At 38.3% G+C, this 144,179-nt stretch overlaps 1 protein-coding gene across 3 annotated transcripts; it reads left to right on the top strand.

Annotated features, from left to right (window-relative positions):
* The first annotated feature begins 38,264 nt into the window (after positions 1-38,264).
* On the top strand, positions 38,265-143,459 carry TEK (TEK receptor tyrosine kinase). 3 transcript variants are annotated; one of them, XM_036021528.1, is made up of 23 exons: positions 38,265-38,774; positions 80,336-80,647; positions 88,571-88,681; positions 89,499-89,651; positions 92,813-92,944; positions 93,393-93,533; positions 103,492-103,620; positions 106,396-106,547; positions 107,737-107,881; positions 112,606-112,767; positions 114,776-114,910; positions 117,963-118,250; positions 123,743-124,042; positions 125,827-125,978; positions 127,362-127,572; positions 129,854-129,964; positions 132,031-132,221; positions 132,763-132,876; positions 137,786-137,856; positions 138,878-138,918; positions 139,815-139,911; positions 141,488-141,587; positions 142,426-143,459. In XM_036021528.1, exons 1-23 carry the CDS (start codon positions 38,723-38,725, stop codon positions 142,498-142,500), a joined length of 3,375 nt encoding a protein of 1,124 aa, XP_035877421.1. In that variant the 5' UTR covers positions 38,265-38,722; the 3' UTR covers positions 142,501-143,459. The 3 variants fall into 3 exon arrangements, with proteins under 3 accessions (XP_035877421.1, XP_035877422.1, XP_028370318.1); XM_028514517.2 differs by having other exon boundaries at positions 38,269-38,774; positions 125,827-125,981; XM_036021529.1 differs by lacking the exon at positions 123,743-124,042 and having other exon boundaries at positions 38,267-38,774; positions 125,827-125,981.
* Positions 143,460-144,179: the final 720 nt, after the last annotated feature.

Below are 144,179 nucleotides of genomic sequence, written 5' to 3'. Positions count from 1 at the left end.
GGTCCTGCAGGGAACAGTGCCACTTGCTTGGCTCTCAGCATGCATTCAGTCACTTCCCCCGCTACACACAAGCAAATTGGGCCCTTAAGGTGCTGATTCCTGGGTCGGTGGGCTTGTGTACATTGAAGGACCCTGTTGGCCTCTCCAAGGAACTCTCCTGTGAGGCTGGGAGTTTCTCCTGTAGCCAGAACCCCCAAAGGTTTTTACAGTCAGAGGTTTTGAGGCTTTATCTTCCCACGCTGCAACCCTGTGTGTCACGGTCTGCCTCACTCCCCAGTTGTTCCTCTTGGTTTATCAGCTCATAAATGTGGTACTGCCCTGTCTACCAGCCACCACCTTGCTGCATCCTCTCTGTGCTGGCTGCCTCTCTCCACCCCTCCTACCAGTCTGGATGAATATTTCTTCTTTAACTCCTTGGTTGTTGGACTTCTATACAGCTTTGTTTTCTGGCAGTTCTGGTTACTTTTTGGCTTTAAATTTGTTATTGTCCTTCTTTTTGTTCAAGGAGGCAAAATGTCTCTACCTACACTTCCATCTTGGCCTTTAAGTCCCCAAGTTTACTTTCATCAGTCGGTTACCTTTGCTCCATAAGTGCGCTGTCCTAGAACAATGTCTGAGCATCCAGGTAATACACCATCATGTGTGGCTGTTACACACTTTTTCTTGCAACTTCATTGGCTTCTTACTGTTTTGGTGAAATTTTTGTGGTATGTAGCATGCTGATATATACTACCTAAACATTTTTCATTAATATTCTGTGGTAAGGAGTGGAGGAAACAGAGAGAATCCCAAGGTGAGTAAAGCTATACTTGAAAGTATAGATGATGCTCTCAAGTCCTTCAGCAAGTGCAAGTGAACTCTTGACATAATTAATTTCTCAATTCTGCAAGTTTACACTATATTTTTATAGGGAGGAAAATAAAATACCATAATTTGTACATGAGAATTATATAAAGTCATAAATTTATCAGACCATTTATCTTAATAGAAAGAAAACTAATAGAGGCTAATTACCATTTTAAAAATTTCTCTATTAGTAATATCCATAAGGAAACATGAGTTCTATACAGACTAGATATATAAGACAAATTGATGCACATAATCTGTACATTTGCTTAAAAATATGATAGAAAGATAAAAATTGGCTGAAAAGAAACTGTTCAAAATGGTAAAAACTTAAAACTATAATACCTCTTTCCCACAGATTAGCAGGAAAAGAGCCAAATGAGCATTTAAAAAGGACATGCATGAAGATGAAAATTTGATTAAAGTATATATAAACTTTTAAATTATTGTAAGAATAAGTCAAACTCTACCACAAACATGTTTAATTAAATATGAAAAAATATTTCTTTGAACATAAGTTTGTTTAGGTATTCTTATTAGCTTGCTTTCTCAACACATTGAGAAACTGAGGTAATGAGAATAGTACCTTGATTTCTTATCAATTTATTTTCTCCTTGCATCATAATAACTCTGCTTAAGATGAGGCATCCTGAAGATTATATACATATAACTGAATATATATATTATATATTATATATATAACTGAATATATATATTCATAACTTATAATTATATATATAACTGAATAATATATATTCAGTTATATATATATATAACTGAAAAATTTGTTGTCTTTTCCAAATACTAAATAGGTTTGACTTCATTATTTTAATTTTTTATTTAAAAAATTCTTTATTAAATTTATTGGGCTGACATTGGTTAATAAAATTATATAGCTTACAGGTGTGCAATTCTATAATACATCATCTGTATATTGTATTGTAGGTTGACCACTCCAAGTCAAGTCTCCTTCCATCACCATTTATACTCGCTGTACCCTTGTTTACCTCCCCCACCCCGTTACCCTCTGGCAATCAGCATATTGTTGTCTGTGTCTATGATTTTTTTCTTTTTTGCCTAATCCATTCACCTTTTTCACCCAGCCCTCTGAAAATTAGTGGTTAGTTCATTTCTCTGATAATTAGTGATGTGGACCAACTTTCCAAATGTCTATTGGCCATCTGTATGTCCTCTATGGAGAAGTGTCCCTTTTTTAATTAGAATGTGGTTTTTTTGGGTGTTGAGTTTTTTAAGTTGTTGGGATTTAAACCACTTATTACATGTGTCATTGGTGAATATGTTCTCCCATTCAGTAGGTTGTCTTTTCATTTTGTTGATGGTTTCCTTTGCTGTGCAAAACTTTTAGTGTGATGTAATGCCAATTGTTTATTTTTTTCTTTTGTTTCCCTTGCCTGAGGTGGTATATTAGAAAAATATTGCTATAAAAAGTGTCCAAGATTTTATTGCATATGTTATCTTCTAGGATTTTTAAGGTTTTTATATTACATTTAAGTTTTTAATCCATTTTGAGTTTATTCTTTTTTAAAAAATATTTATTTTGGGGGGGAAGGGAGGAAGAAAGAGAGGGAGAGAAACATCAATGTGTGGTTGCCTCTTGCACCCCCTCTACTGGGGACCTGACTTGGCCCACAACCCAGGCATGTGCCCTAACTGGGAATCCAACCAGCGACCTTTTGGTTCTCAGGTGGGCACTCAATCCACTGAACCACACCAGCCATAGCTGAGTTTATTCTTGTATATGGTGTAAGAAGGTGGTCTACTTTCTTTTTTTTTGCATGTGTCTGTTCAGTTTTCCCAACACCATTTATTTGGCTGGAAAAAACTATCTTTACCCATCTATTGTATATTTTTACCTACCTATTGTTTGTCTATTATATATTTTTGACTCTTTTGTCAAATATTATTGACTCCAGAGGCATGGGTTTGTTTCTGGGCTCTCCATTTTTTTCCATTGATCTACATGTCTGTTTTTATGTCAGCACCATGTCATTTTGATTATTATGGCCTTAATAGTTTGATATTAGATAGTGTGATACCTCCAACTTTGTTCTTCTTTCTCAAGATTGTCATGGCTATTCAGAGTCCCTTGTGGTTTCATATAAATTTTTGAAATATTAGGTCTGGTTCTGTGAAATATGCTGTTGGTATCTTGATAGGAATTGTGTTAAATCTATAGATTGCCTTGGGTAGTGTGGACATTTTATTGATGTTAATTCTTCCTATCCATTAATATGACATATGCTTTCACTTATCTTCTTTAATTTCTTTCATCAGTGTCTTATAATTTTTCAAGTACAGCTCTTTTGCATCTTATGTTTGTTTCTAGGTATTTTATTTTTTGGTGCAATTGTAAATGAAATTGTTTTCTTTTTTTGTAGTTTATTGTTATATAAAAATGCAACTGATTTTGGATATTTATTTTGTATCATACTACTTTACTGAAAATCATTTATCAGTCCCAGTAGTTTTTTTGTGGAATCTTTAGGATTCTCTACGTACATTATCATGTCATCTGCAAAATGACATTTTTACTTCCTCCTTTTTAATTTGGATATTTTCTACTTCTTTTTCTTATCTGATTGCTCTGGCTAGAACTTCCAGTACTTTGTTGAATAAGAGTGATGAAAATGGCCATCCCTGTCTTGTTCCCAATTTTAAGGAGATGCTTATAGTTTTTGTCTATTGAGTATGATGTTGGCTGCAAGTTTGTCATGTGTGACCTTTATTACACTGAGGTATATTCCCTCTATTCCCATTTTGCTGCTAGTTTTTATCATAAGTTAGTATTGGATTTTATCAAATGCTCTTTTTGTACCTGTTGATATGATCATGCTTTTTCCTTCATTTTGTATCATGTTTATTGGTTTTCATATATTGTACCAACCTTAATCCCCAGAATAAATCCCACTTGATCATGGTGTTTGATCATTGTAATGTATTGCTGGATCTTCTAATATTTTGTTGAGATTTTTAGCATCTATATTCATGAGGGATATTGGCCTATAATTTTCTTTCTTTGTAGTATCTTTATCTGGTTTTGGACTTAGGATAATGTTGGTCTCATAAAATGAACTTAGATGTTTTTCCTCCTCTTAAATGTTTTGAAATAGTTTGAAAAGGATAGGTGTTAGTTCTTCCTTGAATGTTTTGTAAAATTCACCTGTGAAGCCATCTGGTCCAGGGCTATTGTTTGTTTGTTTTTTATTACTGCTTCAATTTCACTAGGTGTAATTTGGCTATTCAGATTCTGATTCTTCCTGATCTAGTTTTGGAAAATTGTATGTTTCTAGGAATTTATCCATCTTATCCAGATTATCCAATTTATTGCATATAGTTGCTCATAATATTTTCCTGCAATCCTCTGTATATTTTTGGTGTAAGTTGTTACTTTTTCTCTTTTAGTTCTGATTTTATTTATCTGAGTTCTTTCTCTTTTTCTCTTGATGAATTTGGATACAGGTTTGTCAGTCTTGTGTATCTTTTCAAAAATCCAGCTCTTGATTTCACTGACCTTTTGTATTTTTTAAGACTCTATTTTGTTTCTTTTTTAGATTTAATTTATTTATTTTTCAGAGAGAGAGAGAGAGAAAGGGAGAGAGAAAGAGAGGGAGAAAAACATTAATGTATGAGAGAAACATGGATTGGTTGTCTTTCACACACCCCCAAGTGGGAACCTGGTCCACAAACCAGGCATGTGTCCTGGCCAGGAATCAAACTGGCAACCTTTCACTTTGTGAGATGATGCCCAGTCCACTGAGCCACAGCAGTCAGGGCTATTTCATTTATTTCTATTCTGATCTTTATTATTTGCTTCCTTCTACTCACTTTAGGCTTTGTTTTTTGTTTTTTTCCAGTTCCTGTAAGTATAAAGTTAGATTGTTTATTTGATATTTTTCTTGTTTCTTGAGATAGGCCTGTAATGCTATGAATTTGCCTCTTAGGACTACTTTTGTCTTATAGATTTTTGGTAGTTGTATTTCATTTGTTTCAAGGTAACTTTTGACTTCTTCTTAGATCTTGTTGTTACCCATTCATTGTTTAGTAACATGTTACTTAGCCACCACATTTTTGTGTGTTTTTCAGGTTTTTTCTTGTGATTGATTTCTAGTTTCAAACCATTATGGTCAAAGAAGATACTTGATATGATTTCAATCTTCTTATATTTATTTAGATTTGTCTTGTGTCCTAGCATGTGATCTGACCTAGAAAATATTCCACATGCACTTAAAAAGAATGTATATTTGCTGCTCTGGGGTAAAATGCTCTGAAGTTTTCAATTAAATCCACCTGATCTAGTGTGTCATTTAAGACCACTGTTTCCTTGCTGATTTTCTGTCTGGAAGATCTACAAATTGATGTCAATGGGGTGTTAAAATCACCAAACTATGATTGTATTTCTGTTGACATCTCCTCTTATATTCATCAAGATTTGCTTTACATATTTAGGTGCTCCTTTGTAGGGGGCATAAATATTTACAAGGGTTATATCCTCTTGTTGGATTGCTTTCTTTACTATTGTCCTTCTTTGCCTTTGTTTTAAAGTTTATATTGTCAGATATAAGTATTGCTACTCCAGCTTTTTTTAACTTTTAATTTGCATAAAATATCTTTTTCCACCTTTTTATTTTTGCTCTATGTGTGTCTTTCATTCTGACTTGGGTGTCTTGTAGATAGCATATAAGTGTGTCTTGTTTTCTTATGCATTCACCTACCATATGTCTTTTGAATGATGCTTTTCAGCCATTTATGTTTAAAGAGCTTATTCACAGATACATATTTATTGCTGTTTTATTCTGTTTTTTTCTCCTTTTTCTTAAATAAGACCCTTTAATATTTTTTGTAATACTAGTTTAGTGGTAATAAACTCCTTAATTTATTTATTGTCTGGAAATCTCTTCAGTTCTCCTTCAATTTGACCTCATTGTTTTTACAAAATAGAACCTTAATTAATATTAAGTGGGTAATGTGTTCATGAAAAGAGAGAGGGATTCTTCCTCAATTCCTGGAAGAAGTCAGAGGTAGGATTTAACATTTTTTGTAGTAACACTGGGATTTTCTTTCTTAATTTAGTTGTAGGTTTGTAGAACCACTGGGCCTGCTCTTTATCAGCTTTCCACTGAACTTAAGAGAAGGGGTGAAGATACAGACCAGGCATATCTCCCAGCGTGGGAGTAACTAAGAAGTACTGTATCTCTTCTTTTAAGTCTAAATCTTCAAAAGGGTAATGATTACAGGGTAATTTAAAATTCCAAGCCAAGGAAATGCACACACCTAATACCTAACTGTTAAAGGGGCAAGTCACAACATGGTTGTGTAACTGGAGGAGAAAAAGAATTTTTGGGATGTGAACGAACAAAAATATATATAGCAGTTTTACAACACTCCAAGTGGTTCTTCCCATAACTGGAGACTTTTTTGAGAAGAGAACTCTGGGTATACAAAGCTTATCTAGCATCTGCTAAAATTCAACACAAACCAAATGAAGTCATATTCCCTAACCTGCTCCTCTGCTTTTGAGTCTTTCTGTATGACAGAGCCCATTCGTTGTATTTTATTTATATTTTGTATTCTGCTATTCCTTATGTGTTTATAGAGAAATCAGAATGGGAATATCCCAACTGAATTACTGTTTAATAAATACTATGTAATGTACACAATCCAGACTTCAGTTCTTCATTTGAGGAACCAAGTCATGTATGTAGGAAGACCATAGAACTCTCTGTTTATAACCCAGTTCTATCACTTACTATGTGTATTGTCCTGGAAATTTTTAAAAACTTATCTGCATGAAAATCTCCCATGTCTAACATTCTTTAACTTAATGATTTACCTAATGATCTTTCTATATTTGTTATTTTTTGAAGAAAATTCTATATTAGCTTTAAGAGAGCCACAAAATTAATAGACATAGATTGTAGAGCCTGTATACTTGTATATTGTGGTTAAAAAAAATTAGAGTTGAAAGGCTGCTAGGAAAGTGCTTCAATCCACTTGACTTTTTACATAACCATGCTTTTGCCTGCCTCAATTACTGATTCTAGCCTCCTTCACCTGAAATGTCCTCATCCCACTATGTTTATTTATATTCTATGCATGCTTAAAAGCCCACCTCAAGTCTCGGTTTTTTTTGCATTTTTTTATTATTATTCAGGTATTGTCTCCATTTTCCTGCAATGACTTTTCCCCGATCCACCCACTCCCACCACCCACCCTCAGTCCTCCCCTCTTTGGCTTTGTTCATGGGTCCTTTATACATGTTCCTTGACAACCCTTCCCTTTCTTTCCCCTGTTATCGTCATCCCCCCTCCCTTCTGGTTACTGTCAGTTTGTTCTTTATTTCAATGTCTCTGGTTATATTTTGCTTGCTTGTTTGTTTTATTGATCAGGTTCCACTTAGAGGTGAGATAATATGATATTTGTCTTTCACCATGTGGTTTATTTCACTTACATAATGCTCTCCAGTTCTATCCATGCTGTTATGAAGGATAGAAGCTCCTTCTTTCTTTCTGCTGTGTAGTATTCCACTGTGTAAATATACCATTTTTTTATGATCCACTCATTTACTGATGCTCACCTAGGCTGCTTCCAGCACTTGGCTATTGTAACTTGTGCTGTTATGAACATTGGGGTGCATAGGTTTTTTTTTGAATTAGTGTTTCAGGATTCTCAGGATATAATCTCAGCAGTGGAATTGCCAGGTCAAAAGACAGTTCCATTTTTAGTGCTTTTGAGGATATTCCATACTGTTTTCCACAGTGGCTGCACCAGTGTGCATTCCCACCAATAGTGCACTAGGGTTCCATTTTCTCCACAACCTCCCCAGCACTTGTTGTTTGTTGATTTGGTTATGTTTTCCATTCTGACCAGTGAGAAGTGATATCTCATTATGGTTTTAATTTGCATCTCTCTGATTGCTAGTGATGCTGAACAAACTTTCATATGTCTTTGGGCTATATATTCTCCTTGGACAAGTGTCTGTTCAGGTTCTTTGCCCTTTTGAAAATTGGATTGTTTGTCTTCCTGGAGTCGAGTCATGTGAGTTCTTTTTTTTTTCTTTAAATGTTGTGCTATTTTAAAATTATTTATTTATTTATTTATTAGATTTTATTTATTTATTTTTAGAGAGGGAAGGGAGAGAGAAAGAGAGAGAGAGAGAGAAACATCAATGTGCAGTTGCTGGGGGCCGTGGCCTGCAACCCAGGCATGTGCCCTGACTGGGAATCGAACTTGCGACACTTTGGTTCGCAGCCCGAGCTCAATCCACTGAGCTATGCCAGCCAGGGCTGTGAGTTCTTGATGTATTTTGGAGATCAAACCCGTGTCCAAGGTATCATTAGCAAATAGGTTTTCCCATACGATTGTTTCCCTTATTAATTTGCTGATACTTTCTTCAGTCATGCAGTAGCTTTTTATTTTTATGAAGTTCTATTTGTTAATTCTTTCCTTTATGTCCCTTGTTCTAGGGGACATACTGGTAAAAATATTGCTGCATGGAATATCTGAGGTTTTCCTGCCTATGTTCTCCTCTAGGACTTTTATGGTGTTGTGACTTATATTTAACTCTTTTATCCATTTTGAGTTTATTATTGTGTATGGCGCATGTTGCTAGTCAAGTTTTATTTATTTATTATTTATTTATTTATTTATTTATTTATTTATTTATTTATTTATTTGCATGTAGCTGTCCAGATGTCCCAACACCATTTGTTGAACAGGCTATTTTTACTCCATTTTATGCTTCTGCCCCATTTGTCAGATATAAATTGACCATAGAGAATTGGGTTTATTTCTGGGCTCTCTACTCTGTTCCATTGATCTATGTGTCTGTTCTTATGCCAGTACCAGACTGTTTGGATTACAGTGGCATTGTGATATAGTTTGATGTCAGGTATCATGCTCCCTCCTACTTTGTTCTTCTTTCTCAAAATTGCAGTGTCTATTTGGGGTCATTTATGGTTCCATGTAAATTTTTGAAATGTTTATTCTGTATCTGGGAAATATATCATTGGTATTTTGATAAGGATTACACTGAATCTATAAATTGCTTTGGGTAATATGGACATTTTGATGATATTAATGCTTCCAATCCATGAACATGTTACATGCTTCCATTTGTTTGTGTCTTCCTCAATTTCTTTCTGCAGTGTTCTGTAGTTTTCTAAGTACAGGTCTTTTACCTCCCTGGTTAGGTTTGTTCCTGGGCACTGTATTTTTCTTGTTGCTATATCAAATGGGATTTTTTTCCTTTGATTTCTGTTTTTTGTATTTTGTTGTTGGTGTATAAAAAATGTCTTTCACTTCTGAACACTGACTTTGTATCCTGCTGCTTTGCCAAATTCTCTTATTAGGTAAAATAGTTTTTTGGTGGAGTCTATAGGGTTTTCTATATACACTATCATGCCATCTGCAAACAATGACAGTTTTACTTCCTCCTCTCCAATTTGTATACCTTTTATTTCTTCTTCTTGTTGGATTGCTGTGGCTGGGACTTCCAATACTATGTTGAAAAGTAGTGGCAAAAGCAGGCATCCTTGTCTGGTTTCAGATGTTAGTGGGAAAGCTTTTAGGTTTTTTCCCGTTGAGTATGATGTTGGCTGTAGGTTTTTCATATATGGCCTTTATTATGTTGAGGTTTGCTCCCTCTACTACCACTTTGTTGAGTGCTTTTATCATAAATGGGTCCTGTACCTTATCAAATGCTTTTCTACATTTAGTGACATAATCATGTGATTTTTGTCTTTCCTTTTGTTTATATGGTGTATTACATTTATTGATTTGAGAATATTGTATTATCCTTGCATCCCTGGTATGAATCCCACTTGATCATGGTGTATGATCTTTTCAATGTATTGCTGGATGCAGTTTGCCAACATTTTGTTGAGGATTTTAGTGTTTATTTCATAAGTGATATTAGCCTGAAATTTTCTTTCTTTGTTTTGTCTTTATCTGGTATGGAAATAGGATCATGCTGTCCTCATAAAAATATTTTGGGAGTCTTCCTCCTTCTTGAATTTTCTGGAGTAGTCTGAGAAGGGTGGGGGTTATCTCTTCCTTAAATGTTTTGTAAAATTGTATTGTGAAGCCATCTGGTCCTGGACTTTTGTGTGGGGGAGTTTTTTATTACTTCTTCAATTTCACTAGCTCTCATTGGTCTTCAGATTTCCTGCTTCTTTGTCATTCAGTTTTAGAAGATTATATGTTTCCAGAAATGTGTCCATCTCACCCAGGTCTTCAAATTTCTTGGTATGTAGTCATTCATAGTAATTTCTTACAATCTTTTGTATTTCTGTTATATCAGTTGTAATTTCTCCTCTTTCATTTATGATTTTATTTATTTGGGTCCTCTCCCTTTTTTTCTTGATGAGTCTGGTTAAAGGCTTGTCAATTTTGTTTATCTTTTCAAAGAACCACCTTCTGGATTTATTGATCCTTTGAATTGTTCTTTTAGTCTCTATGTCATTTAATTCTGCTCTGATCTCAATTATTTCCTTCCTTCTACTTCCTCTGGGCTTTGTTTGTTGTTGTTCCTCCAGTTCTTCTAGATGTAGGGTTAGGTCATTTATTTGAAATGTTTCTGTATTTTTTAGGTAGGCCTGTATTGCTATGAACTTTGCTCTCAGAACTGCCCTCTTTGTGTACCATGGGTTTTGGACTGTAGTGTGTTCATTATAGGGGACCATTCCAAGTGGCAGTGGGGAATGTATCCCATCCTCTGACTAGAAAACCCAGTGGGGAGCAAGTCAGTACACAGGACCCAAGCCCATGGATATGTTTTCCCATGGGGAAACAGGCCTGCATTGTACCTAGGCTGTTTTGAGGCTTGCTTTTGCTAAAATTCCCTCACTCTGAATTGAGGTAGCAAATGTTTACTGCATACCTTTAAAGTAACTTCCTAAAATCTATGCTAAACCTCCCAAGGATGAGTGTAACCAGTTCAACCACTTTTTCCTTTGCAAATATCATTTTTCTTTGTAGTAATTAGCAACTTTCTCTCCTTTGTTATATGTAAAAGGTAACCACCTAAAGTAACCCTCTGCATAATAAATGAGGACCATCCTCAATGTAATGTGCACAGAAAAGCAATAACAGCCTGTCCAGGCAGGGGTCAAGGCCCTCTCACTTAGAGAGTGGCCATGCCATCCCTTTTTCTCTGCAGAATTTCTGTAGTCCATGTGAATTTGTTAGTCAAAGCCACAACACACAGACCTGGTGGGCTGAAGTCCCCATCAGTTCATTTTCATTTTTTTCCAGAAACTTTTTTATTTCTTCCTTGATCTCATTCTTAACCCATTTATTGTTTAATAGCATGCATTTCAATCTCCATGAGTTTAAATGTTTTTGAGTTTTCCCCTTGAGTTTGGTTTCTAGTTTCAGGCCCTTGTGGTCAAAGAAAATTCTGGTATGATTTCAATTTTCTTGAATTTATTGAGTCTTGTTTTATGTCCTAGCATATGATCTATTTTTGAGAATGTTCCATGTGCATTTGAAAAGAATGTGTATTTTGCTTCTTTGTGGTGAAAAGTTCAATACATATTAGTTAAATTGATTTAATCTAATGTGTCATTCTGTTCCACAATATCCTTGTTGATATTTTGTTTGGAAAATCTACCCATTGTTCCCAGTGGAGTGTTAAAATCCCCTACTATAATTGTGTTGTTGTCTATATCTTTCTTGAAGTCCTCCAAGATTTTTCTTATATATTTGAGTGCTCTTATATTGGGTGCATATATGTTTACAATATTTATGTCTGATTGATGGATTCTTCCCTTGAGTATTATAAAGTGTCCTTGTGGGTCTCCTTTTATGGCCTTTGTTTTGAAGTCTCTTTTGTTGGATATAAGTATTGCTACCCCAGCTTTTTTTCCCACGTGTTTGCTTGGAATATTTTTTTCCAACCCTTCACTTTCATTCTGTGTAGGTCTTTTGTTGTGAGGTGAGTCTCTTGTATGCAGCATATGTAAGGGTCATGTTTTCTTATCCATTCATCTACCCTATGTCTTTTGATTGTAGTATTTAATGCATTTACATTTAAGGTTATTATTGATAGGTACTTATTAATTGCCATCTTACTCCTTTACCTTTGTTCCCCACCCCCCTCAATGTTTTATTTCTCTTCTTAAAGCACTCCCTTTAGCATATCTTGCAGTGCTGGTTTGGTGGATGTGTATTCTTTTAGACTTCTTTTGTTTGGGAAGCTCCTTATTTCTTCTTCCATTTTAATTGAGAGCTTTGCTGGATAGAGCAGTCTTGGCTGCAGGCCTTTGCTTTTCATTACTTGGAATATTTCTTGTCATTCCCTTCTGGCTCATAATGTTTCTGTTGAGAAGTCAGCTGCTAGCCTTATCAGGCCTCCCTTGTATTTTACTCCCTGTTTCTTCCTTGCTGCCTTTAAGATTCTCTCTTCGTCTTTGAATTTTGCCATTTTAATTATGATGTGTCTTGGAGTGGGCCTCTTTGGGTTCCTCTTTATTGGGTCCTTCTGTGCCTCCTGGACTTGTGTGGCTTTTTCTCTCATCGAAGTAGGGTAGTTTTCCATCATTACTTTTTCAACCTTTTCAATTCCTTGCTCCTCTTCTCCTTCTGGTATCCCTATTATATTTCATGTTGTCCTGCAGTTCCCTTAACCTCTGTGCATTTTTTTTAGTCTTTTTTCCACTTCTTGCTCTTTCTGGGAGTTTTTTTCCTACCTTGTCCTCCAGCTCGCTGATTCAATCCTCTGCTTCATTTAGCCTACTTTTGATTCCTCCTATTGTGTTCTTCAGTTCAGAAATTGTATTCTTCATTTCCTCTTGGTTCTTCTTGGTAGTTTCTATGGTTTTTTTTCATGCTTATATAGTTTGCAGTAAGTTCCTGTAGCTTCCCTGGTTTTTGGTAATTCTCAGTGAACTCATTGAGCTTCCTTATAACTATTGTTTTGAACTCAATATCTGATAGTTGACTTCTTCTATTTCATTTAACACTCTTTCTGGGGATTACTTCTTTCCTTTTGATTGGGGTTGTTTCTTTGTCTTCCCATTATTTGTGAGACTCTTCTTGTTCGCTTCTGATTCTTAAATTGATCTGTTTTGACTCTCTGACTTTCTGGTGTAAACTCCTATGGTAGGAGACCTATGAGATTCAGTGGTGCAGTCTTCTTGATCTCCTAAATTTGATGCCCTTGGGATGCCCTATATGCCATTTATGTTGACCCTCTGGATGTAATTGGGTTTTGATTGTTGTTGGTTCATTCTTTGGTGGGTCCTTCCCTCCAGCTGGTTGACTGTAGATCACTTCACCCACCACATCTTGTATGTTGTGAGGTGCACTGTTTTGTCTTTCTGGATCCATCTCTGGTGAGTTCAGATGATGACCGTATCTGACCTTGGGCAGCCAGTTGAGATTTCCACAGATCTACTGACTGTGGCTGTCTCCTTCAGTTGTTAATCTAGTCACTCTGCACCCAGAAGTCAGTCTTAAGCACCGTGGGGTAGGGCAGAAACCCTCTTGGTGTTGGGGCCATTGTTTCTGCTCAGGCTACTGCTGCTCAGAGGGGTGTGGTCTGCCTGAGTAAGATGATTGCTGCTGTATAGGGGATGACTCAGCACTGAGATCCTGGAGGCTACTCTCTCACTTTCTCTCCTCAAAGCCTCCATCCCTAGTCTCTTCTCAGGTGTCTCTAGCCCACTCTGCCCCTGCCTTTGCTGGAGCCCAAGGTAATTGGCTACAAATGAAAATTTTTGTGTGTTGGTCCGTTAAACAGCCCTTGTGTTTCCAGTTGTCTGTCTCTGGCAGATAACAACCCTGCTGCTTTTCACCACTGGTTGTTATATGTGTACTTTTTGGACTCTGGTGTTCTAGGCTGGGGATCCTAGCTTAGGGTTTAGACCCCACACTTTTCAGGGGGATCCAACCTACTGCTTAATTATCCCTCTGGTGCTGTCACCCGTGGGCACCTTCTCAAGTCTCCACCGCATTGCCAGTCAGGTTGGCTGAAGCTGAATCATCTGTCTGTCTGAGGTTATAATGCTTTTCTCTCACTATTGTTCAATTGTTTGTTCTGGATGATTTCTCCACAATTTATTTGTAATTCCAGATTGGTCCTGAAAGAATGTTAGTGTGACTTCCAGTCACTTCTCTGCCATCTTGAGCTGGTCCCCACCTCAACTCTTATCCTCTCTCTGAAGCCTTTTCTGAAAATTTTGGTGGCCATTGAGCTTTCTTAGTAAACAGTACTTAAATGTGTTGTATATTTCCATCCTTAGAAATGTACTGTATAATATACTATTTGTTTTACATGTATGACTTGTGCTTATATCATTCATTGTTTTATTTATTTCTTGTGTATACTCACTGAAAATCTACCACATACTCTGTCATCTAGGACTTTATTTATGGAATGTTTCTTTGGAAAATGGGAATGGAAATTCCTCTTTCAGAGTTGTGGGAGATTGAATAAGATTACATATATAAGTGTCTAGCTGTGTTTTAACTTAAAATGTTTGTTTTTCTTTCTCTTTTATAAACAGTGTTTTTCTTTCTTTGCTTTATTTATTTTTAGAGAGAGGGGAAGGAAGACAGAAAGAGAGGGTGAGAAACATCAATGTGTGTTTGCCTCTCATGTGGTCCCCACGGGGAGCCTGGCCCACCATCTAGGCATGTACTCTGACTAGGAATTGAACTGGTGACCCTTTGATTCACAGCCAACACTCAATCCACTGAGCTGCACCAGCCAGGGCAACAGTGTTTTTCTTTAAAAATGAAAGACTTCTTAACTCACACTCAGATGATTAAAGGTACTGTATTAAGAGGTAGATTTCTTTCTTTGTCACAAAAAAATACATTGTAACTAGCCCTACCATCTTTATTAGAGTATTGTAGGATCTACTTGAAGATGTCACTTGAAAAAGTTTCTGACCTTATTAACATTAATAGAATTTCATGAACAAATGTTTGGAATACTGGGATAAAAACAGTAAGTAGTTTCCTTCTTTTTCCCTGATCAGTGAGCTTGTTTCATACATTTCTAATACAGTTAGAATCTTTTGTTACATTCTGTATTACATCCTGAGATCACCCTGGACTTCTAAGGACATTTTTAAAATTTACATACAGTAAGGTTCACTCTTTGTGCAGTAAAGTTCTATGGGTTTGACAAATAAATGCATAATGTCATATACCTACCATTATAGTATCATACTGAATAGTTTCACTGTCCTAAAAATCCTCTGTGGTCCACCTACCTATTCAACACTCCCTCCATACCATTGACCTTTTCACTGTCTACATAGTTTTGTCTTTTTCAGAATGTCATATAACTGGAATTACAGTATGTAACCTTTTCAGACTGGCTTTTTGCATATATTAACATGCATTTAAGATCCATGGATATCTGGTGGGTGGGCTGGAATGGGAGTAAAAGGGAGAAAACTGTACTTGAACAATGATTAAAATAAAATTATTAAAAAAAAAAGATCTATGGATATCTATGTGTAGCTTGATTGATCATGCTCTTTATTACTGTTCCATTGTACAGATGCATCAGAAATATTTTAAAAGTACTATCCTGTTCTTATTTCATGTTTGCAATGGTTTTTCATGTATTTCTGATATTAGTATTATTCCTTTTTATTTTGACATTTTCTTCTTTCTTAGTAGTCTCTATTTTCTCCAAGTTGCTTTTTTTTTTTTTCTGGCTGTCTTTGTAGACCTCTGCTTTTTGCATGAAAGGTTTTCCTTTACTATCTGGTTGTTTTGGCTGTTTAGGAATGGGGACCCAAAAAACTGACTGAAAGCTCTAAGCGTGAGTACAGTTCATTGACTCTGAGCCTCACTATAGTAAAGCTAGCAGAATGGTTTTGTTGAAGGCACAGTACTGACATATCTGTTGGAGAAATATCAATATTTTTAGACTTTTGTGCTAGGACTATTATATTCCTGAGATTTGCTAAACTCCTATGTGGAGAAGAAACTTCTGCCTGATTTCTGTGAGCCAAGAGGAGAAAGAAGGACTAAGGTTTAAATTCAGTTCAGGAGTTAAGTCTGATTCTACCGCCTGTAACTATGTAGTCAGAGAATCTCTCTTTTATACCCCCTACCCCCAGTCTTCTACAGAGGGAAAAGAGATGGTTGTTCTACAGTGTGGAGTATAAGAACTGACTCAAGGGTCTAACCATTGTTTGGTGGGGGGATGTGTTTAGAATGGCTTTATTGAGATATAATCCATATACCATGCAATTTACCCATTGAAAGTACATGATTCACTGTTTTTTAGAATATTCACCAAGTTGTGCAACCATTACCACATCAATTTTAGAATATTTTCACCATCTCAAAAAGAAGCTCAAGTCCTTAGCGGTCACTTGCCTCACCCTTCCACTTATCCCCCACTGCCCCCACCTTAGACATAGGAAACTCACTAATAATATACTTTATTTCTCTAGGTTTTCCTAGTCTGGACATTTTATATAAAGGGATTTAAACAAGATGTAGGGTTTGGGTTTTTTTAGCTAGATTTTTAGCATAATGTTTTCAAGGTCCATCCATGTAGTGGCTTCTTATTGGATATTGCTGATAAATAATGCTGCTGTTAAAAATTGTGTACAAGTTTTTGTATGGACATGTTTTCATTTCTCTTTGGTTAGGAGTAGAATTGCTGGGTCATATGATAACTCTGCATTTAACCTTTGGAGGAACTGTTGGTCTGCTTTCCAAAGCAGCTGTACCATTTGCATTATCACCAGCAATGAGGAAGTGCTCCGGTTCTCCACAGCCTAGACACTTGTTATCAACTGACTCTCTCATTACAGCCACTCTAGCATGTGTGAAGCAGTATGTCATCATGTCTAACTGGTTTTTAAACATACTTTCATTCATTCCCTTTAATTCTACTCTAATCCCTCTTCCAGAGGTACAAGTAGCCACTAGTTTATCATCACTTAGAGGTTCTCTAGTGTATACTGCTTTCCCTTCCACCAATTGCTTAGCAGCAGCATTTTTGTACCTGTTAGATCAGGTAACTCTGATCCACTGGTTTTCTAGGTTCTAAAATTTTGTAGGTTCTGTCTTCTCTCCCATTTTCTTTGGTTAGCTTTATGTCCTTAAACAATTCACTTTATTTTAATGGATGTTAAGAGGGAGGATTAGCTAATGCATATGATTAATTCACCATCTCTAAACTGGAAGTTCACTTTTAATTCTATCTATATGTTGAAGTTTTTTGTGTGTTTGCTTGTTTTAAGGAGAGTGAGGTTTAACAAAAGTTTTCTGTTTCTAAAAGAGGTGATGAAGGCATTAGCTACATTTAAGTAAAATATTATTTGGGAAAATAAATGAAAACAGAAGCAATCTTGAATTATTTATGATGGCTCTATTCTCATATGATCACTTAAAAACTATACAAACATTACTTGTATTAATTGTTTTTATCTTTTAATCAGTAAGAAGATAGAGGCATAGGTAAACATGCTTTGCCTCCTCACATAACTATAGGAGAAATTACAACTGCACTGCAAAACCAATATCACCCAGAACCATCAGAAAATCAAACTGTATGGAAGTCTGACAACCAAGGATTTTAAAAAGCCACATTCGTTCAAATGGGCAGGAGGTTCAGAGATGCAGAGCTTCAGGGGAGAGGCATGGAGACACAGTGTGGCTTGAAAAGGCACCAGAACAGGTAGTCCCACATTCACATGTGATGGATAAAAATCAGGAAGGATATATTGGGAGCAAGGGATCGTAGCCACATTCCAGACCACACAACGCAGGATTCTAGCACCAGGTATATAAATCCCCATAACTTCTAGCTGTAAAAACTAGCAGGGGTTGGGGTGGTGGAAGAAACTTCCAGATTTGCAGGAGACTCCTCTTAAAGGGCCTGCACAGACTTAGGACTCACATAGACCCATCACCTCTGGGATTCAGTACCAGGGCAACAGCTGGAACGACACAAGTGGCATACAGGGAGAAAGTGGAATGACTGGAAACAGGGCAAGTGCTGGGAGACAGCTTCCTCTGGGCAAAACTCCAAAAGCCAGGCAGTGGCATTGTCCCCTCTCCAAGCCATCACTCTACACAGAGCCACGAAGAAGAACCAGTTGCACTGCCCTGGTGATTACTTAAGGCTCTGTCCCACGCAATTTAAAGCACCTTTTCTACAATATGCCATGCTACTAAGATAGGGAGTCAAAGCAGCTCTACCTAATACACAGAAACAAACACAGGGAGGCTTCCAAATTGAGGAGACAAAGAAATATGACCCAAATGAAAGAACAGAATAAAGCCAGAAAAACAACTGAACAAAACAGAGATAAGCAACCTGTCAGATGCAGAGTTCAACACACTGGTTATCAGGGTGCTCAACGAACACATTGTGTATGGTAACAGCATAAAAAAGACCCAGGAAGAAATGAAGCTCACTTAAAGTGAAGTAAAAAATTACAGGGAACCAACAGTGGAGAGTATGAAGCTGATATTCAAATCAACAATTTGGAATAAAATAAAGAAGAAATTATTCAATCAGAACAGCAAGAAGAAAAAATAATTTAAAAAAATGAGAACAGTCAAAGGATCCTCTGGGACATCTCCAAACATACAAACATCTGAACAATAGGGATGCCAGAAGAAGAAGAGGAAGAGAAAGAAATCAAAAATTTATTTGAAAATATAAAGAAAGAAAATATCTCCAGTTTGGTGAAGGAAAGAGACAAATCTAGGAAGCACAGAGAATCTCAAAGAGTTGACCCAAGGAGGACCACACCAAGACACATTATAGTTAAATTGCCAAAGGTTAGAGAGAGAGAGAGAAAAGAACCAAATGAAAGAAGAGATCAAAACTCCAGAATAAATGCAACTAAGTGATGAAGAGATAGCCAAACTATCAGATGCTGAGTTCAAAAAACACTGGTAATCAGGATGCTTAAAGAAATGAACTCGGTCACAAAATGAAGGAACAAATGAAGGCTACCCAAAGTGAAATACAGCAAAATATACAGGGAACCAACAGTGATGGGACTGAAACCGTGACTCACATCAACGATTTGGAGCAGAGAGAAGAAATAAACATTTCACCAGAAAAGAATAAAGAAACAAGAATTCAAAAAAATTAGGAAAGGCTTAGGAACCTCCCTTTAAGTGAGGGAGGTTCCCAAGCCTATGATCCAACATCCAGATCATAGGGCTGCCAGAAGGCAAAGAGGAAAAGCAAGAAACTGAAAATGTATTTGAAAAATAATGAAGGAGAACTTCCCCAGTCTGGCAAGGAAATAGACTTCTAGGAAGTCCAGGAAGCTCAGAGAGTCCCAAAGGAGTTGGACCCAAGGAGGAACACACCAAGGCACATCATAATTACATTACCCAAGATTAAAGATAAAGAGAGAATCTTAAAAGCAGCAAGAGAAAAGGAGAGAGTTACCTATAAAGGAGTTCCCATCAGACTGTCAGCTGATTTCTCAAAAGAGACCTTACAGGCAAGAAGGGGCTGGAAAGAAGTATTCCAAGTCATGAAAGGCAAGGACCTACATCCAAGATTACTCTATTCAGTAAAGCTCTCATTTAGAATGGAAGGGCAGATAAAGTGCTTCCCAGAAAAGGTCAAGTTCAAGGAGTTCATCACCAAGCCCTTATTATATAAAATGTTAAAAGGACTTATCTAAGAAAAAGATAAAAATATGAACAGTAAAATGACAATAAACTCACAGTTATTAACTGAACCTAAAAACAAAAGGAAAAACTAAGTAAACAACTAGAACAGGAGCAGAATCACAGAAATGGAAATCACATGGAGGGTTATCAGCAGGGAAGGGAAGGGAGGAATGGGGGAAAAGTACAGAGAATAAGTAGCATAAATGTTAGGTAGAAAATAGACAGAGGGAGGTTGAGAAATGTAGTATATAGAAAATGTAGAAGCCAAAGAACTTATATGTACAACCCATGGACATGAACTAAGGTGGGGGAACGTGAGTGGGAGGGGGTACACAGAAGGAAGGTGGATGAGGGGGTATAAAATAAAATAAAATAAAATAAAATAAAATAAAATAAAATAAAATGCCAAAGGTTATAGATAAAGAGAGAATCTTAAAAACAGCAAGAGAAAAGCCAAAAGTTTTCCACAAAGGAGTTCCCATAAGACCGTCAGCTGATTTCTCAAAAGAAACTTTGCAGGCTAGAAGGAAGTGGCAAGATGTACTCAAAGTGATGAAAAGTAAGAATCTACAACCTAGATTATTCTATCCAGGAAAGCTATCATTTAGAATATAAGGGTAGATAAAGTACTTCCCAGACAAGGTAAAGCTAAAGGAGTTCATCATCACCAAGCCATTATTATATGAAATGTTAAAGAGACTTCTCCAAGAAAAAGAAGATCAGAACTATGAACATTAAAATGGCAACAAATTCATAATTGTGAACAGCTGAATCTAAAAAACAAGCAAGCTACCAAAACAAGAGCAGAATCATAGATATGGAGATCATTTGGAGAGTTATCAGTTTGGAGGGGGTAGGGGGAGAGTAGGGGAAAAGGTGCAGAGATTAAGAAACATAAATTAGTAGGTATAAAATATACGGGGGGGGGGTGTTAAAAATAGTATAGGAAATATAGAAGCCAAAGAACTTACTGTATTTTTCAGACTATAAGACACACTCCCCCACCCAAATTTAGGAGGGAAGGGGGTTGTGGGTGTCTTATAGTCTGAATGTGCTTACCTGGCTCACTGGGATGTGGGGGGGAGGCCTTTGTTTTTTATGTTATTAAATATTTTACCACGTTTTTTGCTTCAAAATTTTTTTCCCCTATTTTCCTCCTCCAAAACCTAGGTGTGTCTTATGGTCTGGTGTGTCTTATAGTCCGAAAAATTCAGTATATGCATGACCCATGGACATGAACTAAGGTGGGGGATTGCTGGAGGAAGTGGAAATACTGGACAGTGGGGGATAGAGGGGGAAAATTGGGACAACTGTAATAGCATAAGCAAGAAAATGTATTTTAAAAATAATTTAATCACCGAGGTACATGATTTCAAATTTTAAATGGTGGCTATTAACTTCCTTTTTACAGCTGTAACAATATTAATAGTAATATTTATTTGTACATACTCTGTCTCAGGTACTGTTGTAAGCATTGTACATACATTATCTCATATAATCTTTGTTACCTACCATATTTTTCATAGCATAAGATGCACCTAGGTTTTAGAGGAGGAAAATAGGAAAAAAAAATTTGAAGCAAAAAATGTGGTAAAATATTTAATAACATAAATAACATAATATTTCAGCAATGTAAATATAAGCAGAACTCAACAGCAGCATTAACAACCACTACCCCTCCCAAATTTGGGGGGGGTGGCGGGAAACAGTGCGTCTTATAGTCTGAAAAATGCGTACCACTTAAAGCAAATACTTTCAAACTGCTATTACAGATAAGAAAGCTGAGGCTTGAATATCTAGTGTAACATGTTAAGAAAGAATGGGCTTATGCCTTTATGTCTGCTTTTCTGGTTCTGAGACCTAGTCTGTTAATAATATGCTATACTATACTGGGGGAGACCCCTGCTTGCTCAACTCAGAGATGCTCCAGGTTGGTTAGTTCATTCCATAGCATGAATTGTGTTTATACATTTTGCATGGGTCTGAAGATATTATTAATATATATCTACATTTAAATTAAACATATAAATGATTAAAGAATTTTCTGATTATGGATTTCCTGTCCTTTAATCCAGGTTAAAGTACAGATAATTATCATCAATGAACATCATTAACTTAATGTAATGCTAGAATGCCAGTTTCAGAAGTCAATTCAAGTACAGGCTTTCCAGTATCAAAACATTCATAGCACAGACAGACTCCATGACCCTGACTTAAAGAGTATTTTGCCAAATGCAAGAGGGGAAAAATGCTTCCTTACTTAAAAGAAAATAGTTTCTATTTTGAGTTGTTTTGTTAAATTCCTCATTACAATTGTTTTATGCATGTGTGTATCTGACAAGATGGACTGATTGCTATCTCATGGGTGGGTGTGGCAGAAGACATGATACACAATCTAACATTGCTTCCAGGTAGTTCTCACTGACATGATTAACAGAAAAAACTTTAAAGACAAAGGGGAAACTTATTACAAAAAGCTCCAAGGGGAAAATGGCTTTTGGGGCTATAGGTTTAGAATGTTCCAAGAACAGTGAGGAGGCCATTGTGCCTCAGTGAAGAGGACACAATGAGGTCAGCTCCAGATAAAGCAGGAGAAGCTGTCATCATTCTAGATACTTTATACAAATTAAATGTTATTTAAAAATAGATGTTTCCTTCTCTTTCATTTAGCAGATGAAGAAATGAAGCTTTACAGAACTGAGTTAGCCCAAGGTGAAATAGCTAGTGAGAAGGTCCCTGTGATTCCCATGTCAGAGATTCCAAAACCTATAATTCTTGTTTTTCTACAAACTAACTCTCTAAGCACTGGTTTCTATGATGTATATCTGGATTGAATCAAAGGCAATTTGATAACTACTTTACTTCCAATCCTCTAAGGACATTGCACTACTTTGGTTTTTGAATAGTCACAAATCATCCTTTAAAATGTGAGATCTTCTGTATTCACTCACCAAAACTTCATTGAATACCTGTGAGTAAAGCAGTGTATTAAATGCTAGAGATACAAAGATGGCTAAGACCTGGTCTTGACTCTGAAGAACTTCACCTGGAAGGGAAATAAGGAATTATAACACAGAGTGACAAATCCCTTGGTAGAGTCATTTTTTCCTACCTCTTAGAGTCATATCTATCATACTCCTCTGCTCCTCTTCCTTTATCTATTCCTTATGGTCCAGATTGCCCTGGGGTCCTTCACTTGGCATGCCTTCTGAGTGATTTTATTCATCCCTACAGCAATGCTCTATCCCTCTCATGCAAACTGAGCATTTATCCAGACTTGGCTACCCCATACCCAACTGAAACCTATGTATCTATAGTAAAAGTTTTTATTTAATATTTTGTATCTCTCTACAAATGAGCTTCATGTCCCATGGCCCTTTCATAGTGAGTACTACCATATCCATGTTGTTATATAAAACAGCAAGCTTGGAATTATCTTAGTCTCCTTCCTTGTGCCAACCTCAAACACTCATTAAAATTAATGTTTCTATTACTTTAACACTTATATGCCTCTCTACCTCTGGTGCTGCTATAGCCTTAGCTCAGAATTATATGAACTTTAAATGCCACATTGCAATATTAATCTATCATGATTTTTCCTGGCTTTAGTCTCTACAAATTTAACATATCCATTGCTCTTAAAGATATCTTCCTAAAGTGAAAACTTGATCATGATACTCCTTGATATAAAATCTTTCTTTCCCATTGTTATAGACCTTAATAGAGTACACCAAATCTGGACCCAGTTTGCTTAGTGCACCTTGTCTCTGGCTAAGCCCTTCCTTACGCTATTTCAGCCTTGCTCATCACTTTTATTTCCCCTAACTTGGTATATTATTTCACACCTTCATATGTTGACTCAAATTACTGGTTGACTTGTGGGAAATGCTTGTCTAAAATCCCTCCTTTCTATTGTCATCGTTTATTTGGAAAACACCTCAGCTTTCAGTACTGAGTTCCATATTCTCTTCTTCTATATGGCTCTTTCTAGAGTGGAGTTATGAATAAATAAGCAACTGTGAGGAAGAGAGAATAAATCTGCTATGATAAATTCCAAAAATCACCACACTATCAGAGTAGACTTTGTACAAGGAATATTATCAGAGATTAAGCTAGATATTAATTAAATAAAGCTAAGTGAGTCAGTTTATAAAGGCACTAACAATTCTAAATATGAATAAACCTAATAAGTAACCTTCAAATAAAGAAAAATTGATAGAATTAAAAAGGTAAATACAAATCTATAATTAGAGTTACAACCTTTCACACTTTAAAAATTGATATAATAGGTAGAAAGGAAATCAGTAAGAATATATATGGAAGACATAAACAACACTATGAACCAACTGGGCCTAACTGTAATTTTTGGAACACTCCAGCCACCAACAGCAAAATACATATTATGTTCAAATGTACATGGAACATTCACTAAGAGAGACCATATTACGGGCCGTAAATCAAACCTAAATAAATTAAAAAGATCTGAAATTACATATAGCATGTTCACTGATCATAACAGATCTAAATTAGAAATCATTTACAGAAATATACCTAGAAAACCACCCAAATATTTACAAAATCAACCACACACTTCTAAATAACTCATGAGTTAAAGGGAAACTCAAAAATATTTTGCACTAATTGAAAATGAAAAGTCAATGAAATATCAAAATGTACAGAGTGTGACTAAAGCAGTGCTTGGGGGAAATTTATATTATCACATGATTATATTAAAAAACAAAGGACTCAAATTAACTATATGTTTATAAAACTGAAATATAAAAAAGGAACAAATTAAGTCCAAAGTAAGCAGAAGGATACAAAGGAACTATAACAACTAAAACAATTTTGAAGTAGAAGAAAAAAGTTGGACTTACACTACCTGATATCAAGGTTTATTGTAAAGCTCTAGTAACCAAGACAGTATAGTATTCACAAAGAGTAGACATGAAGATGAATGGTATAAAATGGAGAGCCTAGAAATACACTCATGTTTGTGGCCAGTTGATTTTTTGTAAAGATGCAAAGAATATTAAATGGAAAAAGGATAGTCTTTTCAATAAATGGTACTAGAATTACTAGGCATCCACATGTAAAAAAAATCTCAATTTATAACTGACACATAATATAAAAATTAACTCAGAATGGATAAGTAACCTAAATTAATATTTTAAGGCTTTTAGAAAAAACAAAAAATAATCTTTGTGACCTTGTGTTAAACAAAGACACCTTATTTGCAATACTGAAGCAATATTTATAAAAGAAAAATGTGATAAATTATACTTCTTCCAAATTAAGAGTTTGTTCTGCCAAAGACAAGTATTAGGAAAATAGAAAGACAAGTCACAGATTGAGAGAAATTACTTGTAAATTACATACTTGACAAAGGTATATAAATGGCCCTCCAGACTCAACAATAAGAAAATAAATAAACTAACAAATGAGCACACAATTTGAACCCTTTACCAAAGTAGGTAAATAAATAGCAAATGAACACATGAAAAGATGCTCAACACTGTCAGTCATTAGGAAAATGCAAATTTAAATTAACACAAGATATCTCTTCATACCTGTTAGGATTGCTGGGAAAAATAAATCTTTAAAAACCTAACAACACCAAGTGCTAGGATGTAGGGCAAAAAGAATTCTTATATGCTGGTAGTGGAAATACAAAATGGTATAGTAATGACAGAAAACAGTTCAGCATTTCCTTATAAACTTAAACATACTGTTTCTATATAATTCACCAATCCCAGTTCCTGGTATTTACCCAAGACATATAAAAAGCATATGTTTACACATATTGTAGGTCTACAAATGATATACAGCTTAAGCTGTACAGATGAATAAAGTTATAATACTTTATTAATAATGATCCCATAGTAGAAACAATCCAAATAGTGAATAAACTGGTGAATAGGTAAACAAATTATGGTATGTTAATACAATGATATACTATTCAGGAACAAAGAAGAAAAAACTACTCATATATGTGAATACATGAATGTTTCAAGTGTATTATGACAAATGAACCCATATTCAAAACACTGTAAACTGTATGATTGCTTATGTGATTTTTTTAAAAAGTCAAAACAATGGGGATATAAGCATATCAGTGGTTTCCTGGGGCTCTTGGTTAGGGGAGGGGATTTACTGCAGTGAGGCCCAAGGGAACTCTGAGGCAATGGAAATTGTAATATTTGGAGTAGTGTTTCTACAAAGGTATGCATTGTCAAAACTCAGGACTGTAGCCCTGGCTGGCATAGCTCAGTGGATTGGGCGCGGGCTGGGAACCAAAGTGTCCCAGGTTCGATTCCCAGCCAGGGTACATTCCTGGGTTGCAGGCCATAACCCCCAGCAACCGCACATTGATGTTTCTCTCTCTCTCTCTCTATCTCCCTCCCTAAAAATAAAATAAATAAAATCTTTAAAAAAAAAAACCCCAAAACTCAGGACTATACATTAAAAGGGATGCATTTTCGCTTGACCTGCCATTAGGGTGGCTACTTTCAAGGAAAATAATTTTGGTATGGATGTAGAGAAATTTAAACCTTTCTGCACTATTGGTAGGAATGTAAAATAATGTAGTTGCTATGAAAAACAGTATGGAGGGTCCTCAAAAAATTAAAATATAATTGTCACCCAGCAGTTTCACTTCTGGAGATTATACACACACACACACACACACACACACACACATATATATATATATATATATATATATATATATATATATATGCATATATATATATATCTCCAAAAAATTGAAAGCAGGATCTCAAAGAGCTTTTTGCATATCCATGTTCATTGCAACTTTATTTTAAGTAGCCAAGAGGTGGAAGCAACCCAAATGCCCATCAACTGATGAATGTACAAAACAAATGTGGCTATGCACACAATGGGATATTATGTAGCCTTCAAAAACAAAGAAATTCTGTTACAAGCTATGACATAGATGAACTTAGGTACATTATGTTAAGTAAAATCAGCCAGTCAGAAAAACACAAATACTATATGATTCCACTTACATGAGGTATTTAAAATAGTCAAATTCATAGAAACATAAGCAGAATTATGGTTGCCAGAAGCTTAGAGAAAAGGTAAATGAACTGTTATTCAATGAGTATAGAATTTCAGGTTTGCAAGATGAAAAAAAATCTGGAGATCTGTTGCATGCAATCTGAATATAGTTAATGCTACTCAAATTTACTCTTAAATATGATTAAGATGGCTCTGATTGGCATGGTTCAGTTGGTTGGGAACTGTCCCAAAAAGCAAAGTGTCATGAATCAATCCCTGGTCAGGGCACATGCCTAAGTTGCAGGTTCAGTCCCTGGTCAGGGCACTTATGAAGGGGCAACTGATCAGTTTCTTTCCCTCCCTTCACCTCTCTACAAACAAACAAACAAATAAATAAAATTTAAAAATAGTTAAGTTGGTAAATTTTGTGTTATGTGTTTTATACCTTATTTTTTTTAAGTGGCAGGGGAGTGTTAATTTTACAGCATATATATAATACCTCAATAAGTGTGACTTTTAAAAAATTACCAGAAACCTTTATTTTCAAAATCCTTGGCTTTGCATTATGACTTTGTAACCTTTCCTTTACCTTTCTCTTCTTCCTCTCCTCTCCTCTCCTTCTCCCTCTCCCTCTCCCTCCCCTCCCCTCCTCTCCTCTCCTCCTTTTCTTTTTTCTCTTCTCTTCTCTTCCCTTCCCTTCCCTTCCCTTCCCTTCTTCTCTTTTCTTTTCTTTTGTTGTTCAAGTACAGTTTTCTTTTTTCTTTTTTTTTTTTAATATTTTATTTATCCATTTTTAGATAGGGAAGGGAGGGAGAGAGAGAGAGAGAGAAACATCAATATGTGGTTGCTGGGGGTTATAGCCTGCAACCCAGGCATGTACCCTGGCTGGGAATCGAACCTGCGACACTTTGGTTCGCAGCCTGAGCTCAATCCACTGAGCTATGCCAGCCAGGTCAAGTACAGTTTTCTGCCCTTTACATCCCAGTCCACCCCCCAGTCCTCCCCACCTCCTTCCTGTCTCCACCCCTCCCTGTTAGTGTCCATGTGTCCTTTGTACTTGTTCCTACAAACCCTTCCCCTCTTCCCTTGAAATTCCCTCCCCTCTCCTTTCTAGTCCCTGTCAGCCCATTGTCAATTTCAGTGTCTTTGGTTATATTTTGCTTGTTTGTTTGTTTTGTTGATTAGATTCCTGTTAAAGGTGAGATCATATGGTATTTATCTTTACCACCTGGCTTATTTCATTTAGCATAATGCTTTCCAGTTCCATCCATACTATTGCAAAGGGTAAGAGCTCCTTCTTTCTTTCTGCTGCAAAGAATTCCATTGTATAAGTGTACCATAGTTTTTTGATCCATTCATTTACTGATGGGCACCTAGGTTGCTTCCAGCACTTTGTAACTCTTTATATCAAAAGGTAATGTCTAAATTTAAAAAGGTTCACTATTTTATACCAATGTAAAGATTTTATTATTTTTAAATATACTTTATTGATTATGCTATTATAGTTATCCCATTTTTTCTCCCCTTTATTCCCCTCCACCCTGTGCCCTGCCTCCCACCATCATTCCCCCACCTCAGTTCATGTCCATGGGTCATACATATAAGTTCCTTGGCTTCTCCATTTCTCATAGTATTCTTAACCTCCCCCTGTCTATTTTGTATCTACCATTTATGCTTCTTATTCCCTGTACCTTTTCCCCCATTCTCCCCTCCCCCTTCCCATTGATAACCTTCCATGTGATCTCTATTTCTGTGAATCTGTTCTAGTTCTAGTTGTTTGCTTAGTTTTTTTTTTCTTTTTTTTTAGGTTCAGTTGCTGATAATTGTGAGTCTATTGTCATTTTACTGTTTGTATTTTTTATCTTCTTTTTCTTAGGTAAGCCCCTTTAACATTTCATATAATAAAGGCTTGGTGATGATGAACTCCTTGAACATTACCTTATCTGGGAAGCACTTTATCTGCTCTTCCATTCTAAATGAGAGCTTTTCTGGATAGAGTAATCATGGATGTAGGTCCTTGCCTTTCATGACTTTGAATACTTCTTTGCAGCCCCTTCTTGCATGCAAGGTTTCTTTTGAGAAATCAGCTGATGGTCTTATGGGAACTCCTTTGTAGGTAACTGTCTCCTTTTCTTTTGCTGCTTTTAAGATTCTCTCCACCTGGCTGGTGTAGATCGGTGGATTGAGCGTGAACCAAACCTTTGCAGGTTCAATTCCCAGTCAGGGCACATGCCTGGGTTGCAGGCCATGGCCTCCAGCAACCACACATTAATGTTTCTCTCTCTCTCTCTTTCTCGCTTTCTTCCCTCTTTAAAAATAAATAAATAAAATCTTAAAAAAAAAGATTCTCTCCCTATCTTTAATCTTGGGTAACTTAATTAGATGTGCCTTGGTGTGTGCTTCCTTTGCTCCCACTTCTTTGGGACTCTCTGAGCTTCCTGGACTTCCTAGAAGTCTATTTCCTTTGTCAGATTAGGGAGGCTCTCCTTCATTATTTTTTCAAATACATGTTCAGTTTCTTGCTTTTTCTCTTCTCCTTCTGGCACTCCTATGATTCAGATATTGGAACATTTAAAGTTGTCCCAAAGGTTCCTAATACTCTCCTCATGTTTTTTATTTCTTATTTCTTTATTCTGTTCTGGTTGAATGCTTATTTCTTCCTTCTGCTCCAAACCACTAATTTGAGTCCCCCCAGTTTCCTTCCCTTCACTGTTGGTTCACTGTACATTTTCCTTTATTTCACTTTTCATAGCCTTCATGTTTTCCTCTATTTTGCGACCATACTCAACCAATTATGTGAACATCCTGATTATCAGTGTTTTGAACTGTGCATCTGATAGGTTGCCTATCTCTTCATTGCTTGGTTGTATTTTTTCTGGAGTTTTGATCTGTTCTTTCATTTGGGAGATATATATATATATATATATATATATATATATATATATATATATTGCCTCAGTAGGCCTGTTACATGGTAAGGGGCAGAGCCTTAGGTATTCTCCAGGGTGGGGCAACCAATGTAGAATGTCCCAAAGGTTTTAGAATTCTTATTTTTGACTTAGTCTTTCCAATTAAATGGACCTTAATTTTTATACTTTTTCTTTAGCCATCATATAATATCTTTTAAAATTAAAAATTGAAGCTTATGTTTCTATCTTTTGGATCTCAACTTAGCCATGTGACTTGATTTAGTGACCAGAACGTGTCAGAAGTAATGATGTGTCCATTCTAAGCCTAGGCCCTGAAAAAAGATAAACTGAGACATATTAAAATGTTAAGAGTTTATTTGAGCAAAAATCAATTAAAATCAGACAGCATCAGACTAAAAGTGATTCTGATTACTCTACCCATGAGAGCTGGGGAAAGAGATTTATAGTGAAAAAGTGAAAGCAATGTAAGAAAACTGTTTGGCCAGAGCTTTAAAGCCTACTTGGCTGTTTGTGACTGGTTGATCTTAGTGTTTTGATTTCCTAACCTTATAACATTTACAGGCTTAGGTTTTGTTTGGTTATGTAGGCTGCCAGGGCACAAGAGCCACATGAGTCTAATGGCCTGCTTGTTTAATTAATTTAACAGCCTCAAGGGAACTTGCATATTTCCACTCATTCTGTTGGATTTCTAAACCTGCCATATTAACAAGCTAGGCTAGCTTTGCAGAGGATAAGAAATGTGTGGCTCCTTCAACCTTGTTGCCTCACAGACAGCCAGTTCCTGAGGCTGAACTATGTGATGATTGACATGTGACTACAGACACATGAGGGATGCCAGATGAGATCAGAACTGTCCAGGTAAGCCTGAACTGTTGACCCACAGAATCATCAGCCATGTAAATGCCTGTTATCTTTAAGCCTCTAAGCTATGGTTTGGTTTGGCATTGATAGCTAGCATTGAGAGAAGTTTTCACAGATAAGTGACATTTGAATTGTATCTTGAAGGATAAGTAGGAGTTTATTTTATTTTTATTTTTATCTTTTTTTGAAGGTTTCTTTGGGGGGTGGAGTGAAACTAACCCCAGTCTATTCTGTCTGCAAATTAGTCTTACTGATTTTGAGGCAACCTAGTTACTCTTTCCCTTAAGCCATTGAAAGAATAGTACAGGATCATCTGAAATAAAGTACATATGCTCTGCCTTAAGGAACTTACAATCTATCTGGAAAGATGCTACATGTACTTGAGAAGGAAGGAGGGCTTGAGAATTGGTGTCTCATGGCCTAAAGGATACCAAAGCAAAGACTACTAAAACGTGTACTGCCAGCCCTACCCTTTGATGTTTAACCACCCAATGCCTGATTTTGTTATTCGACCTTTCCTGTTTTGACGCACCGTTGCCATGCTGGGATTGTGTTATTGTGAGTTTCAAAAGCAGAGACAACATCTTCTATATCTGTATCTCTTCCCACAGCTACTAGCATAGTGCTGGCCATTTAGGTGCTAAAAAAAAGGTTTAGCATAAATAGGGTTCAGAGGGGGTCAGGTATTTTTCATAGCCATCAGCTCCATTCCAGAGCTGAGTGGGAGTTGCCATTTTAACTGTGGTGTCCTACCTGAAGGCCAAGACTATTTTTTAATTAATGTTCAAATATAGTTGTCTCCGTTTTCTGCCACAACTTTTCCCCACCCCACACACCCCCACCTTCAATCTTACCCCGCTTTGGCTTTGTCCTTGATTCCTTTATACATGCTCATTGATGACCATCTCCCTTCTTGCCCCAGTTATTTCCCTTCCCCCTCCCCTCTGGTTACTGTCAGTTTATTCTTAATTTCAATGTTTCTGGTTATATTTTGTTTGCTTATTTGTTTTGTTAATTAGGTTCTACTTATAGTTGAGATTATATGGTATTTGTCCCTCACCACCTGGCTTATTTCACTTAGCATAATGCTCTCTAGTTTCATCCATGCTATCACAAAGAGTAGGAGCTCCTTCTTTCTTTCTGCTGCATAGAATTCCATTGTGTAAATGTACCACAGTTTTTTGATCCATTCATTTACTAATGGGCACCTAGGCTGCTTCTAGCACTTGGCTATTGTAACTTGTGCTACTATGAACATTGGGGTGCACAGGTTCTTTTGAATTGGTGTTTCAGGATTCTTAGGGTATAATCCCAGCAGTGGAATTGTCAGGTCAAAACACAGTTCCATTTTTAGTTTTTTTGAGGATATTCCATACTGTTTTCCACAGTGGCTGCACTAGTCTGCATTCCCACCAACAGTGTACTAGGGTTCCATTTTCTCCACAACCTCCCCAGCACTTGTTGTTTGTTGATTCGGTTATGTTTTCCATTCTGACTGGTGTGAAGTGGTATCTCATTATGGTTTTAATTGGCATCTCTCTGATGGCTAGTGATGCTGAGCATCTTTTCATATGTCTCTAGGTCTTCTGTACATCCTCCTTGGACAAGTGTCTGTTCAGGTCCTTTGCCCATTTTTTAATTGGATTGTTTGTCTTTCTGGGTGTGAAGTCATGTGAGTTCTTGATATATTTTGGAGATCAAACCCTTGTTTGTGATATCATTGGCAAATGTATTCTCCCATAAAGTTGGTTCCCTTTTCATTTTGCTAATGTTTTCTTTAGCCATGCAGAAGCATTTTATTTTGATGAAATCCCATTTGTTTATTCTTTCCTTTGTGTCCCTTGTCCTAGGGGACATATCGGTGAAAATATTGCTGCATGGAATATCTGAGATTTTCCTGCCTCTGTTCTCCTCTAGGAATTTATGGTATCACTACTTATATTTAAGTCTTTTATCCATTTTGAGTTTATTTTTGTGTATGATGTAAGTTAGTAGTTAAGTTCCATTTTTTTTGCATGTAGCTGTCCAGATGTCCCAATATCATTTGTTGAAGAGGATATTTTTTTCTCCATTTTATCCTTCTTCCCTTTTTTTGAATATTAATTGACCATAGAGACTTGAGTTTATTTCTGGGCTCTCTACCCTGTTCCATTTATCTATGTGTCTGTTCTTATGCCAGTACCAGACTGTTTTGATTACTGTGTGAAGGCCAAGACTTAATTGCTGATGACCCTTCCTTTTCTACTAGTCACTATTAAGTACAGCAGGGTCACAAAAAAGTTCAATAAAGTCCTGGAGAAGCCAGACATGATGGCTCTGGTGATTCAGTGCCCATGGCCCTGCAAAAGGCAGAATGCTAAGGCTACACTGTGGGAAGTCAAACCCCAATCTGTTTGCCTCACCTCCTGAAGGCTGAGGTTCTCTTGGATTCTGTTTCTTATTTGCCAATGGTGTTTTAAGGTATATCCTACTGCCCTAGGTCAACTGTCTCAAGAATTTCTCCCCAGTCTTCTTCTACTCCTCCTTTTCCTCCTATTCTCACCTGAGGATAATTGATTTTTGTGCTTATTGATTTTTAGAGAGAAAGGGAGGGGTGGGGAGAGGAAACAAAGATTGGTTGTCTGCTGTATAAACCCCAATGGGAGATCAAACCCACAATCTTTTGGTATACAGGATGATGCTCTAACCAACTGAGCCACCTAGACAGGGCACTCATAATTTTTCAAATGTTGAAATTATAGAACATTATAGAGAAGAAAATAAAATCTGGTTTTCAAAAAATCCAGAAATAGTAACATTTAACATTTTGGTATATATTTACCTTGTGTATGTGTATGTGTATAAATTTTATACCATTCAAACTATATTTTTCCAGCAACAATATAACATAAACATCCTTTACATCTTTCCATGTCAAAATGCTTCTACCATAACATTTTGACATTTGTCTGGTATTTCATTTTGTGCCATGATTTATAGAAATGATTCACTTTGTCAGCTATTTAGATTATTTCCAGGTTTTGATTATTATCAGTAATGCGTTACACATTTTGGGGCATATCTTTGATTTTGGATTGTGGTATAACTTAAAAGTGGACTTTTGGGGCCAAATGATGTACATCTAACAGAGGTGTCCAACCTTTTGGCATCTCTGGACAATACTGGAAGAAGAATTGTCTTGGGCCACACATTAAATTGTGACACGTAATCACACACAAAAAATCTCAATGTTTTAACGTAAATGTAGGATTTTGTGTTGGTCCACATTCACAGCCATCCTTGGTAGCTGGTTGGACACCCCTGATTATGCTATATATTTGTGATACTGACCTCTAGATATATGATACCAATTATATTAACATTGTACAAGTCGATTTCCACATTTCTTCAAAAGCATTATTTTCTTATCCATTGATAATTTTGTCAATCTGTCTCAAAAATATTTAGTGTTTTCTATTTATTTTTTCATATGTAAAATGCAGAAGGCAGAGAAAAATTGAAATACTAGACAAATGCCTTATTTGTATTGTTTGCTTATTTGTTAGTGTGGTTTGGTTCTCTTTTCTTGTTCTGGTCTAAGTATGTCTCAATACATAAAATTAAACTCAGCAAGCTTGACTCATGTGGAAGCCTACTTTTACTTCCCTGGAGCAAGACCATGGAAAGACCACTGATCCTGATAATAGTTCTTACTTTTTTGAAAACATAATGAGAACTGATGGCATTTCTCAGTGTCATCAGACTTTTTCATTACCTGTCAAAGTTTCATTTCAAATACTCTCCTGAGGTCTGGGTATATGTCATTTGTGTTTGTGATGTTCCCTATATTTCTTTTTGTTTACTTTTCCTACCACATGGTCCAAAGGTGAACTATGAAAAAAAGAGCCATATAATAAGCTTATAAAAATTGGAGGCAAAAAGACCAGGATTCTAATACTGCCTCTGCTACTCTCAGCTGGGCAAAGTTTTTAGGCTGTGTGGGACCTTGTATCCTCATTGCAAATGGCTCTATATAACAGCTCAAGAGTGGTGATGGTGGTGGTTATGAAAGGGGAGGCACACCTAGAGAGCCTTTATTCAATATTTACTAGTACCAGATATTGTGTGTGTGTGTACATATAATATATAATGTATATTAAAATATATAAAATATGTTAAATATTATGTATGGTGTATTATTACATAATATATCATGTATTAATATATCATAATATAATGTATGGCATATGATATATTATTACATGTAATATATAATATATTTTTAATTTTAATTTCAATATTCATTTTTAATATGTGTTCTATATTATACATACAATATCTGGCACAGATATATAATATAGTACATATTATTACATAATATATTATAATATATATTGTATTTAATTATATATAATATATGTGATATATTTTAATATTTAATATATTATAATATAGTATATTTTAATATATTAAAATACAATATATTTTAAAATTTAAATATAATATTATATTAAATATATTTTAATGTAATATTAAATATAGAATATATAATCTCACTAATTAAGTTATTTTTTCTGCATTTTGGACATGAAGAATTTGAGGTTTATAATATGAATTAAGTGGCACAGGTCATACATGGAGTAAACTATCACTATAACATGTAATCTAGGTTTGCCTAACTCCAAAGCCTATTCTAGATGTGAGTATATGAGTTACAATGGGAGTATTTTTATTTATTAATTCATTAACATATTTATTTAAGACCTATTTGCCAGATACTGTGCTCAGGTCTGTGCATTCAGTGGTGAATAAATTAGATATGGTTCCTGCCTCTTGAAGATTGCAGTCAAGCAGGGTAAAGAGACATAAAAAGAGAAAGTTACAAATATATGATTACCATTTGTGACTGGTACAATGAAATAAAAGAACAGCGTCTTGTGAGAGAATAACCGGGAGACCTAATTTGAATCAGGGAAGACATTTCTTAGATTGAGAACTAGAAGATAACTGGGAATTAATCAGGCAAGGAAGGAGAGATGGTTTCAACCTTTCAAGGTGGATAGAGCATAAGAGAGCTGATCCAGCTGGACCCCAACAAGACTCTTTAGGGAACGAATGGAGATGCCCAGATGATGGCCACAGCCAGCTTTCTAGAGAAGTGTTGTGGTCATGTCCAAGCATGTGGTATTTCCTTAACATGTAATATATTGGAGAAAAGTCCTAACATGTGGATGTAGCCTCTCCCTTCCCTTGGAAATCCTAGCATGCCATTCAGGTTTGCAACTTCCCAACACACTGCCAGTCAGCTCTGCTGCCCTGTTTGGCCCCACAGTGCATGAAGCGCATTTGGTTGTTTCTTGACATGTTCTTCATGTTCTAACATCCATATGGCAGGAAGCTGGAGCAGAGCAAGTTTGGTCACTTTTACCCACAAGTTATCTTCATTTGACACCTAGAAATTACATGCTAAAGATGCAGATGTCCCAGAGAAAAGTTGCTCAGCCTTTTGACTAGTTGTGTAATCATAGGCTCAGGAAATCCAGATATGTTTTTTAAATGGAATCAATATTGTGGATAATAGTGGAAAGGATTAAATGGAAGATGAGATTAAAATACATAGCCCTAGCCCTGGCTGGCGTAGCTCAGTGGATTGAGCGCGGGCTGGGAACCAAAGTGTCCCAGGTTCGATTCCCAGCCAGGGTACATTCCTGGGTTGCAGGCCATAACCCCCAGCAACCACACATTGATGTTTCTCTCTCTCTCTCTCTCTCTCTCCCCCCCTTCCCTCCCTAAAAATAAATAAATAAAATCTTTTAAAAAAATACATAGCCCTTTTGAATAGTGGAGATAAAGACTGAGCAACATTTTTGAACCACAGAGAGAAGAAAAAAAAGGAACCACTCTTTCTGGATAAGTGAGGGAAAAAGAACTTGACTAACCATTCTGGGTAAGGGTAGATCTTTCTGGATGATAGGGGAAGGATGAAATTGAGCTACATTTCTGAATAACAGAGGGAAGCAGCCCAGAAACGGGTGCAAGGTAGTAGCCTCTTCAGCCCACAGAACTAGCCAATAGGAGGGAGTGTGAGCAATGGTGACTTCCTTGTGTGGACATGAAGCACAAAGAGAGGAAGCTGTGCCTGGGGGGCAGATACCCTGGAATTTATTTCTAAGGCCTCTTGTTGCTGCTCCATATGGCCTGGGCCCAGTAGACCTTACAAAGTCTCAGCCACCATGTTCTTAAAAATAAAGCACATTTTTGACACTGTCCAACTTTCACCATGACAGAGATACAAAGCTAGCATCTTCTAGCAACTGCCCAGATGAGAGGACTTTGGAATCAATTTGGGGATGCTGAGAGTGGGACAATTTAGTCATGTACTCTTGTGAGATGTTACATCAGAAGGGAAATTAGTCACATCCAGTCTAATTCCTTCATTTTATAGTTGAGTAACTGAGGCCTAGAGGTGAGAAATAATTTGTCCAAAGAAAGGCCTCCCAGGCAGATTATGGCAGAGCTGGGACTAGTACCCATAATTTCTGATTCCTAGATTGGTTGTTTACAATGCCAAGTTTAAAGCCATTTTATGGGATTAGAGAATGACTTTCTGGCAAAATCTCCTAGGACTGAAATCAGAAACAGACTGGAAAGATAAAGAAAATAAATTCCGGGAATTAGGCACAGTGCCATCTTATGTATTTTTAATTCTCATTTAATCCTCTCAAAATCCCATGAATAAGACATTATAGCCATTTTACACCTGTTAACTGAGACTCAAAGACATTAAATGTTGTCGCAGTCCACACATGTGACTAGGACAGTATGTGAATCCAGCTCCACTTAAAAACAGACCCCAAGCTTTTCTGCCCCAGCAGCTGGGCAACATAAATTGGTCTTAAGACCATTGCTGATGTGATAAAACCTGGGACAGAAATTAGGCAAGACTAGCAGCATCTGCCTTTTCCTGTGGTGAAATGGAAAAGGAGGAGCAGATAATTCTATCCTCAGGATTGAGAGCAGGGTGATGAACATAATATCAATTCTCTAAAGTCATAATTCATGTTATGGAGAAATTATCATCTAGATAAATTAAGGGCCTCTGATCTCATTTTAGGTATGGTTACACCAATGGCTATTCTCCTTTTGGCCTATCTACTCTCTGCTCTTATGAATATTTATATCTCATGTTTTGTTGCTACACAGCTTTTGTATGTATGTATGTATGTGTTTATTTATTTAAAGCCTCACTTGAGGACATGTTTATTGATTTTAGGGGAAGAGGAAGGGAGAGAGGGAGAGAACAAAAGAGAGAGAAAGACAGACAGACAGACAGACAGACAGGCATGTGAGACTGAAACATCCGTTGGTTGCCTCCTGTTTGTACCCAAACTGGGGATCGAACCTAAAACCTAAATGTGTACCCTGCCTGGGAGGGAATCAAACTCACAGCCTTTTGGTGGACAGCATGATGCTCCAATAAACTGAACCACCTGGTCAGGGCTCATAGATTATCTTTTAATTTTGTATATAATTTTCTTCTGATATGCCATTGGCTAATTACAACAAAGTCCCTCTTGTTGGTAAAATTCTTTTATGCTAAGTTCTTTAATAAATTAGATCACCTTCAGGTGAATTAGTAATAAAAATTAAATCAATAGCTAGTAGCATGGATATCTTTGGACTCTCGTCGAACAAGCAAATCATCTGTGTGAGAGAAAACAGGCTAACAATTTTGGACTCTGGTCTCTGTGGCCACACTGAGCATTGACCTCACTTGTAATCAGCTAAATTAATTGCCTTTAGGGTTGTGTCCTCTCATCACGAAAACTTCTTTCCCAATTCAAACCACGTGGGTTAAATGAGAACACAAAAGCAAAAATTGCTCCCCACACCCAGAAGCCCCTTTTGTCAGGGATCCCAAGTGGACCCAGGAGAGCTGTTAGAAGGCAGAGGAGGGCCGGTCATCATCGCATACCATACATAGGTGGAGGGCTTGTTGTTCTGTTTCCCGCCCATGAGAGGATACCCCTATTGTTTCTGAAAATGCTGACCAGGACCCACACTTCCAACAAAAATTCCTCTACCCCTACAACAGCAGCAAAAGCAGCAGAAGCAAGAGCAATAGATAAGTGTTTTTGATGAATTGCAAGATGGAGAGGGTTTGCAGTGCCCCCAGCCCTCCTGATACCAAATGCCTTTAAGATACAGCCTTACCCATCCTAATCTACAAAGGAAACAGGAAAAAGGAACTTAAAACTCCCTGTGCTCAGAAACAGAAATGAGACTGTTACAGCCTGCTTCTGTGCTGTTCCTTCTTGCCTCTGACTTGTAAACAAGACCCAGTAGAACATAAGAATGGAAAGCCACAGACCTCTGGGTGTTTGAAAAGATCCTCAGGACCTCACGCACATCTGCGGAAACTGGATGGAGAGATTTGGGGAAGCATGAACTCTTTCGTCGGCTTAGTTCTCTATGGAGTCAGCTTGCTCCTTTCTGGTAAGATTTGGCTTTATTGTTTTGATTTAGTATTTTTTTCAAGAAGTGATTCTGGGCTCTCTCACTCTTTCTTAGTGTAGTTAACAAGAAGCAGCTGTGGTGTAAGCACTGTTTATTTAATATATAATGCTCCATTTAATATATGTAAGGATTGAAATTCAAAGTGCTTGTGGTATGAACTGACTTTTCCAGAATTTCTCTTTTGCATAATCACCCCCTCTGTTGCTACAGACTTTATGAGGGCTGATAAGGTCACTTTATTTCAAGAGATTTACTTACTTAGTATGTTATTTTACTGTTCCTCATTATTGATTGTTTCTTTAATTTAAAAAAAAAATCCTGATTTTACCTACTTCAACAAAAATCTTCAGTAATTTTTCAAAACAATGAAATTCATGCTGAGAATTAGCAGCGCACAAATTGTCATTTTTAATTGAGAACAAAAATACTTTTATCCAGATTTCCTATCTGCATGCTATTTTATTCAAAGCAGTCCAATTAGTCTAAATAAGCTTACTGTTTTTTCTTACAGTTGGGGTCAGGAAGATAAGGGCTATATAATTTTTGTTTCATTTAAAATATTTGCCATAAAGTATTTATTGGCCCATTGAAATGAAAGTTCAGGCAGTCACCCAGCTCACTCCAGGGCACAGGAGATTATCAAACCTGTTGTGGAGTTAAGGAATGATTGGTTTGAATGCTTTAGATTTAGGTCTGTTGTTTAGATTCTCTGTGTAGTGGCACACCTCTGTAGCTCACTCATCTTATGGGATACTGGCTGAAAGTGGTATCAAAACCTGAAGTGCAAATAAGTCACAGCTATAATTGCCATCAACCTTTCCCCTTCAATTTGAAAGAATTCTAATTATTGTAATGAAGGTAGAATTAATACTGGAAGTGAACTTGAGGGAATTTACTGAACTTAATGGTGTAGGTTATATTACATTAATAGAATTTTCTTCAAATAGACATAAGTAACTATTATATTATTTTTATAGTTTTCTTTATGTTTGAAACCTTAACTATTAAAAAAAATTAACCCAATAAAATAATATAATTGAATATAAAATAATTTGTAGCTTTTCAGTTTGCTTTCAACAACCAATTACGTTGAGGATTTAATAATATTTTTAAGACTAAAAATGTGTAATACAAATTGCTAAAAATGAAAGATTATCTGAGGTGGTTTCAGTACTTGTGCAGAATGTTTTTATATTAATATAGAAATAATGTTACTTTTCTTCTAATAATATGTACCTTTAGACCAAATAATTATCATTATTCCATTTTGGCTTACTTTTTCTCTGTAACATATTTATCAGTGATGTGAATCTAGAACTGATTCTACACCAGGGAGTATAGTAATCAAAACTTCAGGGCAAACAGTTGCTCTGAGGTACTTTTTAGCTTAAATCACACACACACACACACACACACACACACACACAATTGTTTTAATTTACTTTTTCCCCCCTAAAGTGACTATATATGACAATATAGGATTAGAAAGGCTGTCGTAAAATCAAACAAAAGTGTTATGTGGCCAAAAGAGTTGCTCCATGTCTAGACCTTGGTTCTCTAAAAGTAGCATAGACTCCATCCAGCAGGTAGGGGTGTGAAGAGAAGGGTTTCATGCTCTTATTGAAAAGGGAGGGTAACACTAGCAAGCCTGGTTTCTGGGGTAGGTATGTTTTGTTGAATCCTAACTTGCATTCCCAGTCTAAGCCTCAAGGAACATGAATACCAAGGATTGGTAATAAGAATCCTGCATGAACATATCTATAGGCACAGAAACCCATTCTTCAAACCAAACATCACTGGTAGACTGTAGTAATGGAGCAAAGGGCTTATGTTTATCTCTCTAGTCCAGTGGGGTTGTTTCTCATTCTTTTATTTTTTCTAAACAAACAACTGAAACATGATGTCACATTTGCCTCAGTGAAAGTAGCTCTGGGTGGATGATGCTCACCCATAAGAGAGTTGGAGGAGGTGTGTAATTTTCAAAAGACTTCCCTGAAACCCACCTAGATTCTGACACATAGTCCTCCCAATTAAGCATCACAGCCAATTTCAGCTTACAAACAAGTTCTAATAAACATACCAACTTTTTCCTACTCCCCCATCCTCACCAAGCCAGGCTGCTCTCTGAAGAGTTGTATATACAGAAAAACAAAATAAATCACTCTTTCTGCTTTATCATAGTGTGTCCTATGTGATCAACACTGATCTAACAGGAAGTCTCTGGTAGAGAGCCTTCATACCCCTTTTCTGCCTCATTTAACATTTTAAATAACCTGGATTCAGAGATAGTGGACATCTTTTCTGGAATGGCAGGGAAAATTCAGTTGCAGGCACATCTTGGAGATATTGTGGGCTCAGTTCCAGACTATCACAATGATAAGAAAATCACAATAAAATGAATCATAATCTTTTTGCTGGTAGAGTGTATTGCCTTCCATTTATAAAAATGTAACATCTGTGAAGCACAATAAAGCAAAGTGCAACAAAATGAGGTATGCCTGTATAAGGTCAGGGAAGTGGTTCCAGATGGAACTCCTCAGTGGGGCTGGTCTTGTACGGCTACTACCAAGTCTGAGTAAGCAAGGGTGGTGGACTAAAAGCTTGAATCAGAGACACACCTGGGAATTGTTTTTAGAGGGAGGAGTTTTGCTTCCTTCACAAATGCTCCCTCCTAATCATTGTCTTTTTGAGAGGTCTTGGCATTTCCTTTTCAGCCCTACCCTGGGACAGCTTCCTGCTAAAGCCTAGTTCTTCTAAGACATCTTTCCAGAAGGAAAAGATGGTTCCAAGTCCACCTCAGAAGACAATGCTCTGTCCTCTAGGGCATTAAGATGGGTGGGCTCCAAAGTTTTCTGACACCAATTTGTCTCCTGGGGCCCTACCCCTAAAAAGAGGTGTGTGTGTGATTGTGTCTCCTGCTTATTCCCTATAGATGGCTTATTGGTTAAAGCACAGAATTGGGCTTCAAGTAGATTTCTCTAGGCTAGATGGGTGATCCAACCCAAAAGGATACTATTTCAAAATAGGTAATGACAAGTTGTGCATTTGGATTTAATAAATAAATTATGTATGTTCAATGTGAGAGAGATTTGTTAAAAGTTCTAGTGTCACAAGCATCACTAAGTTTTGGTGACACGCAAAATTCATAGGAACCAACACATTCTCTGCTTACTAAAAATATAATACATAAGCTATAACAGTTTACACTAATAGAAATATATGCTCCAATTTAGAAATAGTCATCACTTCACCCTACTGCTCAGGGCATATCTATTAAATACTGAAGGCATGGAGAAATTTGACAGCAAACCTAATAGGCAAACAAGAAGGTAAGTGCTTTAGAAACCATGTTGCATGGGAATTTTTATTCAGAAAAAAATAGATGAACTGCAGTGTTATTAAGGATTTCCATACAGAAGACATGATAGATTGACTTTGTGTTTGCCAGATCTAGGATCCAGGGGTGGAGGGAGTTGTACAAAGAGTGTTTGGCTTTTCTAATGAAAACCTTATAAAAACTCTATTGAAACATCCCCCTGAGGAGTGAACTACTGTACTGGATAATGTTCAGGCACAGGTTGGGTGATCATCTATTAGGAATGTGAATAGAGAGTATAGACATACTTTTCATTTTATTGTCTGTCTATAGCTCCTCATTGATCACTTGGCAGGTGGCTAAGGTTTCAGAAAAGCCAACAAGATCTTTGCCTAATTATACCCAGCTGTGTGTGTGTTGACCCAAACATAATGACTTTACACTGAATTTTAACTCAATACGCCTTTTGAGAAAAAAAATCACATGAACATGTTCTATAATGACTCTTTTGAAGCCACTGCTCTGTGGAACTAAGGTAGAACTAATGAAGAATGCAGGAGGAGTTAAGAGAATGGATCTTAAAGTCACAGACCCGGGGTTAAACCCAAATTGGATGACCATGGGGAAGTTATTTACCTTCTATACGCCACAGTTTTCTCACCTTTTATGGATGAGACTATTTCCCAGACTTGTTTTAGGCATCAAGTGTGATAATGGATGTAGAGTGTTTAAACAATAAGAACTCAATAAAGAAAGCTAGAGTAATCAAACAGGAAATGTTGCTGTGAAGCTAATGCTAGTTCAATGCTGAGTTAATCTTTTCTAATGTATAGGGGAATCACTTACTACTCATAGAAGCAGTTTCCTTCTAAAAGACCTCAATAAACTCCAATCCTTAAATTTCATGTTGGTCATTCCCTGGTTGACAAGCCAGGACACTTGGCCTACTATCCAATGCCTACCCATTCATCCCTTATCATGACCCTTCTACTTCAAACAGGCCCATCTTCACAATATATGTATTCTTTCCCCTTGGTTCTTGTTCATGCTGCTCCAACCATTTGGAAATGACATTCTCCATGTTCATACTGCAAACATGATTCAACTCAGCTTGACTGGCCAACTCTTCCTCATGATGTTCTTTTCCTAATTCTGAGTTTCCTTACCTCACAGGGTGTATCTTTGAGATTTGGGCACATGTATTTAGCTGGATTAGCCTCTACCATCTTTGATGACAGCTATTATTATATGGTTTATTTTTTAGAGGGCATGTATTTGATGTTCAGTAATTTTTATTAAATGGCATTTAATATGCCACAGTGAGAACTTGGTATGCCTCAGCAGACCAGAAAGAAAGAAAATGTAGAAAGGGTTTTAGCTACACTGAAATAGCAACAACATCAGCAATAAATCAATTTCATATACATTGCAAATAGTATTCATTAATACCATAAAAGGATGCCTATGTTAAATATTTGATATAAATAAAGTCAAAAGAAAACCCTTTTTTCCCCTTAGGTATGAAACAAAAAAGATATACTCATGAAAATGGGTTTAACCAGGGATTTACCTAATATTAAGTATTGTACAACTGTGTAATACTACCTAAAAGATATAGCTACTTTTTATTCAATAGACATTTATTGAGTTATTGCATGCCTATTATTCATTCATTTACTCACCTATTATTCCAGTTAATGAAGGCATATTGAGGACTTACTTTGTGCCAAGTACTATACTGGATACCAGAAATACAAAAAAGGATGAGTCTTTTTCCCCCTTGCTAAGTTCACATTTTAGTAGAAAAGATGAATATAGATAGATGAATAACATGGCATTGTGATACATGATATAATGGGGGTTATATAAAATCTAGCTTTTCAAGAGCTACAAAAAATTTTATTGACTCCAATAAAGAGTGAAACTTTAAAAATCTAAATTAGACATAAATGTTGAATTAAATGTTTAAAAACACAATGTCAACTTCATTAATTGCTAAATTAAGTATGAATAACATTAATTTTTTTTGCTTTGCAAGAACTTCTAATAGTAGTGAATATTGCCAAAAAATTATGTCCAATTGTAGTTACAAATTACTCATAGACAAGTGATTTTGTTTTATTTTTATTAAACAAAATATTTTATTTATTTAGTTTTAGAGAAAGGGGAAGGAAATGAGAAAGAGAGGAAGAGAAACATCATTGGTTGCCTCTCGTACACCCTTAACTGGGGACCTGGCTTGCAACTTAGGTATGTGTCCTGGCTGGGAATCAAACTGGCAACCTTCTTCTAGTCTATGGGATGACATGCAACCCACTGTGCCACACTGGTCAGGACTAGACAAATGATTTTAAAACTTGAATAAAAAAAGAAATAGGAAGAACTTTCCACTAAAGGGAGCAGGGTGTGAAATAGGGCAAGCTCCAGGAAGTTGAGAAAGGGTGGAATGTAGGGCAGAAGTGGAGAATTAAGATTGGGGTCATATTGGAAAGGGTTTTGTAGGCCATTTTAAGTAGCTTATATTTTCATGGGGTACATGTTGAAATTTAGCATTGTGTTTGTTCTATCATATCTGACTATGTCTTGGAAAATTCACTCCACTCTGTGGAGGATGGATTGACATGGCAGAGATGGTAGCCCTGGGCCAATTTGGCTTCCCAATACTTCAGGCAGGAAGGCCTGAATGAAGAGGGGCCTTGAAAGTGTTTAGGAAGTAAAACTGTAGGGGTTGGTGATGCTTACAGGAGGTTGAGAGAAAGGGGAGAGAATAAGCATTGCTTCAGGATTCTGGTTTGGGTGATGGTGGTGCTGTTCAGTGTCTTGAAACACAGCAGAAGGAACTGGTTGGAGATGGGCTGAAATGGAGCAGGTAATTATTTTGTACATGTTGACTTTAAGGTTCCATGTAAATGGAAATATTTAGCAAAATTTGGCTTTCTGGGTCTGATGCTCAGAAAAAGGGACTGGACGAGGGAATTGAGACATAGAAATCTTTGGTTTACAGTAATGAAGTTATGGGCATGAATATATCTTAGGCTTTAAGTGAAAGGAAGAGAAAGAGGAGATAGTTAAGTGTTCTGTGAAGAAATAGGGAGTTGGTAGGAGAAGCAAATCTAATCAGATTCCTTTCCTGGGATTTTAGAGGACTGGTGTTGTGATAGCTAAAGAAGGAGAGAGTTTTAAGAAGGGGACAGTAAGATGGGGCAACAGAGTGACAGCCTCAGGGCCTGGCATGGGGGAACCAGACTGCAAGTGTGTTGTCCTTCAAAGAACCAGGTGCACTGGTAGTATTAAGAACCCAAACTGGAAGGGATGTCAGAGGATCCACTGGCATCACTCCCAGCCTTCAGGAAAGGGGATATCTAAAGTTGCCTCCCTTATTTCTGGAATTTAAAACTGATAACCCAATTCCCACCAGTCTGGCCAAACTGCTTCTTAACTCACATTACATGTGCAGAATGTTTTTTAGATTGAGCCATGACTGCTTTTTTGTACTCCCTATCCCCACTGCCTTGTCCCTTCAGGAGGAATCTGACTATCCCTATGTTCCTTCCCAAAGGCTGCAGAGACAGGTGGGGACGTTGCCCTGCCAGATGGACAGAGTTCTGGCTCTTCAACACATCTGTTGATTAGAGGGAATGCATTCCCATTGCTTGGTGACTCCGTGTCTAACATGGTATGGATTTAACAAAGAGAGGGAGAAAATTGAAGATGAACCAAAGGAACCCATCAGGCTGCCTGTTGAAGGACACAGTGTGTGACTTCTGTTTGCTCTCAGCTTGTCACAGACCCTCATCCAGGGCTTGACCACTGAGGTGTGTGTGGTGGTCACACCCATCTCAGTAGATCTGTCAGCTTTCCCGCTTTTGTTAGAGGGTGATATCATGTTTCCTGGGGGGAGCGCTGGAAGACAATGCTAAGCCACTTTCCTCTAGATACAATAGGCGGAGTCAGGAAGGCAGTATTGACATTGCTGGGGCTGGGGAGGCACTCACTGCTCTGCAGCCGTCAGATGGTGAACCAGCTTAACCTTGGCATACAGGGCCTGGATTGTGCAAGGCGTCTGGCTGCAGAGCCAAGGGGACTCCACCCTGGGGACAGCAGTGCTTTAGACATCTGGGAATCTGGGATGGGCTTCAAATTCCAATCCCTGTGTCAAAAACAACCGTAAAACAATAATAGTACCAGCAATAACAAAAATGACCACCATAGATGAGTATCTCTATGCACCAAGTGTTTAATATGATTTTAATATCTCCCAACAAACTTGCACAATTGGTATTATTAATTTTAAGAAAACTATGTTGAAACTCAGGTTCTTAATGGTTAAGTGACTTGCCCATGGTTTTAAACTGTAGTAGACACCCATTATTTTGTATTGCCTAACATCTCTACTTTTCAAGAGGTACCATGATTTCCCTCACAGTGATTCTGATGGGACTACCGATCATTTATCACAGAGTGGTCCATGCATCTGACAATAGCAGTTGGTTCAGATGGAGGGTGCATGCCTCACATGGTCAGTTAGACTCTTTCTCTGGGAATTTGTGAGCAATATATTCTCCTTCTTCAGTGAGGACACTGTATACCTGAAACTACCAGCTTCCTTGGGCACTTGAAGGAAGCTGGTCTTTGGTGAGAAAGAATGAGGACAGTAACAGAACAGAACCCAGGGCAGGCACTGTGACATCATTTGAATACTGGGTCCTATGGTTTTAGGTAAGAGACCCGCCCGCCCCTGTACCTTCCAATTATGCGAGCCAGTCACCCTTATTTGCTTATACCATTTTGAGTTGGTTTTGTGTCTTTAAAGTGAATGGTCCCAAGTGACCCCATGGTCTCAGCAGGAAATGATGGAGACCAGAGTTTATTTGAGAATGACCCTAACCCAGATTCTGAGCTCTTTCGCAAACTTCACTTGCTGCCTTCTAACTAGTACTTCCTGGTCACCTTTAGCTGGAAAATGAGGCTGATGACAATATCTATTCATGCAATTTTGGGGAAGATTTTAAAAGAAACACTACTTAAAAGTACTTAGTACAGGGTTGGTACATAATGAGCATTCAATAAAAATCAGATACTCTTAATTACGTGATTATAAACAAAGCTGGGGACTTTTATATTGCCTCATGCCAGTCCTTCCAAATCACAGATCCATCCATGAGGGCAGGTGGCTCTGTATTCTGTGCCAGATGGAACTCCCCAGCTTCCCTTGGTGAAACTCAACTTTCGTATCTCAAGCATGGCCTTGTCTCAGGGACAAGGAGAGAAAAGCTTAGAGCTATGTGTTCTTGGGTTTTTGCCAAAAACCTGGAGTGTCAGGTGAGGGAATTCCTTCCTGTGGCTCTGCAGCTCATGACATAGTGCTCCCTACTTTTCTCCTGCCAGACCCCCATTTCCTCTTGTCTCTGGCCCTGGCTGACCTGGAGCTCTAGGGTGATATGTCTTTTGTAGGACCCTACCTCATTTATCTCAAACCTAAGTTTTAGTTCTTAACGATTTATTCTAGAATTGTCATTTCTAAGTGGAATGTACCTCGCTTCTGACTAAGGTCATTATTGGATTTTTGGGTCCATCTTGGAGTGAGTGAGTGAGTGAGTGAATGTGTGCGCGCGCGCGCGTGTGTGTGTGTGTGTGTGTGTGTGTGTGACAGTAGTTCTGCCCCATTTCACTATCATCTTTCCTCTAATCCCTTCTTCTTTTACTCTCAGTTCCCCTTGTGTCTAGCACCTCTTTAATCTATAAAGCACTTTCTAACCTTCTGGGACTGATTTAAATATCCACCTGTTTACTATTCATTGCTACCACTTCAGATCAAAGAACAGAGTGGAGGCGGTAGCTGGTTGTGGTCAGCAACTTTTCAGGAGCCTGACTTTGCCTACCTCACCAGGGTCTCTTAATTCTCAGTCTCTCATGGTACGTTGGAGGTGTATTTCCGTCATACCAGGCTCTTTGCAGTTTCTAAGCATACACTTTGAAGCCTCATTGCCTTTGTGTATGCTATTTCTTCTGCCAGGAATGCCCACTTCACATTCTCTTGTCCACCTGTCTGACTTATTCATGCCTTCAGGTTTATTTCAGGTATTATTTCCTCCAAGAATTCCCTCTTAACCTCTTTACATGTGTGAAGGCCCTGCTGTAGCCTGGGTTCCACCAAAAATGTTGCCTCATATGCAGGTAGATAGTTTGGAAAGTGATCCTAGGGAGCAAGAGTGAGTGACTAGGTGAATACAACTGTACCAGAGTGTGTTATTGCATTGGCCACTGCTACAGATGCCTGGTGCTCCAGACCTTCTGAGGAGTCTTATAAAATGAGTCTCAGAAATGTTCACCTGAAAAGGGAGAAAGGTGTTCATCCATTTCTATACTCTCCCTTCATTCATGAGTTAAGTAGCTATAAGAAGCTAGTGAGTTACTGCTGGTTTCCTGTGCTGTTGTGCCAGATAAAGTTCTAGGGGAGGAAGTGAGGTCTACTCACAGGATTTCTGAGTGAGCTACTTTGAGGTTACATCTGCTCATAGCTGGTGGAGGCCTGTACAGAAGTGGCCCCTGATGAAGCAGCTGGCACCACAGCTGGGATGGGGAGGATTTGCATTGGTGCTCAAGAGATGTTGAATATAGGTACACTTGTGCTCAGCTCTGTCATAGCACTTAGAAAATGAAATTACAATTTATGGTTTACTTGTTGGTTTTACCCACTAGGCTATCTGCTGTGTTTGGCATTTGAATATTCTCAGCACCAAACATAGTATACTGGCTGGCAGAGACATGCTTTAGTAAAGAGTTTTGCACGGGGTTAAATTTTCCAACCTAGTGCTTCCCTAAGTGTGTACATATAGTGCTGCTGGCCTGGAAGATGATTTTATGTAGTGCTTGGAGGAATATTTTTAATTATGATGTGTGTATGTAGTATGTAGGCATAAATATGTGTATATATGTATCATATCAGTCATATAGTTTTATGACCATTCTGGTCTAATATGAAACTGTGGGAAAAAAGATGAGTTAAAGAAAATGGTTAATAGAATAATTATACAAGCAGCCTGTAAATTCAGCAAGAATCATGAAAGTGATGCCTAAGTTAATTTAGTTTCGAAGATGCAACTGAAACTAAATGAGTTAGTCAATTCTTTTAAGACTCTTTGTGTATGTGTCAATAAAAAGAAAAGGAAGTGTGTATGTAATTAATACAATCCTAGTGACATAGACAAAGTGAAAGTCTCATGGTGATCAACCTACCTCAAATAACTATCTTGGGCTGTAATTTTGCTTCTCTCAGAAAAATCTGCAAAGTGGAAATTTCTTAATAAATTACAGACAAGACCTAGTTTATCCTTTGGCATATTGGACATCCCTCAAAGTCTAGCAGTTAGCCAGCAAACCACTGAGCAATGCCTACCAGTGGAGAAATGCATGGGTTAGTTACAGTCATTCATTGAAGCTAACATTTACTGAGCCCTTTCTATGCACTGGGAATCTGCTAGGCATTGTAGTTACAGAGATGGTAAAAAGAGGGACCTGACCTCTAATGGCTTTCAGTCTGGTAGATGAGATGAGCCTGTTCCCAAACAGACTTTGAGAACATGGAAACTGGGTAATGAGTAATCTGGGAAAAGAATGGGGTCGCATGAGGAGGGTGACATTTGAGAAGGATGAGTAAGATTATGCTCTGTGGAAAATCCGGAGTGTATATAAGGAATAAGGCATTCTAGGCAGAGGGAGAGGCATGGAAAATGAGGAATTCAAAGTTTAATATTCCAGCGCACACTGAAGGAGGTGGCAGGAGATGAAGCTGGGAACCTGGGTTGGGAAAAAGGTAATTTGATTTGAGGTGGGCTCAATGGGCAGAGTTGGAGATACTTCTGGGAGATGTTAAGATGTAGTGTGAAGCTGTGTGAGGGAATGAAATTGCCCAATGGGTAGTTCTGGGAACACCTATCAGAGGGTAGAAGAAGAGGAAATTGAAGGCATTCAATGAGACAAGCCTAAGGAGTTTCCATTATATCAAAACTTGCAGAGGCAGAAGGAGAATAATGAGAGGGACTAGAGAATTTGGCAATTAGGTGCTGTTGCAAAGCATTTTGGTGGGTAGGGCTGGAGTTGAGGAGTAAGTGGGAGGTGAGGACATGGAGTAGGTAAGTAGGAATTTCTTTCTGAGAGATGTTCCAGGTCCTGTCAGGTTTCTGTATGCATTTGCTTTTCTGTAAGCTTGATTCTAGGTGAGCTGGTAGGGGAAGGGCGGAGGTCCTCCCTGCTGTTGCTGACTCAGGCACTAGAAGGATATGCAAAAGTTTAAAGGAAGTTGAGAAAGACCTCTTCCATAACAGACATTCTTCCTTCCTCTGGATGTGTCCCCAAATTACCTGAATTATGAAATTGTTATAGTTTCACAAATCCATGGTAATGGAGGTAGAAGTTTTTGTGGAAGGGCCAAATACTTTTACCTAGAATAACAGAATGTTAGAACTGTCAAAGACTTAAAAGATATCTGGTGCAGTGCCTCTGAAGTGCCTTCACAGAATATGCTAATTCCAGGAAAGGCATAGAATCTTTTTCCTAACATCATGTGGAACTAATGTATCATACTTTGAGAAATGCTGATATAATTCAACCTGCTATTTTATAGATATTGACACTGAGGCTCAGAGAGTTCAGCACTTAGCTCATGCTCATTCAGCTCATCAGAGGCCATGGTTCTTCACATTAATAGAGAGAGTAGAAGGCAATGTAAATTAGAGATCAATTCATGTACTGTATAGTCAGATGGTGTGACATTCCAGCTTTATCATTGTATTGCTTATCAATTGCTGTATAACAACTATTCCCTGAACTCAGTGACTAAACCAGTGTTTACCATCACTCACATGCCTTTGGGTCATCTGAGCTTTTGCTGATCTATGCTTAGCACAGCTCAGTGGTGCTGCTTCAGGTTGTAGCAGCTAGGGCAGCTCTGCTTCTTGCCATAGTATGTAGGCTGTCTGGGTGACTCTGCCACATGTACCTCATTCTTCTTGGATCAGCAGATTACCCACAGTGCATTCTTCTCATGGTGATGTTAGAAATGCAAGAGGGCTAAATAAAAACAAATAAACAAGAGAAGCTTCTTAAGGCCTAGGCTCTGTGATAGCATACTGTCACTCCCAAAGTCATGTGCTTTGCCCAAGGTCAAGGGCTGGGAAGTACACTGCCCATGATGAGGCCAAAGCAAGTATGTGGATTCAAGGAGGGTTGAGGAATTGGGGCCAACAATTCAATCTAATGTTAGCTGTGTGCTGTAGTGCAAGTTGTTTTGGAGGGGATTAAATGCATTAGTTCATGAATCATTTGGAACAATGTTTGAACTTAGAAAACACTAGGTAAGTGTTAGTATTTTTACTAACTTCATCCATCTGACCATCACTACGAATGCATGGTGCAGGGTATTTGAGGTCTTTGTGGCCAGAGTGGATATGGAAATGTTAGGGTTAGAATTAACCTTCTGAAGAATCCCCAAATTCCTCATACACAAATTCCTTTCTTTCTCTTATAAGTGCATAATGGCTGCAGAGGTAAGGCCTCTGGCAGCATGGCCTTTGCTTTGTGCTGTCTGGCACTCCCAGCCCCTTTTCCCTGTGAGTCTCACACCCAGAGTCAGCAGTGCTTTTCACACAAACCCTCTGCCAAGAGGTGTGGAACTGGAGCCAGAAACGCACAACAGCTGCAGGAGCTCAGCCACTTTCAGAGGCCTGTAGTAATCTCCCAACAGGCCTAGCTAAGCATGGCACCAGCCCCTACCACTGAGTGACTTTAGAGTACGTAAGCCATCAGCAAAGTGTGATTGCAACATGAGTAATACATGAATTCTGCCAGCTGCTCCTGGAATCAAACAAAAAACAGTGCTGTTGCAAGCTAGGCATAAAAATCACCATTAATTGTATCACTGTCTTCCCACAAAAGCTGGGAAGAGCCAGTGACTCAGGCGAACTTCTGTTAGAGGCCTTCTTTGCCTCTTCTAGAGATTGCTTTCTGATAGAACACATAGTTTATAACCCCTACCAAATCCACCTTTTCATTTTAACTCTGTGGTTATGATCACAGGCTCTGAGGGCAGATGAATCCGGGCTGGAGCCCCACTCAACAATGTGGTAGCTGTGTGACCTTCGGCAAGTCATTTCACCTCCCTTTAGATAGGGATAATGTCACCCACAGTAAAGAATTGTGGTGGTTGCAAGATATCAATATAAGCCGATCAAATGCTTAGCAAAGTACAGGTTCATAAGAGATGCTCAATAAATATTAGCTATCATTATTATTTCTTATGTCTCTCTATTGCTCCTAAGAGAACCCTGTCTCCAAGAATCTGTATAAATGTTATTCTTTTCCAGTGCATCCCATTTCAGTATACCTCATTTCTTCCCAACCTATTCTATTCTATAAATAGTTTTTGAGCCCTACTCTGTCCCTAACACTGGGTCAGTAGATAGAAGATGAATAAAATCAAATCACTGCTGCTAAGTAGTTGCCATTGGGCTGAGAGTTGCGGAGAGACATAGGGTAGATTCTTGCTATCCATCACAGTTTTGTTAAATCAACCATGAACACAGAGTTAGCTTCCTGCAAGTTGAAGCATTTTTGTCAACTGATCAATACAAAAATCAGTTATGTGTGTGTTTCTGTTCAAAGAGAAATCATTAAATGTATATGGCTGATTCATTAACCCATGCTCGTGGCCAACATCCCTATAACTCCTGGCTGAACAAAACTTATCTAACACATGTATTTTCTCATAAGGCACGTCATAGCATTCTTGTGCTTGGGAACATTACATGACATTTTTACACTCTGCTTGTGAGCCATCTGAAATGGTAAAATTGCCAACAAAAAGGACAGAAAGGTGACAAAGTAGCAGTAAAGGTACCTCAAAAAATAATGCTGGTTTACAGTATGAGAGCAGAGTGGAGTAATGCCTTGTTCCACCTCAGGTAGTAACTCATGCATCTGAGAACTCAGGGTTTCCCCTTTCTTCATGAGTTTGAATGGGTGGAAAGTCACCGTGACTATCACTTTTGAGGTATAAATAAATTGTAGGCAAATTCTCAGACATGGAATCAACAAATAATGAGGATAGACTGTTTATACAAATGATTAAACAATTCAGACTGCAATAAAGTTTCCACAGAAGTCAGGGCAAGCACAGGAGAGAAAGAAATGAATTCAGTCTGGGACAGTCAGGTTCCACAGACTGAAATCAGACTTTCGAGTGAAGGAGGGCATTTCTGACAGATTGACAGACATGGAAGCATGGAGGGGTGAAAATCCTATATCCAATCAGATTAGCCAGATTGGGGGTAGTGGGCAGAGGGATTTCTGCCTCCAGCACTGTACAGTATAGCCCAGGTTTGATAGCAGGCCTCTTCTCATCCACATCTTCTCAAAAGCAAGACCCAGCACTCTGAGATACCACACCAAGGATTCTACTCCATAGAGTTCAAGAGTAACAAAAGAGTTTTTAGTGGGTCAAAGGAGAAGACAATTTGTGTTATACAGGGCGCAAAACTTCATAAACTCACCAGTGGACATCTGTGTTCCTCTACTTAATTTTCTCTCTAGCCCCGAGTCTCCTCATTTCTCCTTCCTTCCTTTTACTGCCTCTACTAGTCCACTTTCACCCTCACTTGCATAAACCATTCTGCAAAACAAAGGTCAGCTCCTTATCTAACCTCTCTCCCCTGGAATCTCAGCAGGAGCCCTGGATCGATATTCAAGCATGCATTTTAGGAGTTTTTTGCTCTATCCTCTATGCCCTACTCCAAGGGGCTTATCCAAATATTCACCCAGTGAAATATTTTGTCCATAAGCAATCCTATGAGGTCCCAGATAAATTACTACTAACTATCACTGGCCTGCTAGTTATTCCTGACAGAGTAAGTATTTTCTCTCTGGGATGCATGACCCATGGTTTTTGAGGTTTTTACAGAGCCAAGTAAGTAAGTCCAAGTCCTTGTCACACTAGATATTCAATAAATGAATAGATTTGGGAAAACTGATGATTTGGGGAAAAGAGACATCTCTAATGTTTTCTTCCACAAAACTGATACATAGTTTTAATTATTGTAGTTTTCTTATATATTTCAAACCAGGTTTTATAATTTTCATTATATTAAGTTCTAAACATTTGTTCCTAATCATTCTTAACAAAATCCCCAAAGATACTGTTTTTGAAACTTAATGAATAATGAAACTTAATGAAACCTAAGAAAATTCTGAGAATAAAGAGTAATGTCTTGGGAACAGCTCTACTAGATCTTAAGACAGGGTGTAATAATGTAATTTGGTGGGTGTAGCCCAAGATCATGGGCACATGATTAACACACTAGAAAGGCCAGCACTAGACCTGAGTTGACATAAAAATTTAATGTCCTAGAAAGGATACAAATCCAGGGGGAAGGGAATAATAGTTCTATGAAAAATTAGTTTTCTGTTTGAAAAAAAAGAATTGTTTGAGAAGCCCATCTGTTACCACACACAAAGATAAATTACACATGGCTTAAAGAGATTTAGTAAAAATTTAAACCGTCAAAAGAAGATGAAAGTGAATATTTATTGGCTTTTCATATGGAGAAGGACTTTTTAAGTTTAAAAACAATAGGAGAAACCACAAAAATAAAAATCAATATACTTAGCTACATAAATATTTAAACTGTTAATCTAATAATAAGCAAAATTAAAAGGCAAAGAACAAATAAGAAAAAAACACTTGCAACAAATATGGCATGTAAGACATTAAAGTATTTTTGTAAAAGAAGCTCATTGAAATAGAAAAAAATCAAAACATCAGTAGAAAAAGAAAGGAACAAATAATTCACAAAAGGAGAAAATACACATGAGTAATAGTGTGTGGAAAAGTTCACCCTCTGCTTTAAAATTAAATCAAAATAAGGGTACTATTTTTCTGTATCAAACTAGCAATGATTGGAAAACACATGAGAATACTCAATAATACATGACTGGAGTTGATGAAATGTTCACTCACATACTGTGGCTTTTTAGATAGGAATTTGGCAATGTAAAGTACAATGATAATATTTTAAATGTTATAAGATGAAGTAAAAATTCAGGATATGAAATTGTATTTGGTTTTAGCTTAGGAAAAATCTAAGTACTGTGTTGGTTTCTGTAGTTTCTTTCTATACTTAGACTGCAGAAAAAAAATAAAGGCCATACATCAAATGCTAACAAGGGTGAAAATGTTCCATTCTAACCATTTCTCACTTCTCACTGTGTTTGGATAGGCCTGGGCTGGTGTTCAAGGAAGGTTTTCATAATAAAAAGATACATTTCAAAATACTTTATGTTCTGAATATCCTAAGAAGACTATTAAATATAGTATTATTTTATGGTTTTAGAGATACTTTTTGATGATTATTCTTAAATTGTCATCACCTAACAAGATAAAAATAAATATAAAAGAACCCACATTTATCAGGACCACTGTATATTTTGTGTACATAAAATGTTTTTTGACTGTCAAGATATTAATTAATGCATTATTATTACAAAAAAACAGAAAGAGATTCCAGAGGCAATGTCTTCCTTGGACATTTGTATTGGAACATTCAGGTGGCCCATTGAAATAAGACCCAGGGAGACAGTGAGAAATGCTACTTTCACAGTGTTTACTTGATTTTTACAGTTGGGGAACAAAAACTACTACACAAATTGGAACTCTGTATACAAATTATGGCATTTGTATGCTTTACCTTCCTGAAAATGTGTATTTCTCTGATTACAAAAATAATTTATGTTCATATAAAAAATCTGAATACACGGAAAAGTATTTTTAAAAATTCAGCCGCCAGATTAAACTAGACATGCTTCAAATGATATATATATATATATATACATACACCATATATATACACACCATATATATACACACACCATATATACCACATATATAGTGTGTATATATATATATTATATATATAAAATTTACCCTGAGATCTACTTCCTACAAACCTGAAGTTCTGTAGGTGCTTGAGGAATCAAGCACCATTAAATGCATGCAGTTGTTTTCTTTGCTGACGTTTGAGTATCGCTCCCTTACAATTTTGAAATCAGCTACACAGACCTCAGCAATCAGGTTTTAATTTCAAGCACTCAGAGTAGATAGAGCACAGTTCTGGCTTTCTTTGAGTGCATTATGCAATCCAAGAACTCAAGTCAGTTTAACCTAGTTTAAACTCCATTAGGAGCCAAATTAGGAGTATGAAAAATTCTATTTGAAACCTAGGCCTCTTGCTGATTAGTTACATTTTAACATGCTGAGTCCAGGGATTTTGGACTTCAGTTTGCAGAGCACATGATAAACCTGTTCCCTAGTTATGACCTTAGACTGTAAATGCGTGTCATCCTTAGATGGAGTCATATTTCTTCTTTAGATAAACTTAAAACTAATTAGATAAAATTAAAACTTCATGGCCCCTCCTAGAAGTCAAGTCCGTTTGAAGATCTAACAGGCTGAGAGAATGGAAGCTTTAGCAATACAGCCCAGAATGACAGGCCTTAGGAAGAGTGTATTTCTGAGTTTTCAGAAACATATATGCTGATTGAATTCATTTCTTACCTATGTTTGTGTTGCTTCTCTGGGCTCTTAAAACATGGGAAAAAGGACAAAAGTCTGTAAAATAAAAGTTGAAAAGGATCCTTGTCCTACTGCACCATTATTGTGCAGGGTAGTATTCATTATTAGCTCACACTCTGGACCTCATTTTCTATGGAGGTGTCAGTAAGTTAAAGATTCACTAAAAATGTTAGCTTTTCCCTCTGATAGGCTCTGTACACAGGATCACATCTCAGGAGGGGCTAGTTGTGATGATTTTGCAGGTAGCAAACTCCATTTTCTCTTCATGAATCACACCTTTAGGGGATCATAAATCATCATCATCATCACTGTTTATTGACTATTTCGCTATTTGCTTCACACTCTTAACACATCATTCATAAAACTTACAAAGCATTTTTTAATACAAATGTAGATCTGAACATTAATCCATTTCAGTGAAATGTTTAGAGGTCGGTATCGTCAGCCACTTTACAAATGGCCATTCTGGGACAGAGGAGGCTAAGTAACCTGTGCATGGTCCTGTGTTACATAAATAATATATGGCAGACCTGGGGTGCAGCCAGGATGGCTTCATTCCCTAACCTCTGGCCACATACTGCATTGCTCTGCTGCTCAGCAGTACTAAGCTTCCTGGCCTTCCTCTGCTGATTTGCTTTGAGATAGGCTCAGCCCTTTGCAGGGCACCTGGAGACCTTGATGTTTGGACACGTCACCACGATGAAAGGCGCTACTATAAATCCAAGGCTTAGTGTGCACAGCACTAGCTGCTTGCTGTCCTTCTGAAGAATTCATTTTTTTAAATGTTTATCTTTTTTTTCTGTGTGTACAATACCACCAACCAGAGATAGGCACTGTTAACATTTTCCAGATAAGATTGAATTTTATATCCTCCTTGTGGAATTCAGATGTCCTCCTCCACATTTCCCCTGTGAATTGCCAGGGCACTCACATTCTCACGGTTATGCCCCACACTGACTGCTGACTGAAGTTGTGATTTCATTTAATTCAGACACTCCGTTGCTCACTCCTGCCTGTGTGGTCTCTGTTCAACTTGATGTCAACCGAGACATTTAGCTCAGCCTTTTACATCAATTAAAAATAAGAATGACAACAACATCTTTACACAAAGACAGACCCACAGATACAGAGAGACACATAGACATAATCATAAACAGGGAGACACAGATTTTTTGTGAGTATAACACCCTGAACAGATGAGTAGAGACAAAGATGGGGTTTATATTGTGGCAATGCAAACAACTTCATGTCCAGTGTCACACACGTCTGTTTGTTCGAGTCCGTCGGCTCCTGTCATGTTACGGGCCTTCCTCTTTTCTTCTCTTATCTCTTGTGTCACCCATCAGGAGTGTGTTAAACTTATGAATTAATTTCAAAGTTATCTTTTCACTTAAGGACACAGAACATCTTTCTCCATGTCTTATATCTGTTGTATATTTTGGTAAAATTTCATAGATTTTTTTTTTTCATATAGGTCCCCACATTTCACATTGGGCTCTTCAGTACTAAGTGATGTATTTATACAATTTTGTATAAATTGTACAACATTGTTATATACTAAATCATTTTTGCCTGGGGATAAACCCAGAGAGTCCTGATTTGCTAATATTTTACATGGAATTCTTACTTTTTCATAAATAAGCTTTCTAAGTAGGGTTTGGGGTTTATATTTATTAATAAGCAAAGTATTTAAAACTATGCATTTGTCTAGGAAACTAGTTTTGAATACATGGTGGCAGTTTTGAAAGTAGGGTTCTTCTCTTCCATTCTCTACAAATCTCTCCTTTTTAGTTATGGTCCTTTTTTAGAATTAATAATTATTTGGGAGACTGCTTTATTTTTAAGGGGTTGGTTTTCTTTTTCCTGTTCAATGATATATTGTTAAACTTGAATTATTATGTAATGGGGTTGTTTTGTTGTGGTTTAAAATTATTACATGAACAATTTCCCTTTGTTGGACTTCACTGAGTGTGTGTGTATGTGTGTGTGTGTGTGTGAGAGAGAGAGAGAGAGAGAGAGAGAAAGAGAAAGAGTTATTGAAAGGCTGATACTGCACTGTTTTGTACTGACTCTGATTGTTAAAAGAGTTAAATAATCTGTGCCATTTGGTAAATACCTGCTACTTTGTCTTCCAAGTTCCCCCTGTCTTGCCACCTTGGCTGCCTAGGTTCTAATAATTCAGTAACCATAGCATTAATGTCTGGCCTGTTGGGGTCTTTTAGAACATTTTCTGGTGCTCAGATGAGTGTCCATTTCAATTTTGTTGGTCCAGATTGTTAAATATTTTGAGTATTACCTCTAAACCACACCAAATTTACTTAATTTAGTCAAATTCAACTACATGAGCTTGGTCTAAAAGACATACAAATATAAAGAGTGTAGATGATTTCACTTGCCTTTTAATTTCATGAGCCCTAAACTGAGCCTGGTTCCTGTCCTGTGGTTTCTCATATTCCATTTGTGACACTGTGTTTTTGCCACCTGGTTCCTGAACACCAGCCAACTACATTAGTCTCCCCTAATCTGTGGTGGATATGTTCCATGTCCCACAATGTATGCTTAAAATTACGTGTGTGTGTGTGTGTGTGTGTGTGTATAAAACAGAATCATATATACCTTTCATCCCCTGGAATCCATGGGGATTGGGATTGGTTCCAGGACCCTTGCTAATATGCAAGTCCTTTATATAAAATGGAATGGTATTTGCATATATACTCATGCAATCCTCCTGTGTACTTTGAATCATCTCTAGATTATTTCTAATGCCTAATAAAATATAAGTACCATATAAATAGTTGTAATACTATATATATTCTTTACAGAAGAACTTTCTGAAATTTTTTTTAATCCATGATTTGCTGAATCATGAATGCAGAATCCACAGATATGGAGAGTAGACTGTGTACTATGTTTTGTTCCTAAGCATATGTACATTTTTACTTAAAGGAAGTATTTTATGGCTTCTTTTTGGGATGTCCAAATTGCCAGCCTCACTACTCTTGTATCTTGGGGCAATTATTAAGTAAAATAAGGGTTACTTTTCTTAAGTGCTGCAAGACTGTGGCAGCTAATCAGACAACTGAGATGGCTTCTGAGAGGTTAAGGGGTGTGTAGTATATACAGTGTGGGTGTGCTGGACAATGAGATGGTTCATGTCCCAGCTGGGATGGAGTGAGACAGCATGACATTTCATCACATTACTCAGAATGGTGTACACTCTAATACTTATAAATTGTTTGTTTCTTGAATTTTCAATTCAATATTTTCATACCATGCTTAACCGTGGGTAACTAAAACCATGGAAAGCAAAATCATAGATGGGGCAGGAGAGGGGGCTACTGTACTTGATCTGGTTCTCACCCAAAGCAACAGTGATCCATTCCAGGGATAGAGAAGAACCTAAATGTCACATTTGTGGATAAATGTTATAGTTCCACATGATCCTTTATGTGTGCTTTAAAGGGATGTCAAGAGTAGTTTTGTCTATACACAAGTTTTACCTTACCCATTGATCTTTAGAATGCTGACTCCAATTAAATGCATTGCTCCATTTCATATAATCAATTTTAGTAAGTACTGTGTGAATGGGGAAAATTCCATTTTAAGATAGAGTTATATATACCTGCAAGATACATACATTTATATATAATAATATGTAATATCATTATACACATATAACACAATATGCACATATATGACAGAGATAACATATAACACATGTATGGCTTATTATATATGATTATATAAATCATATAATATACAATATTATTAAATTGCATGTTTGATTTTTAGCCTACTTTACCAGTCAAAATTTGAGAGAGGTGTGACAATATTTCCAACAACTATTGTGCTTTCCTCACAGTCTTTTTACCTTTACCAATTTTTAAAAATATGTTTGATTTTATGTGACTTGGACCCCAGTGATGCACAACCACTACTATTCTTTTATGGTGAACTTTATTTTCTGTAGCATAATTGATAGGCTTTGTTCCACTTCATACCTTCTATCTTGAATTCTACCTTGTCTGAAACTAATATGTATTAGTTTCTATATACCTTTGTTTTCTTTTCATTCCTTTTTCTTTTTACTTCTCAATAATTTTTTGCCCATCTCTTTGTTTTTAAGATTTTGTGATTTACTTTTAAGTGAATCTCCCATAAGCATCAACCTGGGGGCTTTATTTTTTTTCTGAGTTTGTCATACTATAGGTGATTTTAAACATTTATTTTTAGCCCTGGCTGGCGTAGCTCAGTGGATTGAGCGCGGGCTGTGAACCAGGCATTGTAGGTTCAATTCCCAGTCAGGGCACATTCCTGGGTTGCAGGCCATGGCCCCCAGCAACCGCACATTCATGTCTCTCTCTCTCCCCCCCCTTCTCTCTCCCTTCGCTCTCTAAAAATAAGTAAATAAAATCTTTAAAAAAATTATTTTTAAATCATATAATAATATGTTTAAACTTAACTTCTGACATCCTGTTTTATGCTTTAATTTTTTTTAAATTTCCTGTCATTTCCTTTTAGTTTTTTAATTTTTTCCTGCCTTTTGCTTACTTAACTTATATTTTTACATTTACCATCTCTAGTCATTTTTATGTATACATCTTGTTTTTTATTTTATTAAAATAAAGTTCCCTTATATTTTTTATAAATATTTTATTTATTTATTTTTAGAGAGCAGGGAAAGGGAAGGAGAAAGAGAGGGAGAGAAACATTAATGTGTGGTTGCCTCTCGTGCACCCCCTACTGGGGGCCTGACATGAAACCCAGGCATGTGCCCTGACTGGGAATCAAACTGGCAATCCTTTGGTTCACAAACCCACACTCAATCCACTGAGCCACACTGGCCAGGGCCCCTTAGATTTTTTAAAAAACACTCTTTAATCTATACTTCTCCAATTATAGTAATAAATAGTGAAAACATATTTTGAACATCTGTGTATCAATGAGGAACTCAGCACACATTAACTTTCTCCCATCTTTCCTTTAGCTTTTAAGTCTTTTTTACATTAATATGCAAGTGGAGATCCAAGATACTTTTTACAGTACATATTTTCAATTAAGATAAATTTTTGACATTAAAATATTTTAATAATGAAAATTCATTTTCCTGCCTAGTTCTTTGTGGTTATTAGATGCTGACAGTACACTGATTTACACTGAGGTTGCAATTCTTCATTTTTTCTTATTTTTAGTGGAAAGTTGAAAGAGGCTATCCTAAAGATGCTAATCAGATGACAATTTAAGTCTGAGATTCAGACTTCAATATAAAAAGGATATATTTCCACTTCATGATGTTGTTGCTTAAGTATGACCTCACATTTGGCAAATCTTAAAATCTTTTGTTTTCTTTAATTCAAACACAAGTGTAATGGATTTGAATTTTCAGTTATGGCAGTATGAAAATTTGAACTTTATTTCTTGAATTGTGCAAAATAATTAAACACAAATTCCTGTTGCCATTGAGATTTGAGCTAAATCTTGGAAGAGATTAGACCTGAACAGAAAAATACATATAGGAAGAGGTCTCCTCGGCAGAGGGACAATGTTGGCAGTGGCCAGGAAAGGAAAGCCTGCAGAGAGTGTGGGGGGAAAGAAACTAAAGGCACTAAAATTTTGCAGTAGTTCAAGTAAGAGGGAATGAAGGTATGAAAAGGAGTCAAATATAACAGTACAGAGCTAGAAAGGGCAGAATATGAGAGTTAGACACAAACAGTGAGGGGTAGAGAGTTTTTGACAATAACTCAGAGCTTTTAAGCTTCTGTTATTGAAAAGGTAAAGGCTTAAGAGATGATAGAGGGATGGTTAAGAGAAGACAAGATGCTGAATTCATTCTAGACACATTGCATTTGAGATGCTTATTTAAGTGTTCAGTAGGCATTTTACAACATGTGTTTATACCTGGAAAGAGGTTAGAGCTAGAGACCTAGATTTGGAACAAGTGATAACTGAAGTCTTGTTGGAGTTGGTGAAATCACTGTGAAAATGGAAATGAGGTCTACTGTAGTACTGGTCAGGCCATAATCACTTGGCTAGAGCCATGGCTACTTGCTGCGTTTTGGCAAGGAGGGTGAATGGGAAGTTAGATCCAAGAGAAAGTTGCTATTTTAGATTCATGGTGTTACATGTAGAGTACTCATGTATTTCTAGTGGGATGATCAAAGTTCTAGGTGCATGAATGCTCAGTGAAACAATGCATATAGAGAACCTACTGTGCCAAGCTCTCTGTCAGGGAAAAGCAGGAGTTATGAATTTTAACACTGTTCTGGATATTCTCCAATTAAGATTTCATTCAGTCATCACTGTTGCTTATTTTTGTCTAAGTCAGTTCCCTCCATTTATGGAGATATAAATGACTAATTCATATGGTTGTTGTGACAATTAAGTAAAAAAATGCACACAAAGTATCTGAATGGTAGTAGGTATTAATAAGTGGTGGCTATTATATTACTACTGGTAATTTTATTCATGTGTAATTGACACACTGATATTGAAAAAAACTAACTAGAAAATACTTGATATTAGTGATTTGCACACTCTGCTTCTTTAAAGAAACAGCAACTCTAGAGAGGTGCCCAAGGGACTGCTTCAAGGCTGGGGGAGCAGGTTCAAAGCTGAGCTCCTCTCCCCTTGAGAAGCCACACAAAGCACAGTTTTATCTACTTTAGTTATCAGACATCAGAACAAAATTTTGTTTACATAAAGGAATCAACTGAAAAGTGATGATTGCTTGAAACAAACATAGACCTGAAGGCACAGGGGAAGGAGCAACTATCAAACTTAAATAGGACAGTGTCAAGAGGACACTACCACCCACCTATGGCTTCTGTAAATGGCTCAGTGGGGAGGGACCTAGGAGAGTAAGAACCCTTACCACACTCTTCTTCCACCCTTTTTTCTCCTTCTGGGGCTCCTTATTAGCAGGACCCGAGTGGACAGAGCCTCCATGGAATCCAGAGCTGGGTGGAAGAGTTTGGAGAGCAGCTAGAGAGGGGCACACCCTTACATGTAGAAGAAAAACCAAAGAATATCCTGGCCTTAGAAAGTGAGACCATGACTTTTAAATTTGTGTACTAAATTTGACTTAAAAATGGACCTAGCCTATGCCCAGAGTATCTGAGACATTTAAGGAAATTGCCTCTCTGGCTTTTATGTTTTTGGACTGTTTTCCCTCAAGTGACTATGCAGACAGGCAGACAGGCTCTGTCTCCTTGCTGCCGAAGAGTCTTAAGTAAATCTTACACTGTCTACTTGAGATGATAAAGGAGGAGTTGCTCTCGTAAGCCATTGGAGTGATAAACTGCTTAGCAGCTGCTCTCCATAGGATCAAGGCCTGTCATACTGTCATACCTATTAGGTGCCATGTCTCTGCAGTCTGTAAGACACAGCCCCTGGACTGTGGCATCTGGGAGGCTTTTCGGAGTACATGAGAGTGTGAACCAAGCCTTGGAGGCCAAACCTTGGTGACCAAACAAGAGCTATTCAGTTGAACATGAAAATAGGAGAACCATTGGAGGAGGACATTGTAGGGAAGGGAATAGCTCATGCAAAGATTTCAAGAAAAGATCCCAACATGTTTGAAATGATGTCATTGCCACTGGAGTGAATGTGGGGCCTGGCAGGGACTCAAGGGGATTACACTAACCATGACACTCAAGGTTTTTCAAGAACTCTTTCTTAATGGAGACATATAGATTAGCACCTCTAGAGACATTCAGATCTGCAGTTTTATAATGGAAAAACTGACTGAGTTTAGTTGGAATTGCACCTGGCAAATGTATCTGTAATTTGGAAGTACACAGAATTGTTTTTTAAACATAGAGGGAATATGACCACAAAAACTGCTTCCCAAATAGGTGGTTTCCCATCTTAGACATCATTTATGTAAGGTCTGGAGCACAGTGGGTTCCAGGACTGTAATAAAGGCTGGAGGGCCCCTGAGCCCTCGTCCACTACTGAGTTGAGATTGTAATCCCATCGGTGAGCCAGAGGTGTTGATGCTTCTGAATAGCTACTGTCCTATTTCAAAGCATAGAAAAACAAAGTATAAGAATTATATTTTAATAGACTGTATGCAGACTCACTTTTATAGACAGTGAAGAAAATGTAGGAAAGGGCTCTGGCTCAGTGACACATGATGGAGGGGTGTGGTGGGGCCAGATGGGGGTAAGCGTGGGGTTAGGTAACTGGTCTCCTTGAGGGTCAGTTAGCAAAGGCCTATGAAGCACTGGATTTTGTTCATCTCCAAGCAGCCTCTTTATTCCCCTAAAGTTGCTGTCACACCACCAAGCTGCTTGTGAACCTGTTTTTCCAGAATCACTTGCATGTGTAGAGGTTGGTTTCCTCTTAAGGTCAGTCCTGTAAGAGAAGGGGCAAGAATCAAAGTACTTTTGAAGGAAATGCAGGGACTCTTCTTTACTTTAAGATGGGTCTGTTTCCTGCCCACAGGGGGCTGACGTGTGCAGGAGGGTATGCACACAGCAGGACACAAAGCCTCAAGCAGTTCTTCCCTCTGTGGGTGCCTTCGCTCTGAGATGACTTAAAAAACAAACAGAAGGAAAGACCCTTCCTCTGGGGCTGATGCAGACCTAGTGTTGTACAGATTTACACCATCAGACTCACTTCATGTCTTGGAAATTCAAATAGTCCCTCATACAAGAGAACATGATTTAGATGTTATTCCTCCATATCACAGATAAGGAAAAGGAAACAGAGCTTTAAATCTCTTAACAACTCCACTGTTGCACTGATGATATCAGGCAATGATTAATTCACAAAATAGTGACCTGGGTTTAAGATACATTACTTTTAATTACTGTTGGATTCTTCCTGTTCAAATTAAACAATTAAAAATACACACTACAATACACAATACAAGTCTGTTAAACACAGTGCTTGGTTCTTAAGAGTTGAAGATGAGTCAGAGAGTCCTTTTCTTCAGGGAGCCCACTGTGTAAGGAGAGGGGCAGCCATGTCCATAATTCATCAGAACACTGTCATTACATGGATTCATTGTGTATGCTGATCTAAAAATCAAAATCTTAAAATTACAAAAGAAATATAATACTAAGTATGTAGAGCAATAAGTAAACATCACCTTATTTCTGTCCCACCCCTGATCCCTAAACCTGGCAATTTCATTAGCTGGAGGTACCACTGATACCAGGTTGGTATATGACTCCTAGACTTTCCCCTGTATTTTGGTTCTACATCTTGTTTCTTTCATTTACTATACCAAGAACATAATTCCATGCAAAGTTTATTATTCATTTATATGTGTGAACCTTCTTTTATTTAGTCATACTTCTATCTATGAACTCTGTGCTATTTCTAATTTGTGGCAATGAATATCTGTGCTATACCTTTGCATATTTTTACTAGTAAATATGGAAGATATACTTTTATTATACTTAAAAAATTAATACACAGTATAATTAACTTGGATATATGTATAGTTTTATGAGTTTTAATGCCTATGTAGATTCATGCAACCACCATGACAGGAGAAAACAGTACAATTCCATCACTCCCCCAAATCTTCTTTGTGTAGCTTCTTTATAGTCAAATCTCTACCATTACTATTCGTTGGCAACCAGTCATTTGTTCTTTATCCCTATGGACTTTGCCTTTTCCAGAATGGCATATGAATGCAGTCATATAGCCTGTAGTCTTCTGATATTGTCTTCTTTTACTCAGCATAATGCCATGTGCTTGCAAGTATCAACAGTTCATTCCTTTTTTTTTGTTGAGTGTATCCCAGTGTGTGCATGTTTATATGCATTCATCAATTGAAAAACATCTGGGTATTTCCAGTTTTGGATGATTATGAATGTATTGAACTGCTGTAAGTAATTGTTGTATGAACATAAATTTTCATTTCTGTAAATACCTAGGAATTATTTGGTAGGTAACATGGTACATGTATGTTTAACTTTATAAAAAACTGTTAAACCATCACTGGACCATTTATTTTATATTACCACTAGCAATGAATGAGAGTTAAGTTATTACACATTCTAACTGGCACTTACTGTTTTGTTATTTGGCAGGGGGCACGTAGAAGTATCTCTTGTGGTTTTAATTAACTTTTTCCTAATGGCTAATGATGTTGAACACTTTTCTGTGTGCTTATTTGCCATCCAAATGTGTATCTTTTATTGGTGAAATGTCTCAAATATTTTGTACATTTAAAATAGTTGAGTTGTTTGTTTTCTTATTGTTGGGTTTTCAGAGCTTTTTATATATGCTGGATACAAGTTGTTTATCACATGTAATTTGAAAATATTTTCTCCTAGTCTGTATTTTTATTTTAACACTGTCTTTCATAAATAAGTTTTAAATTTTGGTAAAATATAATTTATTAATATTTTTCTTTATGGATTATGCTTTGGTGTCATAGGTAATAACCCCAATATCATGAAAACTTTTCTCCCATATCCCAAAAGTTTTATATTTTTATGTTTTACATGATCTGTTTTCAGTTAACTTTTGTATAAAGTGGGAGGTTTTCATTCCAGATTTATTTAGTTTTTGCATATGAATGTCCAATTGGTCCAATGCTATTTGCAGAAAAGGCTAACTTTTTCTCAGTGAATTGTTGGGAGGTATGTTTTGATATGAACTGGTCTAACAGTAACAGTTTAATTGTTAAAAGCAAGTCTGCCCACATTTGAATCTCAGTTCTACTACCGATTACCTGGGTGACAGTAACCAAGTACTTAACCTCTCTTTGCCTTAGTCTCCTTTTCCATAAAAGGAAGATAATCACAGTACCTATTCCATAAGATTGTTATGATGATTAAGTGAGTTATTATGTGTTACACACTCAGAGCAGTGCCTAATGTATGATAAGTGATGGATTAGGGTTACTGTAGATATTGCAAGCATTCCCTATCAATGCATTTCCACGGAAATACAATATTGTGACTATTTTCAATCTACTACAGTTGGCTACTTGTATTTCTTCCTCTGTGATCTGCCACTGGTAATCTGTTTATAGAACTTGTTTATATCTTATATGTATGAACTTTTTAAGTTTTACATGTAGCAATGTGGTTTTTTTTATTTGGCTATTTTACCAATTTCATTACCTACCACTGAGGTAGATGCTCCTCTTTTATTTACCAGTACTAGATACTATGACCCTCTCATTTTTGTCAATGTGATCGACAAATAATATATCCTATTTAATTTATATTTGGGGATTTGTAGTTAGGCTAATTATCTTTTTATATGCTTATTGGTGTATAATGGTGCAATAAACACTTATTATATCTTATGGTTTTGCAGCTTAGTCAAAAGTTCTTTGTTCTAGCCTAGTTTGACTGACCTCTGTAGTCAGTTTATGTTTTGGCTGGAGCTGGATGGTGTGCTGTGGTTTACTCACATACCTAACAGTTGGTCTATTGGGCCTCAGCTGAAATGGCTTATGTCTACTCCATGTGGTGTCTCATCCTCCAGTAGGTTTTTCAAGGTTTTTCTCATGGTGCTTTCAGGGTTTCAAAAAATAGCAGGGAAGGGAAAGCCCAGGGGGAAAGCACTTTTAAAGCCCCTATTTGTGTCACATTTGCTAATGTTTTATTAATAAAGGATAGTACAATGGCTAAGCTTAGCCTCAAGGGGTAGAGAAGTAAAATCAATGCACTCAATGAAAGAAAATGCAAATTATTGTAACATTTTCTCCCAATCTACTCCAGTTGGTTGTTTTTGTTTCTTCCTCTGTGAATTGCCACTGGTTTATTGATTTATAGAATTCACTTATATATTATAATTGATTTATAGAGTTTATGTCTATATTATACATATTAACTCTAAGTTTTACATATAACAATATTTTCACACTTGACCACTTAACTTCATTGATAAAATCTTGTGTTGTGTAGATACTTTGGGCATTTTTAAAGTATATTTTATTGATTATGCTATATAGTTGTCCCATTTTCCCCTTTTGTCCCCTTCTGCACAGTATCCCCCTTCCCTCCAGCAATCCCCTCTTAGTTCATGTCTATGAGTCATGCATATAAATTCTTTGGCTTCTCCATTTCCTATACTATTCTTAACATCCCCCTGTCTATTTTGTACTTGCCATTTATGCTCCTTACTCCCTGCACCTTTTCCCCCATTCTCCCTCTTCCCCCTCCTAGTTGATAACTCTCCGTATGATCTCCATATCTATGATTCTTTTCCTGTTCCAGCTGTTTGGTTAGTTTGTTTTTGTTTTTGTTTTTTAGATTCAGTTGTTGATAGTTGTGAGTTTGTTGTCATTTTACTGTTCATAAGGCTTGGTGATGGTGAACTCCTTTAACTTGACCTTAACTGGGAAGCACTTTATCTACCCTTCCATTCCAAATGATAGCTTTGCTGGACTGAGTAATCTTGGAGATAGGTCCTTACTTTTTATTATTTTGAATACTTCTTGCCAGTCCCTTCTAGCTGACAAAGTTTCTTCTGAGAAACCAGCTGACAGTCTTATGGTGACTCCTTTGTAGTAACTCTCTTCTTTTCTCTTGCTGCTTTCAAGATTTTCTCTTTACCTTTAACTTCTGGCATTTTAATTATGATGTGACTTGGTGTCGTCCTCTTTGGGTTCAACTTGTTTGTGACTCTCTGTGCTTTCTGGACTTGTATGTCTATTTCTTTCATCAAATTAGGGCAATTTCCTTTCATTATTTTTTCATTATTAAGTTTCCACAGTCTTTTTATCTTCTCTTTCTGGCATCCCTTTAATTCAGATGTTGGCACTTTTGGAGATGTCCCAGAGTCTTCTTATTTTTCTCCTCATTTTTTTTTTTAATTCTTGTTTCTTCGTTCTGTAAAGGCTGACTGTTAATTTCTTCCTTATGTTCCAAATCATTGGTTTGAACCCCAGCTTTCTTCCCTTCACTGTTAGTTCCCTATTGATTTTTCCTTTGTTTTTCAAAAAATATATTTTATTGATTATACTATTACAGTTGTCCCATTTTTCCTCCCTTCTATTCCCCTCTGCCCTGTACCACCCCTACCATCAGCATCCCCCTTTAGTTCATGCCCATGGGTCATACATATAAGTTCTTTAGCTTCTCCATTTCCTATACTATTCTTAACCTCCCTCTATCTATTTTGTATGTACCATTTATGCTTCTTACTCCCTGTACCTTTCCCCTATTCTCTCCCTCCTGCACCCCACTGATAACCCTCCATGTGATCTCTATTTCTGTGAATCTGTTCCTGTTCTAGTTGTTTGCCTAGTTTCTTTTTCTTTTTCTTTTTCTTTTAGGTTCAGTTGTTGATCGTTGAGTTTGTTGTCATTTTACTGTTCATATTTTTAATCTTTTTCTTAGATAAGTCCTTTTAACATTTTATATAATAAGGGTTTGGTGATGAACTCCTTGAACTTGACCTTTTCTGGGAAGCACTTTACCTGCCCTTCCATTCTAAATGAGAGCTTTTCTGGATAGAGTAATCTTGGATGGAGGTCCTTGCCTTTCATGATTTTGAATACTTCTTTCCAGCCCCTTCTGGCCTGCAAGATTTCTTTTGAGAAATCAGCTGAGAGCTTTATGGGAACTCCTTTGTAGGTAACTGTCTCCTTTTCTCTTGCTGCCTTTAAGATTCTCTCCTTCTCTTTAATCTCGGGTAATGTAATTATGATGTGTCTTGGTGTGTTCCTCCTTGGGTCCAACTTCTTTGGGACTCTCTGAGCTTCCTGGACTTCCTAGAGGTCTTTTCCTTTGCCAGATTGGGGAAGTTCTCCTTCATTATTTTTCAAATAAGTTTTCAATTTCTTGTTTCCTCTTCTCCTTCTGGCACCCCTATGATTCAGATGTTGGAATGTTTAAAGTAGTCCCAGAGATTCCTACGCCTATCCTCATTTTTCTGAATTCAAGTTTCTTAATTCTGTTCTGGTTGAATGTTTATTTTTTCCTTCTGTTGCAAACTGTTGATTTGAGTCCTGGTTTTCTTCCTATCACTGTTGGTTCCCTGTACATTTTCCTTTATTTCATTTTTCATAGCCTCTCTCTTTCCTTTATATTGTGACCATGCTCAAACATTTCTGTGAGCATCCTAATTACCAGTGTGTTGAACTCTGCATCTGATAGGTTGGCTATCTCTTCATTGCTTAGTTGTATTTTTTCTGGAACTTTGATCTATTCTTTCATTTGGGCCATATTTTTTTGTCTTGATGCACCTGTTATGTAGTAAGTGGCAGAGCCTTAGGTGTTTGCCAAGGTGGGGCAACCCATATTGCTGGGTGTGGCACTGTATGTTGTGGAGGGGTCTGAGAGGGAACAATGGCGCTTCCTCCGCTCTCTGCTGGATTTCAGTTTCTTCCCCTGCTTCCCCCAAGCAAATTGGGCCCTTGTGGTGCTGATTCCTGAGTGGGTGGTTTTGTGTACTTTCTAGGACCCTGTGGGTCTCTCCAACAAACTCTCTTGTGAGCCTGGGAGTTTTTCCTGCTGCCTCAACCCCCACAGGTTTTTTCATTTAGAGGTTTTGAGGTTTTATTCCCCTGTGTTGGAACCCTGGATTAGTTTGTCTCATATCCCAGTGTTCATCCTGGTTTATCTGCATGCAAATGTGGTATGCCTGCTCCTTCAGCCCTTGCCTTTCCCACCCCAGTCCTGCAGCCACCTCCTTGCAGTGAGTAGTCTCCACCGTGACTCTGTGTCTCCACCCCTCCTACTGATCTGGATAAATATTTCTTCTTTAACTCCCTGGTCATCAGACTTCCATATAGTTCCATTTTCTGGCAGTTCTGGTTATTTTTTGTTTTTAAATTTGATGTTGTCCTTCTTTTGGTTGTTCAAAAAAGCAAAGTGTATCTACCTATGCCTCCACCACAGCCAGAACTGATTTTTCTTTAGTGTAGTCTTCATTTCTTTCCTTATGTGTTTGCTGTACTCACTGAGTTCTCTGAGCTTCCTTGTCACCAGTGTTTTGAACTCTGTATCTGATAGGTTGGCTATGTCCCTTTTGCTTAGTTCTTTTTCTGGAGTTTCAATCTGTTTTTTCATTTGGGCCATATATCTTTATCTCTTCAGTTTGGCAGGTTTCCTGTGTTCGTTTCTGTATATTAGGTAGAGCGGTTTTCACTCCCTGTCTTGGCCCACTTGTTACATTGAAAGGGGCAGAGCCTTAGGTATTCACCAGGGCTGGGCAACTTGCTTCACTGGTTTGTAGTGCTGTATATGGGGGAAGTGCCAAAGAGGGAATAATTCCGCTTGCTCAGCTCTCGCCCTGTTTACAGTCACTTCACCCACTTTCTGTATGTAAATTGTAACCCTTCTAGTTGTTGCCCTGGTGGTGGTTCCCAGAGTGGGTGGGTTTGACTATGTTCTAGGACTGTAGGGGCCCTTTGTATGGACTCTCCTGAGAGACCGGCAGCTTGTTCTGATGTCCTAGCTCCCAATGGTTTTTACAGCCAGAGGTTATGAGGCTTTATTTTCCTTGCACTGGAACCCTGGGCTGTGCAGTCTGGCCTGGCACTGGAATCACTCACTCCCCAGGTGTTCCTCCCAGTTTTCATCCTCCACATGTGAATATGGCACCACCTGCTCCACCAGCCGCCACTGCTGCCACCTCCCTGCCACCATACCATGTCCTCTCTATCCTGGGTTCCTGTCCCTGCCTCTCCTACCCATCTGGGTAAATATTTTTTCTTTACATCCTTAGTTGTTGGACTTCCATACAGTTAGTTTTTCTAGCAGTTCTGATTGCTTTTTGTTTTGGGATTAGTTGTGATCCTTCTTATGGTAATGTGAGGAGGTAAAGCATATCTACGTATGCCTCCAGCTTGGCTGGAAGTTTTCCTCTTTGGGCACTTTTTATAATGAAATCTGTTAGTGTTTTCCTTTAGGGCATTTAGTATAGTCATGCCTTTGGGTGACCAGACTATAAGGTTCTTCAAGGCAGGAACCATATTTCATTATGTTTTCACCAAAGAATGCAGCATATAGCCCAGTTCAAGGTATCTACTAAGTAAACAGTTATTAAATAAATTAATTCACTGAAGGCCAATCTTAATTAATCGCTCATTCATTTATGTTTATTCATTCACCAGTATTTATTGAAAATCTATGATGTGTCAGGCACTGGCCTAATTGTTAGATACAATGATGGGCAAAAGGCAAAACTGACTTCTCTGGTGGTGCTTAGAGTGAAGCATAGAGGGTAATAATGGAACTTAATCAGTGAAACATAGGTTCAAATTCCATCTTTCTATTGTGTGACCTTGAGCATACTACTGAACATCTCTGGGTTTCAGGGATTTTTTAACCCATAGTATGGAATATAAAATACCTTCCTTTAATATCATTGTGTGCATCCAAACGGAAAATATTTGTAAAGCACCTAGCATTTGCAGCATATAACACATTAGTTTGTTATAGCTTGTACAATGTTAGCTTTTTTCCTTATGTGGTGTAATCTGAGACCTGATAGGAAGGCTGGCCCTCTTCCCTTGTCACTCTCCTCTTAGCAACTCATGATCCTGTACTTCGTCCATTATAGATTCATTTCTTCTGATGTACTCTGTGGGTTGTCACTTTAAGCTATTTTTGTTTTTTTCTCCAAGCAAATCTATCAAATTGCCTTTTCTATTGGGAGCTGAATATCAGGGCACTGGAGTGAAAGAATTTGTTTAATTTTGTCTTGGAGGACATAGATATTGGGTTGTGGGAGTGGGTGTGTACATCTTTGGGCAGAACAAAGGCAGAAGAGAACTTGGCAGCCAGTTGAATCAGGAGAAGAGCCCAGAAAGAGAAGGAGGCCTGGCTCCAAAGCAGATTTCTCTCACATCTGGTACATTTTCTGGCCCTGGATGAACATGGTCCAGTTAGAGAGTACCCCTCTCTCAGGTGAAATGTGCAAGAACAATTAGGAGGCAGCATTGTAAGGTTTCAGGGAATTTGTGAGCTGGAAAAACTTCAGTTCCAGGTCTCCCAATCTTTCTGTCTTGTTCCTCTTTCAGCTTTTTGCTTGTCTATCCTCAATGTCTTTCCTCCCTTGCCCAGTTGCTATCAAGCTCCAGGATTCTTCAGGAACCACCTTGCCAGATTTGTAAACATTCCAAATTTGCAACACATTTAATATTAGTCCATTTGTACTGCTTCTGTGGAGTGATGGGAAGGGCCCTGGAGAGAAAGCTAGCTTTGCTACTACTCAAAAGCTAGCTAGCCACTAGTCTTTGTGTGACCATTGACTAGTCTCTTTTCTGTGGCCTCATTTGCCTTTTATAAAGGGCGAGGCTTGTATTAGGCAATCTCTCAAAACCCTTCCAGGTTAAACAATCCTTGATTCGATGGTACAATGCTCCCTCCAGTCCCATCTTACAGAATGAGGTATGCATTTAAACATACATGTCTTTTTTATATTTAGTGAAGTCCCACTATGTCAACTTTCTGTTTAGTTCCTTGAGATAAAAAGGTTCCTGCCACTGACTGAAACCAATTCTAAATAGAACATGTGTTATTTATCTTGGATGGAAATTTTCTGGTGTTTGAAGGTGGGTAGAGGATGCCATTTCCTCCAGCAGACAGACAATCATATTTGGCTGGAAGGCAGCGATGGGAAATGGTCATGTTCTTTGGGTAAAATGTTTGCTCGGCACAACTCCTGGGTTAAAACAGTCTGTTGTTAGCAAGACACAGTCTACTCATATCATGGATGTCCTTGTCTAACTACACATTTCCAACTATACATTCAAAAGTTAGCAACTCCCTTCAGTTATTTCCAGTCTTGGGAATTTTGGTATCTTCTTGTTAATTACCCAATATCTTCCTGGAAGGAAACTGGAGGATGAAGTTATTGCACAGAGACTTACTAAACATAGAAAAGGATCATGGAGTATGACAACAATAAAAACATTCAAGTGTTGGAAGCATGCATGGGAACTCAATGGATTTCTTCAGGGGAGACAAGAAGGCAGAGAAGATGCTAAAATATTTTTAACATAGAGTTGACATTTAGAAATGGCTCCAGTAGTTCTTAGGATCCAGTGAAAAGAAAATAATATCAAGTTTAGGATAGAATTAAAAAAGAAAATCCTAGATATGAGTTTAAAGCATTTTCAAAATCCTGCTCAGTAGTACTTTTGGGGGAATACTTTTCTGACTATCTTCTCATATCCCTTTCTCTTTGCCTGGGTAACTCCAACTCTCTTGGCCAGATGCCACTTCCTCAGGGAGACTTAAACCCTTCGCCCACTTCAACCAAATCTGATTGAGTTCATCATTGTGGTATTCCACAGTACCTTGAAACTCTCTCTCTCATAGTACCTATTATGGTTCCAGTGTTATATTTATTTATGTTCTTAGTTTTATTTATGTTTTTCACATTTTCCTGTAAAGTACATGAGGGTTTACATCATATCTGCTTTACTCATTGTTGTGTCTCCGGGGCCAAGTGTAGTGCTTGGCACTTGGAGGAACTCAATATAGTTGGTTAGTAAATGGATAACTGGACATATAAAAGACTTAATGAAAGTTTTTTTAACTAAAGACAGTTTTTCTTTTTGGACAGCATAAACAAACAAAAATCTAAATAATTCCACAAATGTCCTGGAAAGTTTCAGGGTTGTCTTTGCTTCTTTGGCTCATTACTTAGGGCTTTAATTCCAGAAATGCTTTTGGCTAAGACCTTTTCAGTCTATTGCTAAACACTTAATTTCAAATTGCTTTTGGCCAAGGTAGTGCTCACTGGGTAGTGCCATTTTAAATATTTAAAACTTAAAGATATCTACTGCTGTTATAAAGGTGGGATGACCAAGAACATCCTTGGAAAATTTTTCAACATAGTCAATACCAGACTTTCAAGAAACCATACAGACAGTTCTGAACCCCTGGGACCTTATTCTAAATATATAGTAGTAAAACTCCATGAAGCACTACAATTTTGGGGTGATAAGCACAAAGAAAGAGCCTCACTCTGCAATAATTTAACTTGCTTTTCCCTTTTAGCCTGCCAGCACTTTGAAGAGCAGGAAGCTGGTTCATCAGATTGACTATCTGTAGCAGTGCTGAACTTGGATGTGGGAAGAGAAGGACGGGAGGCTGATTGGAATAAGCATGTTTTGCTATATGAAATGTATTTTCATCAATATTTATATTTGACCTTTCATGTTTTTATCCGTAAAAAAATAGTTAAAATGATGACCTTTGAGGTTTTATATGTTATTTAAGCAAAATTATTTTTTCCCAAATGAATACAATGTCAAGCCTGATGTAAAAAAACAAAACAAAACAAAACAGACAAAAGTTCAGCATCACAATGAGAGTGTGTATGTGTGTGTGGGTGTGTCTGAAATCTACTCTTGATTTCACCTCCACCATTCTCAAAAAATTTTTAGAAAATGAGAAATAACTCCTTGAAACACAGTTTGGAAAACACAACTCTGTCTTTAATTTCTAATTCAATTAGTTCTATTATATGGGTGGTGATTTGGGTCCACAATTATTTATATCACTATTTTGAAAGAAAACTATTTCCATGTCTTAGTTAACAGGTCATTATTCAAAGCAATATTGGATACAAGAAAATCTAAATGCAAATATAAGACTTAAAAAACATTTTGAGTGTGCCATAACATGATTTAGTGAGAAAATGTTACTGTAAAGACTAGATGCTGATCACAAAAAAATACAATTAACAAAACAGCATTTTAGGATACTGGTGTGCTCCAATTGTGATGAGCAATTATTTGTTAACTTGGCAGACACCATGTTAATATGGCAAGCATTTCCTTGTGAACAAAACACATTTTATGCAAATATTGAAAAGTGTTTGCAAGGTCTTTGTTTAGGAAAAAATACTGTCAAACTCCAAAACATATAAGATGTATGAAATTCAATATGCATCTTACTTTTACTTATAGCGAACTCTTAGCCTTGATGATAGAAGTGTAAATTGAACTAATTAATGAATTTGATCAGAGCCCATCAGACTGTGGCTGTCATGAAACAACTCACCATGACTGGAAAGGTTAATGCTGTCCTGTGGGGAAAGGTGATAGGCACAGGGACTGATATTTGTGTGAGCCCAGATGGGATCTAACTTTTGGCAATTGTTGGTAGGAAAATGTCTCTAATAGAAGATTCCAGCCCTGCAATTGCATAGAACTCTTTTAAGAATCCACAGGTTACAGATATACCCATTGCAGTAGCACCTCTATTCCTTTATTTTCTTTAAAAGGCTAAATTTAGCCACTCTCATTTCCCTTTTCTTAAATTTCATTTTAACCCATGTTTAAAATTTTTTTTTCAACATTGTGGAATGACATCACATTTCCTATCATTAGTCCAATGTAGAGAGAAAGAGAAAATGCATTATTTGGATGTAATCCAAGGAGCTTTGAAGAGGATGTAGGGATAAACAATGAAAGACACACACATTTCTATGGCTCTTGATTTCTTTCCAAATGTACCTTTTTAAGGGAAGCACAATAACATTTATAATTTTAAATTTAATTTTTATGTGTAGATAATATTAAAATGGTTCAAAAGTGAGCCATGTATATATGAGGAGACTTCCTCCCATCACTATCCCCCAACTACCCAACTCTCCCTTAATGGGTCACCTTGTTCCTGGTTTCATGTATCACCTTCCAGAAATTTTTTAGGCATTCACAAACAAGTATAAATATGGACTCTTGTTTTAGGAAAACTGAGTTGAGGATTTTTAAGATCTGTCCCAGGAATCTGGTAAGGATTTCTTCTCATATCCAAAGCTCACATACAAAATCCTTCTGGTATTTTATTATAAATGGTGTTACAAAGGACAGAAGACTTGGTGGAAGAGGGCTTCCTATAATTGGAATGCTGAATAAGCATAATAAAATGTTGTCAGATCCAGACTCTTGGATACACAGTTTCCCTTTCTACCTCTGAAAGTAAAAGGAGAGAGCTGGGGGAAACAAACGGAAAAAGAAACCAAATCAATACCTAGAAACAATTTACAGATGAAGTGTGGTTGTCCTTTCAAATCAACTGCTTTTTTTATTATTTCCTAAAGTCATTAAATAAAACATGGCCAGTGACAGTGCAGTTCAGTGAGTTCAGACCAGATCCCTTGGTTTTGGCAAGTCACTCAACTGGCCCTAGAAATGGGGCTGGATGGACCCAGAGATGAAAGAATTACAGTATTTCCTTCCTCTTGATGACTCGATGACTCGGTATGGGAGCATGCCTGGAATGAGTGAGTGTAGGAGATGAGATGGTGTTCACTCGGAGGCAGAGCTGGATGTGCATGTGGAAGGGGAGCTATGTTCTTGTGTTATTTTGGGATGCTGCAATTCTGCTAGGTGTCCCAGCTCATTCTCTAACAACATTTTTCTTATTGTAACCTCTCTCCTTTCACAGGATCCTAAAGTTATCACTGAGGCTGAAAAGACAGGTGCTTCATATTAGCCTTGGAAACCCATTATAGTCCAGATTTTTCTCCCTCAATCCCATGTTTTGAGTTATTGCAAAAAATGAAACTCTAACCCCCACTTACATTGAGATTTAACTTTTAGAAATTCTTCCTAATTAGTCAGATAAAAATGTAACTCCTAGTAGGATCATCCTCAAACCTCACTGCATACATCAAACATTGGCAATTGCCATTAATAACAAGTTGGAGGAGGATTTCCTGGCAGGTACAGTGCTTTGGCCTAGGTAAGCACTTCAAAAAGGTCTAGAAAATGAATACCAGTCAGCACCAAGTGCTCAGCAACCATTGATCATCTTTCTATCACATTTTATAAAGGCTGTTACATTTGATTTTTCCCTGTAAACTTATTGTCAAAACAGTCTTTTAAATATGGGCAAGAAAGTCAATTTAGATTCAGGAGAGTACTTTCATTTTTAACCTCATTATTCTAGAAGTGAGAGCTAAGTGAATAGATGGACTTGAATCAGATCTATAATAAAATCTGTCCATCCACCCAAGAAATACTTAATATGAAGTTCTCTATATGTGGAGACTAAGCAGGATATTCTTATGTAAACCGATATGAACAAAACAGCTTCAATGCTCGTCCTCATGAAACTTACCATTTAGGGGAAGGGAAAATAAAATAATAATCACAGATTATGGCAATCTTTATGAAATAAATGAAGCTAAATTAGAAGTTAATGGGATGAGAATGTGGATATGTTATAGGTAAGATAGACAGAGAAGCCATCTATAAGAAAGGCATTTTAGCTGAGACCCAAAGGATGAGTAGAAGTCAGCCAAGCAGAGAGTACAGAATGCATTCCAGGCACAGGGATCCCCATGTGCAAAGACTTTGAGGTGGGAAAGGGCCTGGTACATCCAAGGAACTGAAAGATATATGAGAATTTGAATTTCAGCTCTGACTTCAACAGCTGGGGAAGATAGAATAAGCTACTCAGTCTTTTGAACCTTCACTTTTTTATATTTACAAATAAGATAATGGTGCATACTTCACAGGGTTGTTGAGAAAACACAATGGATATTTAGCGAGATAACACATAGCTTACTTGAATCACTTTACAACTACACAAAGGTCTCTGAGACTCCATTCGGCCCTCACCACCCAGTGTGCTTGACCTCCTAATCATTTTATGTAGGCTTGGGAATCAACCATTTCTGGCATTTCCACACTCACCAAGAGGAGAGAATAGGCACAGATTCTGTTTGTTCATCCAAGAAACTTTAGAAATCAAAACAAAAGGGAGAGAGAGACAGAGAGAGAAATGAAATGATTTTCCTTTTTAAAATGTGCTTCATCATTTGTGGAGTAAATTTTGAGGATCAGGTAGGATTTTGTTTTTACATTTGGGAAGGGTTGAGGTTTGGGCCTAGGTGTTTAGGAAATGGAATAAAGGGAACTGAAATAGTGATCATTGCATACCCCATGTATAACAGGCACAGTGCTTGGCAAGTTATGTGTTTTATCTCATTTAAATCTCCCCGAGGATCCTTCCGCAAGGTAGGTCTTTATAACCTTGTTTTAAAAATGACATAAATGAAGCTCAGAGAGAAATGTAGATTTCTCTCAGTCACTGTCTTTTCTTGTGGAATTTAATATGTTATTGGGCAATTCTTTGATAATGATGAGAGTCTTCACACAGTGGCAAACAGTGCGCAAAAGTAGGTTTACAGTTTTTATGGAAAATAATAAAATAATTAATAAATAATAATATAAGAATAAACTGTGTTTCACATATTCACAAGTATACAACCTACTTGTATACTGTTGATATATTTCTTTATAATAGTTTATCATTTGGCAGTACCACACTATCATTAATTGATTAATAATTAACTGAAATTAATAATGACATTACCGTGAATTTATCTCAACAAGCATTGACTCAATGCCTCACTAATTTCTTAGGCGTTATAATAGGTAGTGCACAGCTTGTTTTGGAGAATGGAAAAAACTGATAGTTCATTGCAGCTAGGGTGTATAGTGGTGCAGGAGTGGTTAATAGGGTTGGGGTGATGCCATGGTAAAGAGTTGTTGATCTTGTTCTATGGAAAATAGGCATTTGATCAGAGCAGCCTTTTAAAAAGACTGCTCACATAGCTATTTTTAGACAAGGCTTTGTAAGCACCAGTTTATCTTGTGGGGCGCCATGGTAATGACCCTCCTCAAAGATTATGATCCTTCTTTCTTTTTAGGAACAGTGGATAGTGCCATGGACCTGATCTTGATCAATTCCCTGCCCCTTGTGTCTGACACTGAAACATCCCTCACCTGCATTGCCACTGGATGGCGCCCCCAGGAGCCCCTCACCATAGGAAGAGACTTTGAAGCCTTAATGAACCAGCACCAGGATCCACTGGAAGTTACTCAAGATGTGACCAGAGAATGGGCTAAAAAAGTCATTTGGAAGAGAGAAAAGGCTAGTAAAATCAACGGTGCTTACTTCTGTGAAGGGCGAGTTCGAGGAGAGGCGGTAAAGATACGTACCATGAAGATGCGCCAACAAGGTAATGTGCCCCTGAGTGATGGGCAAGTGAGGTCCACTGAGATACACACACACACCTTTTGTTTTGACAGCTGCTCATGGAGACTGGGCATGAGCTGGCTGAGTAGCTTAAAGACCTTGTCTGCCTCTTTTGTAAGCAAAGATGTCTCTAGTACACTGCAAGTTAGCAATGAAAGAGACCATCCAGTCCAACTCCCTCACATTCAAGCCCATTCACTAGACATAGTGCCTAGTTCATAAGATGAAATGAAATACATGTTCTACTAACGGATCTTTCCATAGCCCTTATGGAAATAAGAACATGTTATGGGTATGTAATATAAAGATCACAGTAATTAAGACAACTATGCATTGCCAAACTATTGGTTATTTTGAGCTTTCTCATTGATTTTTAAAATTTGATTCTTTACTTTTTTAACTTTCCCTGAGTATTCTTAACAGAAGCTAATGTCTTCAGTGGAAAAATGTAGTAGAAATAAAAAGTTAAAAAGAGAAATATCTATCAATTATTCAACCTAATTGGTTATTGACATGTCAGTTACCTTCTGTTGCAAGAATGCTGTGTGGCACAGACCACAGAGGCATGCAAATATAAGCATTTATTGCTAGTGAGCCCATGTAGCTGAGTTGATTAGGTGGCTCTGCTGACATTGACTGGGTTTTCTCAAATGTGTGGGTGTTGGCTGGCTGTCAGCTCATTAGACTTGACCTTGGCTGGGCTAGCCTGACTGTGTTCCTTGTGCATATTAGCCTTTAGCAGGTTAACCTAGGTATTGTCTTATGGAGATGGCAAAAGTGCACAAGAATAAGTGGAAACACTTGAGGCTTCTTGAAACCTAGTCTCAGTATTATACCCTCTCACTTCTGCCTCTTTCTATTGCCCAAAGCAAGTCAAATAGCTGAGCCTAAATCAGAATGGAAAGCTACTACTCAGTTAAATGGCAGCGTTATGGATGAGATACTTTTCATCCCTCTTTGGGATGGAGAACTGCAGCCTTTTTTGCAGGCTGCAATACTTGGAAAGAGACCAGGATTTAATTTTAGAAGTCAAGTACCCAGGCCCAGCTCACAGAACACCAGAAGCTTGAAGGAGGATCTTGAAGGCCTTCTACAAGGGAGAATATTACTCCTTGTTACTGCCTCACAAGGCAGTGATGTGATGGAGCTTCATTCTTCAAATACAAGTAGGTCATAAGCTAAATCTTTAGGGCAGTCCACCAAACTGATGACAGTTCAGAGCAGATGGTGCTGCAAATATTCTTTGATGATTCTGTTCTACCCTAAGGGCCCCAGCCTGGATAGGCAGATAGACTGGCGCATTTCTAACAAGAGCCCAAGTGAAGGTGCTTCAGGGAGAGACCATCCTTTGAATAGGAAGGGTTTAGTAGGACCCTAGCTGGGGTCCACCTGAAATTGCTTTGAATTTGTTAATAGTGGTAATTAAAAGATTTGAAGGCAAAAAGCCAATTTTAAGGTCAAAACTGATAAAATCACTATTCATTACAAATGAAGGAAAAGATTTCTTAGCAAAACTGTAATATTCCCCTTTAAATGACATGAGGGTGAGTGGGAAAAGTGCACAACAGACATTCCCAGGAATGTAGCTCTCCGGTGAGGGAAGAGAGGTTGAACAAAGGGATGTGAGGTGTGCCAAAGCTATCATGGCTGAAAAGTCACCTCTATTATGTTTTACATGTGTCATTTGTATAAAGAGTTATGTCCTTCTGCTGATATTTCCACATTCTGAATGAAGATAATCTGAAATCTGTACCCTAATGGTTTTACAGGAATGAAATGTGAAGTGCCACTGTGCCCTTTCTGGGATGTCCTGGGATTGTCCTTGATAATGAATAAATAAGAACCTGTAGAGTGTATTAAACCAGAACAATGGGAGTCAAAAACCAATTGTAATGATCCCTTCAAACTGAGAGTTCAGGCCAGCACAGATAAAGTATAGAGTAAATTCAGTTAAGTGGGGCAACAGCAGGCTTGGATAGTGAGAAACAGGTGAGAGAAGATGGTTTTTAGATTCACCTTCACCTGAATTTGAATTATTGCTCCACTACTTACTAGCTATGTGGGCTTAGGCAATGTATTTAACCTCTGTAGGTCTCATTTTTCACTATATGTAAAATGGGTATAATGATACCTCCAAAATTGTCTTAAGTTTTAAATAAGGTGATTTATGCAAGAAGCCAGTTCCCATGAGTGCATTTAAAGTAAGATATGGCACTGGCTGGTGCAGCTCAGTGGATTGAGTGCTAGCCTGTGAACAAAAGGGTCACTGGTTTGATTCCCAGTCAGGGCACATGCCTGGATTGCAGGCCAGGTCCCCAGTAGGGGGTGCAACCAAACATTGATGTTTCTCTCCCTCTCTTTCTTCCTCTCTTCCCCTCTCCATAAAATTAAATAAATAAAATCCTTAAAAGAATCATTTACAACTTTATTAAGAATAAATAAAATATGATTTACACAATAGATGTATTCCTAAAAAGCTTGTGTAAAGTGGGACACTGCAGAATAAGTTACATAGTAATAACAATAGCAGTTTGTAAATGGTGGGAATGGGATTTGATGCCAAGCAATCTGACTTCAGAGCCAGTATTTCTCATCACTGCACTTCCCTTTGTATATCACTTGCAGTGTCAACCTCCCTCTCTTACTGTGAGCACTTGTTTTATAAAGTACAACTCCAACCAAAACCCTACAAAGCAACCCAGGACACAGTGTAGAGGTATGTGAGTAGAAGTCAGCCATATGTGGTTTGAGCCCAGCTCTGCAACTGAATGATCTGACTCAGGGCAAATTACTTAATTAAAATCATAGTTTCCTCATTTGAAAAAATATATAATGGTAGAGATCGAATCACATGCATTTGAGAATTAAATCAGATCACAAACACTATCTGGCTCACAGTAAATGTTCAATAATTATCATTTTTATAATGTCTTAGAATAAGCAATAATTTAGTGATACCATTAATTTTCCTACTCAATTGCAGAAAATCTTAATATCATACATTAAAATAATTGTGAAGGATTATACAAAATAGAAAAAGAGGTAGTACTTTCCTGTATTTTAATAATAACATCTCAGGCTGTTGAACTGGTTCTGTTTCTTTTGCTGACCATGCAATGGCTGAAATATGGTGTGAGGAAAGTGATATCCTTTACAGTGAATCAGGAAACCTCTAAAACTCTGTCTTCATAAACTATTAAGTCCCTGGTAAAACATCATGGGAACTGAGAAGTGCCTGCCCAGGGGCACGGCAGGATAGCATAAACATCAATATAGTCCTGCTTGCTGCTGACTTGTGCATCTGGGGAGGAAGTGGAAAATCCATTTGAGATGTGCCAAAACACGGCTTAAATTGGCTCTCACGCTCCAAACGGCCAACCTGTTTTTATCAATGGCATCATCCAAAACAGTCCAAAACAGTATATTCAAACTGTACTGCTGATTTCATTTGGGAGTAGGAAGGTAGATATGAAGTTTGAGACACTTTCATATCCTAAGATCTCTATCAGAGTGGTCCATCAGAAGAAATATAGGTGATTTTTCTTCTTATTTTCATTTGAAAAATAGCTTTACTTTAAGAGCCTCAAACTTTTCACAAAAGTTGAGAGGGGTGAGTGAGCCATTTTTATCTAAATAACACAAATGAACATGTTAAAAGCACAAAGAAAGTAGAGAAATATGAAAGCAGGTTCATTTATTTATTCCTTCATTACACAGGTATTCTTAAGTTTCTGTTGGTGCCATACATAGCAGAAGCAATGATGTTCACACTTCCTGGGTACTTATTGTGTGTTCTAGCAACTTCATATACACATTACCAAATGTGTATCTGATGAGGACTACTATGACCCCATAGTAGTAGATGAGGCTTATAGCTACTGTAAAAACTTAGGTATATTTGCACACCTGGTTTCCATTTGTTGGACCTGGTATGGTTAACACTGGCTTGATCTCACAGGCCAGACCCTACCCACCACCTTGTGCTGCCATTCAATGGACCTGCCCTCCTGCAATGCTAGGTCTAGCATGTGAAGCACCTTAGGAGTGGCACTGTAATGGGGAAATGCAGCTATGATGGCATTTAACCTGGATTCCAGAGGTTGTGCAAGGCCCCTGGAAAAGGCAACATCTAAACGAAGACTGATGAATGAGTAGGAGTTGGTGAGACATAGGGGAAAAGAAGGAGCAGAAAAGAAAGGAGGAACTTCATAACTTAGACATGAATGATCACACAGACTGTTTGAAGGATCCCATGTAGTTCAGGATGGCAGGAATTGAGAGCTGAGGATGCAGGCCTGCAGTGTGATGAGCCTGGAGAATTTGTGTTGTGGAACAAGTGTGGACCTCTTGAGTTTGTGTCTTAACTTCCACATTTATTCAACGTTAGGAGGCCTTGAGTAAGGAAATTAGTTACCCTTATTTCTGTCTCCCACATCAGTAAACAGTGGATATCCTGTTTTCACAGGGCTTCTGTGAAATTATACAAAATAATAATGGACATAAAAGTACCTTATAAATCTCATTACTCCTAGTCCTTAACCATCATTAAAGGAGACAACTGAAATTTTTTTCAATTATTTTTCATCCACGAGAAACATTTTTGTTTACAAATTATTAAAAGTTGTAATAACAACTTTTTCAAAAATAGTTGAAAGAGTTGTTATAAAAGTTGTAACAGTAGTTAGAACAATAGTTATAGTTATAACATCTATAGTTATAACATCTATTTTCTGCTCCAGTTTTTAGATATAAATGAATTATAGTTTTAGTGAAGTTCTATCTGTTCATTAGCTCATCTCAGTGATTCGAGCAACTCACCTTCTAACCTAGGTCTCAGCAACCTCCTTTATAAAAGGACATGGTGGGACTTTAAGCGCTTAGAGGACTAACTCTATATAACCTGTGAAAAGTCTCTGGAGCCAAATTACCTGGTTCCAGTCCTGGCTCTCCCATGAACTTGCTGTGTGATCTTGGACAGGTTACGCAACCTCCCTGTACCTTACTTTACTCATTTGTAAAATTAGGATAATTACAGTGTCTACTTCACAGATATATTATGAAATTAAATATGTGTAAAGTTCTTAGAACAATGTCTGGTATTCATAGGCACTATTGAGTGGTGATTATTGTTTTCATGATGCAGTCAAGACAAATGAGATTGATCTTTGTGTACCATGTCAAAGCTGGGCTCCTGTGTCATTAGGAAGCTTGAAGTACAACACTTAGCAAAGTATAAATAGCCTAGAAACATTAATGCAGGAGGTAGCAGGCTAGACAGCAGTGGAACTCTGGTGTGACTGTTCCTACCTAAGAAAATAGGGAACTTAAAGGGCACAGCCTGAAATAATAAAGAGCCACAGAGTGGGATAAAAGAAAAGCACATTGGAGTTGAGCATAGGGGGGAATCTTGGTTCCTTTTCAGATACAATTTTTAGTGAGATGTCCCATGGTTAGCTAAGCAATCTTCACACAAAGGGGCAGAAAATACAAACAGACCCCAAAGAAAGGAACAACAGCATGAAATGGTCAGAAAAAAGATATCACAGAAACCCAGGAGTATGCTACAGAAAGCAAAAGCTACACATTTGAGGATTGCTAAAAAAAAAAAAAAAAAAGCTCCTTGTCACTGTGAGAAGGAGCCCACCAAAGTCCCCACCCTAGGCCCCCTGCCTGCCTTCCTGACATAGTTGGTTTATTTCAGTCCTGTTGAGAAAGCTGCCACTCAAGTCCATATTACAAATGTCTGCACAGAGGTGCTGCTGTTTGTTTACACTTGGGAAGGATACCGTCCTCTTCTAAGCACCTAGAGGCTTGGCATACATCATTTAATATTTCTGACAACATTTCAAAGTAAATGTTTTTACTTCCAATTTACAGATGAGGAAACTGTGATGTTCAAAGGCTACATAACTTGCTCAAATAGGCACAGTGTGTGGTAGAGGGCAGTCTCAAACCCAGGACTGTCTTATCCTAAGGCTCACAGTACCCTTTGGTCTACACCATTCTCCCTCTGGGTTTGTCCTTGCCACTGTCTGCACCAAGACATTTATATGGGAGCCCTAGCAGGGCACCATGCCGGGGTCAGCAGTCACAGAGGAAAGCAAGCAGACAAACCTAAAGCCTGGATCCTGAGCATGGTTCAGAGGCATCTCCAGCCCTCACAGTGTAGCTCTCTAAGCACTTGCTTCTTCTCAAGCCACCCTACCTAAAAACCAGTCCATAGGGAGTCAGATGTTAGGGTACAAGGTGTTTTGTTATTGATTTCTAATTTAGGTGCATTCTAATCAGAGAATTTGTTCTATGGGATAGTTATTCTTCATTATTTATAGAGGCGTGCTTTGTGGCTTAATAGCAAGGCAATATACTTCAAAATAACATGTATTCAGGTAGCTATGGACAGGGGTCCATGAATATCCAACAGATCTTTAATTGTCATACTCAAATCTATATTTGTCCTTACTAATTTTGGACTGTTTGGTTAATCAGTTCTTAAATGTTTCTGTAACGCTTGCAGATTTGTCACTCTCTGTTTAATTCTGTCAGTTTTTGTTTCATGGGTTTTGAAGCTCTGTTGTTAGGTGCTATACAAGTTCAGGATAATTAAATCTACCTGTTGGATTGTTTCTTTTTCTCATCATGTAAAGACCAACTTTATCCCTAAAATTATTTTTTGACTTCAGAAAAGATTTTTTTGTCTGATATAAATATTGCAATATTAGCTTCTTATAGTTAATTGTTCAGTATATATTTTTATATCTCTTTATTCTCAATCTTACAAGGTCTGTACAGAAAAAGTCCAGCCATTGATAATATAATGAGAACAGTTTCTATAACATTAATGTACCTTGGCAGTCAGGGACATGTCTTCTGGTTTCTTCCATTCTTCCCTCCCTTCATATTTAGGAAAGTTATGCATTCTGTTTCTCTTCTTTTAGTGATTATCCTTACATTTTTTATGTTGGTGTAACTTCAGTGTCAATTATACCTCAATAAAGATGGCATTTTTAAAATTGGCTTAATTTAAAGCCCAGAGTTAATCTCCCTTATTCTTGTAGTTGTGGCTCTCTGCCAAATATGGTATAAGTTAAAGGAATTTAGGAACTATTGTAGTTGGGAGAATGTTAGATGATTTTGTTCACACATCTTGTCCCCCCAAACAAGGAGCTCAGGCAATGTTTTGTTCCAAGCTTAAAGCAGAGATAGGAGTTTCCAAAATGATTTTATAAGTCAAATATACAATACCCTTTCAGTTTCATCTCAGTACTTCAGTCTTATGACCATGTCAGCTCATATATAGATAGCTAAAGGATGAAAGGCAAGATGCTGGACCCAATCTTTGCCCTATTTTTCAATACTTCGATATTTACACCATTAATAATAAGTACAGCATTGTAGTGATTCTATTTGAGCAATGCTTGGGGCATTCTAAAGCAATGGGAATTATGTAGAGCAGCAATAACCCCAAAGGACCAAGGGAAAAGCCATTTGGCAAATATCTGGCCAGTTATATTCTATTCAGCTTTGAGGAAACTCTCTAGGCATTGGAGAAGGATGGCAGATTCATAGTGAATAAGTTTATAGTTAATATCAGGTATTAGTTTGGTAATAGGTATTAACCAACAGTCTTCACATCCCTCCTAGTTGCACAGAAAAAAATGTACATACATATGTTGTGTGCATATATTTACATTTTTATAGAGGAAATAACCCTTCCTTTCATCAGAGTCTTTAAAAAAATAACCTTAAGAAAGGTTAAAACCCATTAGCTACCACTGTTTTTCATATCATCAAAACCAGGTGACTCTGGTTCAGGGCCAGCCCTCACTGTCTAAAGTTCAAGGTTCAATTGCTCCTGGAAAAAATGTAACCTCATTTTCTCATTTGTTTTCTCTGTCTCTCTTAAAAGCTTCCTTCTTACCAGCTACTTTAACAATGACTGTGGACAGGGGAGATAATGTGAATATATCTTTCAAAAAGGTGTTGATTAAAGAAGAAGATGCAGTGATTTACAAAAATGGTGAGTATGTGTTTGGTGTGAGATATCAGATAGCACAAAACATTTTAGGTCATTATGTTATTGCAGTCTTAGGAGCAGATGTTTGAAGTAAAGCCACTATGGTACAAGATAATCATATTATGTAATAGAAGCTCTCTTTGGCAATGTATTTGGTGACTTACATAAAATAGAGATACTTATACATATATGAATGTACAATATGAATTATAAATGTACAATAAACCCCACTGTGATGTGATAAGTGGGGTCCAAATTCTGCCTTGTAAAATGTTTGCTTGTTTGATTGCAAAGTTAAGAAAATGACCACAGTAAGCCTGGAAAGCCAACTGCCAATCATTCTCAGGGTCTTAACTATGCAATCCAAATCTGTCTCCATCCAATTACAGTTTGGCACCACTTGAAGGCAGTTACCTGATTCCACTAAAATATTTCTGGGGACTATTCTGAGTTCTGCGGGTAAATAGGACTTCCAGATTAGAGTAGTAATTCTAGGTATCTTCTGGTCAATTGATTAGTTGGCAGGGTTATTTCCTACCCAGATTTGCCTGTTCAGCTCTCCCTGCAGAAGATAAAAACTTTAATCTACCCCCATCTTCATTCATTTGGCAGTAGATCCCACGGCCTATCTGCTCTATCACCATACCTTTCTTGACTGTTGGGAAGCAATGAGCAGCTCAGCCTTTTCATTCTTCTACATTCAGTATGCTAGAGCATATTTTCTATTGGGTCATGGAAAGCTGATCAAGTAGAGGAGGCAGGCAAAGAAAAAGGAGTGTTTGAATGTTATCTATTATTCCCTACTCTTCTCCTTCACCAGGTTCCTTCATCCATTCGGTGCCCCGGCATGAAGTACCTGATATTTTAGAAGTGCATCTGCCTCATGCTCAGCCCCAGGATGCTGGAGTGTACTCAGCCAGATACATAGGAGGAAACCTCTTCACCTCAGCCTTCACCAGGCTGATCGTCCGGAGTAAGTGACTGAGAAGCCACCATCTGTGATGGCGTAGTTGCTAGGATTTTTAGTTGCAAGTAACAAACTGACTCTGGCTACTTAAGCAAAAGCCAAGAACTTGTTGGAAGTATGCAAAGGACTCTTAGAAAATTGATGGAAAAGCTGACAAGTAACTTTTCAGAAAAGATAGGCTCCAAGGATGATCTGGGGCTCAGCACTGCTGGGAAAGAGTGGGCTTTCTCTGTAGGATGCTACCGATCATTTCCCTAACTTCAGTGATGTGTCTTTTACTTCCACATTTTGACTTCCCACGACAAAGAATAAAACTGGTCTAACTAACATATGCTAGATGTCTATTCACCTAACCAACAAGCTCTAGATAAGGGTGGAGCTACATACTATGGTGTAGGCACTAGGATCTCATACTTGAATAACAACACCATTCTCACACAAAAAGGAAATCAGTTACCTGGGCAGTATCCCTGATAGGTGTCCTACAGGGGGATGAGGTGGGCCTTCTGGGTTGGTATAATATCTTATTAAATGTCTCCTATAAATCCTACACTGTCCAGATCATTTAACTCTCAGTATGGTTTCTATTTTCAGAATTAAAATATGCAGGAGTTAGAACTAGTGGAAACTACCCCTACCCCATTATAGCTATCAAAATGGGAAGTAATCATCACTAGTAGTTTTTGCAAGAAACCGATCTGTACAAAACAAAAACAATTGCCCTGAGTTTTCCCTAGCCATGTGAGGTATCCATGATATTAAATATTCAGGTTTAGGCCTAAGTACTTGAAATGCTTTGTCATTCCCTAATGATTGGGATCTCTAACTCATGAAGAGTATTTATTTTGCTTTGCATTGTATTCACTTATTCATTCATTTGTTCATTCACTCAGCAAATATGTGTTGATTCTAACTGTGTCAGACATTATGTTGGTGTTGAGAATACAAGGATAATCAAATGAGCCACTGTCCCTTGGGTAATTCCCGATTAGAGCAAATACACACAAACACACGCACATATATACATAAACAAGTATTGCAATATGACTATGGAAGTATGAAAAGTGTGGTTCATCTAGTTTGGGCAGATGACACCCCCAACACCACTCTACTACACTCAGAAAGTCTGCACAGCAAGGGCACAATTCATATTCATTTCTTAGATGGTTTCTCTCCAGTCTGATATAGCAAATGTACCATGGTGCTCAGAGTCAGGGATAGATGGGCAGGTTTTCCAGAAATAATCAGATGTTGATATATGGTAAAAAGCTTAAAGCTTTAAAAATTGACTTAGCATAGACTGGAATTTAAAATTCACCTGGACTTTTAAAAAAGCTCTTAAAGCAAGACTCTTAAAGCAAGAGACTAAGTACATTTAGATCTTCAAGTTATCTCTTACTCAGATTACTAGGAGCACATGTTTATTCTCTTTTGCTCTTAGGAGTATTTCAGTGAAACTGTTTTAGAATTACTGCTAATATCTAAAATCATTCTAAGAAGTTTGAGTTCAGTGCAGTTTCCCATTTAAAGCATTTTCCCCCAGTGTGACATCTCTGATGTCTCAGCATTTGAAGGCAATTATCTGTTTCTCATAACTGGAGGCGTCTCTCTCCAGGATGCACTGAAGCCTAGGAACAGTCAGTGTTTAAAGACTGTGTAGTAAAAATCACACTGGTTGTGTTTATAGGATTTCTTTTTAGTATAAGTTTTCTTCCTGACAAAAGATTCTTCACAAGCACCAAATTTATAGAATTTTTCTCTGTATGCCATGAATATGTAGTTTCCTAAAGTACAAAACCATTAGGCTTTTTAAGTAAATAACAATTGCATGCTTGTTACTTATCAACAAACTCTTTTCCTGACTTCTCCATCCCTAAGACATCACCCCGTTATTCCCTGGAGCTTCATTTGCTTCTCCTTCCCAGGATCTGCTGTGAAGCTGGGACGGGTCTAAGGACAGTTACATACAGGGCTAGAGACAGTTTAATGTGACAGGACGCCTGTTTTCTTCTCCAGCTTTTACTATGGTTAATCTTCACCGTGGGCAAATAACCTGGTGTCAGGCTCTTAAGAAATCATGAGTTGTACACAATTATTTTTCCTTTTATATATTAAGGTATGTAAATATTAGCTTTTAGGCATTTTGTAGCTTTATCTAGTAAGTGGAAGCCTGTAAGAAAAGGTCTGTGTTGACAGTCCTCCTGATTATTTTAGAGAAAATACTGATAATCAGTAGTTCTTGCCAAAGAAATTACAAAGTTACGTCAGCTGTGGGCACAGGTCCAAGCTTAACCGTCATGAAATTAACATGCAGGGACAAAGATGCTCAGAAGAAAAATTAAATAAAATTCCTGAGCACAAAAGGTCACCCCAAACTGCCTGGTTTTTCCAAGTTATCCTTGGACATAATTAACAATCTAAAATCATCAAGTGCTGGAGAGAACTAACCAGAAAATATGAAGCTAGGAGCATTTTATCATCCATGTACTTTAGGTTTGTGTATTTTGTTTCACTTTTCATGTTTTCTGCCTGAAAAAATGGGTGGATGTTACTATCTTCCCTTTTTAGCTATATCTCTTCTCCACATACTCTTGGCCAGAGGTTCTCAAACTCTGGCTTAATTCAGAATCATCTAGAAGACTTGTTAAGTTTTGATTGCTAGACCACCACCAGAGTTTCTCCTCAGTGGGTTATGGGCAGGGAGTCTGAAATTTGCATGTCTAATAGATTCTCAGGTAGTAGAGATACACTTCAGATTAAGGATCACACTTTGAAAATCACTGCCCTAGATAGTCTGTAACCACGCCTGAAGCTCCCTGAGCATGCCAAGCCCTACTTTTGGCCTCACATTCACCTGAACACACTTTGCAGTCCTATCTTCTCTGCTACTTAGGTGGTCCTGCAGATTCAGCTCATGCACCACCTCCTCTGGGAAGCCTTCCTTTCTGCCCTTTTCCATTCCCAAGACAGAGTTCAGTACTTTTTGTCTTTGTTTCTGTCATTATTTCCTGTAAACATATCTGTTTCCCACATTCAATTATTAGCTTTTAAAGAGAAAAGATTATGTTTTATTTATATTTATTCACTAGCATCCACTAAAATGACTAACATGCAGCAGAGTTGTCAGTGAGCTTTACTCACTACAGCCTTGTTTTCCTTAACAAAAGGATGTGAAGCTCAGAAGTGGGGACCTGACTGTAACCGTGTCTGCACTGCATGTATGAATAATGGTGTCTGCCATGAAGATACTGGAGAATGCATTTGCCCTCCTGGGTTTATGGGGAGAACATGTGAGAAGGGTGAGTCAAGAGTACCTGATGAGTGAGTTGTGGATTTAAAAAGACATCATTGGATCTAGAGTTTTATATTTGGACAGAGTTGGGAATGGAAGTTAACTGGCCTCCATAAGGCCTGTGGTGCCATTGTGTGAATTTAAAAAAAAAGTGCCCTTTGCTAAAGGCTTTTTATTGTCAACTATTGTAAAGTTGCAATACATACATAAGTCTACAAGGTCTGTGGTGTGTCACCCCCTAGGTTTGTGCTGTACAAAACCTGCATGACTGGGTTCTGGGGCAGTTTCGTTGTCTGTAAAAGGGACCATAAGCGTGTGTTCACCCTGCCCATACGACAGCTGAGATTACATTATTTGCCATGTTCAGTGGTTTAAGAGAGACCCTTTAAAAGAAGAATTATGCATATCAAAGGGTTGCATATTTGACTCTTAATCATCTTTTTCTCCCCCTAAAGCTTGTGAACTGCACACATTTGGCAGAACTTGTAAAGAAAGGTGTAGTGGGCCAGAGGGATGCAAGTCCTACGTGTTCTGCCTCCCAGACCCCTATGGGTGTTCCTGTGCCACAGGCTGGAAGAGTCTGCAGTGCAATGAAGGTATGCACAAATCATACCGCTGGACAGCAAAAGTCCTAGCAGGTCTATCAAGGAGGTCTCGCTTATTGGAAATCATAGTGTAGGATATACTTGGACTTCTCAGTCAGCTCTCTATCCATTGCTGAACTACAGGGTTTTGATTTAAAGTTAATTATGGTTTCACATGAAGACTCTGAACCTCATAGAAGAGTGCTTTTTATACACACCACCTGGGGATCTTATTAAAACACAGTTTCTGATTTCATGAGTCTGGACTGGGGCCTGCAGTTCTGCCTTGCTAAGGAGCTCCCACATGGTGCTCATGCTGTTGGTTTTCAGACCACACTTTAAGTTGGAAGGCCATAGATTTGTTTTTTCAATGCATCATAAATATCAGCCCTTTCAGGTCAGATCCAGACAGGATTTGGAATTTGAAAATTGAGAAAGTTAAGCTCTTATCTTTTGTGGGCCTTTTTCATGAAGTCCTAACTTCCCCTACTCAAAGATTCCCTCTGCCCTTTCTAAAATATACTCTCCCATTTGATGAGGCACAAAGGCATGTGGTTCCCATCCATTTTGCAGTATGTATTTCACATCTACTGTAACACAGTAGCTTAACATGAACCTGAACCCGTAGCCAAATATGCAAGATATTTTCTAATGAATATTAATGGAGTGAATTAGCCAGAGCTCAAAGGATTTTCAGTTTTTACCTCAGAAGTCAGCTTTTTCCGTATCTCGCACTATTGGGAGCTATGATGGGGTCCCAGCAACCTGATAACAATGCTCTAGGGCAAGGCAGTTCAATAGAAATAAAAGCAAGACACATCCGTACCTAAAATTTTTCTAGTAGCCACATTTAAAAAGTGAAAGAAATAGGTGAAATAATTTTAACAGTTTATTTAACCTACTATATAAAAATATTTCAATAAGTAATCATTAAGAAATACTAATGAGATATTTTACATTCCTTTTTTCACACTAAGTCCTTGAAATGTCACTTGGGACTAGCTGTATTTTAAGTGCTTCACAGCCATACATAGTTAAGTGGCTACCATACTGAATAGCACAGCTTTAGAGGCTTGGAATAAGAGGGCAGTGAGAAGAGTGACACAAAAGTAAGCTGCAGCTACCTACAAAACCTCATTCAACGCCCTCTAAATATTTTACCTGCTGCCACAGAACACTGAGGGAGACACAGCAGTGCAGGAATCATACCTGGTCTCAGAATTGTGCACCTTATAGTAAAAAGTGCTCCCAGGTGGGGGGCAGTCCAGTCCCCTTTCAAAAAAGGAATAATAAAATCATACGCAAGTTAAAAAAAAACATGTACATGTTGTAAACACTATAAAGGCCCAGGAGGGCGTGCATCCAAGAAGGAATCTAGCTTCATCAGCTTCACAGTGAATGTGTCGCTAGATCCAGGTTTATAAAAGTACATTTATGAACTCATTCCAGCCCATGCCTGGCTCAAGAAATCACTAAGATTTTATGAATGGGAATATTCTAGTGTTCTCCCATAGTCCTTCCTAGGACCCCCAAATACTAATGTGCTAGACCTTTTTATTGTCCCTTAGGTCCCTCAGACTAATCATTTCTTTCTAATTTTCCCTATCCATGTTCTTCAGGTTGGATGCCTATTGATGCAGCTTAAAATTCATTGTCTCTTTCTTTTGTTATCTCCACTCTGTTTCTAAGTACACATAGTAATATTTTTAATTTCAGTTGTCTAGTTGCAGAATATTTTTTTGGTTATTTCTAAAAAATTTTTTATTGAATTTTTTGGGCTGATATTAATAAAATTATATAGGTTTTAGGTATACAGTTCTATAATGTATCATCTGTGTATTGTATTGTGTATTCACCACCCAAAGTTAAGTCTCATTCCATCACCATCTATTTACCCTTTACCACCTTCTACCTTCCTCCACCCCCCTTTCCTTCTGGTAATCACCATACTGTTGTCTCTGTCTATAAGGGTTTTGTTTTGTTTTGTTTTGTTTTTGCTTAATACCTTTACCTTTTACACCCAGCAATTCAACTCCCTTCCCCTCTGACAGTTGTCAGTTTTTTGTATCTGTGAGTCAGTTTCTATTTTGTTTACCTTGTTCATTAGACTCTGCATATAAATAAAATCACAGCGTATTTGTTTTTCTCTGACTGGCTTATTTCACTTAACAATTCTCTCCAGGTCCACTCATGCTGTCACCAAAGGTAAGATTTCCTTCTTTTTATGCCCAATTAGTACTCCATTTTGTAAATATAAAGCTTTATTATCCACTCATCTTTTGATGGGCACTTGGGCTCCTTCCAAATCTTGGCTATTGTAAATAACACTGGAGATTGAACATAGTGGTGAATATATTCTTTCAAAACAGTGTTTTGGGTTTCTTTGGATATATCCTCAGGAGTGGAATTGCTGAGTCATAAGGCAGTTCCATTTTTATCTTTGAGGAAACTCCATAGTGTTTACCACAGTGGCTGCTCCAATTAGAATTCCCAACAACAGTGTACTAGGATTCCTTTTTCCCCATGTCCTGGCCAACACTTGTTGTTTGTTGATTTACTGTTGATAGCCATTCTGACAAGTGTGAGGTGATATCTCATTGAGGTTTTAATTTGCATTTCTCCGAGGATTAGTCATATTGAGCATCTTTTCAAATGTATATTGGCCATCTGGTATGACGTCTTTGGAGAAGTGTCTTTTCAGATCCTTTGCCCATTTTTCAATTTGATTCTTTGTTTTTTTGGTGTTGAGTTGTATAAGCTCTTTATGTATTTTGGATATTAAGCCCTTATCAGATGTATCATTGACAAATATGTTCTCCCATCCAGTAGTCTTTTTGTTTCATTGCTGGTTTCCTTTACTATGCAAAAACCTTTTAGTATGATATAATACTATTTGCTTATTTATTTTTTTGTTTCCCTTGCCCAGGGAGACATATCAGAAAAACTATTTCTATAATATTTTACTACTTATGTTTTCTTCTAGGATTTTTATGGTTGAATCTAACATTTAAGTTAAGTTTTTCATCTATTTTGAGTTTATTCTTGTTAATGGTGTAAAAAGGTGGCCTAGTGTCATTTTTTTTGCACATATCTGTCCAATTTTCCCAACAGCATTTATTGAATAGATTGTCTTTACCTCATTGTATATTTTTGTCTCCTTTGAGGAATATTAATTGACCATAAAGTCATGGATTTATTTCTGGAATTTCTTTCCCATTGATCTATATATCTGTTTTTATGTCTGTACCTTGCTGTTTTGATTACTGTGGACTTGTAGTATATTTTGATACCAGGTAATAAGATTCATCTAGCTTTGTTCTTCTTTCTCAAGATTGTTGTGGTTATTTAGGGTTAATATAAATTTTTGGAGTGTTTTTCTTAGTTATGTGAAATATATCATTGGTATATTAATAGCAATTATATGAAATCTAGACATTGCTTTGTGTAGTATGGATGTGTTAATGATGTTAATTCTTCCTATCCATGAACATGATGTAATCCTTACACTTATTTGGATATTCTTCAATTTCTTTCTTCAGCATCTTGTAATTTTCTAAGTACAGGTCTTTTATACCCTTGGTTAAATTTATTCCTGGATATTTTATTTTTTGAAACAGTTGTGAATGGGATTGCTTTCTTAATTTCCTTTTCTGATAGTTCATTATTGGTGTATAAAAATACAACTGATTTGTAGATATTTATTTTGTCTCCTGCTACTTTACTGAATTCATTTATCACTTCTAGTAGGTTTTTGGTGAAATCTTTAGGGTTTTCTATATATTTTATTATGTCATCTTCAAATAATTACAGTTTAACTTCTTCCTTTCCAATTTGGATGCCTTTTATTTATTTCTTATTGCTGATTGCTGTGGCTAGGACTTCCTGAACTATGTAGAATAAGAGTGGTGCAAATGGACATCCCTATCTTGCTCCTGATCTTAAGGGAAATGCTTTTAATTTTTTCCCATTGACTATGATGTTTGCTGTGACTTTGTCAGATATTATGTTGAAGTATTTCCTCTATTTCCATTTTGTGAGAGTTTTTATCATAAGTGGGTGCTGGATTTTATCACTTTTTTGCATCTTTTAGATGATTATGTAATTTTATCTTTCATTTTTGTTTATTGGTGTATCATGTTTATTGATTTGTAGATATTGTACAAATCTTGAATCTCTGGAATAAATCTCACTTAATCAAGATGTATGATCTTTTTAATGTATTACTGGATCTGGTTTGCTAATATTTTGTTGAGGACTTTAGCACCTGTATTCATCAGGGATATTGGCCTTTAATTTTCCTTCTTTATAGTGTGTTTACCTGGTGTTGGGATTAGGATAATGTTGCCTATGTAAAATGAGCTTAAAATTCTTCCCTTCCCCCAAATGTTTTAGAATAGTTTGAGGAGCGTAAATTTTAGCACTCCTTTGATTGTATGGTAGAATTCACCTGTGAAGCCATGAAGTGCAAGCCTTTTGTTAGTTGGGAGTTTTCTGATTACTGTTTCAATTTCATTAGATGTAATTGGTCTATTAAAAACTCTGATTCTTCCTGATTAAGTTTTGGAGGATTGTATGTTTCTAGGAATTTATCTAATTTTGCCAAGATGTGCAATTTTTTGCCATATTTTTAAAAAATATTTTCTTATGGTCCCTTGTATTTCTGTGGAGTCAGTTGTTATTTCTCCTTTTTCATTTCTGATTTTATTTATTTGGGATCTCTCCCTTTTTTTTTTTTTTTTTTGATGAGTCTGGTTAAAGGTTTGTCAGTCTAGTTTATCTTTTCAAAGAACCAGCCCTTGAGTTCACTGATCTTTTGTATTGTGTTTTACACTCCAGTACATTTATTTTTGCTTTGATCTTCATTATTTCTTTCTTTCTACTACTTTGGGTTTGGTTTGTTGTTCTGTTTGAAATTCCTTTCAAACAATGTAAAGTCAGATTATTTGATATTTTTCTTGTTTTGAGATAGACCTGTAATGCTATGAATGTCTTTCTTAGGACTGTTTCATTGTGTCCCATATATTTTGGGTTGTGTTCTTATTTTTATTTGTTTCAAGGTATCTTTTGATTTCTTCCTTAATTTCATGGTTCACCCATTCATTGTTTAGTAACATGTTATTTAGACTCCATGTGTTTGTATGTTTTCAGTATTTTTTCCTCCAATTGATTCCTAATTTCATACCATTGTTTTCAGAGAAGATGCTTGATATGATTCCTGTCTCTTTAAATTTATTGAGATTTGGTTCATGACCTAACATTATCTCCCCTGGAAAATGTCTCATGTGCTTGAAAGGAATGTGTATCTGTTACTTTGGCATGAAATACTCTGAAGATATCAATTAAATCTATCTGATCTAGTGTAATTTTTACTTGTTTTTCTTTCTGGAAAATTTATCCATTGATGTCAATGTGGTATTAAAATCCCCTACTTTGACTATATTTCTGTTGCTCTCTCCCTTTTTGTCCATCAATATTTGCTTTATATATTTAGGTGCTCCTATATTGAGGGCATACATGCTTTCAAAGATTATATCATCTCATTGTATAGACCCCTTTATCATTATGTCCTTTGTCTCTTATAATAGCCATTGTTTTAAAGTCTATTTTGTTAAATATAATTATTTCTGCCCCAGTTTTTTTCATTTCCATTTGCATGAAATATCTTTTTCTATTCCTTTACTTTTAGTCTGTGTATATCTTTCAATCTGAGATGGATCATTTGTAGACAGCATATACATGGGTCTTGTTTTCTTATCCATGCTTCTAACCTATGTCTTTTGATAGATATGTATTTATTGCAATTTTAATCCTTATAACTATGTTCCTCTGGTGTTTCTTTTTCTCTTTTTCCTCTTCCTCTTAAAGAAGACCTTTTAATATTTCTTGAAATACTGGTTTGGTGGTAATGAACTCCTTTAGCTTTGTCTTCTCTGGGAAGCTCTTTATTTCTCTTTTAATTTTAAATGATAGCCTTGCTGGGTAAGTAGTCTTGCTTGTGGATCCTTGCTTTTAATCACTTTGAATATTTCATGCCAATGTCATCTGGCATAAAGTGTTTCTGCTGAGAAGCAAGCTGACAGTCTTATTGGAGCTCCCTTGTAGGTAACTTGTCTTTTTCTTGCTGCTGTTAAGATTCTCTTTGTCCTGCCCTGGCTGGCATAGCTCAGTGGATTGAGTGTGGGCTGTGAACCAAAGAATCGCAGGTTTGATTCCCAGCCAGGGCACATGCCTGGGTTTCAGGCCATGGCCCCCAGCAACCACACATTAATGTTTCTCTCTCTCTCTCTTTCTCCCTCCCTTCCCTCTCTAAAAATAAATAAATAAATCTTTTTAAAAAAGACTCTCTTTGTCCTTAAACTTTGCTATTTTAATTATGTTGTGCCTTTGTGTGTGCTTCTTTGGGTTCATCCTGTTTGGGACTCTGTATGTTTCCCAATTTTTGTGTCTTTTTCCTTTACCAGGTAGGAAACTTTTTGGTCATTATTTCTTAAAACAGGTTCTCAATCCTTTGCTCTCTTTTTTCTTTTTGGTACCCCTATAATGCAAAATTTGTTACACTTAATGTTGTTGCAAAGGTTCCTTAACCTTTTTTCTTTTTGCTGCACTGATTGGGCATTTTCTGCTACCTTGTTTTCCAAATCACTGATTTGATCTTATGCTTCATCTATCCTGCTGTTTATTCCTTCTAGCATATTCTTCCTTTCAGATATTGTATTCTTCATTTCTTAATTTTTAATGGTTTCTATGTTCTTTTTATGCTTGATGTTTCTTTGTTGAAGTTCTAAGTTATTTGTGCATCCTTACAACCATTTAAAAGAATCTTTATCTGGTAAATTGCTTGCCTCCATTTCATTTAGCTCTTTTTCTGGAAATTTCTCCTCTTTTTTCATTTGGGGCATTTTTCTTTGTCCATTTTGGCTTCATCTTTGTGTTTGTTTCTATGTATAAGTTAGATCTACTATCACTCCTAGTCTTTGTAGGTGGTCTTATGTATTAAATGTCCTGTGGGACCCAGTGGTGCAGTCTTCTTATTCACCTGTTCTGGATCTCCAGGAATGTCCCTTGTGTGGGTTATGTGGGCCCTCCTGTTGCAATTGAGTCTTGTTTGCTCTTGGCCCATTTCTCTGTAGAGTTGATCCTCAGGCTGGCTGACTGTGAGAATCAACCCTGACTACAATGTATGAACTGCTGTGTAGGTACTGACCACATGAAGTGGAATTTGTCTCAGCAGGATCCGGGGCCTACCAAGACCTCCCTTTGGATATGCTGCTTATGAAGCAAATTGGATCTTGTTCAGATGTTGTCTGAAGCTGGCCACTGGGTGTATTGGTTCTGGGGCCTCTTGGGAGGGATGCTGGTGCAGACCAGTGTCTGATGCTGCCTATTATTGGCTTTGGGCAACCTGTTTGGAACCACAAAGTGATCTACAGGTTGCTGATCTGCCTCTGTTGAGCCCAGGTGTTCTTAGGAAGGACCCGGTTGTGCATCAGGGCTGGCTTTTTCCAGCACTGCATCTAGAGGCAGGTCAGCAAAAGTCCCAAGGCACCCTGAGATTCACCTCCACTTGCCTCTGTCTGCTGGCTGCCTGATAGGCTCAGTCACTGAAAGAGATTCTGGCAGTAGTCAAGTTGCATGTGGTTGGTTCTCAGTGAGTCACCAGGTAGGAGTAAGTAGTGATCACCTGATTGATATAGGTTTAAGCTCAGTGCCAGTTCTGAGCCTGAGACCACCCAGCAAATATCTCAGGGTATGCCAAGTCTAGATGCCACCCACTGGGTGCTCACAGACCTTTGTGGTGCAGTGAGGTCTCAGGAGTCATCCAGGTGATGTCAGCAGAGTTTATCAGGTGTACACAGACCAAGATTTGGCTGCATGAAGAGGAGACTCCGCACCACATGCAAGGGAAAAATGGCCTTTGTCCTATAGCCACACAACTCAGGCTGCTCAAGATCCTGCCAGGAGCCTGAGTTCAATAGGGTGGGATTGCTGGAAGTCAGGAAGATGGGGCTAGTGGATCTTCTGTGAGGGGTTGGTGCCAATCAGGCTTGGGGGAAGGTGGGAGAAGTTGCTCATACCCCTGAGCCACACAACTCAGTCTGTCCTGGATTCTGCCCAGACTTCAGGGCAGGGGCTACCTGGAGTTGAGAGGGTGGGGCCACCTGGAGCGCAGAGGGTGGGGCTAGAGGATCTCTCATGAAGGGAAGGTGCCAGTCAAGTTCACAGGAAAGTGATGGGAATGGCCCTCCCCTAAAGCCACATCACTCAGTCACTCACACCCACTGAGTCTGCCCAGACCTCTACACCCTCAACCTGGCAGCTGTATCCTTTGCAGGGGATGAGATCCATAGTGTAGGGGGGAACAGGGAGCCGAGTGTGGGGCCTTTACATTCCCCTAGGTTGATGCCATAGAGAGGTGAGTGCTCCACCTAAGAAAGATGGTGTCTACAGTGTGGGAGAGTTACTTGGCACAGAGGTCCCGGCGTCTGTGCCCTCAGGTTTCTCTTCAGAGCTACAAACCTGTCTCTCCTCACATGACTCCAGTCTGCTCTGCTGGAGCCCAGGGTGAGGGACTGCAAATGAAATTTTGTGCATTGACCCTTTTGCGGTATACATGTATCTTTGGCAGTCTCTTATCTATATTTGGCAGACAGAATCCCTACTGATTTCCACAGCTAGATTATTATGTGAGCACCTCTTGCCAGTTCTAGTGCTCTGGGCTGGGGATTCTGGCATGGGGTTGAGACTCTACATTCCTCAGAGGGAAGCTTTGCAGCTGAGGTACCCCTCTGGAATATCAGCCACCACCCATGGGAGAAGGGACACCCTTTTTATGCCTCCACCCTTCCTCCCAGTCTCAATGTCTTCTGCTATAAATCCTTGGTTATAAAACTTCTATTCAGCTAGTCTTCAGCTTGTTGTTCAGGTTGGTTATTCTATATTTTAGTTGTAATTCCAGTTTGCTCCTGAGAGGAGGTAAGTGTTGCTTCTACCTAGTCCACTGTTGTCTTGGATCCTCTTTTGGTTATTTTTTCATAGCTTCTATTTCTCTATTTCTCATTGTTTCATTTGTTATAAGAATACTTTCTTTTATCTCACTGAGCATAGCTATTATGATTGCTTTAAAGTTTTTGTCTACCTTTTCTAACATCTGGATCATCAAGGTTGGTTGCTTTTTGTTTATTTTCTTTTCTTATGTTGAGTAATTTGGAATTGTATCTTGGATATTATGAATGTTACATTGTGAAGACTATGAAGTATGATATGAATGTTGATTTTGTTTTGTTGTTTTAGCAAGCAATTAACTTATTCAGGACTCAAACTGAATATTCCGACTCTTAGGCATTAGCTCAAACTCAGTGCAGTTCTTTTATCTGTAGCTGAGCTGCTTTAAATATGCACTTAGCATGTGTGCTTCAGGGACCAGACCATGATTTGGGAGTTCCTGTCTCTGGCTTTCCCTTTCTAGATTTTCTCTCTCACTCTCCAGTGGCTGTGATCTCCATCTTTTGCTGGGACTCCATCTTTTGGTTCTTTAGGTCAGTAAACTACAGGTTTTCTTTGGAGTTTAGTTTCCCTACTTGATATCAGTTTTGTCCAACCATTAGACTAAAAACTAAAAAATGGGAAGCACATTTTTCAGTATTCCCAGCTTTCAAAGTTCAGTTTCCCTTTAGAATCAGCTTGGTTCCCACCCCCACTCTTCACTGTTTTCAGTTAGTTTTTTTTTTAAATATAGTTGTTATTTATAAGAAGGTTGACCTGGTAAGAGCTTATTCAACTCTTCCTAGAAGGAGAATTTCACAACCCTTTAAATCCCTGGTGATTCAGATAAATAATGCTAATAAATCACATTCTACTTTAAATGAAGCAGTGAGGTGGATTGGAGAGAAAAGTGAAACTAGCCACCGATAGCCTGAATTTTCTCCCTTCTCCTGTTTCAGCACTGGTTTTTGATTATCTTTGTTTACAGCATGCCAGCCTGGGTATTATGGGCCAGACTGTAAACTCAGATGCCTGTGCACCAATGGGGAGATCTGTGATCGGTTCCAAGGATGCCTCTGTTCTCCAGGACGCCAAGGTCTCCAGTGTGAGAAAGAAGGTAAAGCAAGGTAACACTGTAGTCAGGGCCATGTTCAGCACATCTGAACCAGGCTTTGCTAGTATCATTCTTCCCCCAATACCCCAAGATTCTCAAACCTCTTCTGTTTCCATCCAGAAGCTGCGAAGACTAGATCCCAAGTCCTAAAGGACAACCTCCTGATTCTTTTCTGTGGACCCTTTTACTGAATCTCATTTTCTTTTCCACTAGAGATAAAACAGATGCTCTTTGTAGCACATTAAGTGACAACTAGCTAGCTGAGACCTCTGCCTACCTCTTTGGCTCTTTTCTCTAGGACCAGCCTTTTTCCTAGATACGTGCAACAGGAAAAAACTACTTTGGATGGATTTAGATATAATTCTAGTTCATAAATTACCACAGAGCAGAGGTCAGCAAATACTGACCCACAGACCATAGCTGCTCCATTATTTTTTAACATCCTTATTGAGATACAATTTTTATACCTTGAAGTTTATTTCTTTAAAATGTACAATTCAATGAGTTTTAGTATATTTATAGAGTTGTGAATCCATTGCATAACCTAATTTTAGAATACTTCCATCATACCAAAAGAAATCTTGTACCTGTTAGCAGTAACTCCAATTCTTCCCTCCTTTCAGCCCCTGGTGACTATAAATTTACTTTCTGTCTGTACAAATTTGCTTATTCTTGACAGTTCATATACTGTAAACGAGAGCACACAATATGTGGTCTTTTGTGGCTGGCTTGTTTCACTTATGCAGTTTTTGGGGTTTATCTATGTCGTAGCATATATCAGTACTTCATTCTTTTTTATTTCTTCACCATCTGTTGTAAAGAAAATTTTATTGGAACACAGTCATGCCCTTTTGTTTGCAATATATCATGTGTGGCTGCTTTTACACAAGTTGAATAGTTACTGCAGAGAACTTATAGCATGCAAAGTTAAAAATACTATCTAGCCCTTTATAGAAAAAAGTTTGCTATTCCCTGCCCCAAAATATACATTTTTTAAATTAAAAGAAGTATATTTTCAAAATTTAAAAATAATATACATATATAACTTTTTCAATCAAATGAATGGAAATGTTATAGAAAGAAACACACACCCAGTGAAATCTAAGACATATGTTGCCTTTTCTCTGTAAGTTTTAAAAATTAGAACATTTATAAGGGGAAATACCAATACTTGTTTTTTCAAAGGGTTTAGCTTGTTAGTTTTATACTTTCTCTTCTTTTCCCAGCATTTGGACTTTGTTACAGGGCAGGAATCTGGGAGGGCCTAGGAAGGGAAGGAAATGCTTTGGGGCTACCAGAGGACTGGATTGAAAATGGACAACTAACAAGCTTTAGGATTTGCTTTTTGTATTTTACTCCTTGCTTTCTGTACTAAGGCTGATATTGCAAAAAATGTGAGAAATCTTAGACCTAGATGCAGAACCTGAGCTTCCAGAGAGCAGTCCCCTTTCCCTAATTAACACCACTTCGTGCTCCACTTGCACATCACCTGCAGCTCCATCCAGCTACAGAAAATGCAAGGGGACAGTGAAGGAAAGAAGTTGCTTCAGAATGCCAAAGCACTTTTTAAAATTTCTACATGAATAACTACTTAAGCTGAAAATTTTGATAATTTTTTTATCCTCACCCAAGGACATGCCCATTGATTTTAGAGAGAGAAGAAGAGAGAGAGACAGAGGGAGAGAAGTATGGACATGATAGAGAAATGTTGATCAGTTGCCTCTTGGATGTGACCCAAGGTGGGAGATGAAGCCCACAACCCAGGCATGTGCCCTGGCCAGAAATCAAACACATGACCTTTTAGTTTGTGGGTCATCACTCCATCCAAGTGAACCACACTGGCCAGGGCTGATCAATTTTCTAATTACAATCTCTCTAAGTCTGCAGATAGATCAAGGACATACCTTTGTAGTCATAGACCCTTTTCTCTCCTGCTCCACGCATTTTGCCTGTTTCATTCTAGGCCTGACAAATGGAATATCAATATAAACCATCACTATTGATGTGTCTCCCGTGACCCCACCTTGTCCTCACCACTGATACGTAGCAGCACGTTCTTGGGGCACCTCCACTCCCTAGCAAAGAATGTGTTGGACTGTTTTCAACCATGTCTCACATTTTGTTACAGTGGTCCAAGGTTCTCTAAGATGCTAGAGTTCAGAATAAAATAGTTATATATCCTGACATCTTTGTTGCAAACACAGGTATTTTTTCTTCTTTCAATATTAGAAGCAACATTTTTTATTTGGTTGTTGACTATACATTAATTTGGGGGAGTTATATGACACTTTACTTCTTGGATATAAATCTATTATTAATCATTTGAAGACTCCCCAATCAATGAGGCATTTATCATATATCAAAACCAACGATCATATTGTTGATGAGCAATATCACAGGGTTGTTCACTGAATTTAAGAACTAGTTTTGTTTTTCCTTTTGTTCTTATGAAAATTCTTTTAAAAAACAAGAAAGAGGCTGATAAGTAAGGGGAGATGTGGCCTTGATGACCATGTAGCACAGTGTTATGGTAAACAGTGTGGATGCTGGATTCACAAAGATATGAGCTCAAATCTGGGCTCTGAGCCTGCCTCTCATCATCTATAAAATGGAGATCACATTGGGACCCACCTCCCAAATTTCTTATGTGATGATAAAGCAAGATCATATTTGGAAAGCTTTTCCCCAGGAGTGATCTGCTAAATGGTAGCTAGTTTTATTATTACTATTGCTGCTGTGTTAAAGGTTAGATTTCACAGTGCTGTTTTCCTCATTCAGGCATGCCACGGATAACCCCAAAGATAGAGGATTTGCCAGATGACATAGAAGTAAACAGTGGTAAATTTAACCCTGTCTGCAAAGCGTCTGGCTGGCCACTACCTGCTAATGAAGAAATGACCCTGGTGAAGCCAGATGGGACAGTGCTTTATGTAAGACTTATTCTTAATCTGCCCTCCTGATACCACTAGAAACTTTCAGTGTAGTAATGACCATGCCTAAGTCCAGATTCCACTCAGAGCTTGCATCCTCCTTGACTAGGATGTTACTAGCTTGACTCTAGATAGACCTGTTCCCACATCTGCAGCTCAGAAACCATGATCCACCAAATCCCATAGGTCTAAATGTATGAATTTCTTGGGTCTCCCTACCCCTTCATTTTGCCCTCATTGCTGGTGCACACCACTGGTTAAGGCACTATGATAGCAGTTCTTTGTTTTTGGAAATGACTAAGCTAGTTTCCAATGCATTTCCCTTTTCTCTCTCCCATTATCCCAAATTTCTCTGTTTCACAAATGATTCTCAGGAAGTTAGTGTATTTTTTTATCTAAAGATTTTAAAACAGTTGTATGTTTCTTAAAGAGGACTGAAAATCAACTTGGCAGGAAGGTAGATACAAGCGACCTGTTGGGGGCAGGATATGTATGTATGTAGAACATGCCTTTACCAATGTCTCCATATCAGACATTTCTGATTCCACACAAACAGCCCATTAGGTAGTAGAAGCCAATTGACAGCTTCCAAAATCTTGTTGGTCTTTCTAAAAGTTAATGGAAGCAATAGCTACCATCTAGTCAGGGCCACCCATTCTGTATCCATCTTCTTACTTAACATTACTGTCCCCTTTTTGTAGAAGTTCAAGCTGCCTGGTGAAGTTAAGTAACTAAGGAATTGGTCACAAGTGTCAGAACTGGTGTGTGAACTCAAGTCTGTATGTCTTCAGAGCCCTGGCTTTTTCTGTAACACTATGCTTGGCAGCCCCTCAGACACTCTAGGAAGCCATTTTATCCTCTCATCCAGCCATCTCTGTGTTAGACCAGAAAGGAGCAAATGTTGCCAGAAGCAGTTTAAAAGGAATTAGACTTCTTGCTTGTAACTATTTACCCCATAATCCCAAACACAAATACAACACAGGATCTGTGAGGGCGTCAGCCCAATATAAACTTTCAGGGCTACTACAATAGCTTTGGAAATAAGCCAATGATTATACAAGCATTACATTGAACTTCTTAATCTCTCCTAGAAAACTTCTTATTAAACAATTAGATGGGGTCAGTGTTATGAACTTTTGTGTTTACACCTCCCTAGAAGCTTTTAATTTTTTGTTTTTGACCTTTCCAGCCAGAAGACTTTAACCATACGGGTCATCTCTCAGTGGCCTCCTTCACCATCCACCGGATCCTCCCCCCTGATTCAGGAGTTTGGGTCTGCAGTGTGAACACTGTGGCTGGGATGGTGGAAAAGCCTTTCAACATTTCAGTTAAAGGTAAGCTCCATTTTTCCAGAGGAAGAGCTTGTATTCTTCATTAGCCTAGTTTATGCATTGCTGGGTGCTACTTCTAGAGAAAAATGTTATCTGACCACTAAAATGTCTTTTGGATATTTTCCAAGATACTAAGCCTTTAAAATTTTTTTATGTGCATGAAAATGTAAAGGAAGGATTAAGTATATATGACCTTTGGAGTCACATAGCCCCGGGTTTGATTTTTGTCCCTAATAGCTAGTAACGTGTGTGGCCCTAGGCACATGAATTTAACTTGTCTGAGCCTTTCTTTATTTGTAAATGAAGCTTCGTTATCTACCTCTCAGGGTTATTGTGAAGATTTGTTAGGTATATAAAACACATTTTACAATTGTATCTCATACAAAATGTCTCATCATATTTATATTTCATAAAGTGTTTCATCATTGTTGTAACTTCCTATTCATTATTGTAGAGAATAATTTGGAAAATTGTTGAGGATTACTCACTTAGGATGCCTAGGCTATCCTAACTAACATAAATTTTTTTTTCACATATTCAGTATTGTATTTATTCTGCTACAAATTTGTTTTTCAAGATTCAAATCAATCTGTATGGGTATATATATAAATTTACAACTTGAAGAGAAGAAATAAAGTGAAGATGAATCCAAGTTAGCTTGGCTGGTATACATAGATACAACAGGGAATTTTAAATTTGGAAGTTACTTATGAATCCACTTAGACAAAGGCAACTAAAAGCTGTTGGTATATGTTCTTGGAAAGGCAGTGAGCTAATTACCTCACAAACTTCATCTTATTTAATATTTATAAGAAACTTATGCAATAGATATTGTTGCCCCACTTTACCAGTCAGGAAACAGATTCAGAAGGTTTAGTTAAATTGCTGAAGGTAGTATATCTGGTAAGCAATAAATCTTAATTGTGAATCTGGGTCTCCTGACTCCAAATCCTGCATCATTTTGCTTTCTGAACCTCTCGTATTACAGATGAGGAAACAAGATGATCAAGGTTAATTTCTATTTGACCCACTTTATTACTTGGTTAGGAATCTTTGGGAGAACCAAGAAGTCATTTCTATAAATGAAATTAATGTAAATACCTAGAATTTAATCTTTTTTTTAAGTTCAGTCATAATAGTAACATAATAGAGCTTCGTAGATTTTGATTCTCTGTCCTGAGAATCCATATGAATCACCTCGGAATCCTCAAGGTTACTGGAAAAATCCCAAATCTGTTTTATTCATAATATTCATGTTATCAAAATAATTTCTAGGAAACAACATACAGACAAAGCAAATTATATTATTTTTAAGGCTTTGGGGATATTTGTTATCCTTGGAAAATAAATAATAATGATTTAAAAAACCAAACCATGTTGCTAAGATTCAGGAGAACCTTACTTTTTATATTTTTAATGAAAGACACAGCAAATGATGTCAGTGCATAGATGCATCTCCAGCTCTAAGTCACTGATGCCTCTTCATTGTCATATTGATTGACATTCATGAAGTGGAAATAGCCATTAGATAAATTAATCAGCGTCTTTAACCATAGTATTAAAAAATAGATAGTAGGCTTTATTACCAGAGTACAAATTCATACAATGACTTTCGGAAATTGACAATATATACTAAAGCTAATCATACCCATACTCTATCACCTAGCAATTTTACTCCAAGGTATATACTAAAAAAATGTGTTCATATGTTCAAAATGGACATCATCAAGAATATTCAGAACAGTTTTATTCATAATAGCCCCAAACTGAAAATAACCCCAATGTCCATCAACAATAGAAGGGATGAATACATTGTGGTACATTCATATGTATTACTTGTTAGGGCTGCTGTAACAAAATATGGCAGATTGGGGCCTTAAACAACAGAAATAGATTTTTCATGGTTCTGGAGCATGGAAGTCCAAGATCAAGGTATTGGCAAAGTTGGTTTATTCTAAGACCTCTCTCTTAGGCTTGTTGTGGGTCTTCCCCTTCTATCTTCACATGGTCTTCCCTTTGTACATGTGTATATCCTAATTTAATCTTCTTATGAGGACAAGAGTCCTATTGGATTAGCAACTGTTCTAATGACCTCATTTTAACTTAGTTACTTCCCTAAAGACCCTATCTCTAAATGCAATTACATCTGAGGTACTGGGGGTTAAGACCTCAACATTTGAATTCAGAGGAGAATACAATTCAGCCATAGCATCATATAGTGGAAAACTAATCTGAAATTTTAAAAAGAATCAATTCCTGCTACATAATAATGAACAAAAGAAAGTACATGCTTTATGACTCCATTTATATAAAGTTAAAGGACAGGCAAAACTAATGTATAGTAACAGAAGTCAGGAGAGTAGTTTTTCTCTATTGCCTGGGAAGGGATATACAGTGCTTGGTGTTTTTAGAGTGGGTGGGGCTGGAAATGTTCTCTATTTCATTCTGGTTAGTGGTTACATTGGAGAGCATATGGTTAAGATCTCTTGAACTAAATACACCTAGATTTTTGTGCTTTACAATATGTATATATCTATAAGAATGATTAAAAGAAAAAACAAAATGATAAATTACTAAGAGGAAACTTTGGGGGCAATCTTTTTACCTTTATCAAATTATCTCTTTTATAAGATACTGGCACCAAGGACTATAACAAAAAATGCATTTTGATGATTTAAACAAACAGTTGGTCCTATGTGATCATACAAGGAAAGCATGGCTTAATGAATGAATTTACTCCCTTTTTTCAGAGTACTCTCTTCAGAAACTGACCTAAGAAAATGTGTATCCAGACTTACCTGACTTAACACTGGCATAGTCAGCCTCCAGTCAGGGTGCACTGCTCGATTCGGCTTCTTAGTGGATTTATTATCCTGACCTTAGGCAGCTTACTCCTCAGTCTTTATTGAGTCAGTTGATAGATGTTACTAAAGGACTGTTATGTTCTAGGCTTGGAAATATAGCAATACACAGTACAAGGAAGAAAAAAAAGCCCTTCTATCATGGAGCTTCATTCCCATGGAGAGATATAAACAGTGAACAAATAAGTAAAACGACTGGTTTGCTAAGATGCTAAGGGACATGGAGAAGAATAAAGCAGAAATGAGGGTAGAGAATGCTGGGCAAGGCTGGTGGGGTGGCCAGTTCTAAATGAGGTAGTCAAGCTTCCCTGAGAAGATGCAATTGAGCTAAGAGTTGACAGTCATTTTTATGGATGGTGAGTTAAAACATTAAGACACAGAGGTAAAGTAAAGTTATTGAACATTGTAATGTGCCCTGAAATCTGAAATGGTCTATACTATATAATATACACTTTTGTGGAAGAAAGAAAGCAACAATTATGCATTTCTCAGAAGGGCAGGCTAATAGAGTTTCAGCTCACTGGAAATTCAGTTAGCAAACAATTATTCAGAACCTGGTGAACAAACCTACATGGTCTTTGCCCTAATGGAGTTTAGATCCTACTGCAATGTTTTACAAGCTCTTCATCATTATCCATTTAGGAGCCCTCTTGGAAATTTTACACCAAAACTCTATTTCTATCACCATAAAATGTTAACATCATAGATATACTGTATATCTTTTTATGTACTGTGGTTCTTTGGAAGGCCACAAACCATTACAATAGATAATGATTATTTTTATTCTCCCCAAAACCAATTTTCACCTCTTTAACGGGGTGCTATTTTCCCCACTGAGAACATACAGTCTTTGAGATGTGGAGATTAGCCTGGGTTATCTGGTGGGATCCACTCCAATCGTGTTAAGTTCTTAAAAGCAAAGAACCTTCCTTGGCTCTAGTCAGAAAGATATGTTACAATGAAAGAAGGGTCAGAAAAATACAACTTGTTGTCTTTGAATGTGAAGGAAGGGGCCATGACTGAAGGAATGCATGTAGTTCCTAAAAGCCAGAAAGAACATAGAAACAGATTCTCCCATGGAGCCTCCAGAGAGAAACACAGCCCCTCTAGCTCCTTGATGTTATCCCAGGGAGACCCATATCTGACTTTGACTTTCAGAACTGTAAGTTACCTTTGTGTTGTTTTCAGCCCCCTCACCACCTTGCCCCAAAAGAGAGAGAAAATAAATACATAGTCTAGTGGGAAGACCAATATCAAATAATCATACTAAATCACAAAGAATAATAAATTCTGATAATTACAATGAAGCAGAAGTATAAGTTCTATAAAAGCCTAATGGAGGTTCTAGGATAGCCCTTGTGAAGAAGTCACATTGGCAGTGAGAGTTGAATGATAGGTAAGAGTTAACTAGAGAACAGTGGGAGGCAAAGCATCTCTTTCCTGTAGAACAACATCTACAAAAATATGAGGCAAACAGTAGCCTGGTACATTGTTAGTTGGATGAATTGAAGGTTGTTCAGTGGGACGGGAGGGTATTGGGTGAGGAAGAGGAGGTTGGAGGGGAGGCAAGGACTTACTTGTGAAAGAGCTGGCAGGTCAGTGTACAAATTTTATATTTTATTCTATATGTAATGGAAATCCATTTAAGGGTCCTGAGCAGAGGAGTGCTCATATTTTAAGAAAACACTTTGACTGTGGACAATGGTTTGGAGAGGCAAGAGGTAAGTGGGTAGATCACTGAGTAGGTGATTACATTGAATCTGAGCGGAGAGCTCTAAGAGGGTGTTGTAGGAAATATAAAGGCACCTTACAATAATGGAAAACCCTAATTCTAAGAACTAATCTGATTGCTGAAATTTTGTTTAGTTCTCCCAAAGCCCCTGAATGCCCCAAATGTGATTCAAACTGGACATAACTTTGCTGTCATCAACATCAGCTCTGAGCCTTTCTTTGGGGATGGACCAATCAAATCAAAGAAGCTTCTCTACAAACCTGTCAATCATTATGAGGCATGGCGGCACATTCAAGGTAAGGTTTGTACAGAAAAGGCTGCTGGGGATGTGGCAGCAGGAAAAGAATTTTTACCCCCAAATATAGAAACCCTTCTCTTTGCCTCAATCCTCTACCTTGTGCTGGTGGCTGTAGCAGAGGATTTCATTTCAGAGTATTAAAGATAGAGTGTGATAGGACCCTCTGAGTTCTGAGGCTAATTTCTGAAGGTGGAGGTGTTCTATGGAACACAGAACAGACTGTATCAGGAGTTACTATCTACAGGGGTCCAGCACTAATAATGCCCCTATTTTTATTACAAAATCATAAGCATGTAATTCTGTAAAATAACAATATCACACTCAAGCACATCATATGAAATTTTAGGTGAAATGTTTAAATTAAAATTATAAATTATTATACCCATATTATTACCCTACCAACCACACTCAAGAAGGCATTACTTGTATACCAATGAAGGCCCGGCCCTGTATACCAATAGTTCTTTTTCAGGATTCTCTGGCTCTCTGGTCCCATTTTCAGTTACCGTACCTTGGTTGGTCATGGTTAAAGATATGTGTTTGTGCCGTAAATATGATAACAGGAAATTCCAGGGGCTACTGGAAATACAAAGAGACCCAATCTGCTCAAATTTGAGGGGTAATTGTTGCTGATGTATTGAGTTGTTTGTTCTTTTGCATATTTCACTTGCCCTATCCTACTGACGCCTAGCCCATGAGATTTTGAGAGGAACGTGGGCCTGGAAAGTTTAGCTTGTGGCAGACTGGACTGGAGTGGGGGGTAGCGGGTGTGGGCAGAGTGCAAAAAAATAGTTCCACAAAATGTAATAAAATGTCTAAGTTTCGTGAAAACAGTTTAATACATGTGTCAAATTTATTTTGAAACCCAAATTAGAGTTCTGTTTATTGCATGATGATATAAAACCACCATTTAAAAAAAGAAAACTGAGCATTATCTCAACGGTGCTGCTTGAATTGTGCCATCTGTAGCAAGACCTGAGATATCATGTTTGTAGGCAACTCACATCCCTCTGCCAGTGCTTTACTGTCACTATGCCTGTGATCTTCCGGAAAAGGCCCTCTGCCCACTGTATAGATACTTAAGGGAGTTATAGAAAAGGAAAAGAAAAAGAGGGTTTGGGGCTTAATAACACTTGCTGATTTGGGTATGTTGAATAAAGTCACAGTATTATTACTGAGCTCTTCACATGCTATTGTAGACTCAGCTGAAATTAAAAATCCCAGCAGCATAAGGCTGATGGGTGGGACTGCTGCTTCCACCACCGATAGCTAGGTCTTATTAAAAAGCAGCTTTTAAATAAATATGTTGGTAATAATTCATAGCCTCTTTTTACAAGTAGACATCCACAAAATGGTCTTTTAGGAACTCTGAAACAGCCCACTTTTGTCTTAATCACCAGGAATTTATCAGACAGTGAGGCAAAAGTCTACCTTTGCAGGATCCATGGAGAAAGAGGCTGGCTGAAGAGAAAAGCAGCATGCACCGTTTGTTCATGGGCTCTGTTTTCAAGCACTGCATATCCCTTCCCTTGTAGTGATAGAACCAGTACAAATCTGTTCTTCTTTCTGTGTAAGCAAACCCTCAGAGCTTTCTCCTCTCAATAGCTTGCTTGCAATCACTGTATGTACTTGAAAGCAGTAGAAATTAAATGTTTTATGTTGTTCTAAATGGAGATTTCCCCCCCTAAATCAGATTGGTATTCCATAGAGTTGAATGTTTGTGATTTACTTTACAAATGAAAAGACTAGAGCAGACATGATTAAGTAATCAGCACAGGAATAGTCAGTGTACACAGCGTAAGCTGCCCTTTAATTTCCTTTAAGTAGCCTTATTTTCCTTAAATTAGGAATGGTGAGTCCTTGACAATGGAATTGCCTTTCTGTTTCACTAAGACATTGTATTTTTAAAAACCTAACATTAGTTCACATCACAATAATGACATTCCAGTTTGGAGAATTTGTAAAAGAGTGACAACCTAAGTTTCCTGGACTTTCCCTCTTCTCAGTGACAAATGAGATTGTTACACTCAACTATTTGGAACCTCGAACAGAATACGAGCTCTGCGTGCAGCTGGTCCGGCGTGGAGAGGGTGGGGAAGGGCATCCTGGACCCGTGAGACGGTTCACCACAGCTTCTATCGGTCAGTTGAAGCAAACAGCATTTATTCACGAGCCGGGTGGGAGGGGGAGGAAAGGGAAAGAGGAAGGAAGACCAGGAAGGGTGGTGGTGGGTGAGTGGGTGGGTGGGGATGGAGGTGGAAGGAGTTCGCTTTTGAATGGGTGGGAAAGTGACAGGAAGGGTAGCAACTTGGAGCCAAACCGATCCTTTATTTGGGCTGCGCTCTGGTCTATCTCCCTGGGGGAGGGGGTCTGCAGCAGTCCAGGAGGACAGAGAAGGAAGCAGATGAGCCTTCAGGAAGGCAGGGACCTCCCTTAGGAGTTGGGATTTACTTAGTAGCGACTATGCTGAGCCTTGGCTGCTAAGTTTTACCAACAGTTTCCTGTTTTCATCTTAAGGGCCCAGGCCAGGTTCTTGCCACATACATGCTTCAGAAATTCCAGTTTATTTGTTTTTAAAAATAATTTTTAATTTTTCAAAGAAATTCATGCACAAAGTTAAAACATCAAGTAAAATGAAAGGCTTTTATCTAAGTAAAAGCTGCCCCCTGCTCCTCCCCTCCACCTCCTAGTCCTGCTTCCTATAGGGAGACACTTTTATCTCCTTAAGCTATTTCTTATTGTATATGCCTCCAAGTTTCTAAATTGCTGGTTCTCAAACATGCACATTGATCAGAATCACCTGGAGAGCTTGTTAAACCATTTTGGAGCCCCAACCCAGAGCTTTGGTTCTGTAGGCTTGGGATAGGGTGTGGAGCTCAAGAATTTGCATTTCTAAAAAGTTTGCAAATGATGGTGGTCCTGGGTCCACACAATCTAAATAATTCATGTAGCAATATTTCTTGGTTAATCAATGTTAGTCACTATCTAGTGGTCTTCTGTTGTGTTCACTGAAGAGCCCTTAAATTCGTGAAATTTCCTTGGTGTTAACTGAGGCTCCAGTGGTCTGCTACCCAGATGTTCTCTGAAACATTGGAATGACCTCTTATCAAGTTCTCTCTTCCAGTGTTTACTGTGTACAGTTGTTTGTTACTATCCTGGTCAGTGCTTTGTGATTTCAAGTTCACATATATTCAATTCATATTACTTTAAAGGGTAAGAATTAGCATCTTCCTTATTTTATAAATTGAAAAATCTATGGAATAGAAAATCTATAGAGTCTCAGAGTGATTAATAACTTGCCCATGGTGATGTATCTGATGCATCACCACACTAGATACTCAGATTTAGTATTTTGTTTCTCCAATTATTGTTTTTACCTGAGAGTCCAAAGGCATCATTTCTTTATGCCTGATAAAGAAATTCTATACTTGACAAATGTTCCTAGTTTTTAGTTCATTCACAACAGAACCTGCTTGCAGGTTCTCCCTAGTCTAAGCGCAGCCGGAGCTGGAGTGTCATTCTCCCCCTGGATGGAACAGACCCTTCCTCTCAATTCCAACCAACAGCTGGAGCAGTGTTTCTCAACCTTTTTATTTTTATTTTTAAAATATTGCCCCCCCCCCCATGCAGGAGGAGATCTTAGATATTTTTGTCCTTAGGAGAAATGGCTATTTTCTCCCAATGTCTCTCCTGCCATGAATTTTAATACTGCAAATCTTTTTATAGTATATTGTGGTCCTTCATAAACCACTGTACTATATAAAAATTTCTCACACCCTAAGAACCAATTTTTGCCACGTTATGGGCAATAATGTCCCTACTGAAAATGCGTGGGTTAGAGGATCTCTATTCTATGTTGTTTTTTTTTTTGTTAATACCCACCTGAGGATATGCTTATTGATTAGAGAGAGAGAGAAAGAGAGAGATGTGTGAGAGAAACATCTATCAGTTGCCTTCTACATGCCCCCCAACTGGGGACCGAGCCCACAACCTAGGTATGTGCCCTGACTGGTCATTGACCCACAGTCTTTTGGTGTATGGGATGATGCTCCAACCAACAGAGTCACCCAGCCAGAGCTCTAGTCTATGTTTTGAAAATGCTTTATATCTGGAATTTAAAAATCAATTTACTATAATTAACTGAAAACACACAAATTCCTCTTCTGTCCACTGACACAAGATGTTTTACGAAGGAAGGGGGAAGAGAGAGAGAGGGCGGTCATGATAATAGAACATCTAACACATTCTAAATATATTTTCACATCCATTACCTCATTTATTTCTCCTGAGTCTGGAAGATGGGTATTTTCATTGTGTATTACACATGAACTTAGAGAAGTCGTGAATTTTCCCAAGGTCACAAGGATAAAGTGGCATGCTCTCTGATTTCAAAGCCCACATTGTTTCCGTTCTGTTACTGCGCCGGTAGCCGTACCCTCCTGTGATCAGATCTGGGTTGGGACTGGTCCATGCTGTTGTCATGTCTGAAATTCTCCCTATTTAGGGGAAGTAATCTCAAAATTGCTTTAAAACGTGTTGCTCAAAATGGTAACACAAACACTCACCTACAAACCCATAAACTTGGCAAATCCACTGTTTTCATTTTTATCAGTTTCCTTCCTATCTTTCACCAGTTGTAGACATTACTTTGCAACCAAGTTGCAATGAGAGTTTTTTTCTCATGTATTATAAATATTTTTATTGGGTTTTCATACTTTCCCCAATTATCTATTTTAATCTATTGGATGGCTATTTCATAATTTATTAAAGCCTTTTCCTATTTTTAGCACTTAGGTTTCACCCAATATTTTGCCATTATAAATAATGTTATAATGAACACCTTCATGCACATAGGTTTTCTCTTCCTTTGGATTATTTCTTTAGGGCAAATCATTAGTAGTCAGATTATAGGGCCAAATTATGCATTATTTCTGGGGCTCTTGAAAACTATTCCCAAATTATTCTCCAAAGGGGTTGTATTCCTATATTACAATTATCCAAACTACATACTAGAATCATTTTTAAGGTTTACTATTTGGGTAGCAAGTGGCTGCTAGCTTGTGTTTATTCAATAGCTAGTGAAATCATATATCACCCTAGGAGCCAAGGTTATTCTGTGGAGCCGCACTTTGGGGGTGCTTGTTACCTTCATTCACCCTTTATACAAATAATGATCTTCCTGGCTTCCCCTAGGTCTCCCTCCTCCAAGAGGTCTCAGTCTTCTACCGAAAAGTCAGACCACTCTAAATTTGACCTGGCAACCAATATTCCCAAGCTCAGAAGATGACTTTTACGTTGAAGTTGAGAGGAGATCTGTGCAAATGAAAAGTGATCAGCAGAATGTTAAAGTGCCAGGCAACTTGACATCAGTGCTACTTAACAATTTACACCCTAGGGAACAGTATGTAGTTCGAGCCAGAGTCAATACCAAGGCCCAGGGGGAATGGAGTGAAGACCTCACCGCTTGGACGCTTAGCGACAGTAAGTGACTCTTGCTGTCCCAGTCTCTCCTAAATGACTTTTGACTACTGTTGTTTGGACTTAGCTACCATGATTTCCAGGCTGTTTCTTAGAAATCATAAAGGTGTTTACTTGTGAATGGAGGCCAATTCTTGCTCACAATATGTAAGAAAGCTCTGTGTAAATGGGTTCACAATAATTCCGGCAGGACTGTGCTAAATTTAAATTTACCTTTCTTTGGTATGGAGTGATTTATTCAATAAATTAATAACAAGAATAAGGTTATGTGAGGCTCATTTAATCTGTTGTATGACAGTTTTCAGAATTATCATGTATCTATATACACACAGATGTTGATTAATTATAGATGGGTTTTTCTTAATCTTAAAAGCCAAATAACTTTGCTTGAAACATAGTCTTAGACAATTTCTGGAGCTACAGTATATATTTGAAGATAATATCATGACTTTTCTTTTAAAATATTCTGCAAACTAGGCTTTTCTTAATTTCAGTTGGTCATTTAAAATTATTCAATACTTGGAACTTCTTGGGTTTCTTTGTAGTAATTAATGGCGGGGTTTTTTTTTTTTTTCATCATTAAGCAGAGAGTTCTATTTTAACTCACAGCTTTAGAGCTGTGTCTGTGCACGTCGAGACCTTGAAGAGGTTAGCCATGTCCTGGCCACACTAGCAACCACTTACATCAATCAGGACATGTGTGGTCCCTCACCCACCCCCAAGTCTGTGGCTCTCTCTTCTGCAGCTGGGTCTCCACTTCCACAGCAACAGGTTTGGCACCCGGCTCAGTGTTTCTTCAGCCACTCTCTTCTTGTATCCGTAGTGTTTTGTCAGTGTTTAGGGATTCTTCATATTTTTTAAAAATACTGTGAAATTTAAAAGTTACAGAGCAGTGCAGGGAATAATACAACAAATACATTCCTATAACCCAGAAACAACTGCTAATATTTTGTCATGTTTTCTTTCAGCTTTTTTTGTTGATTTGTGGAAACAATAACACGAGATGGATATACCAAAATTCCCTTTGACCACCATTCCTACTGTAATTCTATTCTCTCCCCAGAGACAACCAAAATTATAAGTTTGTTAAGTATTTTTCCATTCAATGTTGTATCATTTTAATACACTGTACGCATATATAAGTATAAATATGCACACATATTATTCTTTATCTTGCTTTTTTGAATAAACATTCTTACTTTTATCTATGTTAATTTGCTTAGATCTGGCATATGCTTCTTTAATTTTTGCATAATAGTTTGTTATATCATCTTTTTTATCCCTTTCTTTTTAGCTAGACATTTAGATTTTCTTTTTTTCTTTACTATCACAAACAAAAATTCAAATCCTTGTATGATCCTTATACATGTCCCCTTGTGCATAGGTGTGAGAGCTTTTCTAGGGAGCATGTCTAGAAGAGGAACCAATTGACTATATCCCTCTAAAGTGTATCTTCAGTGTGTGCTGCATCCTAGGAGTGCGTGAGCACGCCCTTTTCGCTATCCATCTCTGTTCTTTAACTATCTTCATATTGCTTGATACTGTCAGACCTTCTTACTTTTGTCAACCTCAAAAGTAAAAAACTTTGCCTTACTGTTAACTTCAATGTTCACTTCTTTAATAATTAACAAGGGTAAGCATCTCTTCTTCAGTATTTTGGGGACTTTTCTGAGGTTATTAGGTTTCCTCTTGTTTGATATATAGGGTCTGGCACAAATAGCATCCCTTTTTTATTATGAAATCATAAGCATGTAATTCTGTAATATAACAATGTCACACTTAAGCACGCCATATGACATTTTAGGTGAAATGTTCAAATTAAAACTATCATTATCACACCCATATTATTACTCTACCAACCACCCTCATTACTTCTCCTGGACCCTGTATTTGCTGATACACTTTGCCCTTTGGCTTGCTTGTCTTCTTTTACTGATTTGTTAAAATTCTTTATATAATTTAGAATGTAATCTTATTATGTATATTGCAAATATATTTTCCTCATCTCTTTATTTTTACCTGGTTTGTGGGGTTTTTTTTAACCTTATGCACAGTTTACATGTAATCAGACCTGCCATATCTGCCTTTGCGGTTTGTACTTTCGGTGTTTTGAAATTATTCCCTATGCCAAGAACATAAATATATTCTCTATATTTTTCTAGTAGTGGTAGTCTTTTGGCTTTTGCATGTATAGGTATTTAAGATATAGGCATGTTATTTCAGTGTATAGTATAAGTATTTTAATCTTTTAAAATGTCAGCCTTATTTATTCACATAGGGCAAGCCAATGGCCCCAAATGCCATATATTGAATAATCTCTCTAGAGACTTGTGATACTTTCTGTATCTTATGCCATGTTCTCATATTGCTTTTGCATTAATTTCTAAGCACTCTGTTTTCCTCCACTGACCTATTACTGTACAATTTCCAACCTGTTTAAATCACTTTAGATTTATTAAATATTTTGATTAGGGTGAATCATTATTTTCTTTTTCAACATTGTCTTAGATGTACATTTACTATTCTTTATAAATTTTGCACTCATGAGAATTATATACTATCAAATCACACCATAATTATCATAATTATAGAATTAAATAAAAACTAGCTAGTAATCACAAGGACTTGCCTTGCATGGAATTTGATGAGCGGTGGGGATTATACTGGTGGTGGTGGTAGAAATGCTGAGCTTGGTGAGGTATGATCCAGTCCCTACAGGGTCAGGAAGTTAGGGAAAGGAGGATGTAGATGAGAACATTTCAGTCTGAACTGACATATTTATTAATATGCTATGTTGTTCAGAAGTCAAAGTAATGCTTCTAGTTTAAAGTTTACCTTGGTGCTTAGCCCAGCAGTTCTATGTGGACCAGGTGTAAAGAGTGAAATGAATTAGATTTGGCAATAGCAGCAAATCTGTGTAAAATAAAAGTGTGTAATGTGTTCCTGCATCTGTATATGGCTCATTTGACACTTATAGTGACTTTATGAGGAAATTAGAATAGAAATTGTCACGTTTAATAGACAGGGAGCCTGAAACTCAGAGGAGGGTAAGTAACTTGACCAGAGTTATATAGCTAGTAACTCATGGGGTTAGGATTCTAACATTTCACTTCTCTGTTTTATTTACTTTTGCTAAATGATGCTACTCATTTGTCTCCTTGGGTGGGAAACCAACTGCTTCAAAACAACTTTAGTTATTGGGGAATTTTCTTCCACAAATGTTCTGAATTGTTTACAATCTAAATATCATTTCCTGAAGTGTTTTATTTTCTGTTATTCCTATTTTTCAATTACAGTTGATATTAAATATTATTTTATATTAGGTTCAGGTGTATTGAATAGCAGTTAGACATTTATATAATTTAAGAAGTGATTTCCCTAGTAAGTTCACTACTCACCTGACACTACAGTTATATGCATACTATTGACTCCTATACTGTACTTTGCATCCTTGTGACTGTTATGTAACTACTGATTTGTATTTCTTAGTCCCTTCACTTTTTTCACCCAGCTCTCCAAACTGACCCCCATCTGGCAACCATCAATTTGTTCTCTGTAGCTATGATTCTGTTTCTTTTTTGTTTGTTCATTATTTTGTTCTTTAGATTTCACATATAAGTGAAGTCAAATGGCATTTGTCCTAAAGTATTTTAGAATCTACTTTAGAGTCATCTGGGAATCTGCTGAAATGTAGATCATTGGGCTCAGACTCACTGAATCTAAATGAGTCCATTAAGTGAGACCAAGACTACTATCTATCAGGCATCAAATGGATAAACTGGTACATGTAAATTTATGATTTTTTAAAAGATTTTTAATTTATTTTTAGGGAGGCGAAGGGAAGGAGAGAGGGAAAGAAATATTAATGTGTGGTTGCCTCTTGTGAGTCCCCTATTGGGGACCTGGCCAACAACCCAGACATATGCCCTGACTGGGAATCTAACTAGAGACTCTTTGGTTCTCAGGCTGGCACTCAATCCACTGAGCTGTTGCAGCTAGGGCAAATTTATGATTTTTAATTGGCACCAAAATTATATTAGTTATTCTTCTGGCCAGTATTTGCCAGCCACTGCTTGTTTTGACAATAGCCTTAGAATACCACTGGTTTATGAAATTGATTTTTTATATGAAATGTTAATATTCCTAATACTCTGTAATCCCTTGTGGGAAGAAAGGTTATTTTATATTTTTGAAAGATATACAAAAATCTTGTTACTGGATGCAAAGAAACTTAAGACATATTGCTAATTAATTAATTGTAATTTTGGATGTTAGCATCTGTTAGACATGAAAAATAATCAGATTTGGTAGCTCAAAATCTACTACCTGATTCTCACAGATTGCCATGGTTACCATAAAGAATTTGATATGGAAAGAGGAAATTTAGAATGAAGAAAAATCTCTGAGGATACAAAATACAAAGAATGTGCATCAAGACATTTCTCGAAGGTTCTAATTTGCTTATAAGCTGTAACTTTTATATGAAGTAAAATGGCCTGAGTCTATCACTTGCTTACTGGGACCAGTACAGGTCCCTTATACTGTGAAGTCTCAGTTTTCTCACCCCTAAAGTTGAGATCATTAAAACCTCAGCATTGGTTACCTACCTGCCTGTGTGATTATGAGCCTCAAGGGAGAGCCCGCACATGGAAGCACCTTGTAAGCAACGTCACAAATGGAAGGTACAGTTAATATCAAGGGCAAGACCTTGGAGTCATTGTTTCCTTGAGTCAAAGAGTTGTAGGCTTTGTAGAGTTCCAAAGTTTTCTCTGACCTGTGCACTTTGTTTGAAAGAGTTAGAGTGGGGGTGCAGGAGTGATTCTGTTCATGTCAGCTTGCTATCTGGAAAACCTCAAGCTGTCTCTCCCTCATCCAACCTATGACCCTAATGGCATATTCTCTCTCTTTTTCCCAAATCCTTATAGCAGTTTGTTTACAAAATGCTTAACATTGACTTTCTACTGCTCCATAAATGCATTATGGGCAAGGATAGGCCATATGGGACAGTGGCTACACTATAGACTCAGGCATCAAATTGCCAGGAATTGAATCCTATTCCTTCTACCTGATAGCTGTGTGACCTTAGCCAAGTCACATAACCTCTCTGGGCCTCAATAGTTATGATAAGAATCTTATGAAGATAAAATGAGTTACTATGTGGAAGGGCCTATATAAATGCCAGCTCTTTTAATCTTTCTATTCTCCCTTGAATCAAGAATAGTATAATATAGGTTTCTGGAGTAACAGAAATTTTGAGGCCTTAATTTAGGATGACACATATGTTTTACATGTGTTGTTATTTTCCCATCTCATGTTACACCATCAAGTCTGTATGCAATCCACTATCAATTGTTTGGAATTGTCATCTAAGAAAACACCTCTTAGTCATTCTCAGTTTGTGAGTTGACATTAAATATCTCTCAAAAGCATAATAATCCAAGAGATGGTAGTATATCTTAAGTGAAATACTATTATGCTTTTTTTTTAATTTCTAGTTCTCCCTCCTCAACCTGAAAACATCAAGATTTCCAACATCACAGACTCTTCAGCCGTGATTTCTTGGACCATCTTGGACGGCTATTCTATTTCTTCTATTATCATTCGTTACAAGGTTCAGGGCAAGGATGAAGACCAGCACATTGATGTGAAGATCAAAAATGTTACTATCACCCGGTATCAGCTCAAGGGCCTAGAGCCCCAAACAGCTTACCAGGTGGACATTTTTGCAGAGAACAACATAGGGTCAAGCAACCCAACCTTTTCTCATGAACTGACCACTCTCTCCAAGTCCCAAGGTTGGTAGAGCAGACAGGATCTGGAATTATTTCTGGAGACTTTCAAGAAGGCCACACCATGTTAGGATATTTACCCCATATTTGTGTCATGGGACATGATTCATTTGTCCTAATAGGCTTCACTATTTCAGATAGGTCCTGAAAATGAAAATGCCCCTGGGAAGGATACCCTGTTGCTCCTTTGTCTATTGTTAAACCTTAGGCTGACTTAGCCTATCAGCATCCCCCATCTAGTGGTCAAAGCTCTGAGGAATATGAATTAGATCCTGGGGAGAAAGAAGAAGGTGAAACTTGCTTAGTGGAGACATACCTGTGCGGTGACTCAGTAGGAAGCTACAAGAACCATACTCCATTCTTTCTCAAAATGAACTCCTCTTTTAGCTTGGGTGACACTATGCTATTCTGAGTTTCCTCCTACTTTTTTGGATCCAGGTTATTATGTCTACACATCTGCCACTAACTCCTATCCCGGAGAGAGTAGGCTCTTTTAGATAGAGATCCCTCATTGTACTAAGCAAACTCCATCCAGAGTTTGTGATTGATAAAGTCTGTTAAATGCAGTTGAATGAACAAAAGTGGACAGTTGGAGGTAGGGCAGATGCTGCAGCATGTGGAACACCTTTCCATTTAAATTTATCTGAAATGGCACCCCCCAGTCCTCTGCATGTGCAACATATGTGAGAGAATCGAGATAGAAGGAATGATAATTTCTGAAAATTTATTATTTGGACTAGAGTTTATTTTACAGAAAATCTTATAGCACTAATAACTTCTTGCTTCTCTTCAGGGTTACCTAGGGCTTAAGGAATAAAATCAAACAAGCTGTGTTTTCAGTGCTGATTCTTTGGAACATTTTTGAAAGTTCCAAGGAATGATGAGTCTACGAACTTTAGAAAATCATAGTTTTTGAGGTCACATCCTTAACAAATACATCATTTTTATAGTTGCTTGTATTTTGGTAAAATGCATACAGCTATACCTAAAATACAAACAGAAAAGTTAAGGCATAACAAAACAGCCCCTCACCATTCCATTCCAGATATTTCTTTATGCAAACATGCATAGAGATAGAAGGAAAGATATATGGTCACAAAATGATCCTTGTAAGAAGATGGGGTCATGCGCTCCATGCTGTTTTTTATAAAAATACACTGAATTGAATTTTATTCAAATTTAAATAAGGGACAGAAGTGGAAAGATTAGACCTTAATCTTTAGTAGTTTATTTTGACTTGAACCCTGTCTTTCTCTCCCCTCCCTCCTTTCTTTCTTCCTTTTTTCCTTTCCCTCCCATTGTTATCCTCAGGGTTTCTTCGTCAACTTTTTCAAACAATAAAAAAAACAAAACACATCTTATTATAGACTCTAAGCTCTTAGCATCATGAAACTTTTCTAAGTAGGGAAACTGTGCAGGGAGGTTTAGTCACTTTCCCAAAGTTATGCATCTAGTTTGCCATTCCCACTGTTACTTGATAATGTGCATCTGCTTGGGCTTTGACTTGGAAGTAAAAGTTGAAAAATGACAACTAATGATTAGCATATTGCCATTTGAAAAGCACTTTTGTTCTTTTTTTTTTTTTTTTGAGGATTTTAACCTCATGAGTCAGACTCATCTCCCCTGAGTTTCAGAAAATAAATGAATAGTCCTAGGTCACGTGGCAATTAGGTGGCAGGGCTAGGGCTGCCATCACATTTTCATTCCTCTACGACCTCTCCCACAGGTGGTCTTGGCTTCTCTCTCTGTCTACACTAACCCTACTACTTCCCCTGTGTTCCCCTGCACAGCATCAGCAGAGCTCGGAGGCGGGAAGATGCTGCTTATAGCCATCCTTGGCTCTGCGGGAATGACCTGCCTGACGGTGCTGTTTGCCTTTCTCATCATGTTGCAGTTGAAGAGGGCAAATGTTCAAAGGAGAATGGCCCAAGCCTTCCAAAACGTGGTAGTGTCTCCTTTTCCTCCTAGCTAATAAGTGCAAGTCCTCACACATGCAGACCTTCATTTTAAAGATGGGCACCAGATAATTCACTTGTAAAGTAAATATTTCCCTTAGGCAGGCCTCATCTTCTCTTTGGCTTCCATTACTAAGTGGGAGATAATAACATGACTGAGATTTCCTGTCCAAAATGGAACAATTTTCAGAGTGAAAAGGTTGTTCTTAATAATTATGCAGGATACCACGCCTAGAATATGACTGTTGCACTGCCAAAATGAGATGTAGGATCATCCTAGTGGTAAGTCACCAGAGAGAATAATCTTCCAATATGAAAAACTCAACATTTTTGGTAAGGAATGACATGAGGGTAATCAGACCTCAGTGTTGCACTAGACAAGTTTCCCCCATATTTTCTATTTCCTGTTCCCATATCTTCTAATATCTTCCTCGATTTTACCACTCCTCATATGTGTAAGAGTTATGTATACATGTGTGTATTTCCCATTCCTGCATACCCCTTGGTGTGCAATCACAGTTCATAGAACTTGGCATGGCCTCTTTCTTTCATCTAGGAATTTTGACCAGTAACAAAGGTCTACAAATCATACCTAGGCAAAAGGCATCCCATTGGAGTTCTTTGGTATTATATGGCTGGAACATGACTCTAGTCTATGGTTTGAGACTCTGTGAAATTCTGCTCAGTGGGGGACAGGGGAGCTTTGTTATCTGACTTTGTGCCAGAGCTGACTCAATACAGGCTGTGCCTGAAGGGGAAGGGCCACCAAGGGGGTCGGCAATGCTGGCACTCGTCACAGTGCAGTCAGCAGCTACCAAAACTCACAGCAAAGGAGACACTGTGCTGGGATTTGCCCTAAGCATCAGTCATCTGGGAGCCAGAGTCTGCCCCTGAGTGGGCCTGAGAGATTATGAACACTAAGACAAGCGGGAGAGGGTGAGTGAGAGCCATAAAAGAACCAAGGGAGAGCTCTCCCTGAGGCCCATCCTGTGACTGCCCAGAGAGAATCTTTGAGATCTTTTTGAATTGGGACTGAACACTTGCTCGTCCCACAGCAGAGTAGAAACTCAGGCATGACTCACTCAGGGATACATCATCCTTGGTCCCCTCTCACTCTGTAGACATTGTTAATCAGGTGTGGCGTGCTCCCCATCGGGGCATGGAGCTGTGCCCATGCACCTCTGTGGATAGCCAGCTCATTAGAATGAGTGTGTTGGACGACACCTATTTCCCCCCTCTATTCTAGAATTAAACACATTTCATTCTTCACCTGGTATGGATACAGGAGGTACTAAGTTCCTTAGTGTGATTAAAAAATCCTGACATGGAAAACATCTTTTTTTTTTCTTTTGGAAAACATCTTTTTGTAGAGGGAAGAACCAGCTGTGCAGTTCAACTCAGGAACTCTGGCCCTGAACAGGAAGGCCAAAAACAACCCAGATCCTACAATCTATCCAGTGCTGGACTGGAATGACATCAAATTTCAAGATGTGATTGGGGAGGGTAATTTTGGCCAGGTTCTCAAGGCGCGTATCAAGAAGGACGGGCTACGGATGGACGCTGCCATCAAAAGGATGAAAGGTCAGTGTGTGGCCAAATAAGTCAGCACTTCAGCAGGGTGGGGAGAAAACTTGACTTCCTGCTGAATCTTTCCTCTGTGGTCTTGCATTCTTTAAGCAAAACATTGGCACGTGGTCAGATACAGACCTTACGTGCAACTGAATGTGATATTTCCTTTGAGGTCAGCCTGTGATAGGGTTGGGATGTAAACATGAAGGCATGAGCTATTTCAGCCCCACTGTACTGATTCCTTGGGACGTGAGAATACAGATCCTCAACCACACACTGCTAACTTACTGCAGTGGTTCTCAAAATTCAGCAGGCATCAGAACCACCTGGAAGACTTGTTTAAAAACAGACTCTTGGGCCCCACCCCACAGTTTCTGATTCAGTAAGTCTGATGCAAGGCCAGAGAATATGCATTTTGAATCAGTTCCCACGTGCTACTGATGCTGAGGGTATGGAAATCAAACTTTTCAAACCAGTGTCTTCATGGATTATCTACATCAACATTGGTGGACACAGTGTGAGAAATGCATCTCCTTGGGCTTTTCCCATGTCCAGTTCTACTGCCTGTGAATTCGGAGGTGGTCCGTGAGCATCTGTGTTCTTAAGCTTTCTCAGTGACTCTTCTATACACTTAGGTTTGAAAACCACTGATCTGAGATCATAAGAACTAAATCTTTTTCAATTGTGTTCCTCTTAAGACTGCTTGGTGCTTATCCATTGAACAAGATTGGATAATAAACTTCTAAGAAAGCAAACTGACTAGTTCCCTGGCAATAGTACTGTTTCCTGTGTGAAATGACAATTTATAGAAGACTGGATTGTGAAGCTGCACTCTCATGGCATCACTCAGGGGCAGGGGTTTTAGAGCCAGGAACCTGACTATTGGGCTGCTCCATAATGAGGCTCTCCATGGTCACCCACTGGTTTTCCTTCTTTTTGATGGTAGTACTGAGCCTCAGATGAGAATTAACCCTAAATCTTATTCAATCACTGCTGCTCCCTGCATTGTTAGAAAACACCATGTTAGAAAACAAACAAAAAATAAGCAAAATATTAGCTATGCTCAGAGGTAGTAATGTTTTAGTATGTACACACACACCCCTTGCTTAGCAGGCAGAAATCCCTTTTTTTGTTTTGCTACCTTAGTCACAAGAAGTTTGGGGGAGCAGTAAGGATAGTTAGAGGAGAGAGGGTATAGAACCTGGTAAAATCAGTTTGTACTAGGGTCCAAACTGAGCCTGACTGTCTGCATCATGCCCTCGTGAGGAGGTAAAACCACTTAACGGCACCAGGATATAAAATTTCTGCCAGAGGAGTGATACATCCAAATGAGGGCAGTTCCTCAAGTCAGGGGCAACCTCATTGTAAAGAATGTCACTTTTGAAATGCTCACAAGCATTGATCTCAGGCCACTGTGGTATGAAGAGGATTGTCTGCTAGTTAGTCTTACAGGTATCCTCAGCCAGTGTGAACCAGGCTCATAATTTTTATGCACACGGACACTAGCACCCCTCTGTTATTTTCTGAAAAACCACAATAGCACACTGTTACCAACTCAAAGCTGGTCAGGTTGTGCATCAGTCAAAGAGCCTTCCCTCTGGCCTGGTTGGTGCCTGGCGATTCTCCCTCCCATCAAAGTGCCAGTGGAGAGACAGGACGCAAAGAAACAAATGCAAGTCAGTCTCCTGACTACCAAGCAACTTCTATAAAAATGCCACTGGGAGTTGAGTTTTTTCACAAGGCTCGTTTGTGAAAAAGCAAGCAAGTTAAAATCATCGAGTGAAGTGTGGTGTGTATGTGTGTGATTGGTGAGACTTACATACAATTTGGTCCTATTCCTCAGTATATTTGTCTTGGGATGGTAGATTGAGCTGGCAGAGCTAGAGTCAAGAGTGGAGGCAGCTCCATCACTATCAATGATTTCTCTGGGTATTTGAGAGCTTCAACAAGAAAACTTCAGAGCAATGGTTCTTAACCAGGGATATTTTGCCCCCTGGTGAGGGGCATTTGTATGGGTACATTTTTTGGTTGGGCTGTTGGTGTCTAGTGAGTAGAAGTTAGACATGCTGCTAAACATCCTACTATGCCCAGGATAGCCCCCCAAAACACAGAAGTACTAGCCCAAAGTGTCAATAGGGACAATATGCTTTCTTAGTGTAGAAATCTCTGATTTCTATGCAGTTTTCCAGACCTAATGGTGGCTGAGTGTGCTTGACAATCCCAGGGAGGAGGAAGAGTTAGTTGTTTCTGAAGAATAATAGACAGAGATCATAACTCTTGACTTCCTTCCCAGAATATGCCTCCAAAGATGACCACAGGGACTTCGCAGGAGAACTGGAGGTTCTCTGCAAACTTGGACATCACCCAAACATCATTAATCTCTTGGGAGCATGCGAACATCGTGGTAAGATGCTCTTTTCATATATTTCCTAACAGATTTTTTTATTTGAAACAGGCATATTCCTTATTGGAATTAGGAAAGATAATAACCTTAAGAATATTACTTACTTTTTAAAGTTACAGTTTCAATCTGAATGACTAGTCTCATTTATAGATCATGCTGAGGTTCAGCATTGTTTTGGAGGTAGGATCTATGGCTGGATCATTGGCCCTCTGATGTGGTTCAGCCATCACTGCCCAAAGTTGCCCCGGCTCCCACTTGCCCTGTGCTTGCTAATCCAGAGGTTTGCTCAGCCATCACTACTACCTAGACAGGAAGAGCATTAGTTCTTTTTAATTGTCTCTCTTTTCATTTTCCTACCAGACTCAAGCAGTTGATATTCTGAATGTTAAATCCATGAATGCCAACAATCTACTGTAATATGAAAGCATTTACCATAATACTTAGGGAAAATAATAATATGCTTATATCTGATAGAGGTTTATTATTTCCAACTTGCCCAATTTCCCATACTATTACATTAGGTTTTACAACTATCCTATGTTGTACATGTTCTTAAAGTTCAACTTGTATTATTAATTCAAATATTTATTGAGTACATCTATTGAGTATTTAATGTTATTAATTGAAGTATTTATTGAGAGATTTACCTCTGCATGTAACCTGGGTTTGTACTTAGGAATCTATGCTTAAACTTAATTTCTCATGGAAAAGTTTCTCCTGCAAAAATCTCCACAAAGTAATTATTTACAAACTTGACAACCTCTTGTTGACTTTACAGCACAAAACCAACAATAGAAAAGAGACTATTTCCTTTTCCTCAATTTATTAAACTAAAAATACTGGTAAGGCAAACAATATATCATTCTGTGATCTAATAAGGGTGTAATTCTGAAAGTCAGATCATGTCTCTTACATTAAATAATGAAGTAATGACATTTATTTTGGAGTCCTTTCCTGAAAACAGGAATCAGCATGGGGCAGCAAGAAATGAAAGTTAAAAAAATAATAACTAACAACAGAAAAATATATATCTTTTAAAATTTTGCTTAACCATCACATTAAGATATAATTGCTTGGTTCTTAAAATTTCTATTTCAGTAAATAAATGAGAAAGCACATGCTTACAGTACAGTAGGATTCAGTGTGAGAAGATTTTTGTTGTTTAGGCCAGAATTTCAGTTTCTTAGGATATCTTTTAAGTTCAAAATCATTCAACATTTGAAATTTACAAAATGGTATATAAAATAATTTACCTTTAAAAGATAGTAAAACCATTCTACTTCTCACTGGCTCTAAAGATCAATGTTTTATCCAAAAAAAAAAAAAAAAAAGATTCCATTTTATTAAAAGAAAAAAATTTGTAATAAAAATAAGACAATGGATCAAAATGTGTTTAAAAAACTATTGTTTTATTTGTTCCTGAGAGTTTGAGTATTCCGGCTCCTGTGAGCATTGCTGACCCTGGACTCTGCTGCCCAGAGACCTAATAGGGGTGTGGTGACTTAGTGTGGGCTGTAAGGCAGAGCAGAAGGCAGGAGAGAGAAGTTACCTATGTGGATTCTTCAGCTATGGACATGTAATCATTGTTTGTTTTGTTGTTGTTTTTATTCATTTTTTAAATTTTTAAATAACCTCAAGAAAAGTAGAGAGAGCACGGCTGACTCATATTTGGTTCTGATTCAGTAGTGAATAAAAAACAATGTACGATGACGTGGACTAGCTGTCTTATTAGATCCCCTGAAAGCAAATGCTTTGATTTTCTGCGTCTGTCAGTACGGAGTAGGTAAATGCGTTCAGGAAGCTTTACGTGTTAGTCCACATTTGGTGGGAAAGGGGAGGGGAGTGGGAAAGAGGGGAACCTTGAGTCCAAGTAGGGCACCCTTCAAGTACTACAGAGGGGATAACTTAACTCCCTGCTGTCCCCAGCATTCTCGAGGTTGGTGCAAATGGATAAGTTACTTTTAGATGAAATGGAGTTTTATAAGCTGTTCCCAAGGACCAGAGCACAGCAGTAATTTCAAAGCGTTTTGGGTCTACTGGTTAGGTGGTGTCTCTCCTCCCCACAGGCTACCTGTACCTGGCCATTGAGTACGCCCCCCATGGGAACCTCCTGGACTTCCTGCGCAAGAGCCGAGTGCTGGAGACGGACCCGGCCTTTGCCATCGCCAACAGCACGGCCTCCACGCTCTCTTCCCAGCAGCTGCTTCACTTCGCCGCGGATGTGGCGCGGGGTATGGACTACTTGAGCCAAAAACAGGTTTGTGATGAGGAAGCTGCTTTGGACATCTTTCCTTTGAAATTCTCTCTAAAGTCACTTTAAATTTGTATATATTTTTTTCAGTCAACTTCTCTTCTTTAATTCCTCTTACAATCTCCCTCATTTTAATCTTTGTTAATAAATCCATCTATTTATATAGATGTTAATGACCAACATAATATGTTTATGTAGTAAATCTCATCATATGTATTTGATGAGGTGCCTTAACCCATCTTAGCCGAAATAATGCTCAATAGCCGATGATTTGCATGGCAGCAGGAAAATTTAATGACTTTTTTGTTTGTTTTTTGTTTTGTTTGTTTTTTTGAAATACTTCTCCCAAGATTTGTCAGGATGCACTAACTGATGTTTTAGAGAGCAGCTTTAAGGGATCTGGATTCTGGTGACTTTAAAAAACTCATTTTCATACTATCTTCTCATCTCGGTTTCCCAAAATGTTTGTCCCTAGGGTATTGTGCTAACAAAATGAAGTAAAAAATGTAAATAAGCTGAAAATACATGATGTTTTTTAAAATTTCAGTTTATTCACAGGGATCTGGCTGCCAGGAACATTTTAGTTGGTGAGAACTATGTTGCCAAAATAGCAGATTTTGGATTGTCCCGAGGTCAAGAAGTTTATGTGAAAAAGACGATGGTAAGTTCCAACCAGACACCAACAGCATCCTTTCCAAGGCACTCCCCCTGTCCTGGTGTGGCTCTCTGCGACCACTGTTCTGTGGGGACTGAGGCATCTGACCGTGATCCCGGTAGATACTGTCCTGGCCCAGCAAACATCCTTTCTGGGTTTTGATTCCTAAGATGACTGGAGGGTCCACATTACCAGCAGGGGAGCTACTATGACATCTGGTCAAGCACTTGCCTGTGCAAGCCTCGTGGAGCAGGGGCTCAGGTCTGGATCCAGGCCAGACCCTAATGTGTCTCACTCAGAAACCTCTGAGGAGTCCATTGTAAATAACGCTGCAATACAGTATGCTAAGTGAAATAAGCCAGTCAGAGAAAGACAAGGACCATATGATTTCACTCACATGTGGAATCTAATGAACAAAATAAACTAACAAGCAAAATAGAGGCAGACTCATAGATGGAGAGCAGGCTGACATCTCTGAGGGTTGGGGTGAGGGGTGGAGGGATTAAGGAAAAAAGAAAAAGGACTTATGAACATGGATACCAGTATGGTGATTGCAGGAGGGGAAGGGAGTATAAGGGGGATAGAAGATAATAGGAAATTATAACACAAAATGAATTTTTTTAAAAAGTTAGAAAAAAAGACTAGAGGGAAAAACTCAAGGAATGGATAATGTGAGTACTATTTTTTTTTAAACAGAAATAAAGAAACTTCTGAGGAGTTCCCACTATTTCTTTCTACACACAGAAAATATAAAAGGGGCAAAAAAGACACTTAGCGTACTTTCCAAATATAAGGGAAGTAAATTAATGAGACTCCTAAATCACAAGGAGGCCCTAGGGAAAAACGCAGAACTTCTAAAGGCATGCATAAGACTCCCTCTTTGCCAAAAGTTCCCTCACTCTCCCTTTAAGCACAAAGCTATCAAAATTCACTTTTACCTAATGATACCTAGTCTCCAAATGATAATATTGTATCTCAAGTCTAAGATCCTGGGAAAACCTAACCAGTGTTAGCAGAAGAGAGAGACTGAACTCATCCTGCTTTTGTTGCCCACCCTGGAATCATAAAGCCCTTGAAATGCCACACCTTGGACATTCATACTGTGGCAGTGTCACCAGCAAAGGGGTCCTGGCCCCTATTCAGGATAGGAATCAAGAGCGGAGAGGAAACAGATTCAAAAGGGGGGTTACTAAAAACAAGGTGGTGGAGCTTGATGATGCATCAAGGGAGCACATGCTGATGAAAAGTATGGCTCCCCAAACTGCTGCCAGTCCAGCTTAGATAGGGCTGGGCTCTTCACATGGGCACAGCGTCTATTTTTTTGTTCTCTAGGCTCCCCTGTGGGCTGGCATTGACTGGCACAGGGGCAGGCACATTGGTTTGGGGAGTGCTGAAGAGAAACTTGTCTTATCTAGGAGAGGCTCAAAAAGATAAATGAAGAACATTCTCAGCTTGTCTCACCAGCAGTATGCCACCACATCTGATTTCCCTGAGCCGTGGGCAAATGTGGAGCCTCAGGATAACAATTCCTGTAGCCTTTCCTTGTGTTCACGGGCCCACTCCAGGGGCTATCTCACCCTTTTCTAGGTCTTATAAACATTACCTGGGCTCAGTTTTCCCAGGACTATGCCAGTTTTCACGATATAGAAGCTCCTTTTACTTTGTGGTTCCCAAATTGCCTCCAAAAGGCTCAGGTTCTGTATTTATCCTCAAATTCAGGTTTCCTTTCTTTTCAATATACTTATTTTACTGGCTGACAAGATAACACAGAAACAATATTCAAGAATGTTTTGAAAAGGAAATGACCCACAGTTCACTACCTTGACACATTTTTTTCATTTTTTTACTTAGTGCTTTCCGCAAGCATATGCAGTTTTACAGTTACAATCACAGTGAATTTAACCATTTTGGACCTTTCCACTCCCTTTCTTGATAAGGGTTTGAAGTGGGGTCCCTTTGGCTCCTAGAGACACCTCACAGCCTGGCCGTGGGTACTTATCAACAGGGACACTTTCTGAAGCCATGGGCTCCTCCCTGAGGGTTAGTCCCAGACCATAGTTGTTCCCTAAGATTTTCAGAATTTGCCCCACTCAAAGCAGATGTTTCTCTGCTGGGCTGGTCTTAAAGAAGCAGGACCCACCACTCACCCCTCCCCTCTGGCTGTCCCCCTCCTCCTGTGCCACCTGGAAGCCTCCTGTATCCTTCACAGTATCCATTTCCTTGCCTCACTCCTGCACTTGGGTGATGTGGTGCCCTCGATGAAGGGATGGAGGAAGGAACACAATTTATGCCCACAACCTACACATCTTGTTTGGATGCTTTCAAATCCCCAAGGCAAATGCTGGTTTGCTTGGCATTTCAAAAAGGGCAGGGATTTATGTAGTCTTGGGGAAGTTAAGAGGAATTCTAGAGGAACAAAGCATTGGGTTCAGGGCTTCACTCTATTTCCTAATGGCAGGGTAGTGTTCCCTGGTGGCATGGGGTCTGAGGAGGAAAGGTACAGGGAGGGATTGGAGAGGAGCAAGCTCCCTGAAAGAAGGGTGCAGTGTACAAAGACGCCACCAGAGGGCAGAGTGGCCACCTTCTCTGTCCTATTGTTTAAGTCAGAGATTTTCAACTCTGGTTGTACTTCAGAATCATCAGGGGAACTTATAAAAAACACAGATGCCAAACCCTACTGCTTAGTTATTCTGATTCAGTAGTTCTGGTGGGGCTTCTGTATCAATTTTCTTATTTTCATTCCAGGCAATTCTAATATGGGAACTGTTGCAAACTAATGTACTAAGTGATTTGGAGTTTTATTTTTACTGATTAAAATATCATATGTGTATTGGTTATGCATCCCTTCATAACTAGTTTATTTTATTACAATGTTTACTATGAAGTTTGGAGGTAAATAAGCCAGACTCAGTCTCCACCTTCGAGGAGCTCACAGATAAACACGTAGTAAACAGTTGTAACAGTAACAAGTGCTGAGGGCCAGGAAAACAGATGCCACAGAAACACAGAGAAAGCACACCAAATTAAGCATGTGGGAAGACATGGAAGGCTCCCTGGAGGAGACTAATTCCTGAGTTTTACAGTAGGTGTTAAATAGTGGGGACGTGAGAATGGATTGGATGATCTGAAGGGTGCAGTATGTATAAAAGCCTAGATGCAAAGGAAAGTATGAAGCACTCAGTAGTTAGGTAATTCAATATGGCTAGAGTGTCATGTGAAAAAAAGGATTGTTAAAAATTCAAAGTTGGAGGAGGAAGCAGGGATAAGGTCTTCTTGAAGAATCTTAAATTCCAGCTAGGGATTTTGAACCAAGCTAAGGATTTGGGATCTTGTGACAATAGGGACATTAAAGCACTTTAAGAAAAGGAACCGTGTGGTTGGATTTGTCATTTAGAGTGACCATTCTGATTGTGGTGCAGAGAACAGATCCTTAGCGAGGGAAACTGAGGCAGGAAGCTCAGTTAAGAGGTGGTGGTCATCAGGTAAGAGATGACGGTGGCCAGATAGCAGTAGGTGATAGCAGAAAGAACAGATGGAAGTGGAGACACCCAAAATAAGAAAACAATGAAAAGGTGCACCTGGAAATTAGTAATTAGGAGGTATGAGGTCAGGAGCCAGCAGGTAAGGGAAAGCAAAGACAAAACAGAGAATGTAGACCACTCTTTCCACTCTTTAGCTGGGAAGGGGAATAGAGAACTACAATGACAGGTGGGGGATGTGGGTGGGGTGGATGAACAGTGAAACAAGGTGGGAATGTTGAGAATATTGAAGTGGTAGATATGAAAAAGGACACTTTCATAAGTGGGCCTTAAAGTATGGAATTACCATTTGGGATTTATGGTCAACTTCACATCCCTAACATTTCACAAAAAACTGGGAGAGAATTGAGTGTTCGAGCATAATCCCATGGGTGAGGCAGGGCTGCTCTCATGGATGGATGGTCTGTGAGAATGCCTACACCAGTTTCAGGGGGCTGAGAAAGATCCCCTAAATGTGCCTGATCTCGTCCCATCCACTGGTGAATGTGGCTGAAATGCTACTGTTAGCACCTGGGCAAATCCCTGAGAAGGAGGTCTCTGTCTCTTAATAAGGTTCTTAGGATCCCTGGGGTGTGTCGATAGGAAGGGAACCCAAAATCATAGTGAATTTGAGGAAATTAGGAATAAAACTCAGAAGTCACATTCCCCTATGTCCAGTCCACATCTCACTCTTCCCAGACTGGACTCAATTAGCCAAAAAATAGGGACAGCCTAGAGGGAGTCAGGGACAGGCACACAAAGGATGTGTCTCTCATTCCATCTCCAAACCCACTGTAAACTCATTGGCTAGAAGCTTCCCTCTCCTGGTGGTATGTATACACCCTGTTCCCTTTGGCCTGCCAGGCTCTCTCTTCCCCATCCCACCTGCTGACACCTACACATCTCAGAGAACCAAGCTCAAATGTCCCTTCCCCTGGAAATTCTTCCCCTACCTCCTCCAGGCATGGTTGTTCTCCTCACACCACCTGAGCCTTTCCCACATTACAGTTTGATTCTTGGTTTCTATGCCTGTGTCTCCCCTTTCAGACCTCTCAGTTTCTCTGAGAGCCACAAAGTGCATCAAAAAATAAATGAATGACTACTGAGTACACACATACATTCACACTCACACACATACACTTTTCTATATGTAAACTGCAGTAGGACCCCTTGAGGTAAGTAGGACTTTCATTATTTGCATGTCTTTGGATTTGAAAATACACTTGTAGTTGGAACTTATACAAAACATCAGCTCCTGAGTCTGTCATTCCTTATGTCTGGGGAACTCCAAATAGGGTGCCCTGTGGACCTGAGTGAGCCACACACAGCCTTGGGTGAGCTGCCAGCCTTGTCAAGGGGCCCTGCCCCACCTAAGTGGAATCTCACTTTTTCTCCAGGGAAGGCTCCCAGTGCGCTGGATGGCAATTGAGTCCCTAAATTACAGCGTATATACAACCAACAGTGATGTGTGAGTAAGCCTCATGATTGAGGGTTTTTCCTTTTTTCCCCAGAAATAACAAATATACATCTGACAGATGATTACGTCCTTCTGAGAACAAAGCTAATCAATAAGTCCAGGAAATAGATCCATAGAATGAAGCCACAGTGTGGACAATTTTCAGGGTGTGAATCGGGGTGGCAGGCTCTGGGTTTCCTTCTGCTTGTCAAGGAGCAACATCATTGGTGGTGGCTTGATCTCCTGAGGAGCAAGGGCTGTGCTGGCCTTCCTGGCTCCACTCCCCAGACTGCACTCAGTGCTTAGGACTGAGGTCAGAGGTCAGAGGTCAGAGGAGGTGGCCAGACAGCTGCTGAGGGTCAGAGGTGATAGGAAGTTCAGACAGGGAGACCATCTCTTCTTCTGGCTTACAGTGCCAAGGCTCAGGCTGACGGTGAAAGGAAGGGTTGGGATTGATACCTAGGCCATCTTGCTCATGTGCCCTATTTCCAGGAGGGAAAACTGAGGCCCAGAAGGTTGAGGGGACTTGTCCAGGGGCTTCTCTTATACTAGAGGGATGAGGAGGAGGCTGGCAATGGCTGTCTCCTCATGGTGTGCACAGCGCCTTTGATCTGCTCTCTCACATCTCTGCATCACATCGCTTTGAGGTGGAAATTGTCCTTGTTTTTAGAACAATATACTAAGACTCCTCAGGGGTTCAGTAACTTTTCCCGGGTCACATGAGTATCAGGTGGCAGAGATGGGAGGAATCTGTTTGGCCTAGAGTGTCACCTGCTTTCCATAGTAACCACCTTGCATTCTCTACCTAAAGTAAGTGGGGGCTTTAGAAAACTAATACTGTTTCCCTGCTAAAATCCTCCCTCGGGCCTAGAGGAGAGAAATACATGCTGCGTGATGGTCCTATCCCAGCGAGCAGACATTTAATATTTTCTTTTCTGACAAAGATCAGTCATCTTTGCTTTTGGGGCAGACAATGATTGTTTCACCTTTTTAATGCTTGCTAATTATTGGTGTCCCTATTTCCCATCCACAGATGGTCCTATGGAGTGTTACTCTGGGAGATTGTTAGCTTAGGTGAGTATCCATGTATCTCTCCCAGGTAAGGCTCTTGGCATAGGCACTGGGCCCTCCCTGTGCTCCTTCACTGTAAAATCCCAGAGGGACCATTTGTACATGGTGCCACCAGATGCAACTTGGAAATAGAGCCTAAGGGTCTCTATCTATCAGTGTGTTTTTTTCCTGTGTTTCTCTATATCTAATGTCATATTGTAATAGTACATCTGGTGACCATGAGCTTTGTTATAAGTTCATTGACTCTGCTTGTGCAAAGATGTCATAGAGCTACTCCAAGTTTATTTCTACAGCTTTAAGGTGATATATTATGTAGCCAAGAAAAAAATTACATTTTGAAAGCTATTGATTAACCTGTGAAAATGTGCATGCCAAAAAAAAAATAAGGTGCACATTCATTATGATCCCAGTTTTAAAATATTAACACTTTAAAAAACTGGAAGGGCTACACAGAAGGATAGAAAAGCTATTATAGTTTTTCTTGATGCTTTTTATATTTTCTAAGCTTTCTACAATAAATATGCATTGCTTTTATTGTATAATTAAAATTGGACAGTAACTATTGTAGCTTGAACAGGAATTACAAAACTACCTACTTCCAATTAGGAAAGAGAGACACATCATTGGTACAATGGTTGTGCTGTGTGTAGACAGATCGGGGAAGAGAACTAGCCCTGTAAGTCAGGCATGGTGCCTGGATCTCCCTCGGAAGGAATGGCTACACCTTAGTGCGGTCTGCAGAGTGAGTGCAGTGGGTTTGCTCAGAGAGGAAGATTACGCTGGATGCGCACCCCATGCACCCCTTCGTTCTTCCAATCTTTGCCTTCTGAGCCCCTGAGCAGAAAACTTTGCATTCTGCACCAGAGGGGCTGAGGGCAACACCACTTCCTGTCTTCCAGGCGGCACCCCCTACTGCGGGATGACGTGTGCCGAGCTCTACGAGAAGCTGCCGCAGGGCTACAGGCTGGAGAAGCCCCTGAACTGTGATGATGAGGTGTAAGTTAGGCCTCTTCCTAGGGCCACTTGGTCTTAATCTTCCTGCTGCGTGTTTTGTGAACAGACTGACCCTCATGAAGAAAATTACCTGATTCATGCATACACATGCACACCTCCATGCACATGCAGGTGCATGCCGTGGAGATCACAAAAAAGCCAGACATGAAGGGGCTCTTTAAACTAGGACTGTTAGGCAGTGGGCAGGGACATGGGCTTCCCAGGCACAGACATCCAGGTGATGAATCTTGTGAAGGTTGATATGAGGAAGGTGAACAAATGCAGAATAGATCTGAAATAAATTGATGAAATTATTCAAGAATAAGTCAATGTATGGATAAGTAAATAAATGGGGTAGCAATTTCAGAGCTTTTACATTAAGGAAGATAGATTTTTCTTCATGGAATTTTGCTTCTATAGAGATTACTTTCCAGAGCAAGAATTATTCTGAGGAAGAGAATAATTAACTTTAGTGATAACCAGAATTCCCACAACTTAGCTGATGGAGAATCTGTCTAATTGGCATACTGTGAAGAATGGAAGGCTCTAGGTTAAGTAAATAATGTGTCGTTATTAGACTAAGCACCTTCATTATTAGACTAAGGTTGCTACTAATTTTGTTACTGGTACAAGAGACACAAACCTACTCCATCCTGGGCAACCCTGGATGTACCTGAACCATCACTGGACCAAGTCTCCAAAAGTCCACATTTTGAGATTCACTCCATGAGGAGTGAGAATTTTCAGTTGTTATGGAACTTCTGTTAAAGTGCAAATTGTTCTGAAATCTGTGACACCTGAGGCCAATGGGTGATAGTGTTCTGTGCACAGCTTCCCCTGAGGCACTCACTCAGCGTGTGAAATCCTGAGCCCACTCCCACACATTCTGACTCAGTAGGTCTGGTGTGGGTCCCAGGAGTTTGCATTCTGATAATGCAGGCGGTTCCGGCCACATTTGAGAAAGTACTTCCTTAGACCAGTGCTTCTGCAGCTACGTTTATGGGACATGCAAGATGTGAATAAATAATACAGGGGGAAAGGAGTTCTGTGTCAATTATGTTTGAGGAGTGTCATGATAAACCCGGTTAAACAGGTTTTTTTGTTTGTTTGTTTTTAATGACAAGGCTTCTCAAGATTTACTATGCTAATCCCTGAGATGGAGATGCGAGAAGTGGCATTTTGACCAGTAATTTGAGCTTGAAGCAACTTTTTAAAAAATTAAACACTGATATTGTGAGAGATATAGTATCTCAAGGAAAATGCTGCCCTGGAAACATAGCCGAGTTCTTTCCAGAAGATCAGAATAGCTGAGACCAAGATGCTGCAGGAATGATACGGTGGGGGTGGGGCATGGGTAGTACACCAGATCTACTGGGAGAAGAAAGGGGACTTGGATAGAGAGGCAGGAGGCCTAATAGAAACTTCCTCAGTGCCATCCATCTGTCTTCTGCTGGCTAAGCTTAACAACTACATGTTGAATGGCTAAATTTTCCTCTCTTGTTTCCATACCCTACTCTTGGCCGTGCCCAGGAGTGCGGCATAGCCATAGACTTAACCCTGTAACTCTTTGCTTTCAAAGGTATGATCTAATGAGACAGTGCTGGAGGGAGAAGCCGTATGAGAGGCCCTCCTTTGCCCAGATATTGGTGTCCTTAAACAGGATGTTAGAAGAACGAAAGGTGAGTAAGGAGACCAAGCGGGGGCTCATTAACTGGAATTCCTCATGTGTGCTTGTTAAAAATAGTTGATACAATTCAACAGGTTCTTCTGGGCATTGCCCTAGGTATTATAAGGACATAAAAGATGTGACCTCCAACTTTGAGGAAGTTACAATTTTGGAGGAAAAAAGATCTTTATGTGAGATACAGTCAGACACAGAACAACATATATATATTTAGCTATTTGAGTTGGAATCTTAAATCTTGTCAGTCATGTAGCCTCACCCTTCAATTGTATAGATGAGGCAACAGACTCAGAGGTAAAAGTGACTCGACTCACCCAAGGGCACAGGCCCACAGTAGGGAGCACCGGAGAGTGGTCCACAGGTTACTATGGGGAGGGTCAAGAATTCCACAAAAATTTCTAGGAGGTAGCTGGCTGTGCATATCTGGAGTTTAAGAGACTAATCGAGGTTAGGGAAGTAGATTTGGAAAGTCATCTTAACCCAAGTGGTGATTAAACTGGAGACGTGGGTGCAATCAAATGGGAAGCTGAGAAGTGGACCCAGGAAGGAGCTTAGAGAGCTGGGCACTTCAGGAGGCACCGATGAGAGACAATGAGAAAGAGAAGTTCAGAAACTGGGGAAAGTGAGAGGATGGAATCTTACTGGCAGACGTCAAGGGCTACACTCCAGAAAGACAGTTGTCAAATATAGGAGGAACCGAGGACAGAAAAATGTCCCCTAAGTACCTAGTATTTGATTTGAAACAAGCTAAGGACACTAGAGCATTACTGTAACTGCCCCAGGAAGGCAGCGCTGGGGCAGCCTGTCTCTCTGAACCACTCTTGTTCTCCTAGACCTACGTGAATACCACGCTTTATGAGAAGTTTACCTACGCGGGGATTGACTGCTCTGCTGAAGAAGCCGCCTAGGACAGACCATTTCATCTGTGTATGCTGTTTCCCCTTCACCAGCGGGAGAGACCCTCAATGCCTTGATGCCAAGGAAGCAAACACGCCTCTGCCGGAAGAGGCGACCTAGAAAACTGAAGTGCACATGTATTGCTGTATGCCTGGGGCTTTCACCCCAAAGACCCCTGTGTGTGAATCTGTAGTACACTCTGACTCTAAAAAAGAACTGTATATACTGTTTTGAGTAAGAATGTACTGAAATCAGAATGCCTGTTTGTGGTTTCATATGCAATAATATATTTTTCTAAATATGTGGATTTTAAAGGAAGGTGGGAAAGTACAATGACTGTAATGCATAACTCATTATTGTCCTAGTATTTTTGATATTTACTTTTGTACTGAATGCTATAAAATGTTTTGCTGTGTAGAAGTAAAATATTGTTAACAAACCTAACACTGACCCTGATAGCACAGGTAAGAACCTGATAGCACAGGTAAGAAAAGTGGAGGAGTTGCATGACTCTTGACAGGACACAGGTTAACATTAAAGAGACTGAAAACGCATGGGATGTGAACCAGGCTGTCCTATCTCTGTTCTCTCCCTCAGCGGCAGGAGCCACCACTCTCACTGGCGCACTCCACAGCTTCAGTCACATGTCTCCAGTGCCTGGTCAGTCCAGGGCGTTAACCCTGAAAACAGACTTAAATCTCATTCCTTATATGCCTAAGGCCTTTCAGGTATATATAAATAAGCTTAAAAGATAAATTAATGGGATTTGGTTTTCATTTTTCTGGTAACATTGATTCATGTATTTGAAGAAATTAAAATAGGAGGCCTGGAGTTATACTGGGGAGACATGTGATGTTTATCATGTCAAATTAACATCCCTAATGTATTGCACATTGTAAAAACTTTTAGTTTTGACTGGTTTCACGTTTATCATTTTATACAGTAAGTGAATAAATGTCTTGCCTACCTACTTGTTTGTCCAAGAACGTGTTTCATAGATGTGTCCAAAGGTCTTCACTGCACTTTAAAGAAAAACACCTTACATGATCATTCTCTCACTTGTCAGCCATATGCAGGTAGAGCAGGTGCTGAGTGTCCTCCACCAGGCATGGTGTGTCAAGCTCACAGTTGGAAATGTCTTCTAGAAGTGTTCCACAGTCTAGTCCAGTTTCTTGTACCAAAGCAGCACACCATTGCTAGTGTTCCCCGTGTGAACTGAGGGCTTAATACTAGAATCCCTGTTAACCGTGTTACAAAGTTAAACAGTCAACATGTCACATCAAGTTCCATATTCCTGCCATCTAGTCAACCATCTGCATTCAGAAATAATGACCAGGAACCTGAATTTATTGCAGAGGCTCTTCATTTACTACAGCACATTGAAGTGGAGACAGAGCAAAAAGCAAGACTGCTGGTATGCCAATTATTTAATCAAGTAAGTAGAAACTTGGATGCAGAACCATGGAAAATAGGTCCAAATACAGTTGGCCCTTGAACTTCACAGTGTGGGGGGGGTGCAGTTAGGGGTGCTGCTCCCTGAGTAGCTGAAAGTCCATGTATAATTTTTGATTCCCCCCAAACAAATAACCTACCGTCAACCTGAAGCCTTACTGTTAACATAAACAGTCAATTAACAAAGCAGATAATGTAAAGACCCTCAGCAAGATGGCATTGGTGTCTAATCAACATA

Source organism: Phyllostomus discolor, chromosome 3 (genome assembly GCF_004126475.2).
Source record: "Phyllostomus discolor isolate MPI-MPIP mPhyDis1 chromosome 3, mPhyDis1.pri.v3, whole genome shotgun sequence".
NCBI classification, from domain to species: Eukaryota; Metazoa; Chordata; class Mammalia; order Chiroptera; family Phyllostomidae; genus Phyllostomus; species Phyllostomus discolor.
The sequence above is the reverse complement of the archived record's forward strand: the minus strand, read 5'-3'. Positions and strand labels throughout refer to the sequence as shown.

What these genes read in the sequence shown, in the direction of transcription:
- TEK (XM_028514517.2), top strand. Translation starts at nt 38,723, where the DNA reads ATGAACTCTTTCGTCGGCTTAGTTCTCTATGGAGTCAGCTTGCTCCTT. An exon ending in AGTCAGCTTGCTCCTTTCTG is followed by an intron (nt 38,775 to 80,335) that starts GTAAGATTTGGC and finishes CTTTCTTTTTAG; the next exon opens with GAACAGTGGATAGTGCCATG. An exon ending in TTTCAACATTTCAGTTAAAG is followed by an intron (nt 107,882 to 112,605) that starts GTAAGCTCCATT and finishes AATTTTGTTTAG; the next exon opens with TTCTCCCAAAGCCCCTGAAT.